At 41.0% G+C, this 144,179-nt stretch overlaps 1 protein-coding gene and 1 long non-coding RNA gene across 4 annotated transcripts; one reads left to right on the top strand and one right to left on the bottom strand.

The window, feature by feature from the left end:
* Window positions 1–24,443: 24,443 nt before the first annotated feature.
* On the bottom strand, window positions 24,444–142,472 carry BICD2 (BICD cargo adaptor 2). 3 transcript variants are annotated; one of them, XM_020803843.3, is made up of 8 exons: window positions 142,119–142,472; window positions 75,412–75,624; window positions 45,670–45,822; window positions 44,503–44,952; window positions 42,528–43,547; window positions 40,924–41,075; window positions 30,245–30,455; window positions 24,444–26,727 (listed from the first exon to the last, which is right to left on the bottom strand). In XM_020803843.3, the coding sequence occupies exons 1-8, from the start codon at window positions 142,356–142,358 to the stop codon at window positions 26,722–26,724; spliced, it is 2,445 nt and encodes an 814-aa protein (XP_020659502.2). In that variant the 5' UTR covers window positions 142,359–142,472; the 3' UTR covers window positions 24,444–26,721. The 3 variants fall into 3 exon arrangements, with proteins under 3 accessions (XP_020659502.2, XP_020659511.2, XP_020659493.2); XM_020803852.3 differs by having other exon boundaries at window positions 26,504–26,727; window positions 30,290–30,455; XM_020803834.3 differs by lacking the exon at window positions 24,444–26,727 and having other exon boundaries at window positions 26,781–30,455.
* LOC140704379 (uncharacterized) lies at window positions 64,269–66,317 on the top strand. Its single transcript, XR_012083547.2, has 2 exons — window positions 64,269–64,481; window positions 65,214–66,317. It is a non-coding gene; the product is annotated as an uncharacterized LOC140704379 (long non-coding RNA).
* Window positions 142,473–144,179: the final 1,707 nt, after the last annotated feature.

Below are 144,179 nucleotides of genomic sequence, written 5' to 3'. Positions count from 1 at the left end.
TTATTTAAACACATTAAATGAATTTATGGAGGTCTTCATTGGCTAGAAGTCACAATGACAATGGAGTGTAGTGGGCAGAGTACTGCAACTCAAAAATCCTGACTTTAAATCCAGAAGGAGCCACAGAAAGCCAATGCTGAGTGGCACACATAAATCTACTTCTTTAATATCTCACATATCGTGAAAACCCTACTAGGGTTGCTATAAGTCACAACTGACTGGGCGGTAGATCACAGCAACAACTTTATATAAACACATGTTATTTATAACAATGCACCTCTCTGACGGGAAACTAAAGTGAACAGACAAATTAAGGAATACTTTAGAAATAGCAAAAATTCAATAAAATAGTAACTGTTTATAAGAACAGCATTTCACCATAAGGGCTGCTGTCAAAGCATTTAATCAAACACATCCTTAAAAAGCCGAGTTTGTATATGCTGCTGGGTGGCAATATAGTGTCATTGTCTGATAGATGTCTGTTAGTGGAGTATTCCACAAAGTAGGCACAACCACACACAGACCAGGCTCTAGACGTTGAGACTGCCCATAAAAAAGAACTTGTTAAATAAATAGCAACTTCTAATAGGAACATTAATTTATAACAGACTTCTAAAATTAAGATTCTTGGGGAAAAAAGGTCATATAAGCAATGGTGAGAATCCTGGTGAATTTGTGCAGTGTGAACTCAAATTTGCATAACTGGTATGCACAATAGTTCCAGCTCTCTTGTTTGGTGCTCAGATATACACACACCATGCCCTTGGTTGCACACTCAGCTGCATACCTTCACATGTGACAAGTGGTGAGAAAATTGCAGAAACCTCTTACACAATTTCCCTTACATGCCTGGTATTTCATAATAGGATTCTGCCTGTTGCATGATTGTTTTAGTTGTACTATATGTTAAGACTTAGCTACTGCATGAGCTACAGTAGAACATTAGAAGCAGGGATTTGTGCTAAAATCTTTAGAGAAAAGATGGGCTTAAGTGGGATTTTAAGGAAGTAAGATAGCTGATATCACCCAAGTGTTCAAAGCATAGGAGACAGCAGGAGAATAATGGTGGAGTCTTTTTGGGAATGACTTTGTATGAGTAATGAGTAATGAGAGAGGAGAATGATTTGACACACTGTTTTGTCAAGGAGAAAATGTTTTCCCATATGAGAAGTGATCTATTTTATAGGCTCATATCAAGTATCTTTCCTGTGTTTTATTTCATAGGACATAAAATATGCGAATCAATGCTGGCTAATTCTGGAAAGCCACTGTGGAATGAAAGCAAGATTTACATTGTTTATTGGTGACATAAAAAGTCTGGAGATGTTCTAATTTTTGCTGTTTTGTCCAAACTAATACAGGACATGGAATGAGGTACATGTGGTAATTTCATGTGAGCCTTAACTACATCTAACTAGTGCATTTTGAATTTCATTTGCCTCCCAAGGTGTAAAGGTTTATCAATTGCTGGTTCCTGCCATTTTGGTATAGATTTGGTATTATCTTCAAATCCAAGTGTTTGTTTTTTTCAGCCAAAACAATGCAGATCACATTAGGCAAGAGATTCTGTAGAAAATGCAAGAAGTACTAAAATTTTAAGTTATATTTAATTTAGTAAGTTGTAATAAACTGACAGCAAAGACTAGGCATATGATAACAGAAACAAGGCTGATATTCCTCCTGGTTTTTAGAAGTTTCCTTTACACCATGAAGGAACAGTTTAGTGGTTCAGGAATATTTCTAGGGCTCATTAGTAAGCCATTGGTGGCCAACCTGACCTTTTTGACCGGAAATGTCTAGTGCTAGCTTGGTATGCCAATTGCACCACTTCCCAGCCAAACACAAAGCAACTGACAGGGCTGTTTTTCAACAAGTGTGAATGGTTGTGAGCACAAGAGGATATCTTGTAGACCATGTTGACTGTGGCCACTGGTGTTGTCAAACTTTTTTCAATAATTCAATTTCCTGGCTTTTTAAAACAGGAGTTTAAATATATATACTGTATATGCTACACACAAATTCCAGCAGGAACTTCCCTCATATAGAATTACCCAGTGCTAGAGGATTCCAGAAGATGAACACGTGATCTCTACTATGGCTGCTGGGAGAAGACAGAAGCAAGAACAGCTGGGATGTGGCTGTGGGCCCTCTGTGCCAAAATAGTTTGAAGACCTGTTTTTGGCCTGAATGAAATGGTGAAACAAAGGTCAGAGTGGACACAACACATATAATGGAGAAATACAGACATCATTTAACCTTTGGGGTAAAATAATGTTGCCATGCCTACTCTGCAGAATGCAGACTAAAAAGTTGTGTTCCAATTTCTAAACTTTTTCCTTGGGTTAGGAAACTTGAGACAGAAAGTTCTATTGGACCACAAGCTTTGGTAAATATGTTTTCCAAAAGATATCCCCTCACCTTTTGAAATTAAAAAAGAGGGAGGGAGGGAGCTGGGTGTTAGCAAGGATTCTCACTGAAAACAAATGTCAAATTCATCTATAACTTGAAAGAAAAACAGTGAAGAAAGACAAAAATCAACTTGAAATGTGTTGCTGGATGAGAGATTTAGAGATACTACAAATAGCCAGAAAGGCAGAAAAGGTAAAATGGCGTTTCCTAGTTACGCTGGCCACTTGGCAACGGAAACTGTCTTCGGACAACCGCTATCTCTATGGCTTGAAAACGGGATGAGCACCACCCCGTAGAGTCAGACACGACTGGACTAAAAATGCCAAGGTGAACCTTTACCTTTACCTAGCTGCCTAAAAGCATTGTTGTGAATTTGTGTGGCCCACTTATGAACCACAAGAAAGACAAAAAAGTGGGTCCCAGATCAAATCAATCCTGAAATATCTCTAGAACCAAAAATTATGAAACCTTGGGTACGTCAGAAGCCACTGGTAATGGTGCGGCTAAAAATATTGTAAATATTGTAAAATCATGACAAGATAAGACTTGCTGGAAAAAACAATAATGCTAGGAAAAGTTGAAAATAACAGGGGAAAAGGAAGAAAAGATATGAGATGAACTGACTCAACGAAGAAAACCATGGCCTTGAATTCACAGGATCTGAGCAGGGCTGTTGAGGACAGGACATTTTGAAGCTCACTCATTTATAGGATTCCCATAATTTGAAGGTGCCTTAATGGTACATGACAACAACTGAAAATTGCAGTCTAACATAGCAGATTACTGTGGAATTTGAAGATGCCAATGCACAGATGACTTGCGACTAGGAAAGGGGGTGTCCCCCAAAATCTGGGGATGAGGCACCTTCCATCCTGGTACACAAGTCACACGTATTGTATGAAATGACTAGAGTTCTAATTTCCTTTTTTTTCCCCCTATACATATGTTGAGTTTTTCTTTCAGAGAAAAATGGAAATAAAATGTAGTCTGGAACTCTTATTTATTGACTCTTAATACTACAAGATTGACACATGGGGGAAAGGCAGTTTTGTTCATCTCCAGTTTACACTGTAATTCATTCTTGCTGATGACAGTGCATTAAAATTCATTCAGAAAGATAGCATAGGCACTATTGCATTCTTCCTAGTGCTGTGCCTTTCCCTTCATTCAAGATTCCCCCCGTCCAAGATACATAAATCTATGTATGGATTCCTTGTTACTTTATGAGACTGCAGAGACTATAAACCATGACATTTTAATGTAAATAGTTTCTCCAGACATAGCATTTCACATAAGAGATATGTTTAATTTTCTGCTGAATGATGTCATCCACTAAATGACCCTCATGTGCTTTTGCCATCATATGATATGCCATTCAGTGTACAAAGTAAATCTTTTATGTGAATGTTCCCTATTTATAAACTGCAGGCTGTTAGAGCAGAACTGATTTCCTTATGTAGAAAAATGTTGCCATGTACAGGAACCCAGATTATTGTATTCTAAATATTTATACACTTTGCCATTGACGTTATTCAGGCTGAGTCTCTGTCACATGCAAAAGAAGAAGCAGTAAATGAATGTGGATATTGTTTGCCACAACTATGGAACAAAGTTACAGAGACTAAACTTTCCAATGTTATTCAAGAGGCAGAAGACTGAAATGTACATGAAGAAGTAACTTTTAAAATACAGTACATCTGAAATATTCTATTGGGAATGACTCTGTACCATAGCAAGGAGGTATGAGTGGAGTTTTAGCCTTTTGTTTCTGTTCATGGGGTTTTCTTGGCAAAGATACTGGAGTGGCTTGCCAATTCCTACTCCAGGTGGATTGTGTTTAGTCAGAACTCTCCACTATGACCTGTACGTCTTGGGTGTCTCTGCATGGCATAGCCTATAGCTTCTCTGAATTACTCAAGCCCCTTCACCACGACAAGGCAGCAATCCATGAAGGGAGTTTTTGAATTTTGGTGCTGGAGGAGGCTCTTGAGAGTCCCCTGGACTGCAAGGAGAACAAACCTATCAGTTTTAAAGGAAATCAACCCTGAGTGCTCACTTGAAGGGCAGATCCTGAAGCTGAGGCTCCAATACTTTGGCCATCTCATGAGAAGAGAAGACACCCTGGAAAAGAACCCTGATGTTGGGAAAGTGTGAGGACAAGAAGAGAAGGGGACGACTGAGGACGAGATGGTTGGACAGTGTCATCGAAGTGACCAACATGAATTTGACACAACTCCGGGAGGCAGTGGAAGACAGGAGGGCCCGGCGTGCTCTGGTCCATGGGGTCACGAAGAGTCGGACACGACTTAACGACTAAACAACAACAACACATGAGTTGAGTTAGCCTGGAAAAATGTCACTGCAACTGCTCATCTTGAAAGCTTCTGGTACCCGCAACAGATAAACACAGTTCCCTGAACTGTGGACATGCCTGTGTACTCACACACACTTCTTCATCTATAAAAGTGTTACTCTTTATTTAAATGAGGAAGGACCTTGTTCATACTTCTACACCACTTATACAAAGCAGGCAGTTCATCTGTACTGGAGCTCCGTATTTTTAAAACCAAAATTCAGGATATTACCTGAATTTTTACAACCAAAATGAATTTTGTTCATTTAGCAATGAACAAAGTGTGCCCAACTTGTAGGCTCTGCTGCTGTGTGTTTCCCCCATGTAGCTTCATCTTACGTATGTTTATTCTGATCCATACAATTCCCCATGGCACCAAAAGCTTGTGCTGTGGGATTGCAGCCTTTTATTCATCTATTTCTTTTTGGTGTTTTCTATTTGAAACACTAGGTGGCAGTGTTTCAAAATTAACTGAACATTTTAATTCACAGGATTTAAATCTCAGTTTATAAAGGGTCTTACTTTAATTTAGACACAATTACCTTTTAAGGAACAAATTGTTCGTAATTTTTTTTTAAAAAAAGATACGACATGAGCACTATTGTGTTATTATCAATAACCTGCATCTCTTTTTGTTTATAACGACCCCAATAGGGTTTTGAAAGAATGTGAGATGTTTACAGAATGATTTTACAAGAGCTAGGATCCAGTGGATTTCCATAACTGAGCATGGATTTGAACCCAGATCTCCTGAGTCCTTTTTTCCATCACTCTAGTCACTGCCTAAAACAGACCTGGTGGACAAAAAAAAAAATCCATAGGCAAGAGGCCATTTAAGGTTTTAGACAAAGAGGTACAGTATTAGAGGAAAAACATGGTGTTCTTTTTAACATCTTTTTAACATTAACCAGTTTTCCATGGCACCAAAAGGTTGTGCTGATGATCTTGTACTTGCTCAGTTTTCAGATGGTAGAACGGTAGAATATCTCTAACAGATGCATGAGAAGAACATGGCATATATAGAAACCAACTTAAACCCAACCCTGCTAAGACTTATCTGCTATTCATTTGAAAAACATTCTGCTGAGAAGTCACCTTTCCACTGAATCCTAGTATTATGTTGTATGCAAGGTTATTTTCCCAACATGTTTACCTGGAAGAGCATCCAACCAAATCATTGTTTTTCCCTGATATACTTAGGTGCTACTTTGGATTCTACACTGACCTGAAAGAACCACTGCCAAAATGCAAAGCAAAATGTCTCTACAAGGAACAATATTCTTCCAAAGGTATTGGGAACCAGTTGGGGCATACAACCACAAATACTCAAAGTTACAGCTGTGGCCCTATTGCTTCTCCATAAGTGAATGTGCCAGTCCAGCATGGTACAGTTCAATCCATGCAAAACAGGCAGATATAGCACTCAATAGGGGGTGGGATGTTTATGTTAACATGAAAGGGGGAAAACACGGAAGTGGGTCTTATTTTTGTTTTAATCTTATTTCTTTCATTCCTTAAAGACAACCTCTTGCAGGCAAGTGCTTGTGTTATCAAAAGAGAATGCCCCTTTATTTGTATTTCTCTTTTTCATAAGCCTGCTATCCGAAGCCAATCAGAATGTCTTGGGGGGGATGAGCGTAAATTTTAAAATTCTAAAAGAACCTGGATTTTCTGGAAACCAGTGCGAGTATTTTTTGTTTGACTCATTCCTTCTGGTGCATGAGGTCCTGGTTCCTTCCATTTTGAGCTGCCTGCACCTTGCTCTGTTCTGGACCGTTTCCTTTTTTCCTTGCCTCTTCAGGATTATTTTTTGGATCCTGCCCCCTGCCCCCTGATTGGGATTCCTTTTGGCCATTTTTGTCCTTTTCTTTCTTGATTATCTGTGTTGCTTGCATGCTGCTACAATGGTCTTAAAGGAGATAAAAAAGGAGGCCTCAAGAGGCAGTCAGGGAGAGAAAACTCATCTAGTTGTTTTGGGGAGCTTTGCTTATAATTTTGTGCCTATTTGCTTTCTTGCTTTTTGATTTTGGGGAATGTATGCAGTTTTTGTTGTTTTCTTATTTTTCTCTGAGGGTGCTTTCTCTCTTTGATTTCTTTTTTATAATTATTATTTGGTTAATTTACTGTATTTATTCTTTAGGGGCTGTTTTGTGTGGTGGTGGTGGTGGTGACTTGTTATATTTTTGTCTGCTTCTGGAAGGCATTGGTATTAATGCGTTAATAAAGCACTGTGGGGAATCAGACTCCTAAAACTCTGGTTCTGCAGCCAGATGCCTAAAAAATATGAAACATTCCCTTTCACAGAAAATAAAAGGACCAGTGAATAAAAAAACATGAAAATAAAAGAGGTGACCCAGAGGAGAAACTGAAATAAAACAAAAATGAAAGTTTTCACTCTGCACATCTGTAATGAAAGCTGCAGAATTATTACCAGATATCTCAAGATATCCCCTGCTAATAAAATCAATTACCAAACTGCCATTGCATCCAGTGACATTCAGCATGAAAACATCACAGTTGTTGTTGTTGTTTAGTCTTTTAGTCGTGTCCGACTCTTCATGACCCCATGGACCAGAGCACGCCAGGCCTCCTGTCTTCCACTTCCTCGAGGAGTTGGGTCAAAATCATGTTGGTTACTTCACAGACACTGTCCAGCCATCTCGTCCTCTGTCGTCTCCTTCTCTTCCCCTCACACTTTCCCAACATCAGGGTCTTTTCCAGGGAGTCTTCTCTTCTCATGAGATGGCCAAAGTACTGGAGCCTCCGCTTCAGGATCTGCCCTTCAAGTGAGCACTCAGAGTTGATTTCCTTTAGAATGGATAGGTTTGTTCTCCTTGCAGTCCAGGGGACTCTCAAGAGCCTCCTCCAGCACCACAATTCAAAGGCATCAATTCTTTGGCGGTCAGCCTTCTTTATGGTTCAGTTCTCACTCCATACATCACTACTGGAAAAACCATAATTTTGAATATGCAAATCTTTGACAGCAAGGTGGTGTCTCTGCTTTTTAAGATGCTGTCCAGGTTTATCAACACTTTCCTCCCAAGAAGCAAGTGTCTTTTAATTTCGTGGCTGCTGTCACCATCTTTGGCTGCAGAGAATATAATCAATCTGATTTCGGTATTGCCCATTTGGTGATGTCCATGTGTAGAGTCGTCTCTTGTGTTGTTGGAAAAGAGTGTTTGTGATGGCCAGCTCGTTCTCTTGACAAAACTCTATTAACCTTTGCCCTGCTTCGTTTTGAAGTCCAAGGCCAAACTTGGATTGTCTCCCGCCTTTCCTCCCTGCAGCTCGGCTTCTTCCAAAGGGCTTTCCTGTTGGTGGTGTTGGCAGCAGAGAAGCCAGGCAGTGGGGGAGAAAGGCAGGAGCCAATCTGGTCTTTCTTCCCCACCGCGCAGCTTCTCCACTGCCGAAACCAGCATTGGGCGCAGCCCTTCAGGAGAAGCCACGTGGTGGGGAAGAAAGGCTGGATCGGCTCCTGCTTTTCTCCCCTGCCACCCAGCTTCTCCCAAAGGGCTGCCCCAATGGCCCTGGAAGCCCGGGAGGCTAATCCCAGCTGGGATGGTCCAGCGGCTCACCTCCCGGTGGCGGTAGCAGAAGCGGTGGAAGCCTGGGAGGCTGAGCCTCCCTTTTCCAAAACATTGGGGCAAAAGAGCTGAAGAAGCAGCCTCTTCACCACCAACGGTTTGAATTTCCCATCCTTTTCCCTGCTTTTTTCGGTCCGTACATCGAAGCTCCGGCCGCAAGTTGATGCAAAATTTTGCATCTGGAGCTGTCCGTATGTTGAATAGTCTGTAAGTGGGACTGTTCATAGGTCGAGGGTCCACTGTACGGGATTCTTGCCCACAATAGTAGATATGGCAATCGACTGAATTGAATTCACCCATTCCCGTCCATTTTAGTTCACTGACACCCAGGACGTCAATGTTGATTCTTGCCATCCCCTGTTTGACCACATCCAGCTTACCAAGGTTCATAGATCTTACATTCCAAGTTCCTATGCAGTATTTTTCTTTGCAGCATTGGACTTTCCTTTCACTTCCAGGCACGTCCACAGCTGAGCATCCTTTCGGCTTTGGTCCAACCACTTCATTAGCTCTGGAGCTACTTGGACTTGTCTTCTGCTCCTCCTCAGTATCATGTTGGACACCTCCCGACCTGAGGGACACATCTTCCAGTGTCATATCTTCTAGTCTTTTGTTTCTGTCCATGGAGTTTTCTTGGCAAAGATACTGGAGTAGCTTGCCAGTTCCTGCTCCAGGTGGATCGCGTTTAGTCAGAACTCTCCACTATGACCTATCTTGGGTGTCCCTGCACGGCATTGCCCATAGCTTCTCTTAATTGCTCAAGGCCTTTCGCCACAAAAAGGCAGCAATCTGTGGAGGGATTTACTGTATATAGAGGCCACTACCTAATTCTAAACTGCATTCTATTCATTGTTTTGTGGAGCTTCTCACAGAAGGAAAGAAAGAAGAAATAATTTTTTAAATGGATGAGAACAATAATATAACATCCATTATGTACTATTAAAAACTGTGGTTTCATCTCTCCAACAAGGGGTATGAAATTTCCTGTTGTCATGAAAACAGGAAATCTCTTAATCTCTTACAAACATGTTATTTGTGCGAATAAATAAAACCATCATGGGTATGGTGTTTATTTTGTAAGTGAAAGAAAGAACAGTTGTGCATAGGCTGGCCTTGTTTCCTCACCACTTATACTTGTTCTGTCATCAAAGCAAGTATTTGGCCATCTGTTACAGCTATTGCCTCTAGTCATCAAAATGACTGAGGTGAACTAAACAATCTACTCGAAGATCAAATGCAGGTGGTCAGAAAAATACCATTTAGTGAAAAAAAATGGCCAATATGAGTGATGGCTGGTTATGTCCTCCATCTTAGGTAACTGAGATCAAAAGAAAGGGATAGAAATAGATAGGCCATTTCTTCACAGCACCAGATAATACCTTGAGATGTTATAACTTAATGCCCTTAACTCCAACACTCTCTCAACACTGGAAAGAACAGCACAATCCCATGGATGTTCATTCAGCAATTAGCCCCACTCAGATTAGAGGCATTGACTTCCAGGTAAAATTTACTTGGGTCTCACCTTAAAAAGGGACGTGGTGGCGCTGTGGGCTAAACCGGAGACGCCTTTGTGTGCTGCAGGGTCAGAAGACCAGCAGTTGTAAGATCGAATCCACGCAACGGAGTGAGCTCCCGTCGCTTTGTCCCAGCTCCTCGCCAACCTAGCAGTTCAAAAGCATGAAAATGCGAGTAGATAAATAGGTGCCATCTCGGTGGGAAGGTAAAATGGCGCTCCCTAGTCACGCTGGCCACGTGACAATGGAAACTGTCTTTGGACAGGCGCTGGCTCTACGGCTTGAAAAGTGGGATGAGCGCTGCCCCCTAAAGTCGGACACGACTGGACTGAAAATGTCAAGGGGAACCTTTACCTTTACCACCTTAAATGTCTTTACTGCAATGGAGCCTAAGAAATTGATTTTTTTCCACGTCTATTTTGAAAGGAAGATGATAAAATGGGTGGACCTAAGCAAAGTGCTGTTGTGATATATGCCACCTTCTTATTTGACTCTAAGCTGATAACTGGAGTTAGATTTGGCCTAACATCTCATTGCTGACTTCTTTCTTAAACGTTATGTGTGCATGATTTGTGCAAGGCAAGAGTTCATAAGGTATCAGTCTGCAGCTTCCAAGATCCCCCATAATATTCCTGCAGGCAACATAGCAACATGGAAAATGTTGGCTAGACAGTTCTGTGGTGGGCAGATTTGTAGTTCATAGACTACAGCCAAAGAGTGCTAACCAGTGATGTCCTGTCATGCAGGAGGGAATGACTAGAAGGGAGTCAGGAGGTTCTGCCCTAAGCTCCGTATTGTTCTTACACTCCCTAATACAGTGAAGTTGTTCAGAAATAATTCTAAACAGTGATTGTTGTAACAGGTGTTGCAATACTAGACTCAGAGTAGCAAACTGGCACGCTATCTGTTTAGATGCTGGAAGTTTCCTGTTTTTCAAGGAGGACACTGCCAGCTTAAGACAGAGGCACTCAGAAGATTACATTCTGTTGCTGAGCAATATAACCGTCCAATATAACCAAAATAATTTGTTTATTGCAAAACAGATTAAAGGGTTTGTCTGCAGGGGAAATTTTAAAGGATCCTCCCTAGGCATCTATTCTTGCTACTGCTTGCCATCTTTATTGGGGTTGATTGATGCTATGACATCATCATGAGCTGCACCACCACCTAGTGGTCGCTTTGTTACATTTTTCATGTTTACTTTTATTATATTTGCGAAGGCTTTCACAGCCGTGATCTAATGGTTGTTGTGGGTTTTTCGGGCTCTTTAGCTGTCTTCTGAAGGCTGTTCTTCCTAACGTTTTGCCAGTCTCTGTGGCCGGCATCTTCAGAGGACAGCACAGAGGACAGACCAGAGCACAGAGTGCTGTCCCCTGAAGATGCCGGCCACAGAGACTGGCGAAACGTTAGGAAGAACAACCTTCAGAACATGGCCAAAGAGCCCAAAAAACCCACAACAACCATTTACTTAGATACTTAACCGTTTTCTCTTTATTAGTCCTGTGTGAATAAAGGCATCCCCAGGAGGTAACTAATCCCTGTTTACATTGTCTTAAGTTTTCCTGTTCGTGACATAATAGCCTCTTTCAACTTCACCCAATATACAGAGAGGCTGTACTGGGAAACTCTCAGTCAACCAGTTGCTAAAGGGTGTGTAGTCCTTCTAAGAGATGGAGGCTGGTCGCTTCATTGCACTAAGGCTCTCATTCAAAGCACTGTGTGCTGCTGCTGTCATCTATTGTTGCATTCCTGCTTTTCTGTGGTTGCCTCCTTCCTTATTCCCCGAGTTATGAGATGAGCATTCAGTTTTATCGTGAATGAAACCGTGGGCTTCTCTTCAATGAGGAAGCAGGCTGCTTCCTGTGTTTTACTGTCTTCCCCTTCCCAAAGGTTAGCAAGTTCGATGGCCCTCCCTCCTTATATGATTGGATTATTTGTAGTAGTGCTGGAAATACGTGGAGTTTTTGTAATACTGATTCAGGAATATTTATGTACATATTATTTGCATTTAGATATATTTCTCTAGGTTTTATTTACATGTATGCTAACAAACACCAGGCTAAGAGGCAACATGTCCCTAGATACCAGTTGTTGGAGTCTATAGTTTGAGAGAGTTACTGTTGTGTGGTTTGTGGGCTTCCCTTAAGGCATCTTAAGGGAACACCAGACTGCATAATGTTTTGGTCCAGAAGGGATTTTCTTACATTATTTTCTTTTACTTTTCAACACATAGACCTTAAGGTGATTTATACAAGAAGCTGGGCCAAACGGTTATGCTTAGCAATCTGTTCCAATAAAGTTTTTCATGGTCTTAGTAGGGCAGCCCTATACTAATCTAATAAGAGTCCTTCACCTTACACCTGATGTATCTTCAGGTTCCGGCTGGCTTGCAAAAACACAACCACATCTCCTTGGAAATTCCCACTTCCATCACACCAGATATGTGAGCGAGCGAGCGAGCGAGCGAGCGAGAGAGAGAGAGAGAGAGAGAGAGAGAGAGTGTACACAACAAGAAGGGACACAGACCAGCTAAGGCTTAAAAAAAGTGCCACTAATCCCATCCTCAGAACAAACTACCCCAATTTCGCAGGCTTCCAGAAGTGCTGGTTTCTCATTTTTCAGCTTAATTCAAAACTGACTCTACCCTTCTTCAGTTCTTTTTTTCCCCCTACTTTTTTCTGACTGGAATAGGCGTGCAAGGTTTAGATGATTAGAACTGAATATGCTCATGACATAGATGCTGAGCAAAGGCAAAAAAAGTAATGTGCAAACATTACTGCGTGTGTGTGTGTATGTGCATGTGCATAGGACTATGACAAAACAATGCCCAAATCATTCATTATCAGTTTGAATTGCTTTTGTGCACCAAAGGGTACTGCTTTATCTAAGTCCTGTTTGTACTCATAGTCTTCTGGACACCCTTAGTATATTACATTCTATGCCAGATGAATACATAAAGATGCCCTCCCCAATATTTTTTGCTTCCCAATGAGGCCAGTATGGCTATTCATCTCTGCTCCTCATGTTGTTGTTATGATGGTGCTCTTGCTGGTGATTGTAGTGTGGTGATGATAATGATAATCAATTTTTGGTGTATCTTCTTGCTGTCATATCTTGTTCATTTCAACTGACTGCACACTAGAGTCCGTGTAACTGTTCTTTAAGCTTAATGATGGTTACAGAAATTGTACTCATGAGTCTGGAATGAATTTCAGCACAGGCAAAGTAATGCTCAGAGGGGTGAATCTTGCCTATAGAGAGCTCTGGAAAACACACACACCCCAAAACCAAGGGCTCTTTATCCAGTATGTTACACAGTTCTGGGACAACCACAGTTCAAATGTCTGTTCAGCTTCAAAGTTCAGTGGGAGATCTTGGTCATCACCAACCCCACTACCGATTAGCTTAATCAACCTCACAGGACCATGATGATGGCAACACCAGCAGTGGGGAAAGAACTCTACACAGTGGCCAGAACTCTTTGAAGGAAAAGTGTAGTACATATGTGATAATAAATGGTGTCTACCAATACCATGACTGTTTCCAGACTGGACACAGCTGCTTAATATATTGAAGTGTAAAACTGTCTCCATTCTGGGTTTCCTACAGAAAAATATGCTCCTTGAGTAAACCTGCCTGAATATGTAATAGGTTGGATCCAAAGTCATGCTGAAAAATAGACCCATTGAAATTAGCGGAATTTAAGTTAGCCATGACTAACTGAACACCCACTGATTTCAGTGGGGCTCTCCCATTTATCTCTAAGTCTGGATCCACTCCAATGTTGGGTATTGTCTTCCCTTCTTGACCTTCTTTCTCTAGCTGCATGGTGCCACTACTCTGACTACTGTTTTTGGTGCAGGGGGCATAATTTGCAACTTCACCTTGAATTTATGGGCAAAAGATTCAAAATGCATGTCAACAATATGAATACATTAGAAAAGAATGAAATAAGGAGAGAGAGGAGAGATGAGGAACACTTCACAGATTTGTAGTCAGTAATTTTATGAGTCTCAGCCTGCCAAGACTCCTTAATCAGGCTTAATCAGTAAGATTTTACAGCTTCCTGCAAAATTGAGACTTCGGTATTATTTTCCAGTTGATTCTTCCCCCACTGTCCATATTCATTTGTTGTTCTATGCAAGTTGATTCTTCCCCCACTGTCCATATTCATTTGTTGTTCTATGCAGAAAACTGTGAAATCCTCTACAGCTTGATGGCATTTCCAGTGAATCCTGCACTAAAAATATGCTATTTGCCGAAGAGTTGTAGTAATCTTGCACAGCTTGGCATTCTTTCCACTTTCCAGAAAAATATGATCATGAAACGTCAGAGAAATCCCACAAGATTTTTTGTAAAATTTCTTGGCAGGGAGGGGTTGTCTCAGTAGAAATAATTCACTATGAGGAGACAATTTCCTCCCCCCTCCATTTTAATCCAAGAGCAAAATTCTGCAAGATTCACATCCGTGCTTGACAGCAATAGTTTACAGCAAATTAGAAGAAACACATACACAAACACACAGGCAGGATGTTTGGGACTGGTTCGTCTGTTTCACTCTCCAAACTGCACTTCCCAAAGAAGGATGACCAGAGACTTAAATATTACTCATCTTATTTGCAAAAGCATGCAGTGAGGTTAGACTAGGAAAACTGATTTAAATTCTGGAGAAACAGGAAGATTCATTCCTAAATAGAGATTTAAATATACCTCTCCTCCATCCAATGCAGTATACTGACTGCAACATTTTAATGTAATATTAAATGTGTAGCTTACAAAAGCATACATGCATATGCACAGACAGACACACACACCCATCTATTTTTTTCCCTCTCTCTAAAAATACTTTCCGAAAGGCAAGCCAGATGTGAAATCTGAGTAGGGAGCAGAACAAAATGCACAGGAAGGGAGGCTTGAGAAGAGGAAGTTCCCAGGATCACGTTCCCTGTAGAAATAGCTCTGCGCTGTCATTACTTACATATGATCAATAGCTGTTGCAAGAGGAGAAGGTGTCAGGAAGTGCTCCTGTAACCAATAAATCTACAGAGGATGATCATGACACTCATATAAGCTAACAGAAATAAAATACTGGTGCCATCTAAACTGTGGCAGTGCTGCTGATGGTGGATTTCTGGGAGAAGGAACCAGGAAGGTGATAATCATTTCTCCATTGTGAGTTAAATTCAGGCCCCATCAGTATCAATGGCCCGATGAGAATGATTTTTATGAATGGTTTGGATTCATTTTATTTATGCTAGTTGATAAAATGCTTTGGAATTGTGGGCAAAGCTTCCATGAAAAAGGTGCCACGTTCAGTCTCTCAGGATTAAAGGAGCCAAAGGACCAAGGCTGAGGCGGAAATGTCATCCTGAAGAACCTACGACCACTAGTTGGGTCTATCTATAACCACACTGGTTTCTTTACATTTGCAATTCACATTTTCTTTCTTTCTTTCTTTCTTTCTTTCTTTCTTTCTTTCTTTCTTTCTTTCTTTCTTTCTTTCTTTCTTTCTTTCTTTCTTTCTTTCTTTCTTTCTTTCTCTCTCTCTCTCTCTCTCTCTCTCTCTTTCTTTCTTTCTTTCTCCAAAGTCCCTTATAGAATGCAGGCTGTTTCTCCTCAGTGTTATGGCACACCCTAATCTCTCCCCTGACTGTGGATTTCATGTTTATTGCCGAGAGAGCAGAACAGCCAAAATTTATTCTAGTAAAACTTGCAGACTTGCCCTTGGTCAAGTTAACCGTACTTTTTTAAAAAAACAATGCTCCTCTCTGATAAACACATACTTTCAAATCTTCCAATAATTTAAGATCTCATATATCATAACTAGGAACTGAATAAATTTCAGTTTCATGTTGCTTCATTTCATTCAGAAAGAGAAATCCAAATGCTTCATTTTAATGAAAGGTAGGATCACGAAAGCTTTGGATTAGATCATGTTTCCCTTTCATTTGCTCTATCCTTCCCCTCTTGTCTGTCACACTGTTTGGGAAGTTTACGTAATCAAACAGCATCATGAGGGTTGCTGTCAGCAGTCAGTCAAAACGTCTGGTTGTGGGCAAAAAGAATTTGGGGTTTTAGAAAGACCTTGTTTGGTTGTGGAACCCAGTGAAGAATGTTCTTTTGCTTCAGTTCTTCCTTGACCATGGAATACTTGTGCTGCTGCGCTCTGTGGTGCCTTCCATCTTGACTGTGCTTTCCATCTGTTCATGTGAGTATTTTTCTTGGATTTTTTGAGGGACCACCCTCTTATTTCCCCCTATCCTTTCCTGGATTACGTTTCCTACCTGAAGATGCGTGGTGGACTCAAGGAGAAGAGAAGACATCTTCTGGAGGTGATGGGGACAGAAATGTTCCCATGTTCTAACTGGTTTACTTTGGAAAGTGCTTTGACTGTTCTTGTTTTTTCTTTCTTTTTCCTGTATTTGCTTCCTTGCTTTTCTTGGTTTTGGAGAGATGACACAGTGTTTTTTTTAATTTATGTGAGACTGATATTTTTTAAGTGGTGTTACCTCCCAATTTGCTGTGGGTTGCCCATCTTGCTCTTGCATTTTCAAAATGGTTATTAAAGAACTATTTAGAGCACATTGATTCTCTGTTGCCTGCTTTGTCTTTCAGAGTAATTTAAGAAGGGTTTTAGGGCTTTTGGATGAGTGCCAGAATCCAAATGGGGAAACTTGAAATGGAAGAACCTCAAAGAGCTAGTCTCTTCTGTGTTCAATGAAAGCACCAGTCCCTAAAAGACCCAAAAATGAATGAGGCACACACATAACCAGAAAGAACCCAAACGAATGAAATCTAAAGTTCTCCCCACGCGCATTCCTAGTCAAACCTAGAAATAACTGAAACCCTTAGTAATTTTATTTAAACATGATTGCAATGTTGAATTTCTAAGACCGAATTAAAATCATAATATTGGCTATATATTTTGAAAATACCCTTCCCCCATCTTTATAGCCTCGTTCCCATTCAGAATAATCACATCAGGGCATAACGGTGAAAAGAATCACATTAGACAATAATGCTTCAGGCACTCTAGGGCTGAAACCTAAAAATGAAAACTAGCTTCACAAGTGTCACGGAAGCTGAAACCCATTTTGTTCCATGCTAGTTTCACCTTCCACCACTCCAAGAACCTCATACGATTTCAATAGTCCTCTTGAGTTTGTGTAAGGACACAAACTGTGGAAAAGCCATGAGTGTCATCTCTGATCCTTAGGCTTCTGAACATAATGTTATACATAATGAAAACGGATTTTAAGTGTTCAGCTGAATATGTTCCTACAGATGTCTTCACAGCTGGACAACTATGATGTTGCACACTTCTTGAATGGAGAAGTGCATCTAAGCGTTATCAACTGAACCCTTTTAAAGTCCTCTAAACACTCATGCTGAACATGCAACAGTCAGAAGTAGAGCCAACATTAACTTTGAGGGCAGATTCAGCATGCTCAAGCCCACTCTCCTCATCACTTTTAAATCAAATATAATCATCTGAACACATGAATCATGCTAGCAGCACTTTAATGTACTAGACTAGTGGTTACCAACCTGGGGTCCCCAGAGGAACTACAACAGCCTGGTTATCCCAGCTAGTGGTGAAGCTTCTGGGAGTTTCAGTCCAAGAATATTTGGGGACCCAAGTTTGGGAACCACTGTGCTAGACTATGCAATACGCCTACATATTTACCACATATAATACTATGGGCATGTATGGTTAGAAACATGCAATTTTCGATTGTTGATGCAAAGCACTGAGTTGAGTTATACTAAGGATAAGAATGTTGTAGAACATCCTTAGCATGTGGCAGTAGCTGGATGTCTTGCTTCTGGATGGAGGTGTTATTCATGGAAGTTAACTTTGTTTCATTCATAGCAGAAAAGTGTTGTACTTATAACACCCAAATGAATTCTATTGTCATGCTTTCTTGGACAACCATCATTACTTCCATCTTCCTTTAACAGTCAGGGAAGTTGTAATTGTGAACTACATAAATTAATGGTAATTGTTCTGTTACCATTCTGGATTAGAGAAATTCCTCACTCTTTTCATTCTACAGCATCTTCTTGAAACTCATTGCACGACATCTCTCAATCAAAGGTAGGGATTTTCAAACATAAAAGAAGAGGTTACTTACCTGTAACCATAGTTCTTTGAGTGGACCTCTGTGAATTCACACTATAGGGTTAAGTCCGCGCCTGCGCCGGAATCCTCAGAAATTTCTAGAGCTTTAGAGAAAAAACAAGTTAATTAAGTGGTGCCCCTACAGCGCACGCTCTGCCCGCCCTTAGCCTCAGTTCCGTTTTATCCGCCACAGGTAAGCTCTATATTACATGGAGCCAGTTAAACAGTGATGGAAGTGGGGAGGCTGGGAGGGACGTGTGAATTCACAGAGGTTCACTCGAAGAACTATGGTTACAGGTAAGTAACCTCTTCTTCTTCGTCGTGGCCTCTGTGAATGCACATTATAGGGTGACTAGCAAGCAGCCTTACCGGATGGAGGGCCGTCACTGGAGTAACGACGTGAGAACAGCTCTTCCAAAACTGGCCTCCCTCTTAGCTCGAAGGTCCAGTCTGTAATGCTTTATAAAGGTGGACACCCTGGACAAATGTCCAAAAGGTCCACACCACGAAGCAGAGCCGTCGATGTTGCCATGGCTCGGGTAGAATGGCCTTTTATGCCAACAGGAGGAGTTTTGCCAGCTGTTTCATAGGCAACAGAGATGGTAGATACCAGCTACCTGGATAGAGTTTGAGAAGAAGCCGGTGCGCCCTTATAACATCCAGAAAAACAGAGAAAAAGTTTTAGGGATTGGCAGAGGTCTTTAGTCCTCGAAGTATAGTATGCCAGTGCTCGTCGCACATCGAGGCTGTGAAGCAGACGTTCAATTGGAGATGACGGGTTCGGAAAAAGAGCCGGCAGGATCAGAGGTTGATTGATATGGAAAGCAGAGACCACCTTAGGGAGAAAGGAAACGTCCGAGTGAAGAACCACTTTATCGAGGAAGAACTGAAGGTAAGGACGGTCAGCTCAGAGAGCAGCCAGCTCACTAGCTCGTCTAACCGAGGTGATAGCCATGAGAAATAAAGTTTTAAAGGAAAGTAAACGAAGGTCCGTTGAGGCGAGTGGCTCAAAAGGAGGACGGGTGAGTGCGTATACAACCAGATGGAGAGACCATTGAGGTAGTGGTGACCTGGCTGTTGGGCGGAGATTAGACTGACCCAGACCCTTGAGGAACAGTTTCAATTTCGGGTGCGAAAACAGGCAGGCTGAGTCAGAGGAGTGAGGCTGGTGTGCTACAATCGCGGATAAGTACACCTTGATGGTGGAAACAGCCAGTCCCATATCAAAATGATGTCTCAAACAAGTGAGGAGATGTGGCAAGGCAACTGGGCTAGATTGAAAACCTTCAGATGAGGCGTATTTACAAAAATACCTCTGCCCGCTCTCGAGCAGTAAACTTGCCATTTTTTGTTAGTTTGAGAGGCGAACACATCCACATGAGGCACACCTCACTTTAGGCAAATCTGAGAGAAGACTGTTGTGTCCAGTTCCCACTTGTGTGTTTGGGTGGACAGGCGATTGAGGGAATCTGCTAGGTACTTGTCGGTGGTGGATACATAAACCGTGATGGTAAATATGTGGTGGGTGTAGCAATATTCCCAAAGAACTGCTAGGTAAAGAAGTGTCATGGAGTGGGTGCTGCCTTGTTGGTTATGTAATGCATCGTGGTCATGTTGTCTTTCACCAGCTGAACAGCATGACCGTGGAGAAGTGGGAGGAACGCGCGGAAAGCTTTTATTACAACCCACATCTCTAGGTGGTTGATGTGAAGATGCTTCTCTTTGGTGGACCATAAAGCATGAATCCTGTGGGTCTCGCAATGGGCTCCCCAGCCTCTCGTGCTGGTGTCTGTTGTCACTTGTATTGTTAACTGAAGTGATCAAAATGGACGGCCTACGAGAAGGTGAGGGGGGAAAACCTACCACCTGAGCTGCTGAGCAAGCTCTGGGGTCACTCTGAGACATTTTTCTTGATCGTCCGTCATAGGGTTGAATAGTGTCAGAAACCAAGCCTGTAACAATCTCATTTTTAGGTGAGCATGTTGAACAGTGGCAGTGGTTGAGGCCATGAGGCCTAACAGGTGCTGCGCATGGCGAGCTGATACCGTTTGGTGTGGCCGGAAACGCTGTATGGCTTTCTGAAGCTTCTTTATGCGAGCGGTAGGAAGTGAAACGAGAGCAGTGAGAGAGTTGATTGTCACGCCTATATAATCTGCCACCTGAGATGGACAGAGCCGGGACTTTGACCCGTTGATTCTTAGCCCGAGGCAGTTCAAGGTGTGCAGGACAAACTGAGTGTTCTGGATCACTTGCTGTGGAGAATCTGCGACGATGAGCCAGTTGTCTATGTAGGGGTAGATGGCTATGTCGTGTAGTAGAAGGTATGCTGCAACGGGGGCCATGTGCTTGGTAAAGGTGTGAGGGGCGGTACATAACCCAAAAGGAAGGGCGGAGAACTGAAAAATTGTGGTTTGAAAATAAAATCGTAGATTTTTCGATGCTGAGGATGAATGGAAATGTGAAAATAGGCGTCTTGAAGATCTATGACGACAAACCAGTCTCCCCGTCACAGCAAGTGGAGTATGCTTTCTATTGTTACCATGCGGAACTTTCTTGTGTGCAGGTATAGGTTTAATGTTCGAAGTTCCAGAATAGGGCGGATGCCTCCGCCCTTCTTGGGGACGGAAAAATAGTGGGAATAAAAACCGTTGCTTGCTTGACTGTGTGGGACAACTTGTATGGCATGTTTCTGAAGACTGTGGATTTCTTCCTGCAGAGTCGGATCAAATTTTGAGTGTCTGATGTGACCCAAAGGGGGAAGTTCTATGAATTCGAGTCGATAGCTGAACTGAATGATGTCCAGCACCCATTTGTCGTCTGTGACGAGTGACCAGTTTGGGAAGAACTTTGCAAGGCGAGTTTGTGGATGGGGTGGTGTGTGAAGTGTTGTCGGAGAGTCAAAGATAATTCTTCATTTTCTTGGCAGGTGGACGGTAGGACTGCCAACGATGAGTCTGGGTCTGTGAGCGAAAGGTAGCAGCAGAAGTTGAGGGCTGAGGAAGTCTGGTATTAGGTTGTTGTTTGAAGGAACGGTAAGTTTGTGAAGAAGAAGGTAAGTATTGATTAGCAGTGTAAGGTTTACGCCACTGATAAGGTTGAAATCTAGATTGCTGATGAATTGTATAGGACTTCGCAGTCTTCTTCATTTTGTGAAAACTTTCCGTGGATTCATCTGTCTTGTCATTGAAGATCCCTGTAGCATCAAAAGGGAGTGCTTTTATGCGATTCTTGCCGTCTTCATTGATACCAGACAATCTGAGCCAGGCATGGCATCGCAGAATGATAGAGGAGGTCATGGTCTTGGAAGCAATGTCAGCAGAATGTCTGGAGGCAAGAAGCTGATGCTTGGCTACATTAGAGGCTTCTTCGAAGGTGTTGAGGAAAAAGGACCGGACGTCATCTGAAGTGTCTTCTAAAGCAGGTAAGACCCTTTCCCATAGTTGCATCTTGTAAGCAGCCATTGCTGTTTGATAGTTAGCGACTCTAATTAAAAAGGTAGTGAAAGTATACATTTTTCTGCCCAGAACATCTAACTTCCTTCCCTCTCTATTGGAGGGGGTGGTGTGGGTCTTTGATGAAGTTTTAGACTGACTGGATTGTACAATGATAGAGTTAGGGATAGGATGTTTGGTCAGGAATGCAGCGCCCTCGCCATGGGTTTTATAGTAGTTTTCGACTCTCCTAGTCACCTGTGAATACATTGCTGGGGCAGACCATGATTCCTTGACTGAGTTTATGAGAGAAGGAATGAAAGCAATACTGAGTGGAGGTGCTCTGTCCTTGTCAATTCTGCCAAAAACAAGATCATCAGTAGGAGGTGGGGGTTTCTCAATGTCCAGTTTAAGGGCTCTCACCATACGGGACACCATCTGTACGTAAGAGGAATAGTCTTCAGAAGATGAAGAAGCGTGGATGTCAGGAGTTCCTTGTTCAGATGGAGCCTCAGTGATGGACTCATCATCTGATCTCTCCGATGGCACTGAGAATGGCGCAGGGGATTCCCGTGAGGGGTAGCTGTCCCCTGGCAGAGATGGTTCTGGAGAGGATGGTCGAGTAATTGCTCTATGTGGCTTCCTAGGGGCTGCCCCAGAGAGGGGCGCAGCAGAGGAAGGTGCTGCTTTCTGCCTAGTAGAGGCTATTCCCAATGAGGTGCACTTATGGGAGTCATCAGCCTTTCGGTGTTTGTGCTCCGTTTTCGGTCCCAACGAGTGATGTGTCCTATATTTTTCTCGAGGACTGTGTCAGGGGGGTGAGGGTGAGGGAGATGATGAAGAGGCATCGATGTAGCAGACCCTCTTTCTTGGGCATCGTGCCTTATCTTCCGACCAAGAATCTTGAGCCATCAGCGATGCCTCGACGCCAGTGGAGGCGGTCGAGATCGATTACATAAGGTCCTTTGTTCTCCTCCTTTTCCTGGCGCCGAGCCGCCCAGCCGCCCTTGGGAGGATGACAATTTCCCTTCTAGAATGGTGGCAATGAGGGGAGGAGAAATGTTTCAACTTCACTGGTGAGACCGGGACTGGCGATCGTGAAATGGATGGATGGATGACGCCCGCCCGGCTGACGCAGGGCTGAGAGGGGCAGAACCAGCACTAGAGATAGGCGCTTCCTCTAGTGGGTGTGGGCTAGGTGAACAGCTATGCCTCCTGGCTGACACTGATCCCTGCCACGGAGGAATAGGCTCAATATCCCCAGGGTATTTTTCCGTAATGCCTTCTTCTTCCTCCAGAATCGGGGATGGTGGTGAACATGGAGCATAGCCATTCCTCCCCTTTGGCAGAAGGGCCCTTTTTACATCTAGCAGAAACCCTTTCCTTTTCCTTTTTCAGGTGGTCTGTGGTGGAAGATTTTGCTGCCCTCGAAGTTGCTTTGTGGGCAGGAACCTCAGAAGAAGCAGCCGGGACAACGGAGACACTGGGCGCCGGTAAGGCTGCACGAGGTGCCGAGGAAGAAGACTTTTTCGCTGGCTTCTCTGCTTTAGAGACGAGCTGAGGGGGTGATGACGTAGCTCCGCGCTCAGATTTTGACCCCAGAGAGACAGTTGGGGAGGACTCCATAATGGTGGGCGTTAAGCAGACAGAGTGGCTTCCCAGAGAAAAAAGCGGAGCCGCTGCTGGCACTCTCTGAGGGCAGCTTGAGTAAAGTTTTTACAGTGGCTACAAGATCGAGCCAAATGTCCCTCTCCCAGGCAAAATAAACAATTCTCGTGGCCATCTGAAAACGGTAGCCTTTGGTCACACAAGATGCATTTCCTAAAGGGGCCCGAGGGGGACATAAAATTAGCACGGAGACTCACGGATCGGGCCCAAAGGCGGGCTCTGGTGTGGTCAGACAGTCCAAGGTCAAGCCGGAGAGAGGGAAAGAACAATCCAAATTGCAAAAACAAGAACGCAGTCCAAATCCAGTCCAAAGTAGGGGCACAAGTAAGCAAAGAATAGTCCCTAGACGAAAAGTAATCAAAAAGGCTGATGAGGCAGTCAGTAAGAAGAGCTCTAACAAGGAGTTCCTAACACGAAGGCGGTAAAACGAAACTGAGGCTAAGGGCGGGCGGAGCGTGCGCTGTAGGGGCACCACTTAATTAACTTGTTTTTTCTCTAAAGCTCTAGAAATTTCTGAGGATTCCGGCGCAGGCGCGGACTTAACCCTATAGTGTGCATTCACAGAGGCCACGTGGAGAATTCTCATGTAGACTTATTTGGAATATGGCCAAAATATAAATGCAATGGTTGAAAGATCTAGCAAGTTGACAAGTAGGGGATTATCTTTTTCTTGCACTGCCTGCAACTTTTAAAAGTATGCAAATGTCTAGGAAATTCAGTATCTCTATTCAAAGAAAAATGTTTGTTCCAACTGTATTGTTTGTGTTTTTGTTAAACCCCACAACCTCTAATTGAGGATGCAGATCTTTCCAGTACTTGTGCTTATGCTGCAGTATTTACTAAACTGGTAAGAGCTTGTTTGGGGAGGTCTAGTGTGCAGTATTCACAGGCTTGTTTTTACTGTACTTGCCCATCTGTCATTGCTGTAAAGCTGAACTATTTGCCCATGCCCTTGAACCCTGGCACTCTTTTTGTATTACACACCAGCACACATGAATCTGCCACCAAGTGGACATAGATAATCCCAATTTTCTACACTACACATGGATGATACATATTTTGATATATCTTTCATATTTGGAAATTAATACTTTTCAGGTACATTTAAAGAATAATATGTGTGCTGTATTCCTAAAAACTATTTAGCCAAAGTTAAATCACTTCTAACTCTCATCAATATCAGTAGGACAGTTATATACAAAAATCTGAAGCTTCCCCATTGAAATCCACTCAAGTTGGACTGGATTGTGCCCACATTTTGTAAAGATGGACTTTGTGTGCTAATACTGTTAAGAGATCTAGAGAAATGATCCAGCAAAAGGAAGAAATACAACTCAAGAACAAAACAGCCAGAATCTCTTCTTTCTTTCTTCTTTATTGATACTGCCAGTGTGACTACCTTTACGCAGGTAGATTGCTTTCCTACATAACATGCACTCTTTTGGGATTAATTTGTAACTAGCATTTTTGCCCTCTACACCTCCTATAATTATCAAATTAGCACAAAAACTTGTACCATAATCCTTTTCCACATTTCCCTTTTAAGTAATAGCAATCATTTCTTTTCTCTCTCTCTCTCTGTCTGTGTAAAGGTTACTTGGCAAGAGTATACATGCACATGACAATAAAATGGAGACCAATCCACCACTAAAAGGTAATGCACATAAAAACATAATCCAGTACTTTGACATTTCAAATAAATACCCACATAGAGATGTAATTCAAAAGTAATCATGAATCAATACTGCAACCCAAAAGATGAAAACATTAAGTCCCCACCTTCTAGGAATAATAAAATTTCTTCCAGCAAACAGAAAGCTTTTTCCAATGACATTATTACAATTTCTATTCCTTTTTCTTTTTAGAGGAAAGTTGGCTTCTCCTTCCTCAAGCAGTACCAAATTTAATCATTCAAAATTAGCTTCAACAAATAGTACCGGTAGGTACATCTTGTTGACGCCCAGCTATGTTTCTGTTTCCTGAAATTACAATGGATTAGATATAACATGCAAGAGAAAAATATTAAACGTTGTGTTTGTCTTCTTCACATTTGCACACAATACTATGGTTAACTGGATCCACCACCATACAAAGCTACCAGAACACCAATATTTTTCCAAACGTCCTCTGTACTGCAACCACAAATGTGTTAACACATCTTGCTTATTATTTTGTTCATTTTGGTTTGCAAAGTTTACTCGGGTTTTAACATTTGTTTGCTTCATTTTTATTCTAAACCCCTGAATTTGCATGATGAAGTATCATTGAGTAACAGAATTTTTTACAATTTGCACACGTCTCCTCTCTGTAGTAGGTCTACCCATTTTAAAATGTGCGATCTGGGAGTCTGCTTTGCCCTTATTGCTCCGCATCAGTACTAGGTTTCCAAAACTGTGGTTTCTTTCTTCTTGGACATACTCAGCTAGCCTAGGCGTCTCCCTTTAAAATTATGAAAGGCACTACTGGCAACAATTAAATGACAAAAAGGCGCTGAAATAGAACAGCCTAGCACTGACAACTTTAGAATTTGTCTTTCTAAAATGTACCACAACTTGGCACAATAAAACAAAGTAGTAACAAAAACACAATTCCAATTTGGAATTTAAGTGGTATAGTTGTATAAAATTCTGTTAACCAATCATACGCCATAAGACTTTCCTAAAACCCAGACATTCTGGAATTTATAGGTAACACTAATATTTATTTTCAAGTGCCTATTAACTGTTTTTAACCAGAGCAAAGTCAAGTTTTCTTCTTGTTACATTGAACTATTCCTAAGAATAATAATACAATATGAAAAAACCCCAGAATTTGAATACCCTGGATTTCTCAATTAACATGGCAGTTAAAAATCAGTAATTTAAAACAGATAAAGCTTAACATTTTTAATTAAAAAAGAGAAAAGAGAGTAACAGCTGCTGATGCACAGCACATATATAGTTTAGTAGAACTCCTGGTTTTGTGTTGAAGCTCTTTTCTAAACTCAATGTAGAGCAAAACAATACAGGATAAAACTCTGCCAAACACGGAGGGGAACACGTCAAGCACAAGCCCCAAGTGGAGACAGACTATTAGCGTTAGGTCATTGGAGTTTTGTTTTCTTTAATATAAACTCTTCTACAAAAAGAATAAAAAGACGTTAAAGTAAATATCAAAATATTAAAAGTGCACAGGTTTAAACAATCAAACTGTTGTTTTCTTTTTTAAAAAAAACTGAATGCTCTATAATGAAATCAAAAGGGAGAGGGATACCCATCTGAATGTTTCCAAGAAGCCAAAAAAAAAAAAATAGCAACCATGGCAATTCTTACATTATGGAGTAAGTTTCTTCAGCATTTGTAAGTTTTCTTCCTGCAGCAGCACTTAATGAATAAAGCTTTACTTGTTTGTATCAAGTCATAATATGCCAAAAAGCAAACGGGTGGGTTGGGTTGGGGGGACCCAATGCAGATTGCGTACTGCAAGGTTATGTGGTGTGTTTTGCTTTGTTTTGTTTTTTGCTTGGGGCAGGGGAGAGGTTCATTATGAGTGGTTTCCATTCTTTGTGCAACGGGCTACCACCACTTCTAACCGTAACGACACAGGCTAAGATACGAAGTTGCACAGGTTGCAAAGGCCTTCTCCGGGAGGGACTACTCTACAGCTGGAAAGTGGAAAGTAAAAAAACACAAAAATGAAACATTAGAAACCAGAGTGGGGGGAAAAGTCATTCTTCAGTTCAAGAAAGGAAAACTCTCTCTCACACACGCACACATGCGCACACGCACACGCACACACACACACACACATGTGTGTGCTGCAAAAGGTCCATATCACATTAGTTAGGTAAGGATCGTCTGTTAGTCTTCTATGGTAAAGCAGCCAAGGTAACTTATTGGTGCTTTCCAAGCATTTGAAACAATGCTTTAATGCACTGCCTGTTAGCAAAAGCTGTGCAGGAAGAAAAGGCGCTTACAAGTCCTGAATCAAGCGACACTGCTCAAGCAGAAACAAATAGCAGTGAGTATGCAGAAGAAACTTATCAAGGAAGCTACAGCCTCCCCCCCCCCAAAAAAAAACATGCAGGTCAATCAGTGGGTCATGCCAGCCAATGCAGAGATCAGTAAAACCATTCAGGAGAAAATGTCCTGCTTGCCGAGGTAGGTGATGGCTTAGTTAAGTTTTCCATGCTGCATCCCAACTCATCGACAGCAAAATGAAACATCAATATAGTAGGTGTTAGTTTGAGAAAGCAGATAACCCATCAAGCAGAGGTTTCACCAAACACCACCTAAGTTTACACACAACAACAAATCACCTTTGAAAATTCTTCTGATTTTTTCCCCCTTAGTTGGGTTTAAAACTAGTCAGACACCTACCAAAAACACAGGTAAGGGTACATCCGGGTTTTGAAACCTTCTACATATAGCTATTGTTGATGCTCCAGATATAAAGTGGTGCAAGGTTGAAGCCTCTGTCTACAGGTGTAGAACAATAGAACTGATAACAATGGAAACTATAATAATCGGTTTGTTGAATACTCCAAAACGTTAAATAGTATGTTATATCCAGCAATATGAACTTGACACACTGTGGCCATGCCGCAACACCGAGACCTCTCTATTTTCTTTTAACTAGCTTAAAACCTTGCCAATGTAATGGATTTCTTTAAAATATCCTTTTGCTCTCCCAAAAGTATTCTGTGTTATGAGCACCACCCCAGAAAAGGATACAGAGAAAATAATTATTAACAGCTCCCCGTCAACATGGGGAGCAACAAGGGTTTGTTGCTTCTAATGGAGCAAAAATATCATTAAGAGTTTAAATGCCCAGTTATTTCCAAGGCATTTTATTAAAAAGGAGGGGGACAGGGGAAGGGCTAAAAAGGCCTTCTGGATTATTGTGCATCAAAGAGGACAAAAGTAGGGCTGAACATTGTTACAAGGTGCTGTTTCTAAAAACTTTAAAACCTGCCAAACATCATTATTAAAGCTCAAATTCAGGAGACTGCAGTGTTTCCTGCAAACGCAATGGTACCACAAGGCATAAAGGGGGAGACGCTAATCAAACTGTTTGAAAATGCTGCTCACATTTGCCAGTCCTTAAATGGGATTGGCCAATGTGTATATTAAACAGGATGGCTTATAACTATTTATGTTGCAGCAGGCAGGCTACCTTAATTTCTAGATGCCGGTTTCTCCATTTAATAATTTTTTAAATTTACATCCTAGTGTGTAGATCTTTGTTGTTGTATGCTCAAGACATCGAAGGCTTACTTTGAATGGCTTCTGCCCGGAAAGCAAGCTGCCCTCCTCTTCATCACCTTACAGTAACATTGTTATTATTTCCTAACTATGTTTATAGGCAGAGCAATACAGAGGAAGCAGGTGCTGATAATCTAAAAAGAGCCAGTTATACAAGATGAGGCAGTACAACACCAAGATTATTGTTAGCATGGCTTTAGGGAAATAAAATATTACTACTATCAGCAGACACAGCTGTGCAGCCCTGTATCGCATCGTAGTAATAGTCTAAGCATACAAAGTTATTTGAAAAGAGTACAAAATGAACAGGGCTTTACATTAAAATAATGTTTGAGGCTAGGCACTTTTGAATTCTTTTGTTTCTTCTTTTTTATAATGTGCCTTGCTTGTGCTCCTTAAATTCACCAATTTTAAGAACATTTTCTCCCCTGTCTTGCTGCATTACCACTTCTATATAGGCACCAATTATGAAGTACACTTTTTCAAAGTTATCAAATGTATTGAAATTAAGTGGCTAAAAAGGCCCTTTAAAAGTTCAATAGTGGATATTGAACTTTTAAATATATATCTAAATATATATATATATTTGTGGATGAGTAAGTATAAGCTAACTTATTTCGTATTTATGTATTAGAAAGAATAAACTGATTAATTAATTTCTGGTGCCTAGAATGTAGAGCCCTGTTTGCATGACAAATGCAATTTCTCTCTCTCACTCACTTCAACAAGACTTAGAGCTCTGTAATACTATCCTATGAAGCCTTAATACTGACACTTAAGGAGAGTTGCATTGCAAATTGACAATACTAGCACATACTCCTGTTTATTTTGTACATATATACTGCAAGATACAGTAAGAATGTTGAATGATAAGCACTTTTAAAAGCCCATTGCTTAAAGCTGGAGAGAGTTAAGCACTTGTTTAACTTTCAGAATGAAACCAAGGAGATTTAAATGAATTAAATTTTGGCTAGAAAATTCCCAATCACACTGTGGGAAGCAACAATAGGATACAACAGAAATTTTTGCAGTATATCCCACAACATATTTGCTCTGAAGGATTCAGATCCTAATTTCTTCCAGCTTCTTTCTTTCTTTTCTTCTGGAACACGTTTTGTTCAAGAAGAACAAACCAAGTAATCCAGAAGAACAGAACAAGTAATATTGCATAACTCCTTTATACTTAAGAGTGCAATCTTCTATAGATTAACCTGCTGAAATTAAGCAGGGGCAAAGTTTCCAAAGATATCCTTCCTACCGGGTCGTTCCAGCATTTATAAGAAAGCCTTTTGGATAAGTTAAGTGGTGATTTTTGGCAGCAACTGACTGCCACAGCATATTTAATTTCAATTTGGTTCTATTTTTAAGCACAGATGCTCAAAAATATATTATACATCTAGTTTTAGATGTTGTGTTTCACCACTTTTCCAACATACCAAGAAAGAAGACTTGTTTCCCTGTGACATTGTTACTTGAAAAATACTTGTAACCCAGGGGAAAGGATCATATTTGTGCTATAGAAGCTACTGTTAGAAACTCCAGGTACAGTAGACCTGGCATGCACCGTTAACACTCATGGCCAGCAAAACCAAAGTTGCTCATGGAGGAAAGAGCCAAATGCTTCTCCCCATTAACAGCATCCCCCCACCCCATGCGTGTGAATCCGTTACAGTTAAGACCATTATAATACAGCCTGTATTACATGGTTTAACAACGTACTAGTACAAATCCACCCATCACTGCAACATTAATATAGTGGGGATTTATGCTGACACTCAACAGCACAGACATCAGATGCATATGGATGGCCTCCTATTCATCTTAATCACAATAGATCTTATATTTCTCACTGCAAAACACCTGGTTATTAAGAACAGACCCTTCCGACCTGTCTCCACAGGACCGTATGTGACTTACGCTGGGGTTACTACTCTTGGCTTTGGAAGCAGATTTTGTGCGCACCCTTTTGGACTGCTCATGGTCCAGCTCAAGATGCTCAAGGCGCTGGGTCAAAGCCAGCTTTTGCTGAATGGCCATACGAAGTAAGGAGTTCAGGGTCTTCTTCTCATCTTCAGCTGCAGCTAGCTGACGTTGCATTTCGTCCAGCTGGGTGACATATTCATCACACCTGGAATGAAAAATAAACGTTAAGGCACCAGAACATTTGAGTACCAGCATCCAAGTGTTGGCTGGCATATTTCTTTTAATCCCATTTCTGATGCACAAGAGCAACTGACCCTAAATGAGCAGTACAACAGACACAAGTAATAAAAATCTGGCTGGATAGCTCAGTGTTTTGGATATCTGCCTCTGGTGCCAGAGGTTGGGAATTAAGTTCACTACCATGCATCCTGCAATTAAAGCCAGCCTGTGTGGCCTTGGGCAAGCTGCACAGTCCTAGCACACCTCTAGGAGAAGGGAACGATAAGCTACTTCTGAGTATTCTCTACCTGGAAAACCATGCAAAGGGCTGCTGTAAGTCAGAATTTACTTGATGGCATATTAACAACAACTCAACTGTGGATGGAACACACGTTGGTGATCTCCACAGTCATTGGTGCTTTGGGAACAACATCAAGAAATTTCACACAGTATTATAAGCAGTTGCAGGTCTCAGAAAACACCATCAGAGCTACAAAAAATAGCAATATTAGGAACAACATACATATTGTGCTGATATTTAACAGATACTTAGTTTTTTGGTTAAAACTTGTATCTGTTATATAATACATGTCAACTTTTTTTTAAGTTTTGATTGACTGTGCTTGGTGTTTTTTGAATAATAATAATAAATGATCAGTTCCAAGACTGTTGGGTCCAAAAGGCAAAGGAATTTTGCGTATGTGGCACAATTGTGATACGGCAGCGTGTTTTCAACAAGTGAACCCCATATAGACACTGTTGTGGTTCTTCTGTACTGTCAAGTTGGAACTGCCTTATAAAGTGACCCTAATAGGGCTTTTCAAGGTAAGTGAGATACTTAAGGAGTGGTTTTACTTGTTTCACACCCTCTGTGAGCTTCCGCGACTGAGCAGGGATTTGAACCTTGTTCTCCTGATTCCTAGTCCATCACTCCCTCCACCACCAAGCTGGCTATCCTAAACAAACATACAGCACCTATAATAAAGGAATGGTGCTATGCTGTGAGTGTGACATATCTTCGAACTACCTATGCTGTGAGTGTGACATATCTTCGAACTACAAGTTAACACTATCTCAGTCTAGCTTTTAGTGACTCAAAACTGATTGCACAATGGAGAATTAAACTTCAGTGCTGATAATGTAAAAGTTACATTGTTTCTTGCTATTTCTGTTCTGTGCCTCACCAGGCTGTACGTTCTAATTAGGACAAGCAGATAGGACTGGAACACAGGACCAAGTAACTACGTGATGTTATATTTTCAAAAATGGATTAAATAACCATCTTTGGCTTCTTCATCCTACAGCCCTAAGGGCTGCTGGAAAGCAGTCTTTCGCCTTGAGGGCTAATTCAGTTTTGTCCACTCTGATCATTTTTAAATGGTTATGAATTGCAAATATTGGGCCCATATCATGCCCCCCAGTTCAAGCTGCATGTTGTCTTCTCTCTTGGTCCTTAAAAAAAACAGAACAGCTATAAAATAGCTCCATGTTGGTAATTCTCATCAGCTAGCACAGGACACTGTAATTATTGTTCATTGGCTTTTCCTTGCCGGGAGGTATCTGTAATACATTTTATGTAAATACAGCAGAGTTATATAAAAGGAGCATGCAGGATCATTCCAGGGCTTGTCAAAGACTTGCGGACTCTTCTGCATCATAGCCAACACTGACTGAAGGTAGGGCATGCACATATATGTACACACATTTTTGCAGAGGAATCCACTAGAATAACCCAATAGCTAAACTGAAGAGTGCATTTTCCCCACCACTAAGATCCGGCACTATATTTCAGAGGTACTCTTCAGAAGGCTGCTGGGATGTCAGGCTGACTCCTAACCGCTCAAGTGCAATGTAGAAAAGCAAGAGAAAAAAATCAGAGGGGAAAGCGCTAAAATTGAAGTGGACTTGTCCAATGAAGCTTACATTATATATATATAGTTAGTCTTTAAGGTGCCACCACATTTTTGTTTTTTACTTTTTATTTCTATTTTGCTTTTACCTATAAAATTCTTCTTGTTTGGTTCTTACAAAGCTATGAAACAGGAATGCTTTGCCCACCCCCCACTCACCATCATGGACAGTTCGCCTTTTCAGACATGACCATTTTATATCACCAAGCCAGATGGCAATTTCAGGTGAGATGGCAAAGTATTCTGCATGTCTTTAAGCTTCCCTAAAATTCTCAATGCATTAGTGAAGGCCACCACTCAGGGGTAGAGCAGATCCTTTGTATGTGGAGGTCCCGAGTTCAATCCCTAACATTTCCAGGTGGAATCAGAAAAGAACTCCGCCTTAAGCCCTGGGGAGCAGTACCGAGGACAGGTGGATCAAGAGTCTGACTCCATGTATGGCAGCATCATTGTATGTCCCTACAATGTAGTGTTTAATTAGAAACTGGGTGCTTCTATAGGAGGGATATATTTTTAAAAGAAAAAAAAACAGGAATAGTTACTAATTCCTGTTCAAACCAATTGGCAGTTTCACACCACCACCACTCCATTCATTCATTCATTCGTTCGTTCGTTCGTTTATTGGATTTCTATCCCACCCATCTAGACCAAAGGTCTATTCTGGGTGGTTTACAAATTTAAAATTTTATGTCCACATGACATACACACTGATAACTTACTTTGGAAATGGCAAGGCAAAGCAGTCTATCAGCCTCCATACAATAGCCCACCCCAAACTCCCAATAACAATAAGAACAACAACAATCGCTGTCATCATCACCACCACCAGCAGCACTACTACTACCAGCACTTTGCCTTCAAATTCTTTCTGTTTTTTCCATACAAGTCAAAACAGATTCTAGGCCAAAAACACAAGAGTGTGTTCTGTGATGAGAACTACTGAGATGCAAGGGGCTTCTCACATCTGGTACTAGAGATTGCTTTCTCACAGTACCATGTCTAGCACCCTCCCATCAGAAAGCTTTAAGTCTGGCACATCTATTAATGTTGAATTCAAAGAGCATCCAGCTAACTAACAAAACAGCACACATGTACTGTACAGAGATAGGGATGGTAAACCTTTGGCACATCATGAATTGTGGACCTCAGCATGACCAATGGCAAGAGACTGTGAGAGCTATCATTCAAAATGCTCAGCCGGCCAAATTTATTTGATTCTTTCACTATCTTATGGAGCTTCTACTTCAAATTCTACTTCTTACACTGAGAATGAAGCCAGTTCATTTATTTAAAAGTGATACCATTAAAAGTCCATAGTGCAAAATAATACAAGTTTCCATGCTATATTACTGCTTAATAAGCAGGTGGTGAACATTTGGCCCCTCATGATTAAAATTTTAAAAATCAATTTTTAAAAATAATCAAAAAATCAGATTTTTAAAAATTTAGAGTATGGTCTAAATTGGTTTGATTTAAATCAAATCTACCCTAGTGAGACTGATCAGAATTCTAGGCTAAAACATGTGTAAAGCAAAAGTTTTCTGCACCTTTAATTATTCAGTTACTTAATTGGCCAAAATCCTGTTGTGTAGTATCACTCCAGGTCTTACAGGCAGCAGTGAAACCTACATAACTAAAGCAACCCAGAGGTTGTATTTCTGAGCCTCAAAAGCAGTAGGGCAGAAGCTGGACTTATTAATAGCATCACATACCCTCTCTGCACACTTATTCTAAATACTCTGTGACTCTACAGCACACTTGCAAAATGGTTAATTAATCCCAGGATGTTTTCCAGTCTGCATGTCATTATAATATAATACAGAATATGATCTTTACTTGAAAGTGGCAACTGCCATTAATTATTCCCATCTCATCACTTTGTAGCTTCCCTCATGATCAGTGTGGTGACTTTCAAGCCGGTTTCTTTGAAAGCAGCAGGGTGGAGCAAACAAACCAGACTGAAGGCAGCATCTTTGGATGACGCCATCCACTATAATTAACCTCAACTGCAAACTGTCCCTCCTTTTGAAATATTAAAAGCCCAAGGCTAGGCAGATTTCTTCTGCAGTAATTTCCTTTTACTTCGAATAGAACATGTTTCCTAATACATGCAGTGTAGGCATTTCTATTACACACCTGTTAACATGACTAGCCTGTGCAAAAGAAAATGCCTATGCTCACTTCTTAATTTGTGTCAATTTACTAGTGAAAATGAAACCAACGGTATTCTGCCAACAGGTATAACATGTAGGATTGTGTCTTAACACACATGAAACAATTATTTATTCCCACAACAGCCTACAGGTTATGGCTGGCCCTAAGGTAGTTTTCAGTCACCAGTCCCCCTTGTTGTCAAGCTTTTGCATCCTAAAAGTCAATAAGGTGAGGATAGTGCCACTGCCTGAAGGCACCCCAGGTGTTTCCAGCAGTGGCACTCAACAGTGCCTCAGCGGTTTTCCTCAGAAAAGACTTAAATGGGGACTATGCACTGCTAGTTTCTATAATCTGAAGGCACCACATAAGTCTTAAACCAGCAGCCTTCCCTCCCCCCACTTTTCATGCTCCACTGCAGGCAAACCCAGTAGAAAGTGTGTGCGTGTTCACATGTTATTTAGGCCCTGCATGGTTAAGGTTTTGGGGGCACTGAGCCACACAGTTGGACAAAATCCCCAGACTTCCTTCCTCCCAACTTTAGAATGGGATTGGTTAGCAGTGATCATCAAGTAGCTCCCTGGACATCCATGCCCACTCCAACTTCAGCACTGGGAAGAAGGCTGGCCACACATGACGTTGGCCAAAAGGCAGCATCATGTCTGCGCCAATGAGTGGGCTTTTGGAGTCAGCTTTTAAAAGAGTAAACAAAGATTACTTATAAACCTGGTTTGTTGATCAAATAAATGCACCCTGATCTAGCTAGGTCCTTGTCTCACTCAGTGTTACTGCTATAGTCCTCTGAGACAGGTCATCAAAGAAAGCATGCACATACTCTCTGGGGGTGTTGAGTGGATAGAGACTGAAAAACTGGCAGAGATGTAACTCAGGATTCCAGTCAGCTCTCTTTCCTCACAGTATAAAGATTCCACTGTTCCTTCCACTCAGTGCAGACCTGGGCAAAATGTGGCCCTCCAGATGTTGCTGAACTGCAAATCCCAACACTCCTCACTATTGGCTGTGTGGGCTAGGATTGCTGGGAGTTGCAGTTCAGCAACATCTGGAGGGCCACATTTTGCCTAGGTCTGATCCAGTGGATAATGCCAGAAGGTGCCTCACTGATTATTTCAGGATTTGTCTGGTCCAATTATACACCATCTGATTTGGTATACCTGACTATAGGCTGTTTGCATAAGGAGAAGGGTAAGGGATCTCCAAAGAAGACATCACATCAAGGACATCATAGAGAGACTGAGGAAGTTGTTCTGCCTTTTCTTTCCTTCCTCTTGATATTCTGTGATGCCAGCTGAATCTCTTAATGCATCTGAGATATGCACATGCCTTGGTCTATATGCATGAACACCACCCTAGATGCTTATGGGAAAATCTCTCAATCAATGGAACTGATTTTGGAAATCTATTTACTTTTATTCTTTGAAATGCTAGACTGAAATTCCTGATCAGACCCTGTGATGATGAGTGAGTGCTGATCAGAATGTGCCTTGAGTCTCCTAAATCCATGGCAACAACAGGTAGAATATTTCCCCCTTTTTGGATCATTTGTCTAGAATGTTTGTTGTGGGTTTTTCGGGCTCTTTGGCCATGTTCTTAAGGTTGTTCTTCCTAATCTTTCACCAGTCTCTGTGGCCGGGATCTTCAGAGGACAGCACTCTGTGCTCTGTCTAGAATGTCTCTATTTCTTTATGCTTCTGAACATTCCTAATTCTAAATTTGTTCACATCAACTATCTGTTTTGATCAATGAATGTGTTAGTTTAGTATTTTCATCAAGATGCCTTGATGCACTGTTCTTTGCTAAAGAAATGAAGGTGTGATTTGGGGTGAGAGTGAGAAGGGAAGGCCAAGTGTGGAAGAATAGAAAAACAGGCTGCCTGTCCCACAGAACTCTTCTAGCCCCACAACTTGGGTGCAATATGAAGAGGGCACAATGAAAAATGGGAATGAGATCCCAGTTCAAGGTAAACCAGTCTCCATCTAAAACTTTGCTAAATGGACCTCATTACAGCTCATTGGTACTAGGAACAGGATGAAAGCAGAACTTAACCTTGACCTGTAGGTGGAAAAGTGTCGCACTGACGTATAACATATTGGGGGGGGGGAATCTGGAGAAATGGAGGTGGGCCACCTGCAGGTACACCAAAAGATGCAAGAGGTAATATGGGAAGACTTTGTACCTATTTGTACAAATTGATGTCCACGAACGAGTGCAGTGATAATGTGTTACTGTTTGTATTTTGGGGAGTAGTAATAATAGTAAGGCACAAAGATCTTTGTAGTATACCGTATTAAGGCAAGGGAATCTGTGAATTTCTGTTTCTGATTCGCTGTATAAATGATTTCTCTGAAGTACTTTTTTGCTAAACAGCAGCTGGTCTTTAAACAGAAATTTTAGCAGCTGTTCATTAAAAAAAATCAGCTAGTCCTTCGGAAGACAAGACATATTATTTCAGCCTGGTCTTGAACAGGTGCTGGGTTGCCATCGGCAACAAGAAATTGCATGCAGGCCAAATCCAAGGAACTTTATCTGGAGAAGCAAATAGTCTCGAGGGAAAAAATGTCTCTCTTCCATTGGGCTCTACTGCTTTCTGTGCTATGCTCATGGGCAACGGCGTAGCAAGGAAATACCTGGGCCTGGTGCACAGCAAGAAGAAATCCTCCTTTTTTCACTCCTTGGCAGAAGACAGCTTTAATCAGTCAGGAGGCTAGTAACTTCTTACTAGGGCAATACAACAAGCATGCAAAATCATGCTTTTCTGTTTCACCTCCATTCTGTTCCAATACGCAACACTGAATATTGACAAATTTATATGAGAGTGCAATGTCTGGCTGGTTAGCACTTCGCTAAGAAATACGGCAAGCAATCCTACAGTGCTAAATGCTACAAGGTGCATTTAGCACCTTTATACATCTCATTCATGTCCTTTACTCTCACTGGTCATAGGAAATAAAGTACTCCAGGTCGGCACTTGGAAAGATTTATGTGAGAGGTATATGTTAAGCTTTGCAAGATTGATTAAAAGTTTTGTGTGTGTGTGTTTAGTCGTTTAGTCGTGTCCGACTCTTCGTGACCCCATGGACCAGAGCACGCCAGGCCCTCCTGTCTTCTACTGCCTCCCGGAGTTGTGTCAGGTTCATGTTGGTTGCTTCGCAGACACTGTCCAGCCATCTCATCCTCGGTCGTCCCCTTCTCCTCTTGCCGTCACACTTTCCCAACATCAGGGTCTTTTCCAGGGAGTCTTTTCTTCTCATTAGATGGCCAAAGTACTGGAGCCTCAGCTTCAGGATCTGTCCTTCCAGTGAGCACTCAGGGTTGATTTCCTTTAGAACTGATAGGTTTGTTCTCCTTGCAGTCCAGGGGATTCTCAAGAGCCTCCTCCAGCACCACAATTCAAAGGCATCAATTCTTCGGCGGTCTGCTTTCTTTATGGTCCAGCTCTCACTTCCATACATCACGACAGGAAAAACCATAGCTTTGACTATTCGGACTTTTGTTGGCAAGGTGATGTCTCTGCTTTTCAAGATGCTGTCCAGATTTGTCATCGCTTTCCTCCCAAGAAGAAGGCGCCTTTTAATTTCAGGGCTGCTGTCTCCATCTGCAGTGATCATGGAGCCCAGGAAGATAAAATTTGACACTGCCTCCATATCTTCCCCTTCTATTTCCCAGGAGGTGATGGGACCAGTGGCCATGATCTTAGTTTTTTTGATGTTGAGTTTCAGACCGTTTTTTGCACTCTCCTCTTTCACTCTCATTACAAGGTTCTTTAATTCCTCCTCACTTTCTGCCATCAGAGTGGTATCATCTGCATATCGGAGGTTGTTGATATTTCTTCCGGCAATCTTAATTCCGGCTTGGGTTTCTTCCAGTCCAGCCTTCCGCATGATGTATTCTGCATATAAGTTAAATAAGCTGGGGGACAATATACAGCCTTGCCGTACTCCTTTCCCAATTTTGAACCACTCAGTTGTTCCATGACCAGTTCTAACTGTTGCTTCCTGTCCCACATATAGGTTTCTCAGGAGACAGATAAAGTGGTCAGGCACTCCCATTTCTTTAAGAACTTGCCATAGTTTGCTGTGGTCCACACAGTCAAAGGCTTTCGCATAGTCAATGAAGCAGAAGTAGATATTTTTCTGGAACTCTCTGGCTTTCTCCATAATCCAGCGCAAGTTAGCAATTTGGTCTCGAGTTCCTCTGCCTCTTCGGAATCCAGCTTGTACTTCTGGGAGTTCTCGGTCCACATACTGCTGAAGCCTACCTTGGAGGATTTTGAGCATAACCTTGCTAGCGTGTGAAATGAGTGCAATTGTACGGTAGTTGGAGCATTCTTTGGCACTGCCTTTCTTTGGGATTGGGATGTAGACTGATCTTTTCCAATCCTCTGGCCACTGTTGAGTTTTCCAAACTTGCTGGCATATTGAATGTAGCACCTTAACAGCATCATCTTTCAAGATTTTAAATAGTTCAACTGGAATGCCATCACCTCCACTGGCCTTGTTGTTAGCCAGGCTTTCTAAGGCCCACTTGACTTCGCTCTCCAGGATGTCTGGCTCAAGGTCAGCAACTACATTGTCTGGGTTGTCCGGGATATCCACATCTTTCTGATATAATTCCTCCGTGTATTCTTGCCACCTCTTCTTGACGTCTTCTGCTTCTGTTAGGTCCCTCCCATTTTTGTCTTTTATCATGTTCATCTTTGCGCAAAATGTTCCTCTAATATGTCCAATTTTCCTGAACAGATCTCTGGTCTTTCCTTTTCTGTTATCTTCCTCTATTTCTTTGCATTGTTCATTTAAGAAGGCCCTCTTGTCTCTCCTTGCTATTCTTTGGAAGTCTGCATTCAAGTTTCTGTAACTTTCCCTATCTCCCATGCATTTTGCTTCCCTTCTCCTCTCTGCTATTTCTAAGGCCTCGTTGGACAGCCACTTTGCTTTCTTGCATTTCCTTTTCTTTGGGATGGTTTTCGTTGCTGCCTCCTGGACAATGTTACGAGCCTCTATCCAAAGTTCTTTAAAAGTTTTATTTCAATTCAAAAAGCAGGCCAGAAAATATGGCTGAAGCAAGCAATATGCAATAAGCTAATTAATAGCACACAAGAGCTCAAAAACCATGCTAAAGAAGAAGAAAAAATCAAAGACCATTGCATTAAGTTAGCATGAAAAAGGAAGTCGTAAAAAGCATGCATTGTGGCACATTTCATTTCACAAAATACCCTACTCCTGGAACATTCACTTTACAGACTTCCTTGTAGGCTGCTTCTTTTCTTGATTTAACCAGAGGTGCAAGACTAGGTAATAACAGAATTGCAAATACAGCTTTCCAAATTTCAGGCCCTATTTAAGGGAGCAGCCTTTTAAATATTCTACAACACCATTGCTCCAAATGTTGTCAAGATAAATTGTAGACTCATGAAAGATCTCCATCCAGTCCCCAACGCAACACAATTTGTGCACAGATGGCACAACACCCCTTTTCTGTTGCCAGGTGAGTTCATGCCACATGCAGTTTGTGAAAATTATGTAGTCAGACATGCAGATTGTCTTGTTATATCAAACTATAATGACAGCCAGCATATACAGTATATAATCCCTCTTGCACACAGTAATACAGTTGCTTCATTGCCTTCTCCCACCTGAGCCTCCATGCTAGATCTTACCATTTGAAGCTTTTACCTAAGTTATATTTCCAGAATAATTTCTCACTGCAGCCATCCCAAAAAAATTTCAGCGCAATGCCATGTGAAAGGAAATGTTCTTCCTTGTTCCCACGATATATTGCATTCAGCATTTTGACTTTAAAAAGGAACCCTATGAAATATGATTATTTACAAGATGCAGATAAAGAGCACAATGATTTGTGGCCCTGGATATATCACTGTGTCCTCCAGCAGCAGCAGCTCTGTGCATATGAGGAAGAAATCCTTCACACACAATTACACTAAAGTAGTCAAATTGAATGACGGACAAACACAATTACTTTATGACAAAATTTTGAATGCCATATCTTTCCCACTCTTGCTCTAAATTACTATTTGTACCTTCTCTGCCTTTTTAATGTAGAGAACACTAAACTTATATAATTAGTGACACCTTTGTTTTACCATGTTATAAACACGTATTTTAACCTCAGAGATTGTGTTATGTGTATTTGTGAGAATGTTACACGGAAATAAATAAATGCATGCAATTAAAGAAAATGTTTTAATCTTTTTTTTTTTTTGCCTACCTCTGAATACGTGAACTTTAGTTTGCCCATCTGTGCATGTATGGCACTCACAGAGTAAGATCTCTGTATTTCTGAAGACTGACGTTATAGTAGGCAAGTTCTATTATTTATTCTGTAAAAGATTTGACTTGAATTTTGACTGTGTGTTACCTGGTAGCAAACATGGCCCTCAGAGAAGAGAAGGTAGCAGCATCTTCTTTTAAAGCCTTCAGTTCATTGCGTAGCTTCATCATCGTCTCTGTAACCATGGCTTTTTCATTCTCATACTTGCTTTTCAAGTTGGCAAGGGCAACCTCTGCCGTCTTGTGGTGTTCCAAAAAGAGAAGGTGTGGGGAAGTGTTCATAGTTAACTGAACTTTTCACAAAGTAGTTCAATAAAGAAGTTTTAATCTTTCCAAAAAGATGATTCGGCAAAGTAACTCAATTATTTCATAATTTAAACAATTCATATTTTATCTTTTTTGAGAATACCGTTCATTTGCCTAAACAAGAAACCCAACAGTTAAGCAGTAAGCATCCTGCATTCTAGAACTCCTGCACAGAATTTCAAATGGAAACTTATCAAGAGACAGAAGACCAACAACCACACAGTTGTTGTCATGAAACTCTGAAGCCTAATGACAAGTTGAAAATATATGACTATGGTAACAGTTTCAAGATCAATGTCTACTGGAGGTACAAGATGACTCATAAGTACTGAGCCACTTCCTGCTATTGCTTATAAGCAACTACTGTTCAGTGACATACTAGCCAGAATCCTACTGGTGTTCACATAAGTTTTAAGCCATCTCTGTTGGCTAGGATCAAGTCAAGGATAGCTACTCTACTTTCTTCTTCCACTTTTTGTAGGAGAAATTATCAGCCACACGAGCCCAGAATTTCTTGGAAGGGCTGTATTTGGAAGAATTTGTATCCCAATTGATATCTGGATAAATGAAGTTTCCCGTTACTGCTACATTGTGTTTCTTTGAAATTCTTGTAGTTTCAAGTTGGCAAGGGTAACATACAAAGGAAGGGCAGGATCTGTACTCATACTTGAGTGCAGGACACCTGTGCTCAAGCTATAGGAAGTCAGATTTTGACTGGATATCAGGAAAAGCTTCTTAACTGTTAGAGCAATACGACAATGGAGCCAATTACCTCAGGAGGTGGTAAGTGCTTCAACACTGGAGGTATTCAGGAGAAGACTGGACAAGCATCTCTCAGATCTGCTTTGATTTGGATTCCTGCACTGAGCTGAGGGTTGGACTTGATGGCCTTATAGGCCCTTTCCAACTCCATTATTCTGTGATGGGTGGATTTATCTATCAAAAATCTCATCAAAAGTGTGACTTTGCCTCATTTTAATTGTACATACATCAAAGGACAAACTGAACGACAAGTTTCCGAAAAAGAGACTTTACCACCATATCAGATGACTGACCTCCAAAATGGAAAACATATTGCAAATATAAAAAGTGGAACAGATTGCCAGCCCTGCTCAAAGTTAAGGAGTCAAAAGTTAAGGAGTCAAATGTTGCTGGCAAAAATTAAGAAGCCGATAAAGACTGCACTTATTCCAATGTAATTACTGTGTCTCGTACATAAGGATTAGAATGTGGAAATTCACTGAGTAGGTAACTAATAAACAATTTCATGGCTGGATGAATATCATAATTTACCTCCTGAATTTTTTTACAGTGTGAGTTATGTAAAATTATAGCAGTACACAAACACACACGGACACACACACACACACACATACACACACTTACCTGTTTGTTGGCCTTCAGCACAGTCCTCAGAGTTGCTATCTGTTCTCTCTTGGTGCTTAACAGAGACTTCAGTTTCAAGATTTCTTCCATCAGAGCCTCTTTATCTTTGTCCACTACAGGCCCAAGTTCTTGAGTGGTCACCCGCTGCCGAGACAGCTCGGTTGTTCTGTCCACAGCTGCTTGCAGATGCTTGATCTGGTCACGGATTATGGCAATCAGGTTGTAAATGTTCATGGGTTCCTTTCGGGGATCAGATACTGGCGATGGGAGAGATGAAACTGGTGAAGGACTACTGTCTCCACTCCCATTCTCTGATTTTCCTAAGTCTATAGATAGCAATCCCTTAGAGAGGAGGATTGGTGACCTGTGACCTTTGCCCTCTGGACTGGTGCGTCCTCCTTTACCTTCTTTGTAGTAATCCAGCATCACTCTGTTTGGAGTTTCGTTGTTGCACATGCAGACATGATGGTACAAGTTGGCCAGCTCCTCACTGAAGGTGACCAGTTCATCTTGGGCTACACTGAGGCTACCTTGCGTTTCCCCGGCAACGTCACTGACTTTCTTGAGCTCTTTCTCCAGCCGGACGACCTGCTCCCTATCTTGCCTACTAGATTTTTCCAATGAAGCAATCTTTTCCGTCAGAGCCTGAGTTTCTGTCTCATACCTGTTCTTCTCCTCCTCGTATTTGGACACACACTCCTCATATTTGCTCTTCAGGACTTTTAGCTCTTCTTTTAAGTCGCTAATCTCTGCTACAGCCACTTTGTACTTGCATTCTAAAATCTCTGGGCCATTGATGTCGACCTCATAATAATCACCATCCTCATGACTATCACGGTCCTTCTCGTTGTCAAGAGCCGACTGACGCTCCTTGCTGACCTGCAGCTTTTTCATGGCATTGAGGTTCTCTGTGAGCCTCCCCACTTTCTCGTGCTGCTCCGAAAGTGCTCCCCGAGTGTTCTCAAGCTGCTTCTGAGACTCTTGGAGTGTAGACAATAAATTCATTTTTTCCCTTTCCATCTGTAATAAATAAAATATAACTTTTATCTTCCTGAATTCCTGGCATAAAAGTTCCAAGACTCCCTTGACAGCCCACGTTCCACAAATACGAGTCACAGAACCATAGAATAATGGATTTGTAAGGGGTGCTAAGGCTATTGTTTCCAACCCCTGCTTAATGCAGGAGTCCAAATTAAAGTTAAAGCTCCCTTTTGAAAGTCCTGTCATCTACAGTTAAAGGATATTTTAGGTAATATAAATAGTTTTACCCTGTTTCCCTGAAAATAAGACCTAACCTGAAAATAAGCCGTAGTATGGTTTTCAGGATGCTTGTAATATAAGCCCCACCATAAAAATAAGCCCCAGTTGAGTGAAACCCCCCCCACCATTGTGCAGCAACCAGAAGAAGTTGACATGACTGTATTTGAATAAATTTAGATTATTGTACATGAAAAAAATCCCCTAAAAATAAATCCTAATGCGTTTTTAGGAGCAAAAATTAATATAAGACCCTGTCTTATTTTCTGGGAAACACGGTATCTCTCTATGACACGAGCTAATTCCAAAGAAAAAGTACTGGCACAGGTTGACCGATAACTTTGTACAATTCACCTTAAATGTCTCAGTGAATTTCATTGATAAATCAGCCAAGTATATTAGCAATGGTCAGACACGCTCCAACTTGACTAGTCCAAAGGGAGTAAGAAACTGTCCAAGGATAGTCTAGCAACTAAGTGAAACTAATAAAGCTAATTTCTTTTCTTACCACCATCACCCCAACACCTTTTCCTTCTTCTTTTTCTGAAAGATGTATTTATTTTATATTACATCTATGTATCTCTGACTTGATCTATTGTTGTAACAATAATAACAGCTAGTAACAAAAATGCATCTAAAGAAACATACATTTTGATAAATGCTGAATTTCTGTTGGCTTGTGTACACAAACTACAGCAATATGGGTAAAAACATATACCTGCATAAGCTGCTGTTTCAGCTTCTGGATTTCAGATATATTCAGCTCACTTAAGAGATCAGAAACAAGACTAGGGGCTGGAGGGAAGCTCTCATTTTTCTTGGGTGTGGAGGCTTTATTGTTGCTATTGATTTTACTCAGGCAGTTTTGTTCGAAGCCATTCACAATTTCATCATTATTGGGTTCTGTGGCTTCATCGCTGAACTTCAGTCCATCCAAAGAGATGTTCAGGTGGCTGGTATACATGGAATCATTGATATTCATATAATGAGACAACTCTTTCCGAAGGTTATTCTTCTGTTCACGTTCTGTCTTCAGGGTTTCTAAGGCCTCTTCCAGCTGGCGTTCAGATATCTCTTTCAACCTTATGGCATCCTCTAGCTGGCTGTTGAGGAATTCAGTAACCTCTTCCAGTCTCTTGATTTCGTGCTTCAGCCCTTCAAATTCCACCTGCAGTACAAACATTGTCACCAAAAGTTAAGAGAGACATTAGTCAACGTGGTACCACTGGGAGCCAGAAAGCCATGGATTCTTCATGCAAGGAGTTGGCACAGAGGTGACCATTCCTTTTCAAGAAAAGCTTGAATGCTTCCTCAGTTTTACTTCCCTGTGAAACTTCCAACACTGAATGTTACTAAACTTTGTCTTCTCAACACTAAGACCTCTCTATATTCATTATTTCAGATTAACTTGTGACAGGCATGTCACTTCTGAATACCAATGCATCTTCTCCTCTTTTCTGCCAAACACAGAACCTCAATGAGGAGCAAAACTGGCATGCTTCTACACACACACACACACACACAGAGAGAGAGAGAGAGAGAGAGAGAGAGAGAGAGAGAGAGAGAATGGTCAACTGTGTGAAATCACCTCCCTCACATCTGATTCAGCTGGTTGTGATCCATGAAGTTCCATACCACAATGCAATTATTTGTTTTCAAGGTGCTGCAAGATGCATTGCGGTGTTCCATGTAACAGAGCAAAATATGTTAAACTCTGCAAAATATGTGCCAGGTGAAACAAGCCAACAGTGAAAACTCTGTAGCATTGAAGAGAGATACAAACCAGCTTGGGTCTCTCAAGGACTGAATTTTGTGGTATGACAAGCAAGGTTTCCAACATGTACAACTGACTCTGATACTGAGATAGGGATCTCACAGCACCCACCTGGTTCTGTTTCAGAACAGACACTTGTTTCTGAAGGCAGATGTTCTCCTCCTCAAGTTCAGTGTAATCTTGAAGCAAACGAGCTTCTCGGAACTTATATTCTTTTATGTCATCCCGCAAGCGACCCCTCTGGAGTTCCACATTCTGGTTGACCTGCAGTGGATACATAATGAGTAAATAATACTTGTGTTTGCCACATGATGTTTCAGGTCTAAAATATTTTAAGTGGTTCTTTTGTATTCCCCAGTTGTATTTTTTTTTCTGTAGCCTCTTTGGTTTGAAAAGGAAATACCATAACAACAATCAGCACCTGATGGTTGGAACGTGATTCTTTCTAAAAGGCAGCCTTTCAAAAGACCTTCCTCTTCAAGTCCTGGTGTTTAAATTATCCCATATCTAGGCATTTCTTTAAAGGGGCAGCCACTAAAGAATCTCATATACATAAATAAATATGTAAACAGTAGAAAGCATAATGTAACTGCAGCAAAAAAGAACTAAGAAGGATACTAGGCAATGCTTTTAAAAGTAATAATGTCTCTGTTTCTTAGGAGCACAAGACTGATCAGACACAAGTGTGGAATCTCTTTCCCTGGAGACTTAAAAGGCAGATTGGATGAGCATCTGTCAGGTATGACTCAGTCAAGAGGAGCCAGACCACAACCTATGATGCTCCTATGAATCTAAGATTTATGTCAGCTGCCTGTAAATTTTTCTTCTCATTTGAGGATATGGGGAGGGGGGGAAATGAAATTGTTACACCATTTCTGACAGAAAAGAAGAACCAAATACACTTGTAAACACACGCTTTGTAGATCTCACAGGGGTGTGAAAAACAAAGGAGTTTTGTAAACAAGGCTGCCATCACTATATCATCACCATATCTGCACCAGCCCCAAATTTATATTCCAGCAAGCATAGACACCAGCAATCATTATGTTAAACTATACAGAGAAGCCATCAGCACAGCTTCAACAAAAAAAGAAGAAAGTCTAAAATTCAACGAAGCCTGGCTCCCAGCACTAAAAAATACAGTCTGAAAAAAGGTCAACAAGCTCTACCCAGTCATAAGGACCAGTGATCGCTGCACCTAATAAAACTAGCTAGCGACACCCATCGATCACAGTGACAGATCATCTCTCCCCCCTTATTACAACAATACACCCATTTAAAAAACACCCTGATCACCATAATCACCCAATCTCCTGAAAAGGACAAAAAGTTGATCCTACAGCTACAAATAATCAACCATCCCACACACTGCACCAGAACACAGAGTTCTAACTCCTGTCCTCTGAAGGTGCTGGCCACAGAGACTGTGAAAAGTTAGGAAGAAAAACCTCCAGAAAACAGCCAAACAGCCCAAAAAACCTACAACAACCACAGACACACAGTCTTACTAATTTTCAGCATTCATGTGCAGCTAATCACTCATTGCCATGTTTAATGGATTCCCCCCCCCAATCTTTATTATCAAGCACACATTTGTCCAGGATACCTCCAAAACAGAGGTTACATACTTATGCTCAGTCCTTAAAGGTGATGCTCCTAGTCATTGCTCTATATAGGCATCATTTTTGGAGTTGTAGTCATGTTAGACTGCACAAGCATTTCAACAAAAAAATACAAAAAAAAAAAAGGAAAAAAAAAGACATTGTGGCACTGCTATATTTTAATGTTAGCTTTTGTGGAGAGCCTTGAATGAAGTCTCTGTATTCTAACTCATGTGTCAAGAAGTAGACCACATTCCATGAAAGCTTGCATTAAAATACAGCAGTTAGTCTTTAAAGTGCCTTTTTTTGCTTTTGTTAGTATTTCCTGTCAAAATGGCACTGCTCTGTATTTTCTCCACCACTATTTAAGATACTAGTCTTATCCGTGCTTCCAAAACATGACAATCTGGGATAATCTTCTATTTCCCCACCATTGCTTTTCTCCTCCCACAGATACACCCTTGCCCTATTGCATCATTTCTTTCTTTCCACACCTTCAAAACTAATTTGCTCTTTCGCATTTGTTGTTAAAGCCACCCCACTTTGTTTTCCAACTGGATGTTCCTCCACCACACCACACCACCATTACTTTACAATCCTATTCTGCTACTTTGGTATGCTCAGCTAAATTGCACTTCTTCCCTACTGTTATTATAAGAGGGAACCAAAGTCTTTTGTTGTGTAGGACATAAGCAGAATCACCTGAACGGCAAATCCAATCAAGCAAACAACAGCTGTCACTCAGGCACAGATTAAATCACGTAAACCAGTCTTCCTAATTCAAGCAGAACATGAGACTGAGCACTGTAACCTGGACAATTAGAGGCTGCCTTTCCTATGTACAGTGGGGTCTTGACTTAAGAACGGCTCGAGTTAAGAACATTTTGACTAAGAATCACTCTCATAGGAAAATATTGACTTGACTTACATACTTAGATTTGAGTTAAGAACTGAAAAAAACCACGTGGGAGGCAGGGAAAGTGCAAAATTTGAACTTTCAGTTAACTGTTGGAAAGTGAAAAGGGTGCCTGTCTGCTTCCTCACTCCTCCCAGCGTTTAGAGAGTGGATTGGGAGACAGTCTTCAGACTGCCTGGTACTGGACTACCTGGACTGTATTTTCCCTGCCTTCCCTGAACCTTTTGTTGACCTAAGAAACAAAGAAACAAAATATCCCCCTCTAGTGGTCAAAGGCAGAATAGCAGCTTCCCATTAGTTTCTATGGACGGAAAAGAGCAGATACGGATCAAATGGTTTTCAATGCATTCCTATGGGAAATGCAGATTTGACCTGAGAACTTTTTGACTTGAGAACCGCCTTCCAATACGGATTAAGTTCTCAAGTCAAGACCCCACTGTATACAATATATGCTTTATAGATGTTGTGTCCCTGTCCAGAAGATTCCTAAAATGAAAACAGAGGTAATCAAAGGTTTTTTTTCACAATTTGACAGAGTTTGGGAGAATGCCACTCTTAACTCTATAAAGGGCTACAGCTCTGTCGTGGTTGCTTTCTGAGTGGCTGTCCAGCAGTGCCACAAAACAAACAAAGCCAGGGAAAGCTACAAATGCCATCAAACTGGGCACACAGAATCCCAAGAGGCAGCAGTGTTGAATGGACAGGTAGGAAGAAAGTAGCCCCGGCACAACCAAAGCCACTGTTCAAACAGTGAACAACACCAAAACGAACGGCCACATGCCAAGTGATACCAAGGCAGACACCAGCAGTCCTGAAGTAAATCCATGACAAACAGCCCAGTTCAGTCATGCTGACCCCTCGCATTATACTACTTTTTTAAAAAAAGTTCAAAAAACAAGCACAATCTATTTTTACATATTGCTGCTCCATTTAACAGAAGCGGATGGTTAAAATGGATAATTTTAACTGTTCGTTTATTAATTTTAAATGAGCTATCATTCTTTAAAATGACTTTGTTACATGACTGATTATCTTTTGTGAAGTCAAAAGAGCCCTCCTGGATCAAACCGAAGGCTAATCTTTCCCACCCTCCCGTTTTTGCACACTGCAAAATGAGATGCCTTCTGGAAGACTCCACTATGTCCCTCCTTATAGATCCTTCCTTAAGCTAACAACTTCCCCCCACATAGATAAAACCATATATATTTTGGTTGCTCCCCACATGTTCCAGCGCTACAATTTTCTCTCTAAGGCATGGCAACCAGAACTGTACATAGCATTTAAGACATAGCTACTAACATTTTCTTAAAGGCACTACTGGCATTTTTTAAAGAAGATTCCTTTCTCAAGCATTGCCACAATGGAATAGGACTTTTTCACAGCTGCTTCAAGCATCAAGATTATTTTCCTACTCAGTGACTGGCTAGAGAGACCAGACTGGTATGTATGTGATATGTGATTAGCATATATGTGGAGTTCACATCAAACCCCCACCACCTTACACTGCTTTCATGAAAACCCACTTGCCATTGTAATGGCCGTTTCATCCAGATCTGTCAGACATTTCATTGTCCTTTTTTGTTTTAACCACATCATGTTATTTGTTGTCAATTACAAAGCTGGTCTCACCTTTATTCATCCCTAAATCCAGATAAATTAGGAACAAGTTAAACAGCATCAAGATCCTTGCAGCACCCACATATTCCCAAAAACTAAAATCTTGATGAAACAAGAAATATATTATTGCAATAATTTCCAAAAACATAGTTTGTTAAATTCATCCCAAAGGCTATTTTAAAAGGCTATGCAATGCATAATTGTTCAAAAGAGACTAATTACCAACTATTTCTCATTTGTCAGAGTCAGGTAAAAATTAAATTAAAACCATTCATTTCAAATAGAACTGATGACAGATGTACGGTACTTTTCAAAAATAATGAGCTTGTAGAACTAGATGCTTAGGTCAGAGAAATTGCTTCCAACACTGAAATCTTACCTAAATAGGCATATCTAAATTAAGAAAAGTCAAAGTAGAATTCATTTTTGTATTTTTATTTATTTTTATTTCACTTAGGTCTTTATTTAGAAATATTATGGGCCATCCTGGGCATCCAATAGGTCTTTACAAAAATGTTACAATCTCTTAAGTGACAGGATCTCCCTGCTTTGTGTGTGTGTGTGTGTGTGTGTGTGTGTGTGTGTGTGTGTGTGTGTGTGTGTGTGTGAGATGTAGCACAACATACAAGCTGTGGTGGAGGCTGGCCTGGGGCAATGCCACAAGTTGCTACCCATCTTGCTTTCATATCACACCATCTGCTGTTTCTCATTATCATCCAGTGTGCAAGAAGGCCAGCTATGGATTTGATATCTCATGCAAGACAAAAATATATTCATTGTGGAATTGAGCGCAGCAATATCCATCTATATCGGAGACTCTTTGTTCTCAAACTGTTGGACCTTTGACATATGAAGTAGCAGAAAGGGTATTAAAGTATCCATTATAACAGCATGGCCGAAAGTATTTCAAAAGCTGTAATGGACCAAAAGGGGGGGGGGGGAGATTTGAAAATGTCTTCCAAATGCTGCACTAAAACCATAATGAAACAAAGAGAAAAAGGTACCCACCTTTAATGGAAGGTGATTTGCCCAAAAGCATCATGTCAAGATATAGCATTGCATTTAGAAACATGATACTTGCAATCTATCCAAGTGAGTGTACGTTTTGCATTCTAGACATAGGAAAGAAAGCAGGAGGCAACAAGGGATGGGTGTGGATCCTGCTTCTTGCCCCCAAAATTGACCCAGATTTCATTGGAATTGTGATCAAATTTTAGGCAATGCCTTGATAGACCTGTATGCATTTACAAACTATCAGCCAGTTTCTCTCTTCATCCATGAGAGACACAGGAAGACTATGGGCAATTCCAGGGCCTGAAAGAGCATCTTTTCCCACCGGAGAAAAAGATGCCACTGGTCCTGGAATCCCAGCAGGACACTGAGCCTGATATTGCTTTCACAATCTGTGTATTATCTTTGCTAAGCCGAAGACTTGCCTGCAAAGCTTGGGATAATCTGCCACTACCTTCTTCTTCCCAAAGGAGGAAGATCTACAACACACAACCCTGTGGGCTTTAGGTGAGAGTCTCTGGTTGAAATACATCTAGAGAGGGTGCATCTGTTCCTATGGGAAATCAATCCACAAAACGGGCTATTATGATGATTCATATCAGAACCTGAAAAGTTTTTTTTTTAACTGCAGTTCCCAGAATCTGTCCCCTAGCATGCCTAGGAGTTATAGCTCCCCTACAAAAGCAATTTCCCTTAACTTATTACATAAGAAAAGGACAAAGGCAGTGGCAACACCACTGGATGGAACTGGCAGTTAGAGTAGACCCATTTGAATCTATGAAACTTGCAGACGAATTGACAGACTAACTCCCCACTGATTCAATGGACCTCCTCTAATGTGATTTACTTTGCAAAGTAGGGACAGTGGGACCCATCACTGGCAGGTACCAAAATGGGGGTATACTCCACATAAAATGGCAATCGCAAGTCATCTTATTTCTGATGGCTGTACCGATGCTATGGAGAAGCAAACATAAACCTTAATACTGCTGAGGTTCCTGTGGCAGAAGATGAAACTGCAGCCACATTTCTGGGTTTAGTTTAGAGTTTACTAGACCAGCATTCGCCCAGGTGGTGATCTCATAGTATGCTGGACTACAGCTCCTATCATCCCCAGATGGCCCGGCAAACCAGTAAGGCACCAAATGAGGAATAGTTACACTAGACTTACAAATTCTCCTTGCGGATCAATGTTGCAGTAGTAGCAATTCGCTTTGAAGGCCATTGCTCATTTTAAAGTCTGGGTTCTGTTAATGTCAACACTTAAACACATCAGAGTTTTAGGAAATTCGTTTACATTCTGCCCCTTTTTTTACCTCTTTATGCTCTAGTCCTCTTTCCTCTCCCTCTCTTTCTCTTTTTTTTTACGCATTTCAGTGTTCTATCACCAGGAATGGCACATGGTAGAATATTCTTCTGTGAAATGTATTAATGTAGCATGCAAAGTCCTGTTTTTCAAAATAGAGTGAAAGCAACTGCACATTAAAAAAACATTGCACTCAGCAGTTTTAAATGGGTTTTGCTTTGAACTGCTTCATAAATATAGCAGATATTTAAACATTTATTCCTACAGCTTAGTCTATGAATCCCAAGCATCTTTCCTCCATCCTGCGTTTTTATGAAAGTATTATGCTATTAAATAGGCATGCCTAAAGAAATATCATTTTCCACAGTATCCAGGGACCTTCAAAAAGTGCTGTTGCTAATGCATGCATTCAATTAAGTTAATTTACACAAGTAAATTAGTATCTAAGTGCACTTCACAATCAGGCCACCTTTCTCCATATGAGAGATGTAGTGTTTACCCACGTTAATACTCCTAACCAGGAAAAATGTTTTAAATGCAGATATCAGACATTCACACTACAGCTGGGTGGATCAGCTTTTATGGTGCCAGGGAAAGTAGCCCTTGACTGGTGCTTGGCTCTGAGATGGAGCGCAGAATGAAATCTTGTGTGATTTCCATTCCTTCTCCAGTCTCCAGTAGCACCTCTCCCACTGCACCAGCAAGTCTTCTAATACCTTGGAGAAGCTTTTAAGTGACACCAATAAATGACCTTTGTTAGTGTGCTTCCCCTGCTGGACCAGATGTTTCAGTGGATGGAAGAAGCCCTACTGTCCATGCAAAGCTTACGCTGCACCTAATCTAGTAGCTCCAATCTCACTGGCATAAATCAAAGCAGCAAAATGACATTAATGAATGAGTCACTGTCTATATTATCTATCGCGTATCAGTCATGTGGCCTAGTATGCAACAAGGAATATTAGAAGTGACCCATTAACTTGAGGCAACTGGCTGCTGCAGCTTAAACCACTGTATTTACACCCAATGAAATAGCCAATAGGATTCTATCTAATGCTTTTGCTTCTTTGCATCTTTTCCATCTTCTTCCCCAAAGATGGCTATGTGATGGAGCTGGAGTTGAACACAAAATTGTATCTTTATTGTGTGTACCAATCTCTCTCCAATTTCAAATTCAGATACCTCAACTTTTGAGACATGTGTTTAAAACATATTTATAATGTATCTTTTGTTTTTCCTCCCCACTTTTGAAGTGGGCTTGTAGAGGTTGAGCAGCATTAAAATTGGAAATGCAGTCTTGCACCCTAAACACTTCTGTCACATGGCACTTCAAAGGAAAAAATCTAGTTATAAACTAAGAGGATGTTACTAAGAGGCAAAAAGCAAATATTCTTTGGCCAAACATTTCTGCACAGATACAATGCATGCATAAGAGCAGATAATAGGTAGAAACAGGAAAAATGAAGTTCGACATGCTTCTTCTCCCTGAGTCTTGTCCTTCAAGTTGAAGACAGAGTGTTGCCTGTTCTCCATCTCATTATAGACAGACATGTGCCTTTCCAATAGGAGAGTAGCTTTCACATATTTACATACATCTCTGTGTGAAGAAACTCTATGCAGTTCTGTTGTTGTGGACAGATCATTATCTAGTAGGGTTTAGACTCACTGAAACGCAGAGACTCTGAAGGGGTAAAGGAACTATTAAGATGGCCCACACAAGGAGCCTGCTGGATCCAAATGGTTTGCTGGTGGCTTTTGGGGGAGTTTCCCGTCAGCTTGGCAGTGATTCTGTTGAAGCCCTGGTTGATCTCCGAGATGGGGAAATGGCCAGGCTGTTGACACATTCTTTCACAAGCATCCCTTCTCATGAAGAGGAGTCAAACTGGACCCTTTGGTTTACCGGGGAGCTGGTGATGATGGAGTAAATGCTATGAACACTAAATGGGATGAACACATGGCAGAAAACTCAAGAGTGAATCCGACTGAACACAAACTAGAGCCCACTGGAAAGCCGACTCCCTGGTTGGTTGTACTGGACTTCTCAGCAGCTTTTGATGCCATCAACCATGGTATCCTCTCTGAGATGAGACTTGAGGGCACTGTCCTACACTAACTCTGGTCCTTCCTGGAGGGGAGGACTCAGAAGATGGTCCAAAGGGTCTCCTGTTCAAAACCCTTCCTGCTGGCCTGTGGGGTCTCTCAGGGTTGTTTTGTCCTCTATGCTATTTAATATCTACATGAAACTGCTGGGAGAGGTTGTCCAGGTTTTGGGGGTTCAGTGTCACTGGTATGTGGATGACACCCAAATCTATCTCCCCTTTCCATCTAAATCTAAGGAAGCTCTTTTGGTTCTAGATCAGTCGCTGGTATCAGTAATGGACTGGATGAGGGTGATAAACAGAAACATAATCAAGTCAAGACAAAAGTGCTCCCCCAGTCAGTCAAAAGGCAGATCAAGGAATAGAGATTCAGCTTGTGCTGTGCTCTCTCTGAAAACACAGATGTGCAGCTTGGGGCTCATCTCTGAGCATGGATGCCCAGGTTTCAGCAGTGGCTAGGAGTGCATCTGCACAATAAAAACGAGTGTTCCAGCTGTGCCTATTCCTGGAGAGGTCTGATCTGGCCACAGTGACACAAACCTTGGTTACATCCCAGCTGGATAACTATAATGAACTTTATGTGGAGCTGCCTTTGGAAAGTGTTTGGAATCTACAGCAGGTCCAAAACACTGCAACCAGACTGTTAACAGGGATGGGTTACAGGGATCACATAACCCTCCTGTTATAGCAGCTCCACTGCCTGCCAATCTGATTCTGGGCACAATTCAAAGTGCTGGATTTAACCTATATTCTAAATGGCTTGGCTCCAGGCTGTCCCAAAGACTGCATCTCCCTTTATTTATTTATGAGCCTGTAAATATTTTACACCAGGGGTCAGGGAACTTTTTTACCTTTCACCCCCCCCCCCAATGTATTTATATTGACATTATCCTCCCCCTTGGCTCTTGCTGTCCATGGCCAACCCCCTCCCTGCCTCTGTGCTCGCCTGGGACCTGTGGCCACCGTCCGGACAGCCAGTCTGGACCTGCCACACCGTTGGGAAAGCACGTCCTTGACGAGGGGAGGCGGGCGCCGCAGGTCCGGCAGGTCCACTGACCATGAGCTCAGGTGAGAAGGGGGCCTCCTCACCAACGCACCAGGCAGATGGATGCGGGCAGGACGGAGAGCCCCGGCCAGGGCTCCGCCGGGCAAAGAGTCCAGCTGGCCTGGTACGCCACACACACCCCCACTTTGGAGGCGAGGAGGGCAGGCGGATGCCCTGTGCAGTTCCTCGCCAGGGCTCGCTGTCCCCGCGACGGAACGCCCGCCTATATATAGACTGATGACTGTCGAAATTACCATCACACAACATTTGTTTCTCTAAGCTACATACCACCTCAGAGGCATTGTTGGAGTCTCAAATATGGAGAAAACTGAGAAGGTTTCATCATAATGAATGTTAGTTTATAGTTAATGGTGTGTGTGTGTGTGTGTGTGTGTGTGTGTGTGTGTGTGTGTGTGTGTGTGTGTGTGTGTGTGTGTGTGTGTGTGTGTGTGTGTGTAAAAGGCAGTACAGCAGTACTTGATTACAATGATGAAATCACAGTTGCTACAATAATGTGCAACAGCTTCACCCATGATGATGCATTTTAATGTCCAGAATCATGTTGTGCAAATTTACACCACAGAACTCTGATGATGTCATCATCCACAGCCTTTTGAGAGGAGTTAAACATTTCCTATTCCTTCTCCCCTTTTCATGTCTCAGGACAGCCAGCAGCAATTTTGGGGCATTAAAGAGTTTCCTCCCCAGTTCCACAGCTCCCAAGAGCTTCCTCAGGACAAAAGGAATCCCTAGGGATAACCTGAACTGGTGGGGAGAGATAGGAAACATTTAATTGCCTCCAAACATCCATGGCTGATTGTATCATCACAGCTGCATGGTGTGATGTGCCATAGCATTCTGGTCACTTTGAGTATCTGGAGTGTGAACTGGTAACAATCATGATTCTCAAACATTCAAAATAAAGAATAGTGTGTACAACTTATATTCAATTTTATGTTAGTCTACAGATGAACTCATTGTCAAAAGAGCATGCTATTCATTTTAAAAGCAATTAGATCACACAGAAAACAAATCCAGCTGGTATTATTCAGATTTATAGAACTCATCTCTTCTAAATTTACCAGGGCCACATCAAGACGTTTCACCAATCTGAGGCAGAGAACATGATGGCACTCCTCTTTCTCCATGTACAAATGCCAACCACATAGGCAGCTGATTATTTTTTCAACCCTGGCAACAGGATAGGCAGCAAACAACTTAGAGGGTACGTGACAGGCTGGGTGGCACAGACTCTGTTCTTCAGCACCTTGCTGTCATCTCCCAGGATGAGCAATGTGCAGCAACTGGATGGCATCCTTGCCTAATGCTAGGGCCAGCCCTGAAATGTACTCCATACTTCCACCATTCTGCGTCAAGCAGTTGTTCAACAATCAGACTGAATTGGTTCGGAAGGTATTTGGTGTTTCTGGCAGAGATTATTTTATTTTAAATTAGTTTGCAAATGAAACAACTGCCAAACAAAATACTGTATCTATTTCACCATTTTATAGGAACCGCGAATGCTCAGTAAAAATTCCAGTGAAAATGTTATGGAAGGTTTAGGAACAGGACTATTACATGCTTTAGTTCTGCCAATAATCTCCATTTCTCTTATCTACGTACGGAGCTGAAGTGAGCTGAGCTTTGAACTATGAAGGGAGAAGCAACACAATTATCTAAGATAATGGAAATCTGCCATAGCTTTACTCATAGGCTGTTGTCTCTGTGCCCCATAAAATACACTGCACTACACCAAATTCAACTAGCCCACTGAAATCAATGTGCTTGAACATGCCTACATTTAGTTTACATTTACCTGAACATTTACTAATCAGCGGGGAGTATAGAAATAAAAATATAAATATAAACTATTTCACAAATCAAGTAACTTTGGAACACCAACACTGGTTTTTTTTTTTACTGTTCTGCATTTTATTCTGGTGTGTTTATCCCTATATGTGCACTTCTTTCCTTCAAAAACTAATTTCATAACAAGCTATTTTGTAAATTAATCTCCAAATTCATTTTTTTCTATATGGAGAAAGAATGGTTCTTATTCTTTAAGAGGCAACATGATAGTCAAAACAAGGTACAACAGTTGGAGGTCTTCTGTCCTACCAGGACCCGACTTATGGTCACATAATGATATAATTAAAAGTTAAGTGATGGAATAGATCTTCAGTCATGCATGATAAGAGTATTAATTCTCAAACAACAGAGCACAGCTGAAAGAAGGAGCTTTGATGAACAAAATCAAAATATTAAACACAATGGGCATTGATACGTTATTTTGAAACCAGGGTTTTCTGAAAATGATACCAATTTTAAATCAGAATATGTCTGTAGATTTCTGAATTAGTCAGAGGCTGGCTCCAGGCAGTCACTCTTAAAAGAGATATGTTTCTTTTTAGCATCTTTTGAATAAATCAGTGCACAACAACAATAGAGGAAATCAGGAACAGATGCTGCCTTAAATAATATGCAGAGAAAACTGACTACATTTCCATTACAATTAATCATCTTGGATTATTTATTTTTTTCCATTTTGGGTGCTCAAAGAGCTACAAATGATAAATGATAGCTTTTTATTGAGTGAAATACAAAATCTGTATAATTATTTGTGGAAGGGAGAACAAGACAAAGTAAGAAACTGTCAGCTCAAAGTCTCCTTCAATAAAGATAAAAAGTGGGAAGCCCAACAGCTGCCATCTATAAAAGCCTGTGGTATGCTGAGGCAGCAACCCAGCAGCAGGGTTGGGTCCTATCCTGTACATCTGAATTTCCCTGCAGCAAAACACAATGAGCACAATCAACCTCCTTTTTCAACTACTGTTGTTGTTATCTCTTAAAAGTTCTCCTTTTTAAGTGGGCGAGAGGAACAGAAATCAACCTTTCTAGTTTGGTCAATATGTTGAAGCTTGGAGGGGCCGTCTTGTCCACCAAACTGCATGAGATCATTTCCTTTGAGAGGCAAAGCTTCCCTCTAGGCTGTGTTATAAATATCTTTGACAGCATATACAGTATTCAAAGAGGGGATTTCTACCTAAGGTTTTATTATCAGATTTCAAATTTTGGAGCCGGGGGGGGGGGGAACTAGGCTTTTTTTAAAGCTGAACAGGAAGGGTGAGCATTAAAAAAAAATACCCCAACTTATTAATCAGCCTTCTCCTGTATTTATATATAGTTTGATATGATATATATATTATATTGCATGCACTGTTTTTCTTTGTTCTCCTAGAATTCTCTCATTCAAATGCTGAGCATGTCTGCATGCATTAAACCAGGAATCTCCAGAGGTGTGACTGCACCTAGTCTCACATCCCACACTCATCCTCAAAATATATTTCTTTTTAAAAGGGATTTTCCTTTTTACTGAAAATCCTGACACTCTCTAGCAGTGTGTGTGTGTGTGTGTGTGTGTGTGTGTGTGTGTGTGTGTGTGTGTGTGTGTGTGCCTGCGTGTGTGTGTGCCTGCGTGTGTGTGCGTGCATGTGTATGGAGATTGCAGAAGGATGAGGGGAGCCTCGTAGCGCAGTGGTTAAACCGCTGTACTGCAGTCCAAACTGTGCTCACAACCCCGGGGTTCAATCCCAGGTAGCCGGCTCAATCGTCTATTTTTCCAAGGTTGGTAAAGTGAGTACCTATCTCCGGGGGGGGGGGGGGGCAATGTGTAACCTGCATAATTAATTTGTAAACCACCCAGAGAGTACTTTAAGCTCTATGGGGCAGTATATAAGCAGCACGCTTTGCTTTCGCTTTATGAGGGTGAGGGCTTCCAAACATAGCTAAGTTGCCTCCCATGCTAGGCAGAGCACACAAAGTGGCTTTCTGAGCCTCCCCCCCCAAAAAAATCAAATTTTAGAGGCATGTTGGGTTTACCTATAGCCTCATGGATCACACAGTCTCACCTCTGGATTGAATACTAGCATTGTGACAGCGTTAAGTGTATTTATACAATTTACAGGGCAAAACTGGCACATTTATATTTTCCTTTGAAGTCTATTTTATGATATCATGCATATTTTGTGATACCCAACCCCTTTTCTTATGGGAAACTTAATTTTTTTCCATTAACAGAAAATATCACCTGCCACTACCCAAAATAAGTTGGGATTTTTTTTTTCTTAAGTCCCTTCACTTGGGGAGGACTCAATTTCTGAAATAAAGCATGAGCATCTATTACTGTTTAATGCTGTTGCTTCTTTCATGCTTGTCCAAAAGAAAATACAGCAGGTAGGGCGAGGGAGAGAAGAAAGGCAAGTCCTGCTTCCAGTGGTTGTGTTCTCAAGAGAGTTAGTGCTGGCCTGGCCCTAACAGAGGATGAGGAAAACCTTGGAGAAGTTTTTAAGCATCATCATTATGCAACCATGTCAGTTTTCAATAAATCTTGTTAGCACAATACTTGTTGTCTGCTAAAAAGAGCAGAGTATTCTTGAGGGAGGAACGCCAAGTTAGCATTTTCCCCATTTGACAGGGTGTTGATTGTGCAATCAATCCCTTGACAAGACATCCTGCTGGAGAGGATAACTATTTATGGGGCTGTCACTATTCTTACATTTTCTGCATGTAGCTTCTCCAGACAGGATTTTGGCCCTTCTCTTTCGAAAGCACAGCAATCTCCGCAATTACAGGGTTTACACTGGGTATGATGTAGAATTGTAGAGTTCATTGTAAAGGACACTGTTCTTCTATTCTTCCTTTAAAATGATTTAAATTGTCTTAAGTGGTTTTAAGAGTACTGTGTGTTTGATTGTATTTTAAGATTATAATGGCTGGAATCCTGTTGCCAAAAGCTGCACAGTAGAAGGCTGATGAGGCCATCAGCTGAGGCACTTTCTCCGAAATTGAAATTCTCCATCTCGCCCCACCCCACGAAGGTTGCAAGGCTCCCTTGAGATCACTTTTGTAGTGTGGAAGTCATTGGGGACAGCAGAATTGAGGGGAGGGTGGAGGATTTGATTTTATAAAAAATGCAGCTGCAGGGAGGATTTTACCGCCAGCAGCAATTTTCAGCAATTTATTTATTTATTTATTTATTTATTTATTTATTTATTTATTTATTTATTTATTTATTTATTTATTTACTTACTCGGGGCGGCTTACAACATAAAATAAATCAATATAAAATATATATAATCATTAAAAATACAATTACTATATTAATTAAGACAATTAATTTAAGAAAAGGATTACCAAGATGGGGTAGGATAAGGAAAGAAGAGTCCCCTGTTCAGTGGCCCCAAACATCTTTCCCACAAGAAAAGGGATTTCCAAGAGAGCTTGGGGAGGGTGTGAAAATGTTTAATTTCTGAAAAAAACTGCCATGATTAGCCTTATGAATCATACGTTCTGCATAGGTCCAGCCAATGCATAATGTTTTTAGTCACATTAGTTTTTAAAATGACTGCAAGCTGCCTTAGAGGTCCCTGCAATTTCATGTCAGACTTTTCTCTCTTTTTTGGATTAAGTCCCTACAGTGCATAACCACAGCACTGGGAGCATCAAAAGTTCCTTACAGCTTGCTTAAAGGGTATTTGAAGACATTTGCTTACTTCATTGCCTTCAGGAATCTTCCTGATGCATCAAGACTCAGGATTCATTTCCCTTGCTGTGGGATGCAGAGGTGAGAAGCTTACTGCTTACTGCTAATGCAACAGTATCTTAATTTCAATTTTTACCCAATTCTAGTGCAGCCATAAGTACAGGATTTTCATATTTCCTCCCAGGCCATCTCTTAGCTTTTCATTTTGAAGTTAGTACTCCACTTTTTCTTCATTTCTTGATGCTGTAATCTGCATCTGTATTTCCCTGACAGACTCCTGAAATATTTTTTCAAAACTGTTTTTTTTTTACCATTTTAAGATGTCATCTATTATATTTCTCTGGATTGCTGCCTTGTCGTGGCGAAGGGGCTTGAGTAATTCAGAGAAGCTATGGGCTATGCCATGCAGGGACACCCAAGACGTACAGGTCATACTGAAGAGTTCTTACTAAACGCGATCCACCTGGAGTAGCAATTGGCAATGTCACTCCAATATCTTTGCCAAGGAAACTCCATGGAGATAAACAAAAGGCTAAAAGATATGATGCTGGAAGATGAGCCCCTCAGGTCGAAAGTCGTCCAACATGGTACAGAGGAACAGCGGAGAACAAGTACAAGTAGTTGCAGTGCTAATGAAGTGGTTGGGGCCAAAGCTGAAAGGATGCTCAGCTGTGAATGTGCCTGGAAGTGAAAGGAAAGTCCGATGCTGCAAAGAAAAATACTGCATAGGAACCTGGAATGTAAGATGAACCTTGGAAAGCTGGATGTGGTCCAACAGGAGATGGCAAGAATAAACATTGACATGCTGGGCGTCAGTGAACTAAAATGGACGGGAATGAGCGAATTCAATTCAGACAATTATCATATCTACTATTGTGGGCAAGAATCCCATAGAGGAAATGGAGTAGCCCTCATAGTCAACAAAAGAGTGGGAAAAGCTGTACTGGGATACAATCTCCAAAATGATAGAATGATTTCAACACGCATCCAAGGCAGACCTTTCAACATCACAGTAATCCAAGTTTATGCACCAACCACTGATGCTGAAGAGGCTGAAATTGACCAATTCTATGAAGACTTACAACACCTTCTAGAACTGACACCAAATAAAGATGTTCTTCTCATTATAGGGTACTTGAATACTAAATTAGGGAGTCAACAGATAAAAGGAACAACAGGAAAGTTTGGCCTTGGAGTTCAAAACGAAGCAGGGCAAAGACTAATAGAGTTTTGTCACGAGAACAAGCTGGTCATCACGAACACTCTTTTCCAACAACACAAGAGGCGACTCTACATGTGGATATCACCAGATGGGCAATACCGAAATCAGATTAATTATGTTCTCTGCAGCCAAAGATGGAGAAGCTCTATACAGTCAGCAAAAATAAGACCTGGAGCTGATTGTGGCTTCTCATAGCAAAACTGAAGAGAGTAGAAAAACCACTGGGCTAGTCAGGTATAATCAAAACCAAGTCCCTTTTGAATACACAGTGGAAGTGAAGAACAGATTTAAGGAACGAGATTTGGTGGACAGAGTGCCTGAAGAACTATGGATGGAGACTCATAACACTGTACAGGAGGCAGCAACAAAAACCATCCCAAAGAAAAAGAAATGCAAGATAGCAAAGTGGCTGTCCAACGGCGCCTTACAAATAGCAGAGAAGAGAAGGAAAACAAAATGCAAGGGAAATAGGGAAAGTTACAGAAAATTGAATGCAGACTTCCAAAGAATAGCAAGGAGATCCAAGACGGCCTTCTTAAATGAAAAGTGCAAAGAAATAGAGGAAAATAATAGAAAGGAAAAAACCAGAGATCTGTTCAAGAAAACTGGAGATATTAAAGGAACCTTTTGTGCAAAGATGGACATGATAAAAGACAAAAATGGGAAGGACCTAAAAGAAGCAGAAGACATCAAGAATAGGTGGCAAGAATACACAGAGGATTATACCAGAAAGATTTGGATGTCCCGGACAACCCTGATAGTGTGGTTGCTGACCTTGAGCCAGACATCCTGGAAAGTAAAGTCAAGTGGGCCATAGAAAGCATGGTTAACAACAAGGCCAGTGGAGGTGATGGCATTCCAATTGAACTATTTAAAATCTTAAAAGATGACACTCATAAGGTGCTACACTCAATATGCCAGCAAGTTTGGAAAACTCAGCAGTGGCCAGAGGATTGGAAAAGATCAGTCTACATCCCAATCCCAAAGAAGCACAGTGCCAAAGAATGCCCCAACTACCATACAATTGCACTCATTTCACACGCTAGCAAGGTTATGCTCAAAATTGTACAAGGTAGGTTTCAGCATTATTTATTTATTTATTTATTTATTTATTTATTTATTTATTTATTTATTTATTTATTTATTTATTTATTTATTTATTTATTTATTTATTTATTTATTTGCTTTTTATCCCGCCTATCTGGACCAATTATGTGGAACAAGAGCTCCCAGAAGTGCAAGCTGGATTTTGAAGGGGCAGATGAACTAGAGACCAATTTGCTACCAAGTTGCTGAAGCTCCAATACTTTGGCAATCTTATGAGAAGAGAAGACTCCCTGGAAAAGACCCTGATGGTGGGAAAGTGTGAAGGCAAGAGGAGAAGGGGATGACAGAGGACGAGATGGTTGGACAGTGTCATGGAAGTTACCAACATGAATTTGACTGAACTCCGGGAGGCAGTGGAAGACAGGAGGGCCTGGCGTGATCTAGTCCATGGGGTCATAAAGAGTCAGACATGACAAAACTATTATTTTTCAGCTTGTTTCTTTCCCCCTTTGTGTGGCTTTCTTCTCCTCTCCACACTTCCCATCTTCTTTTTATGCCATCTTTCAGACCAGGACTGAGACCAGCTTGTGTCCTTTCTAGACTTTAACTTGCTCAAGCCACTCTCATGATGATCCTGGATTTTTATTCTGAATCGTGAGGAGAATGACTCAAATTCGTTCACATCCTTCAGTCATGCTTTCCACCTCACTCAATATTCTGAGAGCATTATATAATTGATTTAATCAATTTAATTTGTCACAATATAGATTTTCTTTTGCCCTTACGCATAACCAAATTCATCTGAGTCACTGCCTGCCACTCCCAATATATTGGATAAATTTAAGAATAGTTAATTTTTTGCCCATTTCTTTTAAATAAGAAGAATTAGGCAAATAAATAATCTCAGACTGCATTTCTCAGACTCTACTCTCAGCACAAGCTATAGGAAACCTCAGGTTTTGCCCGGTACTTTTTATTTAACCAGTTTAGCGGCCTCTGAGAGACAGCAGAGACAAGAGGACAGCAACAGACAAAGGGCTAATCTGCATTTCAGCTATAAATCCTATTGGGATCAGAAGTGCACCCCTGACTTGGAGAATATACCCTGCCCTCAGAGACAATGTTAAGGCAGGTGCTTATGGGAACTTGGAAATCTGGAACAATTAGGCTTCTGTGTATACAGAAAAGAGCACCAGACAGAGCCAACGTAGGCAGATGGGGGCCCGAACAACGAGCTTAGCTGGCTACTATGGCGACAGCCCTGGCACCTAAAAATAAACACTTGCTGGAAATAACACTGGTTGGAACAGAGGAGAAGGGAGATGAAAGAGCTGGTGCAGGGAGTTGTGGAGCATTTATATGTCGTCAAACAAATCTCGATGAATAGAGCCAAGGCTCTGTAGCTTTCATTTTCCCAGCCATACATGCCCTGTATTCAGCTGGCGAACGTGAAGCCCTAAAACCTGCAAGTGGAGCAGGCCCTTCAAGGAGAAGAATTGGCCTGACAAAATCCTAGCGAGGTATCTATGGTTCGCGTTATTGTTTATTGTTATGTATTGTAACATTGTATATTGCTATGCAGTGTTTTCTCTGGTGACCCAGGATTGGCATGGGGCACTCCCTTCTTTCCTACTTTATTCTTACAACCCGTTGAGGAAGGGCAAGCTGTGTGTGTGGCTTAGGTACCAGTATATTCCAAAGCTCTCACAAGTCCCATTAGAGCATTCTAATCATTCCATCATACCGGTTCTTCAGGTTTGAAAGGGATAAATTGATCAAGAGAGAGAGAGAGAGAGAGAGAGAGAGAGAGAGCAGAAGCTTTTCCCCATATATGTTTGGATAGCGTGATAATAGACTGAGGGTGCATGCAATAGAAAGAAGTGGGCAGCAAAATCCAGGAAGACTGGTTTTGGCATGGGGGTAGTTTATTGTCTAGCATGGAGAGGTGTTATGGTCCCAACCGAAGGGACAATGGCTCGGGGGATAGCTGTAGAGGTGCTGTATTCTCCCTGTGTTTTACAATCAGTGCATGCTGTTGTGCACTTTTTAAATTGCATTTTGTGTGTTTTGACCATGTAGTGTGTTTTATGGATTGGCTATACACTTTTGAACTGCATTTTGTGTATTTTGGCCACATGTTTTGTGAATTGTTTGTATATTTTTAAACTGTATTTGGTATGTTTTAGCCATGGATATATTTCATGGGCTGGTCACCTGACGGTAATAAATTAATTCTATTCTATTCTATTCAGGAAGAAGCATCTTCACACCATTGCTTCCCTACATTGTTGGGTCAAAAGGCAGGAGAGATAGAAGAAAACCTTTGGCCAATATTGATGGGGAAATACTTTTCCATCCCTCGTGGAAGTACTCCAAGACAGCAAGAAGGAAAATGGGGTTGGTGGAAACAGGAGCCAAAGAAACAGCTTGAAACCACTTCTGCTTGTTTGTCCTGCAAAAGCGATGCAGCATTCAAAACTGCCAATTCAAAATGTGCGAGGGGAAAAAAAGTTGAGCACAAATGTGGTCTAGCCCTCACATGTCATGGGAACAAATTAATGCCAGATTCCTGACATTAGACGTGTGTGTGTTTAAAAATGTACGCATGCTTGATGCACAAGCCAAAGAATGTCAGGTCAGGAACCTTAGCTTGTAAAATGCAGGCAAACCAGAAAGCATGTTCATACTGGAACATGTAAGGAAGGAAAGGTGGCAGCGGCGGGAGGGGGGGGGAAGAGCCCTAAAACTAGAAGAATTCCTTTAAAATGCACTTTGTGGATTAATTTGTGGTTTCCTAACACAGCCCAGCCTAGCAATGATGTGAGATAAGGTAGATGGAACATAACAAAGAAACTCCTCTCAAAAGCAGCCTCAGGATAAATTTCTCCTAATTTTATTATTTAAAAAAAGGAAGATAAACTGCATACATCTTCCTGTTAACAGGTAATGAGTCAAGAGTTCTGTTTTTCCAGACGTGACTTAACACATTAGCAAAAGCCATTTCATCTGGTCTTCTTTGAAAGCAGATACATTTCAAACCACTTTTCTTTTACAGGTTATATAAACTGCAGGACTCTTCTGCTTTTAACTTCAGTCTAAAAATAGAAGTGCTCAGTCCTTTTTTAAAAACCTAAAAACCCCACATCGTTCATTTTAAGGAACACCATCAGCATTGGCACTGTTTTATTTATAATCCTCCGAAATATTGGGTGGGGTGGGGGACACTGGACCACTTAACTAGGTATGTTCAGCTTGGATTGACAACTTTTCTTCAGGGTTTCAGATAGAAATCTTTCTAGCTTTGCCTGGAGTTACCGGGGGTCGAACCGGGAACTATTCTGCATACCAATCCCATGGTCTGCTGCTCAGCTACAGACCTTCCCCAAATAATGGAAGGGAAAAATGAGTCGTACTGTAGTTGCATCAAAATAATAATAATCATGAGGAGACAAAATTTGCTGATCTAGCTTGTGTTAACAACTAGTCATATATTTGAAACACAGACTTATAGCATGCCATAAGAGAAACAAACTTGAAAATGGTGTAAAAAATTATACAGCTTGACGTGTGACGAGACAGCAGCAGGAGGCCGGGCCTCCGTTTCCCGGGCTGAATTTTGACCCATCTGGGACCCCCCCAGGGGGTTCAAACCACCCCTAAGAGGTGGTAAAACAGAGGAGAAGTCTGTTGATCACAGGGGAACGGTGGTTACCAACGTTTCATCCAGGAAACTTCCCAATCCACCAGCGGGTGGAAAGAAGCAGCTGAACTAGCTTGCTTGCAAGTCGTCGGCAGCCAGGTATGAAGAAGCAATAAAGCAGCCTAATTAACATCGTGCTACAAACGGGCGAGAAACATCTTTAAAAACTGTATCTGTTTACTATCCCTGGACAAGAGAACTTCTACAGCAGAAACAGCGTCTCATGGCTTGAGCTGCAGAGAAGCTGGGGAGAGGAAAAGATGGAGGGAGACACAAAGAAAATAAACCGGGCATTAAGAAGACACCAAATTATACTTAAAGGAAGGACGTTCGGTATTAAAACTTAAGAATTTTTTTCTCCTGAAAACACTAATGATAACAAATATGGAAAACAAAATCTGTCTATGCTATGTGAAACAGCTATCGAAGGCACTGGCAAAATGCCTAGATTCAGTGGCCTTGAATGTTCTATGACTGTTTGGAACTCCCTTTCTCTTTAAGGACAGAACTGTACAGACAAATTAACCCTAGAAAGCCTAATTTAGCCAAAGTGGAACTTACAAAATGTATCCTGGATGCTGAACTGGATGGGACCTTGAGCCTTTAGGCGGGGAAAATTCTCTACATCGGAGAGTGGATTCAAGCTTAATGGAACTGGATTAATTACTTTAAGCGTATGGACATTTTTTTTACAAATTGGAACATAATGGCACAACAAGGTCAATTTTGGGAGGAAATTTTTAAAAAAGAGTGTGCTGAACACAGAGAAGATAATCACAGTGGTAGCTGCAAAACTGAACTCAGCAGGCAGCACGTACTGTACTTTGTTCACCCTCATGCTTCCCACAACTATGTTAGACAACCTATGTTAGACAATGGCGTCCTAAGGAACCTGTAATCCAAATTCCTTTTTTATATGATCTGACACACATTTCGCAAAGGAGCCGGCATTCTATTTGATCTAGGATATCCTTATCTGTTGCTATTATCTGATCCTGATTCTTGTCCACAATGACCGGAAAGGCTACTCCAAATACTGACACCTACTTACTAACAACGGCTTGTTACAGTCCCAGTTACTTGATGGCACTGTTGGGAACAAAACTCTGCAGCAGACCCAAGGAATAGTCATCTAAACGAATTCATTGCCAGACCTTACCTGCAGCCCACCTGATACCACATATTAGGGAGGGTAGATGCAATTCTGTCAGGATTGACTACCAGCTATCCTTTAACATGTTCTTGATCCTGCGTGTATAAATCATTAGTGCTGAGAGAGCCTAAGGTCTAGGATTTGCTGTCTGTTTGGAGCTGTGACGGAGTGAGAAGCCTCTGTGTATCTGCCATGAGTCGTGCCTCATGCTGTCCCAAGCATCAGTCTGAGCAAGGCAGTCCCCTCAAACAGGAGGTCCGCATCTTTCCCCCTCTTCTGGAAGACAAAGCAGTGTCCTCAACATAGTCTGTCCCGGACCCTTCTCACATGATCACTCTAGGTGAGCTGTAGCCCCAATGGCTAAATCTGAAGCACGATTAAACGGCTGCGCTGCTGAAGGTAGAACAGGGACAGGCATCTTGTCTTTTGGGTCACGTAGGAAAATGTCCTCTTTCTGGCCCTAAACCCTGAAGAATGGTTGTCTTCATGGCACATTTATAGGCAGGTTTCTGGTTGGCTAATGTGACAAACAGGATGCCAAATTAGGAGAATTTTGATCATATACAGTAGGATTCTACCCAAGGCCAATAAGGAATCCCTGCTGGCTGATGTCAAACATCTTGTTTAACTTGGGTCTGTGACCGCATAATAAATAAATGAACATGTACATGAAGGGCTTTTTTGACATAAGAGAAACGTCTTATGAGTAATGTGGCTCCTTGACGAGGTTGGTGAACTCCTTCTCCCTCAGGCTGCCCTTGCCCAGTCTTGCCTGGCTTTCATCACTGAGCCACCCAGTTCTTGAACACAGACCTTCAAACACCTTCCCAATGGACTTAACAGTGCACAGATAATTGGAATGAACTTCACAGCACATAATTATGATTTTAGATGACCTCACTGTGATTTAACAAACAGCTCTGAAATCTAGTAACTGAGAGCGGAAAACACCCACTTTTTTTATTAAATTCTAGATGTTAACACAAGAGACACAGATAAAGAAAGATGGTCTGTCTTTGTGAGACAACCTCTGTTGCTAATTTTTTTAAAATTTCCCACAGAACTCTTATCAGGCAATGCAAAATTCCAAAGGTAGACTGGAATAGTGGCTGGATAATTCCAGTCTCATTGTGGCAATATAGCATTGGTTCAAACAATACTATTCTCACCTCTGTTTAAAAACAAAAGCAAAAAAAACCCATCTTTAGCTGTTTTTCTGAACAAATGACAGAATTTAGAAACAACAGGAGCAAAAAATGAGGCATCCGGGTTGTACATTTCTTTTTCTCTCACAGTGAAGAGATCAAAATAACTGCATATATGGAAGCATTGCATACACCCTAGCCGAAGCTTTTACTGGGATGATATCGTTTTTGGTAAGTAACTTCCAGACATACAGACTTGATCCTAGGACTGCAGAAGTAAAAGGGACATTTGTGTCTAGAGCCAGAGTCAATGCTCCAATGACAGACCTGTGTTGCTTTCTTCTCCAGCTCAATGATTGATTCAGGCCCATTACTAGAAAACATTTATTCCTAAGATTGTACTTCCCAGAATTCCTCAACCAGCAAGTCACTGGAGTTACACTCCAAATCCTGTGATTTATCACCAAGCAGCTAATTTTCCCAGCTCTAATTCATCTTGGTACTCTGGGAGCTAGAATACAGACTTTGTATTTAGTTTATTCATTGAGTAACTTCTGCATTCTGCAGAGTTTCTTCTGCAGCATGTCTTCATATACGATGGTGAACTGAGATCTCACATAGGGACTGAGATCTAGTGCCGTAGTATGCTGCAACTAGAATAGACCCATTGAATCAATGGAATTTATGGAGGAGTGGATTCACCATCCCCCACTGATTCAACAATTCACAGGCCTACCCTGGCTGTGATTTGTTACTGGATTTTAGCTAGTGGGTCAATAGCTCCCTGAAATTCAGCCTGAATGTGTACAGCAAAAGTGCTGAAAATGTTTCCCAGATAAAGTTTTGAATAAATCAACTAGGTTGGTGGTTCTTATAGATTCCTGTGATAATACTCTCCAGTTTCATTTTGTTGGAGTTTTATTTACAACCTCACATGCTATCTGTAGTATGTGTGACTAGGAGGGACTTTTCTGGCCTGAGGTGACTGTCTATCCAGCACTAACCAATCATTCCTTTCAGCCTTTGAATTCAAAGAGAGCCCTGCCCTCTGCCGAATGAATGTTTCTTTCCCTCTCTTTCCTCAGTCAGTGGCAGCGGTTTGTTTGCTGTTGATCTGTTTGATTGGTTTTTCATATGTATGCAGTGGAGAAAACAGCATATACAACTCTGTAATTTCAAGCAGCTGTAAGTAAAGAAACACTTTTATTATTTCTCCTACAAATGTCTCGGAGTAAATTATTAAGACTTTAAGTGCCAGTTAATGAAAAAGAGGTGGACTCTGAAGAACTTGTAGCTATTCTCCTCTGTGGATCTCTGTATTTCTAATGCATAGTAAAAAAGAAAATTTTACCAGAAATTCCCAACTCTGCTATGTTGCAGAGTGAGTCTGCAATAGCAGCTCTTGTGAGGTCTATAGCTTCCAGATCTGTTCAAGCAGAAATACATATAAAAGTTAAAAATAGGCTAGGTTGGGATATCACTCCAAATGAGTTTTAAAAGGTCTCATAAGTGGTTTCTCATACACTGTTTCAGAGAATGGCCAGGAACTGCAAACCGAAGCTGCTAACAGCACATCCCGTTGTCAAGAGAAGGGGATTAGGTGTTTGGATTTCAACATCAAAGTCTCATTTATATATAAAGCATAAAAAAGAGAGTAGCCAATCCAAAAAAATGATCTCTGCATGATTTTCAGTGTTTCTAAGAAGTCTACTTCACATCTTGCTGTGACAAACATAACCTTTAACTAAACAGAACTTTTCCCCCATCCCAAAGCCCAGCCAAAAAAAGCTTTGTATAAGTAATCTTTATAGACCATTGATAAGATTTTATAACATTCATCATTCCAGCACCATCTAAAAACCTGTTACATGGCAGACGTTTCTTCAGGGCTTGCTGTACACCAAACAGTGGATCAACTGAGAAGAGAGCATGAGAAGAAATTGCAGTTGGTTTCAACTCCATGCCACATGTTTGTCATGGGTTTGGAAGCACATATTTCCTGTCCCAACACTGTTTTTATGTACCATGAAGACATCCAACGAATACAGGAAAAACACTGTGCCTTGTTCTAAAAAAATGTGCTTAGTGTGGAAAAGTAGCACATCCTGCAAGCTCTTTAAAAAAAAAATGTTTGTTGTGGGTTTTTTGGGCTCTTTGGAAGGTTGTTCTTCCTAACATTTCGCCAGTCTCTGTGGCCGGCATCTTCAGAGGACAGCACTCTGTGCTCTTAAAAAAAACCCTCACTGTATTAGTATGGCTCATTTTACAAATAATAAATCTGGCATCATTATATATGCTCCTATCAAGTATGCCAGCACCAAATACACAAGTTAAAAATACAACAATCACCAACTGTCAGCCTGAACCCAACAGCTCGACTGGAAGATAAGTAGAGCAGGGTATCTCTACTTCATCTAAGGTTACACATCTTGCAGCGATGGCTGACCAACCTGCTCTGCCTACAAATCTCAAGTGGGTCAAACTAGGCATGAGAGCATTCATTTCCCATCCATGCCACAAGCTGGTGCTCCACCAGCAAAACTCCACTAGCACTGAGATCCAGTTCTTGCCAAGAACTCTCCTCTCTCCTCCCTCCATGTATTTGATGCACATTAAGCCCAACTGCTCTCCCATTTCAACATGAATATATTTAATACTGTATACTAAAGCTGAATATATACCAGGAGTTTGGGAATCATTAATCATTAATTTAGCATCTATTGACTACAATTATTTGGAAACATAGGTAGGTGTCTTATCCTGAGTGAGACTCTTGGCTCTTCTAGACATATGCAATCAATTCTGAGTGGCAGCTTTGGGTCACCTGGGTTTCCACCAGGATTTTTGCCTAGCCCTACCTGGAGACCCTTGTTAGTCACTGAGGACTCCCATCCAAGAATTAGCCAGACTTGATCCTGCTTAGCTTCCAACATTAGATTTATGTTCAAGGTGGTACACTTGTAATTATTTAATCAAAATGCAAATCTGCAATGATACACATATATCATTTCCCCTCTCCAAATACATCTAAACATGAATATTTAGAACAGGAAGACCACAATCAAACAAGCAGATAGAAGGACTCCCAACATCTCTAGCTATTGGCCTCCTGGCTGGGGGTGGTGAAAATAATAGTCCAACATACTTTAAAAAATAAAGGCAAATTTCATTTCTCAGAACCTCTCTATCAACTAAGTCCCTCTGTCAATGCAAGAAATAAAGAATGAGCAGCAACAGTATTTGGTAGTTACACAGATCAGCCTTAGCTAATGTAAAGAAACAAGGTAACTGACCTTAAGGCAAGGGTAAGCAATAAGATGCACAGTAAAATTCAAGGAAGCGTTGCTAGAGACCAGTCCCCATGTTCCCTTCTCCAAATACAAAAGCTACTGCCTGATTCCCATTTTAATTACCCTACAGAACTGTCATGAGAAGGGAGAGGAAAATCAAGATTACTCCTCCTTAACTACTTCCAAAAATTCGTACTCTAAAATATAAATGTGATAGACTACACTGCTTTTACAGAAAATTTCAGTTTACTACTGAAATATATTTCACACATAAATATGCACTCACTCAAATGAATTTGGTTACATGTATTCAACTTTAAATGGGAGAGCAGGAAAAAGTGCTTCAATGAGGACAGAGTATGAGAAAAGGACAGCAGCAATAGACAGACAGACACAGAAATGCAGACTTAACAGACCTTGTTTAGCCTTTTGTATTAAACTGTACCGAAGAAGCAATACTGTATTTCAAAAAACAAACTAAGAAAGCTAGTGGGCACTTGTACTTTTATCTGTTCTGAATTTAATAGGGTTTTTCATCCTGGCTCATTTTATTTGCCTGGCTCTTTATTCATCGTTGCTTGACAAAGGCCTTTGGAAAGTTTTTTTTTCCTTTCCAAATTTTTAAGCACTATAAAACCTTGCCGTTATCATAATTTCTCAGTCATTACTTCCCACACTATGCCTTTTCTCCATGAGTTTAAAGGCACCTGTGACTATTTACCAGCCAATATGAAAAACTGTTGAGTACCACCTAAATTACCCAATATAATTACTGCAATTATCCATTCTTTAGGAGGCACTGTCAACTGCAAGTCAGTGTTGGTTATTAGCGGTTTCCTGCCATATTAGAAATTAATAAAAGAATTACTTTCTTTCTCCATATGCTCTAAAATGACTCTATCCTACGTACCAGTGTGTGATGTAAATCTCATTGTGGATGCTGGATTTATTTAGAGACAACCCCTTCGGCAAGCAATTTTCCATTGCTAAGCAGATTACACACCTAGATTGTGGCCTCAACGGAGAGCATACATTCTAAGACACAGTACGGTGTCCCTTCAGCGTTCTACTGCCATGCAAAATTGCAGAATTAAGAGGGCATGACTACCTGCCAGGGACAGAGTTTCTACTTTTAGAAGATAGTTCATTTCACTTATACAAACTTCTACATAAATGTGCTGTATAGCAGCTTAATTTGTCCAAAATTCAGTAACACATTTTCTACTCTTTTGGGCGTCTGTTAAGAAAATCCTGTTTAAAGTAATAGTGTATGCTGCTCATATTTTCCAGAACCACCTTCTACACCCACAGATTTAAATTGCATTACATTTAATGGCTTTTTTCCGCATACATCTTCCAATGCAATACGATTAAGTTACGGTATTTTCAGGCACAACTGGTACTTATTTAAAAAATTAAAAATTTAAATGGTTAAATGTTAATCAATTAATTAAAGAATTAAATGGTTCAACCAATTAATTCAGTTAAAAGCTCTTGCTACAGTTCTGAATTGGATATTTTCCGTGGTTAGAATTTTACTGGAGATTTATGCATATGCAAGTGTAATTGCATAAATCACAGTGCAATTAATTAATTGATTTCTGCTGTGATTCCTGATACCATGCAAGTCACAGTGCTGTGCTCAAGTGGGAACATGCACTGTACCTTACAATGTTAATTTAACATAAAGTTACAAAGTTATTACCATTGGTAATAAATGAGTTAATGGTTGGGCACACGTAAGTGAAAGCATACTTCACACAACAACTAACAACGGCTAGCATAAGCATATAAGAGTTTTGGGTGTGAAAGATAAGTTATCAGCTTCCTTAAATATCATATTCCTCTCCAACATTTCTTAGTAATCAGTCTCCTTTGCTTACACATTTGACAAAGAGCTGCTGCTAGTGATAATATAAAAAAATAAGTTTTCCAGGTACAATGCAGATAAAACATCAACTGATTTGCTTCCTCCTTGCAAGCCATTCTGAGTTTCAATTCTGGGAGAAAGGCACGGCAGAACTCAAACAAAAATTATGTGTTTCTGATAGTTGACTGTTTTATAGTAATTTTATTTTATGTTTCTCTATATCTGTTGTTGCACAACACCCAGAGTAGCAATTGCTAGATGGGCAGTACATAAACTAAATTAATATATAAATGAATGAATGAGATGCTATGCCTAAAAATCTCAGGGAGGAGAACACCAAATTGATGGTCTGATAAGAAGCAGGGGTTTTTCATCCATGGCATCTACATTCTCTCCTCAGGGATGTTCACTATGCTCCTTTTATTAGATTTGGGGTTTGGGTTTGTCTGTTTGCCTAATTGTTTTAAAGAAGTAATTAGATTTCATTCTTGCTCCTCAAGGTCTTTAAGAATGGATGGCCCGGTTATTTTTAAATCTCCATTTGGATCTATTCACTCAAGTTTTAATAAGTCTTACTGGTGGTTATTTTACTGTATTTTTTTAAAAAAATGGCTTTAAAATGTAATATACTGTAGATGCCTGGTGGCACAGCAGCCACAAGAACTGTGCTAGACTGAGCAGTGCCTTTGAATAGTCTCTGAGGTGTTTAACTAAAGAATTATCTGCCATATAAATTGACATGGAACAGAATACAGTGGTGCCTCGCATAACGGGCGCCCCGTTTAATGACGAATCCACATAGAGATGATGTTTTTGCGATCGCTTTTGCGATCGCATAACGATGTTTCCTATGGGGAAAAATCGCTTTGCGATGATTGGTAAGCTGTTTTGCTTACCGATTTTCGCATATTTATTTATTTATTTAATTTATATCCCGCCTATCTGAATCACATAGGACCACTCTAGGCGGCATAGCGATGTTTTTTCCCCAGCTGATCGGCGGTTCCAAAATGGCCACCAGGTAAAACAGGGACGGATTCCTCGCATACCGGACAGCTAAAATGGCCACCATATGGAGGATTTTCGCTTAAAAGGTAAGTTTTAAGCCCATAGGAACACATTGAAGGGGTTTCAATGCATTCCTATGGGCTTTTTAATTTCGCATAGCGATGAATCCGTATAGCGATGATTTTTGCTGCATGGATTATTGTCGCTATGCAGGGCACCACTGTATAATAGTGAGGTTTCAGATCTCTTTTGATCAGGCATTATCACGGAAGAAGAAAACTCACCTCTCTCAGTTCCTGAGCGACAGAATTCAAACGTTCATTCTCAGACTGGGTGTTGGCCAGGACATTTCTCAGCTGCTTTAGTTCTGTCTGCAACTCCATGACTTTTTTCATGTAATACTCCTCCTTTGTGGCTGACTCCTGGATCAAGGTCTCTTCCCGACTCTCTCCATCAGCTGCTACTTTCTTGTGGTTGGTGTGAGCCTGACCGAAAGCCTAGAAAATAAGAGCGAGAAAAGAAATCAGATCTTTGACAAGATGCTTTGAGTTAAAATGATTGAATGGCATTAGTGTTTTACTGTGAGTTGGGAAAACCTTGGTCAACAAGCTGACGAATATGCCAACAGTACTCCAAACTATGAACAGTAGCAATCTACTTGCCATGTGAACAGCGGGCAAAACACAGCCTTCTGAGTTTGTACTTCCCTTCCAAAGGTTTTCCCACTTTATGCAGGGCACCAGAAGTTGTGCTTCTTGCAGTATTCCAATCAGGAAGTGCGGTCCTAAGTTGCTACCAATCCTCAATGAATAATGAAAACCAGAAATAATCGCCCAGGAATTTCTGGCTTCAACTTTTTGCTACCTCTGTGTACACTACGGCCATTTATGGGCCTAGTGTGCCACATGAAAAGCTCTGAAGGTGAAAATTCAGCTCACAGAGCTGCAAAACTTGACCAGCCTGTCATACATAATAGCATTCATGTTCTTTTCCATTTCTAGTAAGATTATCTCCTCAAGGCAGAAAAAGTCGTATGTTGAGTAATATCTGAGATAACAAAAATGGCTGTTTTGAAAATGACAGTGATGAACAAGTTGCAGAAGGCATAGCCATGTTAGTCTGTGGAAGTGGTGGACAAATTAATCGTATAAAAAACAACCACCTTTCACTCATGTCGTCTTGCTAAGACTTTTCTACATAGCAGCTGAATTATGGCTGCATTTCAGATATGAGGCTTGAATATATCAGAGTGATAAGCAAATTATCTGGGCAGTGGAGTTGTGTTCCCTCTCTGTGCATCATCCCAGCTGAAAACAAAGGAGGACTTCACTTGCCCTTAGTGGCATCATCCAAGAACCAATGTTTTCGTGCAATTATATCACTATGTTCACTGCATCATCACCAACGGTTTGGAATCACACATTGAAAAAAGGCTCTTAGAATGAAAAAAGTTGATGAAAGAGCATCAGATTAAGAAAGCATTAATTTTGAACAGACTTTTAAAAGAATGCACAAGCATTTTCAGGATTTTCCCTCTCCAAAAAAAGGAACATTTGAAATTGAATTCAAACCTTTTAAAAATGTGGGGCAATATTTCACAGTGCCATATGTATGAGTGTTAAACTTCAGTTATGTGTAAAGATTCTCTTGATATTTAGAAAGAACATTTTGGCTGAAACCTTACTGAGTGGGAGAGCGATTGTGCTATTAAACTCTGTAAATATGTTCACAGGATTTATTGCCCATCTGGTATGAACGTGTAACCTTGAGGAATGACCCTTTACTTAACGGCAGGTGTAATCTCAGCTGCACGCACACAATGAGTTTTTTCTTTGTTTATATAGAAAGCTTCTGTGTATCTTCTTGACTTTGTCGTCATTTAAATATTCATAAATTATAATAGGCAAAATCATAACTGATGCTGAGTGCACCCACTCTTTGGAATATCCATTTTGCGAAATTCTCCCTTTGTTTCTTTGGGTTATGGGAGGGACTTATGTTTTCATGCCTCCCTTATTAAAATGCCTTGCTGGAGAATTCCTTTGGGCATTGACTGCAGTAAATGTTCCTTATTGTTGTGATGAGTTACTGAGCAATGGGAATTTAGGAGATCCATTCTAAAGCAAAATTGTCCTGCCTAAATTATCCTTTGCTGTCTTCTATTTTAGGCATCTCTTCAGACAGTGGTTCCCAGCCTTAAGTTTTCAGGTGTTCTGGGACTGTGTTAGCCAAAATTTCTGGGAATTGCAGTCCAAGAACATCTGGGGACCCAAGTTTGAGAACCACTGTTCTCTGCAACCCAGTTTTTTTAACCTGAAGTTTTCCTAGGTTATCCTAGTATTCATCACACAAATGGTGAAATATCCTAGTGCTATGAAAAGGACCATTCAAAATCCTTCCCTGAACTGCATTTGGATGGTGCGTTAATAAGTCATGTTCTTCACAATCATATGTATAAACAAAGTTATTTTACTGCAGCCTTAAAAGCAGAGGATGATACAGATAAAATCTAGGCGCCTCCTGAATCACTGTTCTAAGACACACCTATGTTTATCTAGATAAAATATGGTATGGATTTTATTGTCTATGCTGTACATATTTATTATGTCTCCTATAATCATTCTTGACATGGTAAGAATGGTTATGTGATTTATACTCTCAGAATTCATCATTACCTCTGCTAATAATGCTATTGATTCTTTGGAATGTCAATTTCTGAGCCTGTATCTTTACTGGGTTTTCCCTCCTCCAGTTTGTCTTATATATAAACATGTGGTGACTACGAATTTCACTCCATTCTTTTGAGAAAACGAATTACACAGAAATAAAGTTCACACTGAAATAAACTGGTTAGTCTTTTAGGTGCCACAATATGCTTTTTTTTTCTTCATTGGTTGTGTTACACCATGAAAAGAGAAACCTAGTTGAACTATATGTCTATAGATATGAAATGCATTGAGCTGTGGAAGTTGAATTGTGCTCCAAAATGTAATTGTACTTCTCTTCCATCTGAGTGTTATCAAACATATGTAATCCTACCCAAGCGCACATGAAACAATTCTTATAACCTTGGACTGGACACATGAATGAAGTGTCTTGCTGCATTCCTAATAATGGCCATCTCCACTGTGGACACAAGCCAGACGTCACTTCTCCATATGGACCATGAAGAACAGAAAGAAAAGGGATTTTTTCCAGTTCAGCTTCTTCAAGCAGAAGCTGAACTGGGCTCCAAGATGCAAGTCCACTTCTCTTTGCTTATCGGAGTGTAATCAAGCACCTAAAATTAACATTTGTGAAACTCAGCAAACTGCTTTTATGAACAGATGTTTATAAAGTTAAGAGTGTTGATATTTTAAGAAGGCGTATTCTAGTAACGATATGTCTTGACAGATGGACAGGAGTCAATGAGATTAATATGTGCTTTGAATTACTGTATATGCACCCTAGCACGTTCAAAGACAGATTTGGTTCTTCCTGATGGATAGTTATGTCCAAAATGCCACTTCCTAGAAATACAGGTTTTTCATTTAAAAATATTGCTAATACAAATGCTCTGCTTTCAGTAGGTCAAGGTCAAGCCAATATTTCTTCCTTCTCAAAACAATCCTCCTTTTTAGAATCATCTACCAAGTTTTCCATTAGCCATCTCAGTTCCCTTCAGCCTGTATCTGTCATCACAGGAGGAAATTTATTTCCAACACACAGAAAAGTAGGCCCCAGGATTTCATTACTTCAGCATAGTAGGGAGAAGGCATTTACTGATATAGTCTTTATTGAATAAAACAGGGCTAACATATATGATGGAAGAGATCTGCCCCAACTTGTATTCAAGGTACCCACTTATTGGTTCTACCAGATTGAATTTGATTGCAGATAAGCAGACCAGAGAAACTAAAGACAAGGTACCCATTGAGCACAGTCTGGCCAGGTTCTCAAAGCAGCCCCGAGGGAAATTAAAAAGCGTCACATTTCAGACAGAAAGTAAAACACCATCTGTGCGACTGGCTGTCAAATGAGTTTCGGTTGTACAAAGCTGCTTAAAAGCCTAATGCCCAAGGTCTCTACAAATGGTAAATGTTAGCTGATATCCTATCTATCTATGTAAATTTCTCCTTAACACTCCAGGAGAACTTTTTTTTAAAAAAAAAAATAGAACTAATTTTATTTTTAACTGTTTGGTGTGGAAAATGAAGCTTCCATGATCACTTAATACTGAATTTCACAGAGGAATTTAACAGCATACTTTTGTACACATCTCCTGAGAAATAAATCCCACTGAGTTCAAAGGACTTAATCTCAGGTAAGTAAGTGGGTACAGAATTTCAGTCTTTCAGTAATTTCTTATACAAATTGGAACCGAGTCAGGAGTCTTAAGCATTAGCTAGCATGCCAATTTTAGGACAAAGAACAGTTTGCACACCACATGCTAGAGAGATAATACGGTTGGTGCGGCACACAAGCTACTGTAATCCTCAAACTCCAAAGTTGTTTCAAATGATGGTTCTAGTCTTCAAGGCCCTAACCAGCCTGTAGTTTCTTTTGTTCCATTCAATCATCAACCCACATGGAGAGTAATTAGAAGATGAAAACCTGAAAAGGCATCTATGAAGGAACTAGTTAAGATCCTGTATTACTGGAAAACAACACTAAAATCAGCCATACTATGATATTCCTGGTTATGGTGGACAAGAAGCATGACAGTGAAAAAAAATGATGTGGTGATGGAAAAGAGCTATAGGGAAAGCATATATTGCCAGAAAGACAAATAAGTGGATTCTAAATGAAATTAAGCCTAAACACTTTCTGAAAACAAAATTACTAAATGGAGCCTATTGTATTTTGGATTTATCACAGAAAGATGAAATTTCCCAGAAACAACAATCATGCTAGGAAATGTATTCGCGAAGGCTTTCACGGCCGGGATCTAATGGTTGTTGTGGGTTTTTCGGGCTTCTTGGCCGTGTTCTGAAAGTGGTTCTTCCTAACATTTCGCCAGTCTCTGTGGCCGGCATCTTCAGAGGACAGCAAACTGTGCTCTCAGTTTGCTGTCCTCTGAAGATGCCGGCCACAGAGACTGGCGAAACGTTAGGAAGAACCACTTTCAGAACACGGCCAAGAAGCCCGAAAAACCCACAACAACCATGCTAGGAAATGTTGAAGGCTGTAGAAGAGATCGATTGATTCCATACAGGAAGCCACCGCATTAAGTTTGCAAGATTTGAGGAGGATTGTTAATTGACAGGACCTTTTGGAGGTCATTAATCATAAAGTTCCAGTAAGTACGGTCAGAAACAACTGGACAACACATAATAACAACAGCGCCCAAAGCCTCAAAAAAATAATAATTACTATACCCTGTATTCTACAAAAGGGTCCATTCAGGAACAGGTATTTGAAAAATGGATGTGCTTTCAGACACATGTTTTAAGCTGCAGATGTTTAAAGACCAGAAATTTCCATAACGTAGAACTAAAATACAAATAACTTTAGTGCGTCCTCCTCCAAATACTTTGCTACCACATCTCAACAGCTACCCACATCTATATAACTTTAAACCAATGACCCATTTTAATGTGAAATATGAGGTTGCAGTATTGCTGTCCAGACATTAAACCTGAGATAACAGGATGTATTGCTTGTTTTCCTGCTGAGTAAGAGTTGGGCTGAATGATCCTTGGGGTCCCTTCCAGTTCGACAGGGATATGATTCCAGAGGAGGCACACTGACAAAAGTAGCAGGCTTCGCTCTTCCTTCTCTCAGATTTTTCAAGAGGTCTTTCTTGCCTTGGTCCTCTATTTTTTTGACCAAAGGTACAACATGCCCAGCGTGCAGATATGCTCAGGAAAAAAGGCTAGTGTCACTAGTGGCAGCTTAATTAAGCCAGAGTGACTTTCCAGAAGGTGCAGTCACCTCAACCTTTTATTCAGAAGAATCAAGATTCTACAGCAGGGGTCTCAAACTCAATTTACCTGGGGGCCGCTGGAGGCAGAGTCTGGGTGAGGCTGGGCCACATCAAATTCTCTGCCATGAGGAGCAAGAGCCCGAGGAAGCCGCCCAGAAGTTTCCTTAGCCTGGCTGGGGCTCCGAGGAGGAGGAGGGGGCACGTGAGCCCTCGCTGCCTGGCCACGACCTCCTCTGTCTCCTTCTTCGCTGCCGCCACCAGCAGCAGCAGGGGGGAAGAGGGACGACATAATTTTTTTTAAAAAAATCCTCACAGAATCGGCTTGCCAAAGGAGAAAAGCCCCCATCGGTACGTGTGAAATTAAACAGAACGAGTCAGGGACCCCATAGGTGTGTGTGTGTGTGCGTGCACGCGCGCACCACACACACACACACACACACACACACACACACACACACACACACACATGGAGGTCTGGCAACATTCCGCTGAAGGCCCCCTCCCCTCAAAAAAGGCACACTCAGCAGCAGCTACCCCCACCACGACAGGGGAGCAAACTTTGTGAGGAGAGCCCAGGCAGCCTCCAGAGCTGAGGTGGCTGAAGCAGGATGAAGAGGAGGAGGAGGAGGAAGCACCGCCAGGCACTGAAGTGGCCACTGGACGGGATGGTGGTGGGGGTGGTGAGAGAGAAAGAGAGCCAGAGAGCCGCTTCCCTGGAAGAGGAGGTGGCAGCAGCTGCTGTTGGCGGCACTGTTGGAGGCGCTCTTCAAGGACGGGCTGGGAGCGAGCTCCGCTCTCAGGCATCGCTCGGCGGTGGCTTGAGCACTCGGGGGGAAAGGGCTGACAGCGTGCCTTGCTCACCGGCTCTCCCCCAAGATAGCGCCTCTTGCACCCTCCATCTGGAACTGCAGCCTGCCAGCCGCAGACAGGTGGGCTGGCTGGCAGACTGCAGTTCCGGAAGGAGAGTGCAAGAGGTGCCGTCTTGGGAGACAGCAGAGAGCGAGGAGAGGCTTTTTTTAACTCTTGACAGCAGAGGATGCATGGGGCCTTCGGGGGGGGAGGCAAGGCGGGGGCCACAAACTATCATCCAGCGGGCTGCAAATGGCCCCCGGGCCACATGTCTGAGACCCCTGTTCTACAGCTTAGATAACATGTGGTACACTTTCATATGTAGACAAAAACATAAAGCAAAAGCATTTACATTCACTGCCATTTTACAAGGGTTTTTATTTGCGTATATACAGGCTTTTTTGATATTTGTTTTTGAAAAAGGAATTTGTGGTATACAGTATATCTTTCTTAGACCACCTTACCATTTCAGTCATACTTATAAAATGATTTATTGCATGGGGGAAAACTGCTCCAATATCAAACCTATTATGGAAAAATTATCTTTGTCACAAAATCAATATGCTGTTTTAAAGGATTTCTGCCTTATATAAGAACACCTGGAGTCTCAGCTTCTAAGATGTCATGCTGACTGAACCTCTGATGCTCCTTTTATTCTCATGCATCATATATCCATAAGCCAGTTCTTTTCTCAATTTAACTTGTAAAGAACTGTTGCCATGACATATGGAGTGATCTTATGTCTTTCAAATGTCATTTGGTGCACAAATGTCTTCCTATTTCTGCCTGTAATTTCTTTTACAAAATGACTTTGATTTTTATTTGTGTTTCTGATTATTCAAATAACACGTAAGAATCGCACTATTCCTTTTTTTAACATGTTTCTTATGTGACTGCAGATTTTCACAAACAACCCTGTTTGCTAGAAATTTGGTCACAAAAATAAGCTGCTGGTCAGCCACATATTCAAACAGCATGTCTGTGTGTAACAAGGGTAGCACAAGTGTACCCATCTTTTTTTTTAAAAAAAAAAAAAAACCACTTAATCCTGACCACATGGCAGATGTGAATGAAAACCATTGTTACACACTGGTGCCACATTCCTACACTGATTATCACAAGTTTCATTTGGCCATAATCCTGAGTTATGTAGATGTTTTTGGCTATTAACAAAAGACTTAAGATAGCTGAACATAAAGTTGTATGTAGCTTTATGGTCTCATGATTTCCATTCCACACAGCACTCTCCCAGAGAAGTATCTCATATCCAAACCCTTGATTCCTCCTAGGCATACCTACATTCTCGGATCCCATCCTGCCCAGACCAGAGCTTTCAGACCAAAGGGTAATCTTGTTTGTTTGTAGAGCAAACTACTCCTGCAAATGTAATTTCTGTTCAGATAATCAGGACTGGGAATGCTCAAATTGAGCCTTGCTTTCTTTATCCCACATCTACAGAAACAGGCTATCAATCTTTTGAAACCAACAGTTGCGAGGTTAACTACATGAATGGATTATTTCACTGAATTCTTTCAGATGCTAATGTTGCAAGAGAGTAAAATTAATGTGGTGCATAAAGAGATTGCCCGTTTAGAACCACTACTTCTTAACCTCCTGTGGTTCTTTGGAGTTAACACAGGCTTATATATGTGCATACATAACAATTAAATAACATTTTAGAACATTAAATATAGTGGCATTGACTGCTATGGGTCTCTTTTTTAAAATGTTTGCCTATTTTAATAAGATTTCTGGCACAACAATTAAAGCCTAATTTAGCATCCTGCTGTGACCTTGTACATTACTGAGGTGTTCCTTGACGAGCCTAGTACTCAAGATGTCTTTCTCCCATTATGCTGTGTGCCAGAGGAGAAAAAATCATGCTCAAATTAAACTTAAGAGTGTCACATTATGCAGATGACAAATGACACATCCTTCTTCCTGGTCTCATAATACCTTTTGCCTTCTGCTTCCCTTTATCACTGAGATAAGCCCTTCCTCACCAACATTTTTCATTAAAAACTGATTTAATTCCCCAAGGAATTACGCATGAACAGAAACCACATTTACAAATTAAAAGAGTGAGAAAATGTCTTTCTTTCTACCCAATGGGAACTTCCCACAATGCAGACTGTGCAAATATTTTATCATCACATCCTCACAGCACATGAGGGCATCGACAGAACACTGCAATCATTAGAAATGCATTAAATATGTTGACAGAGAAGACATTTAGGAATGCTAACAGATAATAACATATTTGAACAACCAAGACGGAGATAAAAAGAATATGCCTGTAGAAAATATATCATAAACTCATCAAAATCCTGTTGCATAGCTCAGCGTTGTAATTCAACGTTGTGCAAGCCACTGCAAAATTTGTTTGAAAGTGGAAGTCATAACCAAGAAACAAGACCATAGGTACACTTGTGCAACTAGTTGTGCAATCAGAAATGCAGACTACTTGGGTGTAACTATCCTGCAAACTCTAGCAGATGCAATGTTATGCTATGTCAAATACAATATGGTTGCAGCCACTGTACTAGTGGAAGCTAGTGGGTCCAATGTCACTAGGGTGGTGAATCCACTCTGGAGTTTTTCCTGAACATTAAAGGAGCTAGCCAAGGTGCTGAACACCCCACCCCCTTTTCAGATAGCCTTCAGCGCTCTGGAAAGCTCCCATACGGTATGAATGAAAACCCAAAGCAGATAAATTGCCCTACTTATATTAGAGCCACCAGCATCTGCGGGTATAAGGACTAACGTCCTATACAGGTGTTAAACTGAACATATGTAGGGCTTAAAGCAGAGACAGGAGATGTGCACAACCATATAAATCCAACCCTAATCATGTTCAAGTGAATTCCTTAAAAGGGCTCTAGTGTTGCCCGAAGTGTCCAGTTGCAGCCAAATCACACCTCTTTACCATTCCACACAATGGGGTGTGAAGCAGATGTATTATGTGATCATCTCAGTGTTCCTTTTACATCTGATTGCCAATGAACTGCCAAATAAAGCAAAGCAAAAAGCAAACCGTGCTGCTTATATACCACCCCATAGCGCTTCAAGCACTCTCTAGGCGGTTTACAAGTTAATTATGCAGGCTACACATTACACACACACCCAGCAAGGTGGGTACTCATTTTACCAACCTTGGAAGGATAGAAGGCTGAGTCAACCTTGAGCCGGCTACCTGGGATTGAACCCCAGGTCATGAGCACAGTTTGGACTGCAGTACAGTGGTTTAACCACTGCGCCACGAGGCTCCAGATGGGACAAAGAAGTGCCAAAGAAAATCACATCAGTCCACATGCTAGTTGCTTTTTTAAGACTCTGAAAAACCTCCTTTGTACTGTCTGCCTTTTGACAGTGATGACAGTGAGCGGTGAAACGAAATATAAAATGTACTGACTACCAGTCAATGAAACAAATCAGAATTTTCCAAGTGAAATTTAAAAAAAAGTAAGGCCTCTGTCTTGAAATCAGTCTTTCGGTTCTAATGGGCAAACGAAGATAAACACATTATTCAAAAAAACACACACATCTTTGTGGCATAACTTTCATCTGGCAGCAGCCTTGTAGACTACAGGTCACTCATCAGATGCCTTTGTTTTGCTTGCTACGGCAGAACTTCTAGGCCCCTAGAAATCTCTGCATTGCTCCTTGCCAATGAAATGAATACGTTCACTGGTGCACTTACAGTAGCTTTGCTTCAGCTTTTAACAATCACTGTATCTCATCAACATTACACTAATCAGGACACCTTAATAATACACATCAGCTGATTAATTGGCCCTAAAAAGGAGCAGGCATTTCTAAGAAATTCACACTTTTACACTGCAGCTCCAGAGGATAATTACACATTTTACTACAGCTAAACACACTGGGAGCTGATTTTTTCTAGCTATCAGATTTCAAGATTTTAAAAAAGGGATTTCATTTCAAGTCCACCAATATTTTATGCATGTCTTGCTTCTAATCAGGGTTGTGAGGATTTAACAGCATCCTGCCTAAAATAGCCTGGTGGCAAACTCAGCACTACAAGAATTTCAGCACAGATTCAAAAGGACAGCATGTTCTTAAGACTAGTAAACACGGAGGCAGAATATGATGCAAATTCAAAAGCCAAAGCAGGGGAAAGGCAAAGACTCCAGCGCTCAGTATAATCACAGGCATTTGAATGAATTCATTCATTCATTCATAATCACAAGCCGTCATGTTTACTCTGACTTAACGGCAACCGTTTCAAGGGTTTTTAAAATCTAGATCACTCAGAAGAGGTTTACAATTCTCTTCTTCTGGGGGTTGTCCCAGGACTATGCAGCTTGCCCAAGGCTACACAGTCTGGGTCTTTCTTCTGGGAAGCAAAGTGGGGGAAATGGAACTCCTGACCGGAGGTAGGAACTTCAACTAAGCTATCCAGCTAAGTCAATATTCACTAACAGAAGAAAATCAATGCATTCAGTTGCGTACATTCAAGAAAACTCACCTGTATCATTTATTTCATGCACATGTTATGTTATTATTGTTTAAAACATTTTAATGAAATGCACGAATAAGGCTACACCAGTGTCATGTTTTTTCAACGGAAATATGCCTATCAGTCCCAACCTAGAAACATTACTTTGCGGGATCACCGCTCCCAAAAGTGGCAGATTTTGAAAGATGCAGACCAAAAAAAGCATTTTTTTCTGAGCTCTGATTTGAAGCACACCACCCTTTGCAAGGGCAACAAGAAATTATTCAAGTATTTCAATTGTAGTACAATAAATAAATAAAAATACTCAGTCTCTGTGATTAGCCTGTTATGTCCAGTATTACATCTTCTGCCTGGCAGAGGCTCACTGAGAATTCAGGCAAAGATCTTTCCCAATGCTACCACCAGAGATTCTTTCATGGAGTTTAAACCATCACATAGGCAACTCCTGTAGGTGATGTTATCATTTTTTTTTAATTCTAATCATTTTTATACATTATATATATATCTGTCATCCTCCCAAAACGAGAGGCTTGAAGACGGGAGAAATTGGGATTCCCGGTTCTTATGATTACACAATGCGACAGAAAGAAAAGGGCTGCTGTATCGTGAGGTCACTTCGGTTTGCTGTGCCTTTTTGGCACTGCTCCAGCCTTGAATACGGCAAGCCCCAGACGGCCAGACTGTTAAATTTAATCCCTAATGCTTGTTGTGGTGCTGACATCTGTGCATAAGCAACTTTGCTGAAGCCATCAGTTTTGCTTGCTTGGGCCAATAGCTGTCCACCAACTAGCATCAGCTACTTTGAGTTGCTGGTAACCAAACACAAGCAGATCTGGATGGGAGTAACAGTCGTTTGCCAACATCATCCTCTTCTGGTTGTTAGTACAATAATTAGAAGCTCTTTCCATGCAGAGGAAAGAACAGAGATTATCCATTTTACTCAAAGGATCTATAACCTCACCGTCCTTCATCACAGTTAGCACAAGGTGATCTTAAGCAGCATCGCACACAGGGTGCTGGTACTGGGGGACACAGAAGTGCATGTGGCCTTCATACAGTGCAGCCTCAAATCACTATAGCAGAGGATAGTAATCCCATTGTGCTCTGAAATGGGGGAGGGGTCTATAGGTAATCAGATGAGCAGGGAGAGACTTTCCTCAACCTGGCGCCCTCCAGATGTTTTGCAATATAAACTCCACCTGTGCAAGCCAGCATCGGGGATTGTGAGCTGCAATAGGAACACTAATCTCAAGCATCTGTAGAGCATCAGATGGGGACAGTTGATCTAGGCACCAATTCAAGACTTTGGCCTGTTCCACCATTTCCCCAACCTGTAAAATGCTTGCAGTACTGGTATTTTTCTTTTCTTTTCTTAGCAGGCTGTGCACAGGACTCTCTTGCTGAACACATGTTGTGACTGCAGTGTTAAGTTACACAGACATCCTGCTAAAATGCATATAAATATTTACAAGGATCAAAACTTTGACAGAGAAATCCCGCCCTATCTTTCTCTTCTTCCTCTCTCAAACATATACACAGGTAACAAACAAGCAGATGTCAACAAGACAGATTTCCTGTTCCAAGCCATAAACCTAAAAGCAGGAATGCAGAGCTACTATTGTTTGATTCAGTGAGGTCACCTGACCAGACCGGATCTTGAGGGGGTTTACAGATTTCTTGCTTGCAATATTCCAGGTATTCTCCCCACCCCCACTGCAATTCTTTCCTAACAAGCGAACAGCAGGCACACTTGTTGAAGCCAAACAGCTCTGAGCACCTCCATGACTAGAAGCTTTATTTCTCCATGCAATCCCGCAGACGGCAGGCTGGCACGTGACCTGACGTGCCCCGCAAACAGATTTGCCAGCAAATGGGTCAGGCTGTCATGTATAATGCAAAGCGGCCTCCACACAGTTCCTAACACTGGAAGCATACACTACGGCTGACTAGGGTTGCCAGATTCACGGGTACTAAAAGGAGGACATAGAAAGACAAAAAGGAGGACAAAGGAGGGTATATTGAATGTTTCATTTGAATCGTTCAAGATTAAACCCACAATCAATACAATTTTATTACAATAGCTGACAATAAATGTCTCTTAGTGAACTGACCAAAAAACAGTCATGTTAAAAAATAAAAATAAATTCAATGGAGGCTTTTTTTCAAAATACCGGAGTGGGCGGGCAGGTGGGGGCGGGGAAAGCCAGGGGGAAGGGGGTCCTTCCATGTCTCCCCCTCCCATCCAAAATTATAACATCAAATATACAAAAGCCTGACATTTTAAAGATTTTTATCTTTGCCTGCCTGACGGAGGACATGTCCTCCTTTTGCCTGACATCTGGCAACCCTACGGCTGACCAGGTTATGACAGAGCAGGAGTTCCAAAACTGCCCAGGGTTGGTAGCTGCAACACATCAAACCAAGCCAAAGCAAACAGGAAGTGCCGAACCTCTGAGAAACAAGCATACAGACCCAGTCTCGTTTGTGAGTTAAAAGTAAAGGTGGAAAGAATTAGGAGCTTACTTCTACTGGAGAATTTACAGAGTAACTCAGTGTAGAAGGACATGTTGCAATCATATCTATTACAAAACTGTTTTTAAAAGCTTCCCCATAGTATCTCCTATACATTTCTCCTACTCTTTAAAAACATGTCTCTTTTGGGAAGACACCATTGACAAATTCTGTCAAAGCTCATGATCTTCCTTTTTCAAAAAATAATTTTTATTTTTATCAACTACAACATAAAATACATAAACCAAAATACAAATCAATAGTGGTCCCCACCACCCTAGTCAGGACCTCTTGCAGTAATCTTCTTCTTCCATTGTGTTTATTCTTCTTCTTCCTTTATTGTCCTCTTCTCCAGAACTGCATTGATTCCTGATTTGGAACTTTCCCTTTTCCTTTTGTTAGCACATATTCAATAAATCTGCCTCGTATATCATAAAATATTTTTAATCTCTCCTTCCTTAACCTTTAAATTACAAGTTAATTAAAAATTTAAAGTGATGTTTTATATTTCATTGTACCATTCTTCCATCTGAAATTCAAATTTTGATTTCCAATTCCTTCTCATGTTTCCAACAGACATTCAGATAATTAGAGTTAATTTTATTCAATTTTATTGGTCAGATACCATTTCAAACTTAGTTTAAAAAAAATTCTTTTATTCTCACTGACATAAATCATAGAACCCTCATTTTCCGTATCTTCATCCATTCTTCACCATTTATTCTTTTTCCTAAATCTTGTTCCCACACTAGCGTCAATCCTTCATCCTCAATCTCTTCTTCTAAACCTAGCAGAAGTCCATACATTTTACTTACTACACCCTTCACTGACTCATTCAACTGAATAACTACATATGATAATAGAAATTGTTCATACCTTGTACATTCTCTGCTTTTATTGTGCTTCTTTACCCATTCATTAATCCATCTTTTAACTGCATATAATTCTACCATGATATATTCTTATTTTGAAGAATTTGTTTAATTTGATCTTTCGATCTCATTTTATCCAACCGATCTTTTAATCTAATCACTTTTTCCCCCTGAAATAATTCTAAATAAACTTTCATATTGGCAGGGAAATTCTCTGTTTCAGTCACTAATCCTAATGGAGAGTTAGATGCAAATATTTTTTTATATACTTATACCACATAATTAACACTTTTTTAAAAGGGGCTATTAGTTTTGCTTATTTTATGTTTTTTAATGATACCAAACCAATGGTTTTCAATATCAACCTGTAGTTCTGATGATTCCATTTTCCACCAAATTAACCTTTCTGGGTTATATATAATTTCCCCAATGAATCTCAGCTGATTAGCCATATAGTAATTTTTATTATTTGGCATACCTATATCTCATTTTTTTATTGTCTTATACCAATACCTTTTATTTATTCTGGCTTCCTTCCCTTCATTACAATATCTATTAATCAGTCCTTGCCAAAATTTAAAATAATCTTCTGTTAATTGTACTGGTAACATCCTAAATAGAAAACTTAATCTTTGGTAAAATCTTCATTCTCATCAGTGCAATCCTTCCAAACGAAGAGAGTTTCAAACTGGAATATTCCTGTAATTTCTTTTTTATATCCTTCTTTAGTTTATTATAATTATGTTTATTTATTTTCTGAGTATCCTTTACTAAATGTATACCTACATATTTAACAGATTTATATATCCTAAAATTATATTTATCAGCAAACTTTTCTTCTTCTAATTTATTATGATTAAACAATATTATTTCAGATTTTTGCCAATGTACACATAATTCAGTTATTTTTTCAAATTTTTCCAAATGAGCTTTAATTCCATCTATACTCTCCAACAGGTTTTTCACTGTCAATAGGGAATCATCAGCAAATAAATTAATCTTTATTTTGTTATTCTCACCCATACCACTACTTGAATTGTCATTCCTTATTGCATTTGCTAATATTGCAATAATCAAACAAAACAGAACTATGAGGGCAACCTAGTCTAGTGCCTTGGCCTAGAGCTATTTGTTCTGCCATCCCACCATTAATTATTACTGCAGAAGTGTTCTATAAATATAGTTGATCTAATACCCTCCTAAATTTCTTTCCAAAACCCGAACCCTTTAAAAAGAATCTTTATTGTTGGCCATTCTACACAATCAAATGCCTTAAAAATATCTTATCTTTTTCTACATTATATATAATATTCAAAACCCTTCTAGTATAATTTGCCATTTGTCATCCCTTTAAATAACCATTCTGGTCTTTTGTAATATATTTTGGAATTCTCTTTTATCATTCTGTAATAGTTTACTCTACATTTTCTTTAATATAACTTTCTATATCTTTTTTGGTATTTTTTTATATAAATTTTGATAAAATTCTTGTAATACTACTAATTTTTCTTTCATCCGGCTGTAATTCTTTTCTGTTTTATCTCTGATCACTCCAATTGTATTTTTTAATATTTTAGTTTGAGATACCCTGGCTAAAAGCTTTGAATTTTTATAACTATACTCAAAAACATTCCTCTTCAAATATATCAGATCCCTTTGAACCTTTCCTAACTCTATGCTTTCTACCTCTTTCCTTTTAGCTTGAATCTCTAATCGTATCTTATTATCTCTATTGACTTTCTAAATCTTTTAATGATTCTTTTATTTATATATATATATTTTCTTCTCTCGATTTTTGCAATTCCTATCATAACTACTTTCATAGTGTCCCATAACACTCCTATATTACTCGTACCTGCTTCATTTATTGACCATATTTCTATCCATTCTTTTTTAACCCTATCCATTACATCTATATACTGAAAAATATTGGAATCTATTCTCCATCTTCTAGCTCTTCTATTATCTCTTTTAACTTTCATCTCCATCATCAGTGGAAGTGGGGGAGGGAGAAAGAGGTTACATGTAGGGTGAAGGGCTGAGCCTCAGGTATGTCGTGAGAATGGCTGATGGTCAGATTCCAAAAGATCTCCTGTATGGAGAATTAGTGCAGGGAAATTGCCCCAATGGGAGACCACAGCTGCGATACAAGGATCTAAAGGTCTCAGGAATGGGCCTCAACAGATGGGAAACTTTGACATCTGAGTGTTCAGCGTGGAGACAGGTGGTACATCATGGCCTCTCCCATTTTGAAGAGACACTTGTCCAGCAGGCCGAGGCAAAGAGGCAGTTCCGAAAGCAGCAAAATCAGGGAGCTGGACAGGGGACAGCTTGGATTTGTCTTCAATGTGGAAGGGATTGTCACTGAGAAGAAATTGGCCTTCTCAGCTACACTAGATCCTGTTCCAAGACCTCTATTCAGAGCATGTTACCAAAGTTTCTCGAGACTGAAGGATGCTTACTAGGAAGGATAGGGATAGGGGATTGGAAAATGTATTATGTGAATTTGTGTTTTTTACGTTGTTTTGTTTTGTAGGGTACACTACAGGACCTTAAAAAAAAAGATGGGATACAGAACGGATATGGGGAAAAACATAAGGGTGGCTACTTTAAATGGGAAAGGCCTAGGGTGTGTAATGAAGAGAAAAAGAATAGAAGCATTATTGAAGAAGAATAAGGTGGACATTATTTACTTACAAGAGACTCATCAATCAAAGGATGGAGTTAAGCTCATGATCTTCCTGATTGTCTGTCTACACCACTTGCCTTCCTTTCACCCCACATATGTCTTGGGGTTCAGGAACCAGAAGGCACAATCAGCATGGCCACTAGTCAGGGAATCTGGGGATTTAAATCCAAAATGTCCTTCAAACCAGAGAATGAGGACCTGAATTTTCAATTTTTCCCCAAACATCCGAGGGAGGCTACCAGAAGACTCGTCCCATCCCACTCCCCTTGGAAACACAGGTTAGGCTGAAAGCTGTTTATCTACTAAACCCTGCCTTCCCCACGCATGTAGGCACAATAGAATACTGGATACTGTAATTCACATACAACTCTGTACACGTAGCAAAAAGTTTCATGGAATCCGGTTTTCCGAACATATGCCAAAGACTACCAACACAGTCCTTCGTAACATGCATTCATATGAGAGGACAAGAGAGTCAGTGAAGCCTATCTCAGGCATCCACTGGCTGCATCAATTTGGAAAGGAATATGACTTTTCTGTGCCATGCCTTTCACCACTCAGATTGAGCACTCGTCTGCCAGCACTGCTAAGGAGCACTGTGTGAAGAAGTGCCCTTGGGTGACTTGTTTACTGCGTTATGGGATCTCTGTGAGGAAGCTCCTTCGTACAAGGGAGAACCTGTGCATTGATGGGGAGTGGATGAGCCAAACCAAATGACCACAGCTCGTTATTTTAATACAGCCCCGGCAACCTGCAAATCTGAGGCTCTTCCAGTTTAACACTTCAAGACAGGCAGAAATGTACATGTAAAACACAAATATATCTGAATGTTTTTCTCCTGCATTTGGAGGAGAAGGCTGCAGTCCCCAATAAAACCTAGTCTTTGAGATGCTTCGAAATGCTGCAAGTGCTATGTTATTTATGCTGCAACAGAATAATACAGCCTACTTCCCTGAATTTCTTAAAAATATAAAGTTCAGGTTTGCAAGTGCAATAGCTTAACTAGTTCAAATATAAAACTCATATATTCTCCTAGGATAAAAAAAACAAAACCTCTGTTGTTCCAGAATCCCAGGTACAGATTAAAAACCCAAATCCAAACACAAAAGTAATCTTTGTTCTTCTTGGACCTATTCACTCTGAGATTATTTCTTCTAAACAAGAAATAACAAATCTCTTCCTACCTCACAAGTCCCCTTTTTCCACAACAATCTATCAACAGCTACTTGAAGAAGCAGCTACTACAAGAAAATAACAATACTGATTCTGCCTTTTACATGTTGCTTTGTTTTGTTTCCAATAACCTTAATCTTTTCCTCTGAAACACTACTTTAATACACTGAAAAGGACAGAAGGATAGAGATTCAGATGGAGGATGATATAGCAATGGGGTCAAAGACTGGTCAGCAGTATGATGACATGTATCTCTGTAAACTGAAGACTAATCTGGTGTTGGCACATTAACAGCCAAGAGAGGAAGCATCCCAAGCTGTTAAATCAGGCTTTACGGTATGCCCTGCAGAGATACCTTCTATGTACTCATCACCATTGGTTTAAAATTCCCATCAAAACGTTATTTCTGATCAAAATTATGAGAATTGCTTGTTTTAAAAGTTATTTTCAAAGACATTAAAAGGTTTCTTTTTTAAAGGTTAAATTAAATTAACTTGCAAACAAAAACAGTAGAGGAAAATAAGGCAGTGAACTGTGCAATCAAATGTTATTTACTCCAAAGCAGGCTAGCTATTTTCACTGGGGCCTACTCTGAGGAAACTGTGCAGAGTTTTATAGTCAATCAGGGTTGCTTCTGAATTGAGTACAGAACTGTGCCCTAAATGCTGAAAAAGTATGAAAACTCCCTTTGTCATTACTGGCATAAGACTCATGAAAATAAATATATTTCTGATCAAACTGTTCTACTGCGTCTTCTCTTTTCCTGTCTTTGACAATAATAAATACTACAGGAAAGAATCTGTTCACAAACAAAGAATTTTAAAAATAGGTTTCCTTTACTATTTTTACACACACACACACACACACACACACAAAGTATAAATATGTATATATTTAATATATAACCCTAATAGGGTTATCGTAAGTTGTAAGTACTGTATCTTGATAGCATAATAGTAATATCTATTATGAAATGCAGTTGTGTGAACCATACTGGTCCCACCAGAGTCAACTGGCTTCCCCTCCCTCCTCTATCTCCTGATCCATGGAGTCAACAACAGTGGGTTCAAACCAAGAGATGTTTATTGAAATTTGCACAGGGAGGAGGGGGGGAGGTCAACAACACTTTGTTCTGGTGACTGTAACATCCCATGGCTAGTTACATTCACTGGTCCCGGCTCAGTGTTTCTCTACACACCAGAGAGTCTATAGTCTGTCTTCTAGGTGGGTGCCACAAGGTTCTAAAGCTCAGGAAAGAGCGAAGTGAGGGACTGGTGCACCCATAACAGGGGCAGGAAGCAAGGCATACCTGAGGGGGCATGGATTTAGGGCAGCTGCTGCTGCAGTTGCCTTTGCAGCTGATGTTGGAGCTCCTTCACCTGATTCCTCTGTCAACACCACAGCTAAGTAGGGGTGAGCTCCTCCAGACCTATCTCACTTTTGTGTCTTGGATCTGACCTCTCTCAATGCTCCCTATAGTTAGTAAGGGCATAACAGTGGTTTTGGATTCTGGTGCTTTTTGCCTTCCCCTTAGGCACCAAAACCCATGGTGTCTTTTATATTCCCTTTGTCTAGGCTAGCTCCTTTCTCCTCTCTTTCCTCCATGGGGGCTTCGCTCAGCTACAGTAGTTGAGAATTCCTCTGTTTGTGTCTAGCTATCCCAGGCCTTCCTACTCTCAGTCCCTGGTGTCTGCCAGAGTCTCAGTGTCAGGGGTTAGATGACCTGCTGACACACTCACTGGCACAGGTGGCTACCACAATGTCACACAGTTAATCGATATTTTCCATAATTCAATAATAACAGTGTAATACACAAGCAGACGTTTTGTACGAGGCATCACTTATGAGAAGAGTCACTTTCTTTGATCATTCATTCATTCATTCATTCATTCATTCATTCATTCATTCATTCATTCATTCATTTAAAATAATAACTGGTCAGCTCCAGGCTTCTATTTCAGACCTACTTTTGGATGGGGAAAGAATCTTTTTAAAAATTTATGAAGACAGGGGATCTGAAAACCTATTGGCTGAAATCCTGTTGACCAATGTAATAAGTCACAACTAGAATAGGTCCACTAAATCAGCGGGGATTTGGTGAGTCCACCCCTCTATAAATTCCACTAATCCAAAGGGACTACACTAGTTGTGACTTAGTACAGCTAAGCCACAGGATTTCAGCCATTGCTTCTTCTGAGTTTCCCCAATAGAACTGATTACTGTATCCTTTCTGATTTGGGATGTGGAGGCAAAGGCCAAAATCCTATTGCTCAGCTACACAAATGGCATAATGTTTGGAGGCAAACTGTTCTAAATTAGGAAATCATCATAAATATTATCAGTTGGAACTGTGTAATTTTTAACATGGGGCAATTCACTTGCCAATGTTTCACCATTTATGATACACTAGCATTACTGGGTAAGAGGATTTGGGCCACACTATACTGCAGGCAGCAAGGAATGGCAGATTCCAGAAAATGGTACAGGCATTGTTTTTCTGTTTTATGGAAATTGTACTATGTTATTCCACAGGAACTGCATGAGCCTCCTGTAGGGATGTGAGACAAACACACTCAGTTCCCCATTCTTTGCTTAGGCAGTCAAGACACAGTAAGATATATCCTGTCAAGAAATTGCTGACCTCTGCAAAAGCTCCTCTTTCCATCATGAGACTGGCATAAGGCATAAGAAGGACTGATGTCACTGTTTCTAATGTTGCTCAGATATAATTTTTTTCAAAGCCCTTTCGGCAGGCCAGGAACTGCACTGGGTCTACAGAACCATGGAAAAGAATGCTGGTATAGGAATCTGGAAATACAGTAACTAGAATTTATCTTGAACTGTTCAGACCAGTGGCCTATTGGGTTTAGAATTCTCTCACACAGTGGCCAACAGTTTGCTAGGAGATTCACTGCTTTCTGTGTTCTGTAACTGCTTTCTACTCCTGGATGCTGGGAGCAACAAAACAAAAAATAAAAGCTTGCAACAGTGCAAGCTGAAAACTTGACCAGCTTGCCAAGAGAAACTGCAGCTTTTCACTTAGTGACCGTTTGGAGCTACAGTACAGCAATGGGAAGCGTTAGGTTCTCCAGATGTTGTTGGACAACAATACCCATCATCTGTTTCCAGGAGATATGCTTGCTAGGCCAGATGGGAGCTGGAAACAGTGTTCTCCATCTTTGTCGTGTACAAAGAAGTAGGGCATCATCTCTGAAATAGCACCGCATTTGAAGTGCACTAAAAAGCCATTTATAAACGACCACTGAAAAGAAGAAAACAGAGATGCCAAAAGAGTGCTGGAAATGTTGTGTCTTGCCATTTTTCCTCCCTGTCATTCAGCTCCTTTAAAAAGCACAGAAAAGGCATAAAATGTAGTAGTTTCAGCTTCTCCACAGACATCATTTAAATGCAAGGTGGTTTTCAGATGATTCCCAGAGCTGCCCGCCTGACGGAACCTAATCTCATTACACTCTGTGTGTGTGTGCACGCGCATGCGTGTGTGTGTGCGTGTGTATGCTTTTCAGTATAGCAATAGAGTAAATATGTCAACCACAGCTGACACACCAAACATTTTTTGAAATACAGCTTATCAATCAAATTTGAAAAGAGGTTTTTGAAAGGAGAAGCAAAATAAGCAATTTTCAAGAGTGATAGAAAAAAAATCCATGAAACAAAAGAGGAAATGCCTCACATGTAATCTAGCTGTTATTATGTGCTGTCAATTCACCTCTGACTTATACCAACCCCGTAAATGAGAGATCTCCAAAATGCCCTGTCCCCAACTGCTCTGCTCATCTCTTGTAAATTCAAGGCTGTGCGTTCCCTTTGGGGAGTCAATTTATCTCGCATTTGGTCTTCCTTTCCCCCCCCCCCCCCCGCTAACTTCCACCTTTCTCGGCACTGTGATCTTTTCAAGAGAATCCTGTCATCTCATGATGTGCCCAAAGTAGGACAGCCTCGGCGTCAACATTCAGGCTTTATTTGATTTAGGACCCACTAGTTTGTCTTTCTGGCAGTTCAGGTTATCTGCAAAGCTCTCTTCCGGTACCACTTCTCAAACAAATCCAATTCCCCCCCCCCTCCTCTCAGCTTTCTTGTACAGCTTTCACACCCATACATGGTGATCAGAAATGCAGCATAGAGTGGCAGTGAAGTGAAGTAACCTTTATCAAATTGTGTGCATCCTGGAAACAGAGCTGTCTTCACAGCATGTGCCAATTAAACAGTTGTGCTGGAAGTGCAAAAAGGGGCTCCATTAACAGCCTGTGCACCAAATGCTGGTGGCTCAGATGGGGGGGTGGGGAGGGGAGAGGCAGGAGGGAGAGAAAATTGTTCCTCCGAAGCTTTGCACAGAAGAAGAAAAGGAAAGCATCCGTGCTTGGATTAAGTGTATGCCCGTCACCCCTTCTGAAGCAGAGCTTAAACTTGTTTCCACATTCCCAAGCCACGGCCATTTTTAATCTAACCCACAAATCCATTCTTGCTTCCCCAGGCTCACGCCTACTGCCTCTAGCCCAAGTAACACGTGGCTCTGAAATGTCAAGCCAAACAAGGCAGCCCTTTAATAAATGTCACACTGTCTTCTTCTTTGAAATGAACGCTGGTGGATGAAGCTAATTGTACTCAACAGATGAACGAACGTAAGGCACTAACTGTTGCCTTCTCTCATTTACAGACAGGTTCGTGGAGCTGGGTTTTCCCCATTGAATTTACATTGCCATCTATCTACAGCACCTCGCTCCACAATGAGGCTGTATCTAGGAGCTAACAAGTGCGCATATTTGGAATTTTTTTTCCTCCACTGTAACAGAGATGCCGTAATTCATTTAAAATACTGTCATGAAAAAAAGAGGTGGGGGGAGAGACCAGGAAGCCATGCATAGTCTTAGGAATTTCTCATGGGTTTCATCAAAGTAGCAGAATAGATCTAGCATTTATTATAACGGAATTGCATAAGGAAGAATTGGTACTAAGAAACATTAACTCAGTAACAGTGTGCCTCTGTGTCTTTTTTGTCTACTTGTATACAAGTACAAACAAGACCAGAGGCATTTTTGAATACCTGGTTACAAACTACATCAGAGGAACAATAGTGTTGCCTTCCTCTACCCTATGTCTCTTGAATAAACCCCTCAGTACCTTTGTTCAATACATATTAATAGTAATAAAGGAAATACAGTAAACAGAAAATCAATGTGTGCTTCTGCAACCATAAATCTAGACTACAGTATACTCATTGAATCAATTGCTGCATGTTCAGTCAATGTATATGTGACAATCCTATTGATAAAATAGGGCTTGGTTGTTGTGGGTTTTTCGGGCTCTTTGGCTGTGTTCTGAAGGTTGTTCTCCCTAACGTTTCACCAGTCTCTGTGGCGGCATCTTCAGAGGACAGCACTCTGTGCTTTGGTGCAGTTTGTTTGGGAGTTGAGTATTTATGGCGTAAGATCAGCTTTTGTCCTTTTCAGGAGATGGGTGATTAGTGTGTCTTGTTGTGGGTGTATTGTTGTGATAAGGAGGAGAGATTATCTGTCACTGTGATTGATGGGTATCACTAGCTGGTCTTTTGTGTGCAGTGATCCCGGTCCTTGTGGCTGGGTAGAGTTTGTTGACCTTTTGCACACTGTATTTTTCACAGCTGGGAGCCAAGTTTTGTTGAGTTTCAAACTTTCCTCTTTTTTGTTGAAGTTCTGCTGGTGCTTGTGGATTTCAATGGCTTCCCTGTGCAGTCTAACATAATGATTGCTGGTGTTGTCCAGTATTTCAGTATTTTGAAATAGAATTTCACGTCCAGCTTGTTTTAGGGCATGTACAGCTACTGCCAATTTTTCTGGTTATTTTAGTCTGCAGTGTCTCTCATGTTCTTTGATTCTGGTGTGGATGCTTCGTTTTGTGGCTCCAACATATACCTGGCCACAACTGCAGCAAATCCCCCCTCTCCATGTCACTGAAATAGTCCAATGGAGAGGCAATGGCCAATACAACTGGTTCCAGCAACGTCACAGGAGTTTCCAGAATGACACAAACTGCCTCCAGGACTCCAAATCCGGATTTTGCCTCAAGGTTAACTCCTGAAGCCTTTTTCATCAGTGGATATAGCCACAAGGCAGTAGAGGTTTGAAATCAGAGTTTTCCTTCTCCTAGATAGGCTGCCTTCCAAGGCTGACAAGCCCCACCTACCCAGCCTGCTCCCTAATATTGTGGAGATTAGAATACAGGCCTCCAGCTGCCGGACCTTGTCTTCCAAGAGGATCACCAATTAACACTTCGAGCATTTCTACCCAGGCACCTCACTGGCAAGAAAACAAAAATGCCACAGATGTACAAATAACTTACCATGTTATGAAAACTACCATTTGGAGTAATTGAAAGCAACTTCAATATAATCATGTTAAAGCACAGAGCAGTCTTAATCTACATTATCATTGCGGGGGGGGGGGAATCACCTTCCATCCTCATGTTCTTTTACATAACTCTGCTATTATTTCCTAAATGCACTTTTCCAAATTTGGAAATGGGGTAAAATGTTCAGCCAGGAGTATGCCTATATTTTGATGTATTAAGAGCATCTGAATACATTCTGTTGAGAGTACCCCTCTTGTGCTCAGGTTGAACACTGGGCTGAAAACAATATTTTAGTGCAAAGTTTTACACCTAGGAAAAATATATAAAAACACACAGCTGCAAGATGAGAGATACCTGGCTCAATAACACTATGTAAGAAGGATCTTGGAATTGTTTTAAATCAAAAGCTGAATATGAGCCAACAGTGTGATGTGGCTGCAAAAAGGACAAATGTTATTTTAAGATGCATTTAACAAAAGTATAGTCTCCAAATCTCATAAGGTATTATTACCCCTCTATCAGGCACTAGTTAGGCCTCACTTTGAGTACTCTGTCCAGTTCTGGACAGCACACTTTTAAAAGGATGCTGACACACTTGAACGAGTTCATAGAAGGGAAACGAGGGTGATCAGGGGACCAGAAGCCTAGTCCTGTTATGAAATACTGAAAAAACTGGGTATGTTTAACATTGAAAAAAGAAGACTGTGGGCAAATGCAATTGCAGTTTTCAAATACATGAAATATTTTCATAAAGAGGAAGGGTAGGATCTGTTCTTGATAATTCCAGAATGCAGGACAGGAATGGATTCCAGTTACAATAAGCCAGATTTCGCATAAATATCAGGAAAAACTTCCTAACTGTTCGAGCAGAACAACAACAGAATCAGGAGCTGGTGAGCATGCAAGTGAAAATTGGACAACCATTTGTTAGATCTATTTTTATTCCTGCATTGAGCAGGGGGTTGGACTCAATGACCTTATAGGCCCCTTCCAACTCCATCATTTAGTGATTCTATGGTTCTGTGAAATCACAAATGCTGAAAGATGAAGATTGGTTAAAGTCAATTACCTGCTAATATTTCATTTCCCCTTTGAACTGCAAGACACAATGTAGGGCCTTCAAGCAGCAAACCCTACATCTCCTTTTATTAATTAAAAACAAATGACAAGTAGTAGACATAATAGTGGGCAGATGCAAATCCCTTTTCAGCCACAAACACCCCTGAACCTTTTGTAAGAAAGAGACAGGCAATCAGACAGAGACCGACAGACAGGCAACGTGGTGGGGGAGACTACATATGGCACTGTAAGCCCCTTGAGGGCGATAATCTAATCGATTATGCTTGCAAAAGCTAAGCAAAATCATGTGGGGGAGACACAAGGAAATAGACAGCAGTCACACTGAGGTAATTTTATATTGATATTTCCTTTGTTCTACTGAGCTAAAGAAAAACAACTTCTACAAACCTTCAAACATTAGGATAACATGGACCAAACTGGCAAAACCATGCCATGCTCAGTGGGGACACAGCCCCAGAAAGGTAATGTTAAGTCACACCTTAGCAAAGTTAAACCCTCCCACATTCAGAATGTTTGACAACGGCTGCACTAAATCAACCACTTGCCTGAGCCTGAGGAAGCAGATGATCCTAAGATTTATTGCAAAGCATCAAGAGCCAAAAGGCTTCAGTCACAGTCAGTAGAATACTGCTGCATTTGTCAACATTTATTTATTTCCCCTCAGCTTTAAATAAACATGGACTCTTTTGACCAGGAAAACGAGGAATCAGACACCTTTGCCCTACTCAGTGGCAATTTGGTTTTGTTACGCACAGTGGAAGCTGTAATCATTATTCACAGGCTTGGAAACGAGATCCTCCTTAGAAACATGCCAAGTGAGCCATGCTGTGCCAAAACACATTTGGAAACTTAATGAGCCACTCCTCTCTCTTCTTGTAAAAGAGGCTGATCAGCTTTTTGCTAGGACATGTGGGTGAGGGAGAGTGGGAGACAGGAGGTGGAAAGCGAAAATCAACCAGACCAGTGGCCCACAGGCTAGCAAACCCTAACCTCTTGTCCACAAACACATTATTCAAGATGAGCTCAAAATTACTTTGTAAACAAATGCAAGTCCATGACTTCTTGGGAAGACTCTAAGTGGATTTAAAAAGAAAACAAGGTAGGCTCTGAATACATATTCAGAGAACATACTAAAGTAACAGCATTTGAGGATAGTCCATAAATAATGACGGGGGTTTTTGTTCATTCATTTTAAAGAAATAGGTGGGGAAAGAGCAAAATCATCAAGCAGTAATTCTGATCTCATTTGAAAGACATGTCAGGAGGAAGGGCATTTTTCCCTCTGCAATCCAGTACTGTACTTCTGAATCATCTTAATGCAGCTGTAAAATAACTAATGCTCTCACTTAGGAACACACAGGAACATCCAGGACAAAAGGCTTCGCAGTAGGAAGCCTCCAGTGCTAGCACTAAACTCTTATGTTTAGCTTCATTCTGGGCTTTACATTTAAGAGGTCTATGACTCTTTTCCCCTTCCTACCACTTGCCTCCTTCTGTGACTCCACTGATGTTCTCCATCGAATAGAACCCTGTTTTCAGTTGAACACACTTCTTGATTTGCATCCACAAGCGAATTCTTGGGAGAGCTGTTTTGGATGACTACAATGTATGGTTAAAAAAAAATAAATCAAAATCTCTATGTTTTGGCATTACTGTATTTACAAACCAAAAGGGAGGCTGACTGTTAATTCATGCAAATAATTTCATTTTTAAACTTTGACCTCCAAGCACTGTGCTTCTAAATGAAAAATAAATGTAATGCTGCTAAGAAACATCTCGTGGCAATCCACAATGAAAGATTTTAAAATATTTATATAATGATAATGCTCAATATACACATACAAGTATCTGCACCTTTGAGCATCTGATGGGATGAATTATTTGGAACCCAGATATTCTAACCTTTCTTCTAATAAACCTCTCCTTTCCATGAGCAAGGAAAGGAGGTCTCTTCGTGGCATTAATGCATACTTACTATACCTAATGAGATACCCAGTAGTGGACAGAATGATGGACCTAGGACTCAGGAGGCTGGGTCTGAATCCCTGCTCAGCCATGAAGACTCACTGGGGATGTGGAATTGGGAAAGCCACTATCTCGTTTACCTTGAAAGTCCTATGAGAATCATTACAAGTCGGTTGTGACTTGATGGTACGTAACAACTGTACCAGATACTGAAAGCCAGTATGGTGTAGTATGTTAGACTAGAATCACAGTAAACCATGACAATGGCAAGGCATTCCTTGAATGTCTCACATGCCTGAAGAAAACTATCAGGGTTGCCATTGGCTGGAAGCAACTTGGTGGCACATAACAACAATATATCATCTAACAGGCATGTCTCTCAAATAATTCAGGTGACTGTTGCCCTCATTCTGAAAATAAATAAATACCTTGGCCATTATCTTTTCCACGCGGACTATTTGAGTAATGTTAAAAAGAGACTATGGCCAGAACCTTATTGGATATTTACTCATTCACAAGAGAAATAATAAAAGTCCCACTACTCATTGAGAAAGTGCCAGATACAAGTCAATGACACCCCACCCCCCACGACCATACCCCTGGCACACATCTAGCATCCTGTCGAGTAACTGTTGAACTGCTGAAACCTCTGTGTGCTTGTGTATTTTTGGCAAATATGCCGATCACTTTACTACTTCCAAGACCATGAAACCTAATGCCAGATACCAAGTGCATATACGAAAAGGATCCTAGAGAAGGACATTTGAGATTACATGGTTTTCAAGACATATTAATTAATTTAAGCATTCCAGTTTCTGAAGTTCACAGTACCACCTTCTGTCAGTAGGTGGCAGATTTCCCTAATCATCACATAGTCTTGCAGTCAATGTAATCTGAAGGCAGATGGGCGTATTCCAAAACAGAGAAGAACAGGGCTACACCCTTGGCCCCTTCTCATAGGAAAGGAATAGTCATCCCTTCCTCCATGGGCTGCAGAGGTGCATCACAGTCAGCATAATTCTCATATATCCAAATCATCCTGTTTTCACTCAGAAAGGAAAGGTACAGTGCCAGCTGTATAACTTCATTGTAAAGCTTCAGTGTATCACACTAGTAAAGGTAAAGGTTCCCTTTGACAATTTTTGTCCAGTCGTGTTCGAGCGGTGCTCATCCCCATTTCCAAGCCATAGAGCCAGCGTTTTGTCCGAAGACAATCTTCCGTGGTCACATGGCCAATGCGACTTAGACACGGAATGCTGTTACCTTCCCACCGAGGTGGTCCCTATTAATCTACTCGCATTTGCATGCTTTCGAACTGCTAGGTTGGCGAGGAGCTGGGACAAAGCGACGGGATCTTACGACTGCTTGGTCTTCTGATCCTGCAGCACAGGCTTCTGCGGTTTAGCCCGCAGCGCCACCATGTCCCTGTATCACACTAACAGCTAGTTAAATATTTGCAAAGCTAGTATATTTTTTAATGTTAATTAAAATAATGGCTTCCAAATGTGGAACTAAAATGTTAGTTAATAAGCTTTTTATTTATCTTTTCATAGGTCTCAGTATTTTCCAGTTAACCAGCACTGAGTTGAATAGCTTTTGTATTTCCAGTACAAAATCTCTGGATAGGAAGAAAAGAAGAGCAGCAGACGTTCATACATACAGGACAGTTCTATGTTGTATTATTATTAGATTTTAGTACAGCTACTAACACAATCCTTTTGCATCCTGTCCCTTGCAAGTCTCTATCTCTCCCTCTCTCATACACACACACACACACACACACACACACACACAGAGAGAGAGAGAGAGAGAGAGAGAGAGAGAGAGAGAGAGAGAGAGAGAGAGAGAGAGAGAGAATGTAGAAAAGTCTCCACACAACAAAGTTTAGGAAAACAGAGGAGCTACATCTTTCTTTCACTCAGACCTTTTCAACAATGGACACAGCTCTTAAATTCAAAACCAACCTGTGGTTTTCACTGTAAGCTCCTGTGGTTGCTATATTTATTATGGATTTATTTTATATTCAAATTCCTTCATTACTTACTTAATGTAAGCCACCCAGAGACCTTTCTTTTATGATGTCATGATTAAGTTAAATAAATCAATATGAAGAAGGTAGAGTCCGCTCCACCCACTCCTCGAGAGTGTTGCCCCAAGTGGTCAAGCATTCTTCTAATTCTGGAAACCAAAGCCAAACACAGAACATGGGGCTTGATTCCCAAATATCACAATTAAATTGCAGCTATATCTAGAACAGTACTTGGCACAAGTGCATGAAGGAATTCACAGGCTGCATTATAAAGCTTTGCTGCTAGCAATGTCATCAGCCAAATGTGATTCAAGGTCATGCTGAACAAAGAAAACTCTCCAGAAATAAATTTGGTCAGAGATCTCGGAAGAGTAAATGGTGCCAACAATGGATGCAAAACAGGAAAGGGCCGTTTCCTTTACAAACCTGCATTTATAACCTATAGGACCTCTTTAGAAATAAAAGTTTTACATGTAGAAGGAAATGGCAGATGTGTATGACATTACTTAATTATCTTTTGAACTGCCAGATCATACAAATCTTTGTGTGGCATGATGAGGGGAAGAGACTCAACTATAAGGAAACTATCCAGTATGCATGAACTGTACCAAGCAGGTTTGACAACTCAGATCAGTTGTTGAAAACATTATGCACCCCAACCCTATCTGATGTCTTGTACCATTGGCACAACAAGCAAACCACCAACAGAAACAAGTGAGGTCAGGAACCTGACTCCATAGTGAGAGAGGTGCATGGGACTTGCAACTTTTCTTCTGTCCTCCAACCACAGCACCCCTGCATCAAATATGGAGCCTCTTCAGATGCCCATAGCTAGTTTATCTCAGTGCCTGACAGAAGAAACACATGGTAGAACTACAGAATGCCAAATATATTTCTTAATTATCTAGAAGATAATTAAGAATTATCTTCTATTTATCTAGAAGAATTATCTAATAAGACAATGAAGACAAATAATGAGCAGCTGTATAAGAGATCAGCACAGTTCTTTCTGGTCAAGGCTGCTTCCTACTACTACCACTTGACAGAAGTGGTACCACACACACATATGTGATCTCAACATTCTAAAAACTCATCATTTTTTATTGATTCACTGATTTATTAAAATTTTTAAACTCCAGTCATCAAGAGATGGCAACATGTAACAGTTTGAAAACAGTTTAGAAAAATGCAAACAATACCAACAGGTCAAGCACTGTACAGAGCATAAGGCACTTCAGAATTCAGCAGTCACGATCCCTAGCTTCCAAGAGCTTTGGCCAAAAGCCATGTTTCGTCCCACATCATCTTCTGCAGGTGGCCTCATTGCCTTCCTTTGTCTTTCCAGCTTCCTTCTTTGGACTCTCCTTTTATGGTCTCCCTTCTCATCAACCTCCCTTCTCACAGGGCCAATCCATTTTTCTTGCAGCCTGAAAAGAGGTTGGCCAGACATTCTACTGATCAACTGTTTTCTGTTCTCAAATATTACTGTTTAAGGACAACGGACTGGAGACACATGTGGATAGCCTAGGATTCAGTAAGCAGAAGGTGAGGGGTGGGGGAATGAAGAGTAAAACATGGATTCTAGCAATGGGAGCTCAAGTTCTCATATGAGTCTGCCCAGAATTTGAGATCTTCAGTGAACGCCCAATTGTATACTCCACCACCGTAAGAAATTAGGTGAGCATGTGAGTATACGAGACAGGTCTTTCTCTGAGTAGCAGCATTGCAGTTGTAGAACTCCACCCTGAGGAAAATTCCACCTTACTGAATTTCTGGAAATACATCAAAACTGTATTCTGGCTTTTGGTTTTTAAAAATAGTTTTTAAAATGATTTAAAATCAGATTCAAAATATGGCTTCCTGCACATTGTGTTGGGGGCCCTGATGGGCAGAGGAATTAATTATAGATAATGCCTCTGTCTCTGTCTCTCTCCCTCCACAAGAGCATTCTACCACATCAGCTCAGTCTGGTAGCTGAGAACTGATACAATTGGTACCTGTCCGAAAACAATAGAGTGTGGCTTGCAAACCCAACTTTCTGATTTTCAGCATTACATTATTCATTTAAATGGGAGGAAGCATTTCCAAAGAAAAAAGTTCATGTTTACAGACTAAATCAGGCTTCATAAACAAAGCAAAACCACAAGCACAAGCCAGCTAACACGAGCAATTATTATTATTTTTTTAAGCTGCATATGCTGAACAAGAGATCCGTCATGCTCTTAAAGCAGAAACTAATAATAATTCAGGTCAAAAGCCTGGAATGCAATTTTAAAGTTATTATAGTTCAGCAAAACTATTCCCCTGCTGTGGGGATAGATGCCCTGTTGCTATTACACTGCTATTAATTGCTTGGGAATTTGACTCTACAGTACAACAGACACTGCTAATATTCATCGTTCTTTTAATAAATAAAAATACAATTTCTAAAACAAAAGGGTGTTTTACCCTAAGTAAAACTGTTTTTCACATACCCCATGTACCCTAGAATAAACCTTCATAAGATGCTTGATAAAGAGAGAATTCTCAGACCAGCTTCATATTTCTTGCATTTAAGAAATAAGATCTCTGGGTTTCCTGTGTATTCTTGGATACTGCCACCATCAATAGAGCTTCTCTTTCCTCACCCTAATTTCATGCCATCTTTATTCTATAAACACAAAAGCGCTTTTGCCAGAGTTTGAAGACAGTGGTGATGCAATGGTGAAGTCATATTTATTTATTGGACTTGGACTTATATACCGCCCCATAGCGCTACAAGCACTCTCCGGGCGGTTTACAATTTTTAATTATAGAGGCTACACATTGCCCCCCCAGCAAGCTGGGTACTCATTTTACCGACCTCAGAAGGATGGAAGGCTGAGTCAACCTTGAGCCGGCTACCTGGGATTTGAACCCCAGGTCGTGAGCGCAGTTTTAGCTGCAGTACAGCGTTTTAACCACTGCGCCACAGATAATGCCACATCTATGCTTTCCTTCTAGCACAGCAAAATTGTAATCAAAGCTATAGTGATCTTGCTCTGGATTTTGCTCTACAATACTACCAAATGCTACACAGCACAGTTTCAAGCAGATTACTTCAAGACATTAATGTTTTTCACTTTACACATCCTTTCTTGCTGTAAAGAAAAGAAAGAATGCCGAGCAATGAAAATATATAGAGAAGATGGGGGGATGGATATTCAGACATTCAGAAGAAAGAGTTGAAAACATATCCAACCACTCTAAAGGGAGAATCAGTCAAAAGGCAAAGATGTTAAACAGAGATTTATTTATTTATTTATTTGTTTGTTTGTTTGTTTGATTTATACCCCGCCTATCTGGACCACCGGACCACTCTGAAAATTACTATTAAAAGTAGTAAGCAGTTCAAAGAAACTCTTCCAAATAACCAGATAAATATTTACTTTGGAAGTGGAGGTGACTAAAAATAAACACTCTTCTGGAGAAACAGTTGAGAAATGTTGTTTTTCCTAATGGTATCATACAGAGTTTGGACTACAAACCCTATCATGCCAGACCATTAGTCATATTTAATGGAGCTGATGGGTATTGGAGTCCAAGATATTTCTTGCTGTTTTCCACAGAAATCCACCATCTACATGGGAAATTTAAAAGGAGAAGCAAAATCAGATCTATTAATATTTGCACATATATGGGGCTGCTTAATGGAAACTGTTTTAGTGCACACTAGTTAACTGGATTTTAATTGTGCATTACTTATGTTGTTCTTATGTCATAAAACCAACTTGAGGGGAATCTTCTGTCCTACAGGCAACCAATAAGCTTTCTAAAATAAAAATAAAAATAAATAAATAAATGATCTGTTAGGTAAATTAGAAAGAACCAATCTGGTGCACTTGATAGTTTAATGGACTAGGAATCTGCAGAGCTGGGTTCTAATCATTCCTTGACCATGGAAACTCACTTGCAGGGTGGTCCTGGTAAAACCACTCCATAAATATCTCATGTACCTTCAAACCCCTATTAGGGTCTCTATAAATTGGGTGTGATTTGACAGCACATAACGTAATAATGAAGCAAGCTGATTTCGTGATTTTATTTCCCAAATCCTGAAAGCTAACTACATCACGTCAGCTACTTAAAAACATGCTGCCCTCCTGCCCTGTTACAATTGTGACCTACATTCGATGCACCGTTTTAACAGGCCTGTCATTCAAGCAGTTCTTCAGAAAGGACATGGGAGGGAGATTGTTAACGTATTATCTCAAGCAACACAGCATTCAAAAGGGATTTTTCCCCCACAGATGGTAACAACTAATTGAAAACTTCTTATAATTAAATTTACCCAAGACCCAGGGCATTCTACTAAGGACCTCATTGTGTGCAGGATTGCCCCTCTAATAAAAAAGCTCATGTCAATTTTTTAAACTAACTACAGAAGAACCAGGATTACCCTACACACACATGTACACGCACAGACACATAGATACATACACAGCCTGAGGGTTATTGATTCCAACCCACTTGCCAGGAAATAAAAGAATCAAATGATTTCATTTTCCAGTCGGGTCATCTTATGAGTAAAAACGTATTTGCGTCAACATTTTTAAAACATCATGAACAACATTTGGACTCAAAGGCCTTATTGGCCCTTTTCCTTATTCCATGAATGCGAAAACTAAGGCTGAAAGACACTTTACTACTTTCCATACTTGAAATTTCTCTTCATATTCATACTCTGGATTCAAGAAAGTTGCATTATGATTGCTGCATCACTGATGAAGACATACACCCACGTTTCTTTTACCCATAATTTGCAGCTCACTCACTCAGAAACCATCCACAGGAACATGGTGAAATAGCTTCCATTCTGTTCATTTTTAGATAAATTATATCTTTTCCCCCCTTTTCTTGATTTCACTTTCTAGCCTTAGTTATGGAAAATGTTCTTCATAAACGAGTTCACTGTAAAAGCAGTAGTGGAAAAGCAGGTGGCGGTTTTTGAAACACTCAGTGTCACATATATGTTGGCTGCTGTGTGCTGCTTTAGCATCACTGGTTTGGGAGGGGGGAAACCTTAGGGTTTGTTTCTCAAAAGTGATAACAGCCCATCTGGTGGGGAGTAAACATATATTGAACAACACATTGCAGTGCCCTACCTAACTAAAATGCAGGACAATGTCATAAAGCTAATTTTGAGTAAGAGCAATAGTTTCAGATCACCATGACCCATAATCTGCAAAGATGACAACATTTAGTCTTAGACTGTGAAAAAGTGCACCCTTTCTGCTCAACAGAACAGTCTTATCATGAATAGCACAAATACAGTGGTGCCTCGCTAGACGATGATAATCCGTTCCACTGAAATCGCTGTTTAGCGAAATCATTGTCTAGTGAAAAGCATTTCCCCATTGGAATGCATTGAAACCTGTTTAATGTGTTCCAATGTGGAAGAATCGTCATTGTCTAGCAAAGATCGGCCATAGGAAAGCCGCTTTGCGAACCGCCGATCAGCTGTTTAAATTGCTGTCTTGCGAAGCTTAGGTCCCAAAAACACCTGTTTTGCAAGCACGGAGCAAGCTGTCAAAATCGTCGTCTAGCGAAAATTGGTTTGCGAAGCAGGGACCAAACATTGTCCAGCAAAATTCCCCCATAGGAATCACTGTTTTGCAAATCACTATAACGATTGCAAAAAGTCAATGTCTAACGAAAAAAACTGTCATGCAGGGTAATTGTCTAGCGAGGCACCACTGTACTGTGTAGGATCAGCCTCCCTGGGCTGGCTTTCAAGCTCTTCCATATTCCATAAGAGAAAGAAACTGTTCTTTCTATTTTAAAGAAACCATCTGATTCCAAATATATTTTCACGTATTCATGCTGAAATCTGCTGGCCTTGACTTTTTATCAGAAACTTTTACTTAGTACAACACTGTATATATTTACGATACTGTATATATTTACAAGCAAACTAATTTCAAGTCCTTTAGTTTGTAATGTAATGTGAGAATGCAAACAATGTTACAGAGGGGGAAAAGAAAGGCAGCCACCGGTAGCATGTTGTTTGCCATTTGATCTCAGAGAAGCAGAGCTTTTAAATGAAGCAAGATACTGTACAGTAAATGGAGAGAAGCCCCATTTTCCAATTGTACTCTGTGGAAAATAACAATACCACCTGATGATATTCCTCCTACAGGCATACAGGGTAGCCATTTAAACTGCAGAGGCAAGCAACAATTCCCTTTCATCATGCTAAATTCAATCTCTTTGCAAAGGGAAGCAGGTGGTTATATCATTACAGGTGTACCATCTTTTGAACATAAAAGAACAACCAGAACATTAGTGGAAGAGACGCATGGAATGTCCCCCCCCACCCCACCCCTTTCCTGCAAGTTCGCAAAAATTGAAGTGTCTCGTTAACATGGATTTAAATACAATTGTTGGTCCCTACTAAATGAAATCTGTTGAATGAACAGAACTTACTAAGTTGTTTAATATGACTCCTTCCCAACAAAGAGATCCAAGGCAGCTTACAAAGTATTTAAAAAACAAACCAATTAAATTAAGTAACAATCAATTTCCCATTGATTCCATGAGTCTACTCTGATAGGACTAAAAAGTGGGCTGAAGCACTTTCATGAGATGGACAAGAACCTGTCTACAATCCCTTCAACTTCTGAGAGCCACATTAAATGGAGAAACAAGGCAATCATTTCATAAAACAGACCAAATGTTTTGTACAGTTACAGAAGAAAAGATGCCATTATGCTAAGCAGCTGCATATCACAATATGGATAACTGAAGAGCAATTTTACTAGTTACAAATTTGTATGGGTACATTTATTATTAAATGTTTGTGTAACCATATATATCTCACTTCAGCATCTTTATTTCACCACAATGTTTTATTCTCCAGGAAACCATGTCAAAATACAGAATTCTTAGCTCCTTCAAAATTAGTTGTCTCTGTGTCATATTCATTAGCATAGGTCAAAACATGCATAGAAATGTACACTGTATCTGCTTTATTCCTAGCTTACAAGACAGCCATTCACTGAGTATCCCACCCACAATTTAACTCTTCTTTCCTTTATTGTGCTATTAATCAAAATCAGTAGGTCAGCAGACTAGTTTAGGGCTGAGCAGGATCACACACATCAATACAACCACAATTCAGTCACAGTGAATTGTATGATAAAATTCCATCTATGGCAAGTAAGGGGTTGAACTTTGGCGCAAGACAGCCTTTGGTGGACATTACCTGACCTAATGGCTGCTAGCTTCCCACTCCTACCTTTATAAACTCAATCCCTGGGCTAAGAAAGTGTCATCAAGCCCTCAGCTAAAGCTGCATCAGATGTGGTAATGGACAGGAAACCTTGTAATATGTTAAGAGACATATTACACATAACATCACACATATCTCACATAAGAAAATAAATAAATCACAGCTGAGAATGATTACTATACCAAATCTTCCCCCACCTCAAGTTTAAAAACAAGATGCAGGGAAAATATAATGCCCAAAATCCTATTAGCAGGGCTTGAAAATTTTTGGAATGTCTCACCAGTCAGTCAAAAATTTCACCAGTCAACATGACCAGAGTATAGCCTTGCAATTTATTGGGATTGGGAATCACTGATTTATACCCTCAGACTTGGGTTGCTTTATTACCTGTGTGCCTGTGGGGGTCATGAAGCATGTATTTTGAACGCCCTTCTTTTGAATGTCTTCAGCAAAAATAAAACTCAAAGCAAAAGCACCTAGCCTCTTAAGGAGCCACAGTTCCCTCCCACCCCAGGATGTGTCCTCCTTCGGTTGAAACTGGGAGTAGGGAATCTCCATATTCTCTAGCATGGGACTACTCTACATTCTCCTGCAGAATTATATCTCTATGTACTGTTCGAACTCTCTTATCACAAGAGGGCAGTTTTCCTTTTGCAATGGGAGGGGGAAGGAGGCAGGCAGGGAGGGATCTGTGACTCGTCCAGCAGCATTATTCACTTCTCACATACAAGTGGATGAGTGCATTTTTCAAGCCCTGCCTATTAGTGATGCCAATGCAAATCCTAACTTTTGGAGCCAAATTGCTACAAGTTGCAAAGTCATCATAGATCCGATCTTCTATATGCTGAGTCACACAACTTAGTGAGGAACAAATAACATCTACATTGACCTGTAACTTCTAGTGATTCGGCACCAAAAGTTACACCATTTGTATGATCCCAGTATAAAATTACAACAGGATTTGGCCAATGTCTTTTAGCACAGACAAAGACTTCTGCATATACTAGTGGGGTGCTTAAATTGCCTGTGCTTTCCTTCCTTGCTTTATTAACATCAAACCAAAATATGGGGGAATCCCATCCAGAAAAGCAAGTTATTGAAGACTGTGGTTGTACTATGAGATTGGCCACTGTCCGAAACAATAAGCCCTTTTCAGAAAACTAGGGATTCATCCTCTTATGCAGCATGAGAGAGGGATTTAGGCTTAATTTAGCACCATTTAGAAAAGATTACCTCTTAATTGCAACAGAAGCTGGCAGACACAGGCAACAATGAAGCGCTATTATCTAGTGAATCTTTCTATGCTGGGCAAATCACAGAGCCGGAAGAGAACAGAAATCCAGCAAACTGCCAACGTAGGCTTTGACATCAGCATGAAGGCCTCATCCACCTCGTAGTGTACAAGGAAAGGAGTCAAGCACCATAGGGAAGAAAACAAATTTGAATTATTTAGGAACAGCTGCTGACTATTTTGCATATACATCCCTGTCTCTCCCTTTTGTGCACAAACTTCTCATTCATCAGCATGCACATCAAAGGGATGCAGGACAAGAGAGGATGTAAAAATGTGCAGGGAACAGTACTGGGCTAATTAAGGTTTGAAAATATAAGTATCAGAACCAAAAAAGATCAGTCAAACAATTTCCAAATAATGCAGTGATAAAATTAGTTCTACAACAAATAGCTATATCAAAGGCTAGCTTCAGACTCCAGGGCCAAGCAATACATTTATTGAATCACTAAAAATTACAAATAAAATGGGCTTTTGACTTCCCTAGAACACTCCATCAGGCCAAGGCATCATACAACATGGGGTTCAAGCAAATAGTTCAAATGTTGAGGCAGATGTGGTATCCATGGCTTATGACACTAGAATGTCAAGAAGCAAAATTGAATTTCCACACAAGATACAGGTGAGCAAGGTGATAATGGACAGTCATGTGTCCCCTGTCAGAAGACAAAAGAGTGGCATGACATTTTTTAAAAATGTAAACATTAAGTATATAATTTGTTTTACATTTGGGTGTCCCCTGGGCGGCAGAGTATCTCCAGCTAAATCCTTCCTATCCAAAGTCCTCTTAGGTAAATTCTCAGATACTGCTTTTAGTCTGTGCCTATTACCTTCCCTATGAAGGATGAGCACAACCACACCCTTTCTTCAAATTTCTTGAGTCGCCGCTGTGATCATAACTGGTATTGCCATGTCACAGTAACTTGGAGCTGGGCCGTGCATTACAGCGGTCTCATTACAATGGTGTCTCTTCCGGCAGGATCTCACATTCATGGTAACACTTCCTGGTTGAGCTGCAGTCATCATTATCATCATGAGCCGATGGAGAGGGGGCAGGAAAACTCGCTAGTGAAAGACTAAGACCTTTTGTACATCAGTTATTGGAAGCAACTAGTTACAAATAACTAGTTACTTGTACAGTAGTTAATTTATCTTTTTCTCTAAAATCAGAGGCATAGCTATATTACATTATAACATCATGAGGGATAACTTCACTCCATTTGAAGTATAACTTACATTTTTGCTCATTTTAGTAACAGAATTATACAGTGGGGTCTTGACTTAAGAACGGCTCGAGTTAAGAACATTTTGACTTAAGAACCACTCTCATAGGAAAATTCTGACTTGACTTAAGTACTTAGATTTGAGTTAAGAACTGAAAAAAACCCATGTGGGAGGCAGGGAAAGAGCAAAATTTGAACTTTCAGTTAACTGTTGGCCAGTGAAAAGGGTGCCTGTCTGCTTCCTCACTCCTCCCAGCGTTTAGAGAGTGGATTGGGAGACAGTCTTCAGACTGCCTGGTACTGTACTGCCTGGACTGTATTTTCCCTGCCTTCCCTGAACCTTTCTTGACCTAAGAAAAAAAGAAACAAAATATTCCCCCTCCAGTGGTCGAAGGCGAAATAGCAGCTTCCCATTAGTTTCTATGGATGGAAAAGAGCAGATACGGATCAAATGGTTTTCAATGCATTTCTATGGGAAATGCAGATTTGACTTGAGAACTTTTTGACTTGAGAACTGCCTTCCAATACGGATTAAGTTCTCAAGTCAAGACCCCACTGTACTATGTTGTAAGGAAACAGAGGAGGACCATCATAAGGCTGAATTGCTAGCTGCTGCTGTTTCTGCCTTGCACCCTGTTGTGACTGCTGAGGTACCAACAAGTTGTAAATTATGTGAGTGTAAAGCAGAACAACACACATTACTGCTCTTCCCCTGGATGGTGATATTATTAATTTTATACTCCAACTTTCCAAGGCTCAAGACAAAGCTAAATCATTCCTAAATCATTAGGAAACACAAAGCTCAGATGTACATTGAGTGGATGGAGGGCGACACAGAGGCAGGTTGAGAACAGACAACTAAAACAAATATACTGTACTATATGGAAGCATTGCCTTTGAATTCCACAAAAGTGAAAAATGGAATTTGGGGTAACCTGTCTGGGTACTTGAAGCATTATTACAGTAGTCACAGATATAGTGAGAGTCATGTTTTCAGCATTTTGTGCAATAAAATGTCTCATTTAAGAAAAAGTACAGGATGAGGAAGGCTTTCATCCAAAATACTGTAGTGTACCTAGGTTCCCGTTTCACTTTCTGAGTGAGCATGTATGTCCCGAATCCTTCCCTAACTACCCACCTTCCAAACACTTTCAGTGATTGATAAGACTGCAGCATTGAAAGATACAACCGTATGTACGCTTCTCTGGAAAACTCCAAACTAACAAAGTGTACAACGTAAAATTTACATGATTCATACACCTAAGATTATGAAGGTGTTCCATTTAAGCCTCAGAGAGCCAAAGATATCTCCAAACAACAGGAACGGCTGCAGAATTTTGATTACTGCTGACAAGAGAACATTTGTTAAACAGACGAACAATTAGCTCTGGCCCCTTTGGGTGTGCATTGGCAATTTCAACAAAACAGAATGCTTTCTCTCTCTTTTCAGCAGTGTCATAATGGAAGGGAGAAAATCACCCAAACACTGGAGTGCCTCCACATCTTCTAGAGAATGAACTCTTTCAGTGTTTACTGAAGTGCAAGGCACATATCTGACAAACAAAAGCTAACATTATGTACAGTACCACAATGCTATGACAAAACTAAGACTGCGCGGCTCCACTCAGCAAGCCTCAAGGCCCAAGGCAAAAAAGGACAGAAAAAGAGGGGGGGGGAGAGAGTGAGAGAGAGGGAAAGAGAAAGAGGCTGCCTTCATGGCTGACTGTGCCGCAAAAGAAAACTGCAAAATGAGGAGGACGCATGCTTTTATGAAGCACTCTTAAAAAGCCACACAAGACTTAAAAGTATTCCTTTATTTGGGGTGGAGAGAGGGGGGACGTTGAAAATAGAAGATGTGAAACAAGATATCCTTTAGCAAAACAAACAGACTGGACAGTAAATGAATGTTTTCTGCCCTCCCATATGCAGTCACTAAAGCCCTTAGATTCTACTAAAGTACTATAATAGCTTTGTAACAACTGAGGGAATTGCAAGACACAGCCTTCAGCTGCAGTCTAGCATAGCTGCAAAAAAAGAGAAAGAGCCTAATGCCATACTATGTTCCCTGGAAGAGACAGCAATATTAACACAGGTCAGAGAGAACATGAGACCAATTTTTATGCTAATAGGAGCTCCTTATATTAAAAAGAAAGAAAATAAACCACATTTGCTCATATTGATCATGACTTATTTATAGTTCAGGGCATCCATCTCTGCAAGGTTTAACAAACCACAATCAATAAAATAAACGCTATATCCAATATTATATTGTATTATTTATAATCAAATAATGTGTTTATACAGATAATAGGAACTAAATAGCATGCCAATCAAGGTTTCTGTGCATGTTTGAGGAATGCAGTAAATCACCAAAATATACACACCCTGTTTCCCCAAAAATAAGACCTCAAAATAAGCCCTAGTATGATTTTTTTCAGGATGCTTATAATATAAGCCCTACTCCCAAAATAAGCCCCAGTCAAGTGAAACCCCGCCCTCCACCACTGTGCAGCAACCGGAAGAAGATGACAGGACTGTATTTGAATAAATGTAGATTGGTATATATGGGGGGGGAAAGCATTTCCTGAAAATAAGCCCTAATGCCTTTTTTGGAGCAAAAATTAATATAAGACCCTGTCTTATTTTCAGGGAAACATGGTGCTGTGTGCTTATAAGTTTAACGACGTTGCCACAGACCAAGGTCAAGATTCTCCATACTGAAGAAATGAAGAAAATGGGCAGGAAATAATTGAATAATCTAAAATGTAGTGTTAGAGGACAGCTTAGTAGATGGGTTCTAGATCAAATCAAGCATGAACTCATTCTATTAGCAACAATGGCTACATTGAGATTATTGCACTTTGGATATAACTTTAGGTTGCCTATTGTCACACAGAGAGAGAGAGAGAGAGAGAGAGAGAGAGAGATACAATATATTGTGTGATGCTACAACAATTCTCACATGACAGACTACTTAGGGTTTGACGATCAATAAATAGGTCAAAGAAATACATACATAATAAAGAAGCATAGCGCTCATTCGCAATCTTATGATTCTCAGTTTGTTAACTGGCCTCAGACCAACTGCATGACTTGAAGAGCTACAGTACTATCCACAGGCAACCTCTCACCTTCCTCACAGTTTAGTAACAACACACAAATCCTGGCACCACTGGCTACTGTACTACAAGTCTGTTATGCTGCCTGGAAGGTACAAGAGAACAGCAGCTCAAGGCCAGACTGACTGGAAATTCTAGGGTGGGGGGGAACTCTTTAGGTTAACAGGCTACTATTAAAACCCACAAAAGGAAGAACTCCAAAGTCTTTTGAGAACAATAAGAATGCCTAGAAGGAAGATCCACGGCCTTTCAGATTCTTTGCTGAAAAAAGAAAAAGACAATCTCAAAATATTGAAGGCCTACTAAGAGGACAATTTTACAACATGCCAAGTTGTTAAAATATCATTTACATAAAGCAGTCATCTACATTTCCTTGAGAGAATTAATAAACTGAACCAGCCCACTTATCATTACGAAATTTGCAATCATCTACTCAGCTCTTTACAACCGAGTGTAGCATTTTGTCAGCTGCTGCATAAAAACTGTATTGTAAACATCAAGGACATAGTAAACTCGTTCCATCCTTTGTTTTCACAAACACTCCAAATCATTGGCAGTTATTTTGCAGCATACTTTACCATTCACCCTGCTTGAATGTTTGAGGAAGGATTTTTCAACCACTAAAATCCTAATCTAGCATCTGACAGAAAACAGATTTTCACATTGTATTTTTATTTTTAAATAAAATATTTTTATATGCTGCTTCTCATACAAGAAATGCATTTAGACACAGTGATAAGCTAGAATTCGTCTGCAAATAAGAGCCTTCAAACAAAGAAAGTGCCTTTCTTCCGCATTTTACCATACCCCGCTGCCTGAACCCAACAATCTGGATTCTGTCTTCAAACAGCCAGAAAGGAGATAGAAATCAGACACCTGGAGTGAGACATCATGCTAAAGAAATCCCAGGTGGAAGGTTCATGCCATTGTTCAGCTGCTTCTATGTGACATGTGGGCTATCAAGTGGTATATAGCCATCATGCTGTGCCATCCCTGACACGCGAGAATTATACATAATTCTAGTGTGTCATTCTGTGTGATACCAGGATGTGTATAGTGGCTGATACACTATACAGCCTTTCAGTCCTGTTAGTCATATAACTCAACTAAAATCCCAAAACTTTTATGCACGGATAGGCAAGCTACGGGGTTTGAAGAACCATATCTAGGAGCTGCAGAACGGAAGAATCTAAGAAGAGCCCTGCTAGCCAGCCCAACCTTATCTTCACACAGGGGGCACTCTATTGCTATGAGGACTCTACCAGCATGCCATAGGAAGGGGAAATAGACTGTCAGCTGCATGACTGCCACCCATGCTTTCAAGCAACACCAATGGGAAGAGACAGAGTCCTTGGGGATAAAAACTCAAAATCCTGACCATGCCATGCTGTCTGCTGCCACCCCTCAGAAGCACAGTACCATCAATAATAATTATGTTCCCAAGGGTTTGTGTTCTCTGTGTGCTCTACAACCCAACAGGTTGAACTCATCCGAACCATTCACAGCATGAGAACACAAGCAAGAGCCTTTGTTCAGTGGGGCTCAACAGCAGGCCAGGTAAGTGGACCTGAGGGTTGGTGGATCTGCTCAATATGGCTATCAGACAAGCTGGTTTCAGCCCAGGAATGCAACAATCAATAATACATGTCAATAATGCCAATAGCATGTCCTGTTGTTGTCACCCACTAGCTTCTTCCACTCTAGTACACTAATCCTGCATTATAGGCAGAATAATGTACTGATTTACTCCACCCATGCTAATAAGCAACCTTATATGGAAGTCCCATTGATTTCAATTGTAGCTTCTTCAAGGCACAGGCTTTTCTCCATCGCTGCTTGTCACACTTCCATTCTCCAGATCTTGCCAAAGAAATAAATGTAGAAACAATAACAGCAGAAACAGGTACAGTTTTTTTCCCCCTCACACATTTCTTTGGTTCTGGAAATGGTCACAGATACAGACACTACCTCCAGGACATACCAAGGATCTGTACGTCTAGCTGAGAGGAGAAGAGGATTGAAGGAGTGCACTCAGGATTCAGAAACGTCTCAGACAGGATTACCACAGCTATGTAGTGGCTACAAGAACCACAGAAAGATGTTTATTACTATCATTCGAAACATCTGAAGAGAAATTAAGAAAAGGGATCTTTCTTTCCATACACAGAACAGCCACACTAGTGGTTTGGAAGCAGAAATAGGAAGAGTCCACCCATGATTATACTGCTTCTATATCTCTGATTGAAGGTTCAGTTTAATTCCATGCAACAAAATGTACAAATGGAATTTCAGCCACAGAAGCATCAATGCATCATCTATTCATCTTCCTTTCCATATCTACTTTCTAATCGATTCATAGATGGAATTGAACCACTATTCCTTTCTCCCTCAAAGCATGCCTTTACTGGAGTCATGCACAGATAAAGTTCATTTGTCCTCCACACAACCAAAGTTAAGAAAAACCTGACTGGCTAGGGCAGGGCAGGTAGATTTTGTTACCCTCCAAACATTTTGGAATGCAAGCCTTAGGCAGCAACAAAGACTATGTGGGCTGTGGGGTGAAAAATTAGAGAGCTGCAGATGGCCTGGCCCTAGGTTGGGGACTCCTCCTGCTAATAAGATGCCATAACCACAAATGCCTCCTGTTGCTTAAATTTTAGCACCGTAACACTGGACACACTCAGAAATAGCAAGCAATCGAGCATTTACGATTCAAGATGCCAGGTTAAAATTGGCACAGCCCTAAATTAATTTGCTATAACAATAGATAAACAAACAACAGAATAACAAAATAATACATTTACAAAATAATAATAATACAATTGGGGCATAAAGCAAATATCATAAAGTGCAGTAAAACAAGTACAATACAACAGATTACAGTTAAAAGCATAAAATATGAAATCATTGTCTTCTACCACACTTCTGCTCTCCCAAAATAATATATAATTTCTCTCTTGCTTTCCCAATCCACTCCCATCCTCTTAGAACCATACTACAGTAAAACCCCTCTTTGAAACTCATCCTTTCCATGCAATGTTGGCACAATTCTCCAGTTCCCATCTTCTAGTGAAACTTAGCTTACAAATAAGCAGAATCAGCACTGAAGAAGGAAACTTGAACTCCTTCCTCCCTCCCTCCCTCCCTTCCTTCCACAAGTCAGTAATATCTTTGGGATTGATGCATTCCATCGACTTTTTGCACAGTTCACTTAGAACTCTTCCACCTCCAGCCATTACTGCCCATGATCTAGCTATTTTTCTTGAGGTAATGAGCTTTACAATGCTTATTATATTCAGACAAGAAAATATTGTTAATGGCATGCTTATTAACAATATTATTGTACAAATTCCATTTGGCAGATTGCTTCATCAAGGATAAAAATATACAGTTATAAAAGGAAAAAGTGTGTGTGTGTGTTTAACATGCAGTCTATGTCAAAGCAGCAATAGATTATCTCAAAAAGTACTTGGGCTGGATTGGAAGTCAAAGGGGCGTGTATGTTTTGGTCTGGTCTTTGAGTGTTCTTTGTGAATTTCATGTACAGTGTATGTTCAATGACAATAAATTATTATTATTATTATTATTATTATTATTATTATTATTATTATTATTATTATTATTATTATTATTATTATTATTTAATAAGATCTTCAGGATAAATTTCTAATAATACAAAAAAATCTGCTTTGTATTTTCTTAAAACTAATTAGCAACCCCAGCCAGCGTGGTACGTAACCATACTATTTGCATTTATTTGCATATACAGTGGTGCCTCGCTTAGCGATGTTAATTCTTTCCAAAAAAATTGCTGCTAAGCGATTTCATCACTAAGCGAAACGTGGTTTCCCATTGAAATGCATTGGAAACCGGATAATCCATTCCAATAGGAATGAATTGCCATCCTTAAGCGAAAATCGCCATAGAAAACATCGCTAAGCGAAACGCGGTTCCCCAATTGAAATGCATTGAAACCTATTCAATGCATCTCAATGGGGGGGGGGGGGGAAATACAACAACAAATTTTTAAAAAGTCAGAACAAAGTCAAATTTTGTTAACAAAGGGTTTATTAAGTGCACTTTATGATTTCAAACATTTTAAACAGTAAACTTTAACTTTATAAATAACAGAAAAACATTTAAAAAACAGCAAACATGAGGCTGTTTAAACCGTCGTTAAGCGAAACAGGGGACCCAAAATTTAATTGCTATGCGAAGCATGGTCCCAACCATCGCTAAGCTAAAATCGCCCATAGGGACCATCGCTAAATGAAGTGCAAAAACGCTCTGAAAAAGTCGTTGCTAAGCGATTTCATCGCTAAACAGAGCGCCCGTTAAGCGAGCCACCACTGTACTATCACACATATAGCTAACAATGTTTGGGAGAAGAGTCTGTAAATTCAGAAAACAGTGCCAATGAAGGGGTTAATATTCCCCATTAGTCAATGCCACTGCTCCAGTCTTTGAACCACCTTGGAAGAGTTGTTTATTAGTGAAACAATTAAAGCAAACACGTGTCTGGTGAATCCTTGTCCTTCCTGGCTCATAAAAGCTGCCAGAAAGGGACTGGTCAAAGAATGGTGAACACCTCCTTGCAACAGGGTAGGAACTAGAAATGGGGATATTCATATACGAATACCCCTCCACAAGTGGAGATGAGAGTCAGCACCCCTGGCGCCAGACCATCCACTCACTGTTTCATTGCTACCGTGGGCTCCACGCTCCCTTCCTATCTCTCTGGAGCTCACGGTGGATTAGCCACTCTTCGATCTGGCAGAGAGGCTTGTCATCCCACCTCCTGCCAGGAGTGTACTTATATACTTATTGTTCTTAGCTTTAATATTGCCTTTTAATTATGCAAGATGCCTCTCTTATACTCATTGTTCTTAGCTTTAAATATTGTCTTTTAATGATGTTAACCATAGTTGTATACTCATTGTTTTCAACTTTAAATATTGTCTTTCAATGTTGTAAGCTGCCTTGGCTTCTTTTCAAGGAGAAAGGTGGAGTAAAAATATTATGAATGAATGAATGAATGAATGAATGAATGAATGAATGAATGAATTAATTAATGAATGAATGAATGAATGAATGAATGCAAAAAGATACTGCAGATGTTATCACTGGGACTGGGCTCTAGCTTTCAAACTTTGACTTTGCCCTGGGTAGCTGGGTTGGGGGCAAAGTTAGACAGCAACATTTCCTTACCCCACACTTCCCCTTTGGACAGTAAATTGGTGCACATATGGATATGTCATCTAGAGAAGTCCATGCAGACAGAAAATAAAACCCAAGCAGTGTAGTGCAACCAACTGATGTGTCACATCATGAAATGAAACAAAACTTCTTACTGCTGTGAATCTAGGAGCCTTCACCATACATGCCACATGCAGCAGTCAGAAGCCTACACCAGAGAACCTACCTGAAATGTAATTTAGACCTAATAAAATAATTAGTCTGAACTGCCTTGATGTTTGTAAGAAAGCTACAGTGGTGCCCTGCATGATGATGATAATCCATTCCATAGAAATTGCTGTTTAGTGAAGTCATCGTCATGCAAAAACCATTTCCCCAATGGAATGCATTGAAATCCGTTTAATGCATTTCAATCGGGAAAATACATCGCCTTCCTGCGAAGATCGCCCATAAGGAAGCTATTTTGCGAGTGCCGATCAGCTGTTAAAATGGCTGTGCTGCGAAGCCTGGGTCCAAAAAACACAGGGAAGTCATTTTGCGATGCCGCCGATCAGCTGTAAAAATCGTCATCCTGCGAAAAAACAGTCTGCGAATCATGGACCAAATCATCGTCCAGTGAAAATCCCCCATTGGAATCACTGTTTTGGGAATCGCTATAGCGATCACAAAACCTCATTGTCATGCGGATTCATCATTTAAGAGGTCGTCGTCTAGCGAGGTACCACTGTATTTTAAAAGGGGGGCAAGGCATTACTGCTCCTTAGAGTGCCCCACATCAAAATAAAGGGTTTTTTATATCAATCTATTTTACAGCGCCATAAAATGTAATTCTACAAAGGAAGGGGAAGGAGCTTGTCAAAGTACAACTCCTACGGTGCACATTCTCATTCCAGCTGCTCCACCCACACATAACATGCTGCATAAAAAGAAAATTCAATCAGAATCCACATCTAAAGGGAGCATGCATAATAAGCAGAGCACTGCCAAGGCACCATGAAAATTCCCAAAGAAATAAGCAGTTATGTCCCCGGCTGTAACATTCCCCATAATTTCTATAATCATATGCTCCGGCGGCATCCAAGAGATTTTGAAGTGACACGTTCTGTTCCAGTTGTGCTTCACAGAGACAGATGCTTTTTAAATGATTAGATTCTATGTTGTGTTCAAAGAGATTTCTTAATATAGTTCACTTCAAGATCAAATTGCCTGCTCTCCACAAATGTGAGAGTGGTAGAATCTATATCAACAACGGTGTGGACATAGTGGAGAGTTCCGACTGAACGCAATCCACCTGGAGTAGGAACTGGCAATGCCACTCCAGTATCTTTGCCAAGAATGCCCCATGATCAGAAACAAAAGGCTAAACGACGTGGACGCCCTTACAGCTGATCTAGTAGATTTTGGTTCAGGTGATCAGGGAGTACTATTTATGCAGTGTCTTCATTCACATTCTTCTTTGAATGAGGATTTATACAATTGCCAAAGGCACTTCTCTCCTTTGGTACTGATGGCCTGAAATATTACAATCTCTGAACAGGACTAAATGAGCCAACTGAAATCTAGGATTAAAACCTAGCACTGAGCCATACATATCCAAATCATTTCCTCTCAATTTGTACTCTTGCAAATTTAATGAGGTGAAAAATGGTACGGTCATTGACACAGACGTACAACGGTGTTGTGCAGATAGGCAGAGCGTTCTATTCCAGACCCTTATTCTCATTGTTCAGAACATGTGCCTTAATTCGTCGTTTTTTTCCTCACTTGGAGCACAGTTACTAACAGCAACAATCCTGAAGAAATGGCCCAACTGCTCCAGCTTGGCCGAGCCAGTGTTGTGTACTTAGGTGCTCAGGCTTTTCATGTCTGACAATGCCCACAGACACTGCCCTTCCTGGCAGTTAACAATGTAACATGGATGTCTCCAAATAAACACAGCTTCCTTTCCCCAGTCTCAAACCATGGTCTCAGATCCTGGGTTGTTCTGAACCTGAAACTGAAGGCACAGTTTCCTGGTTTGGAGGAGAAGGAAACATCCAATTATTTAATTGTTGTGCCTCTGTGAAGGGAAGACAAAAGAGACCGTGATCACATGGGCAAAAAGCTTGCTCGTTATCTCATTTTATTAAGCCAAGTAACGACAGTTTGAATACAGTGTCTTTTTCCTACCTGAGCACACACTAAGAGATGCCAGGGACTGATCACGTACTTCACATTTACCTACACATTCTCATCCCTAAGACGTTAATGCATCACACTGAAACTAGGTTCCACATGAACCTCTCATGGACAGAAGAACTACTTCCATTCATGAGAGGCATGTGGGCAACTAGGGTATAGCAGACAAAGTGTGCATGCAACCGGGATGCCAAGGGCACTGGATGCCAAGGGCCTAATGGCACCCACTCTGACACTTCCTTTCACTTCACAAAGAGAAGAGTTTGCCAGTTCTAGGGACCTCCAGAGTAGTAGTCTGTGGACAAAGGCGGGTTGGGTAGGAACCAAAATAACCTCCAAATACAGGCATACCTCTCTACGCCTCAGTTTACGTAATTTTCAGTTAATGAACCAAAATCGGTAAGAAATATTGCCTCAGTTTATGTTTTTTACCGGGGGGGGGGGGTGTTGCTGTACGAAAAGGATGCATTGGGCCTGGAGGTTTCTAGCACCACATTCCAGTTTACGTAATTTCCACATTACGTAACATCCCGGATGATGGATTAATTTCATAAACCAAGGTGCTCCTGTAGTCAAAACCAAACAGTGACATCCGGTCATTTCCCCCCACTTCCCCCCCCCCACTTTCAAATTATTTTCCAGGATTTCCTAGGCCTGGTGCAGCCCATGGAAGGGGATTGGGGTGAAAAATCTGGAACCAGGGTTGTCAAAGTTCCACATTTCTGTGCTAGGAGAATCTCAGCAGTGAGCTGGAAAATATGTTAGTCTTCACTAAATCCTCCCTACCCTAGCAGGAGATTTTCTCCAAACCTAACCCAGACATTTGGAGGACCCTGCAGAGTAACCAGGGAGGTGGCGGTCTGAGCTGGAGAAGCAGGAGGAAATCAGTGAATATCAGCCTTCCTCTCTTTCCTCTAGTGAGGAAATCTGCTCAGAGAAATGTTCTTGCTGGCAGAAAAACAGTGCCCTCCCCCCAACTGAGATGAATCCACTGTGTCGGGAGTAAGACCGCGAGACCTATTTATATACCATCAGTTGTTCTGATCTGATCTTGTCCATGAACTTGTTATCCTTCCCAGATCAGTACAACGAGGGTAGCATTTCACTGCTGTCCTTGCATTTAATTCTTTTTCCCTCTTTATTTTATCAGTTTTATGCTGCCATGTTGTAATGCCAGTTTAAATGTTCAGCATTTAAAAACTCAGGGCAGGTTTGATCATTTCAAAAACAATGTGTTTGAAAAAAATCCGAATACCCTTCACAAGATATACTGTTTTCACAAATGATCCTCACTGCTAAAGTCTCAGTATGGTGGTCAAGACCTTTGGGACACAGGCTGAGTTGGGGACAGGGAGAGAGAAGTTTTCAACATTCCCTTCAGTTTGAGGTTTATTTAAACCAGCTGTGTGTATGAACCAGAAGTTCCTATTTCCTGTCCAAACAGACAAAAAAAAAAAGGTTGCTAAATGATTTGAAATGCAGACTGGGGAGTGGAGAGGCAAAACATCAACTTCGGCTTTTAAAAAACAGACTAAATCAAACCCTGAAAAACAGATTAATTTTTTTAAAAAGTTTAAAGCAACCAAAAGATACAGACTTCTTCATCTTCTCTTGTGAATGCCGAGATAGTGTTTTAGTGGTCAGCCAAGGAAGAACCGTGCGTTTGCCAAATTCTAAGATAAATGGACCCTAGCTTCCAAGTCGTGTGCTCCCATTAAGTTTCTAATTTTGCGAGTAATGAGAGGACAATGCCTTTTCCCCCATTCTTTTTAGGGAAGCTTTAAAAACGAAGACAGTCTGAATCATGCGGGAGGGGAGAGCCATGCTGCTTGTGCCGAAGTCTCCAATCCATATCAAAGGTTTAGCCAGAGTTCACACTCAGCTTTGAAGCATTAGTCCCATCATAATTCCTCAGCCTTTTCCCTGAAAACACACAATTTAATCGCTGTTGTGGGTTTTTCGGGCTCTTTGGCCGTGTTCTGGATTCCACAGACAAAGAACTACTATGCCTACACATCACTATCAGCCAAAAAATGAGAAGTCAAGATTGGGACAAGATTGATACCCTTTCTTACAAAAAGATGGAAAAAGAAATGATGAACCACACAGCCAGACAAAAACAGAAATTCAACAAATAACAAGCCAACAGAAACCTACACTAGACACCTCACACATCATCATCAACCTATCGGGACGCCAACTCTCCCCAGAAGACACCTCAACGGAACACAGCCAAAGAGCCCGAAAAACCCACAACAACCATTAGATCCCGGCTGTGAAAGCCTTTGCGAATACACAATTTAATCCTTCATCCAACTGTAAATTTATGTAGATTTATTCCAGTGCATGTAAGCAACAGGATTCTGGCCATCCCTTTATTAGCATCCTAGAATGCACAGTCATGGTCCTGTATCATTCCTTTATATCTCAATTACATGCAAGCTTACCAGGACTGCACTGTTACACCACTATTATCAATATAATGGACAACAGCTGTTTGGTAATGGGATTTGGACTATAGAAGTTATTTGAAATCATATCTATTCATGACTGCTGACATCATGTTGCATGCCCACATAATTCAACAGCACTTGACTGCTACACTATCCAACACAATAGATGAAACCCTGTTGCCTATCATGGTAAGTCATACCTGGAGCAAAACATTTCAGGTACATTTCAGTAAAGCTGATGCATGTCTGGAGAAGGAAAACATTTAAATTGTACTAATAAATAATGTACATTCGAAATTAAAAGCCAATTTTAGGCATCCTTCAGTCTCGAAAGACTATGGTACCGTGCTCTGTATGGAGGACTTGGAACAGCGTCTAGTGTGGCTGAGGAGGCCGATTCGAGAGTGACAGTCTCTTCCACACTGAAGACAAATCCAATCTGTCCCCTGTCCAGCTCCCTGGTTTTGCTGCTTTTGTGACTTACGATTGTTGCATGGTGCACGGTTATCGATCTGCTTGTCAGGTTTGACCCTAAACCCCACACACCCCGTGAAGTTAACAGACCGTGGCGAGGTAGCACCTTACTGGCTGGGGGCTGCCCAGCTTAAGGCGGGCGGTATCTACCTATTGAGGTGCAATGACCTCTCCCACCGTCAGAAGTAGCCCCTGGCGTCATGCTCTATGCCAATTGAGCAAAGACTTATAACCGGTAACTGCTACTTCCTGTGTTGTTTCGACGCTGTATGCGAAGCTGGAGTGTCCTCTCCAGAGCACGAAGCCTGGGTAAAATAAAACGGAGGATAGGCTGTTACCCAAGCAGCAAATCCCCCCTCTCCACGTCGCTGAAATAGTCCAGTGGAAAGGCAAGAGCCAGTACAACTGGTTCCAGTGACGTCGCAGGAGTTGGCAGAATGACACAAACTGCCTCCGGGACTCCAGCTCCGGATTTTGCCTCGAGGTTATCTCCTGAAGCCCTTTCCATAAGTGGATATAGCCACAAGGCAATATAAAAGCCAATATAATCAGGTAATATACAAATTACTAAATACTTTAGCATTTGCTCTGTAAAAATATAATGTATGAGCTAGCAAGGTAACTTTTAAAATCTTGCCAGGTAACCTTTTTTATATTATTTAATGCCACTAAATATATATGCAACAAAAGATAACTTGTCACAAAAACCGCAATCCATTTAGGTTCAAGTTTCCTATTGTTAATCAGAAATCTGAATGGTGACTGATAAAACCCATGTGGTTATGTGTTGTTAAAATTACAAAGTCTATTGTGCTATTTCAACAGAAAAAATCAACAACCCATTATCTAAAAAAATATAATGTTACCCACGTCTTCTTCAGGGTATACACATGCCAAAAGCTAAACAAAAGATACATATACTTTCCCATATGTTTCATCACATAAATGCACTTCTGGAGCCTGCTTAAGCCCGGGACCCGCTGAATATGCAGAAAGGATTGGTTCTCATGCTTTTATTGCCTTGGGCGCATCATGAGTTTTCTGCCATTGCATAATTTGTAATAATTCAGCAGGCTGAAAGATTAGAAAGCAGCACACCAAAGAGAGTATGTTGTAAAACAATCTTGGAGATAACTAATTATCAAAAATGAGTTACTTATAATTAATCCCTTTTTAATATATCCATAAGTTTAAAAATAACTACGTATATGGTTCACAGACAAGAAGAAAATGCAGATTTGGACACAGTCTTTGATCAGAACTAGAGATGGGGTTATTTGTATGTGTATATCCCTGCACAGGTGGCCTTAATGAGGGTCCAGCCCTATGAAGCCGGATGGTCCATCACCAATCCGCCGTAAATGGTGCGATCCTACAAATGGCTCTGCAGCGCGCGATCCACTCCCTACTCCTGGCAGGAGTCAGGAGGACGAGCCTCGCTGCAAGGTCGAAGAGTGATGAGCGGATCATGCGCTGTGGAGCCACTGGCAGAATTACTCGGTGAATGGGCCATCTGACCCATGGGTCTGGACCCTCGTTAATGCCACCTGTGCAGGGTTATCCATATACGAATACCCTTTTCTCTAATCAGAACCACTGAAATGCTACAAAAGGGAGTTCAATTTTTTGAGTTTTTCAGAACAGTTTGGCAGGTATGATGACATTACCCAAATCTGCTTTCTGTTTTCATTTTCTGTTCATTACGGACCACACTGGAACTTTATTTTTTTACCTGCCATTTTAAAAATACCACAATAAGTCACTCAATAATAGATTTATTATTTTTAACACTCAAGAAATACTGCACAGCAATCAGAACTTCAATTATCATGTATTTCAACACACCATGAACTGATTTCTCAACACTTTTTTAATTCATTGAGCCTGCGTTCAACTTCTTACAACTACAGAGAGACACAGGTATTGTCCCTTACTGTCACTTCTCCATCCCCTAATGTTTGTACTCCTGTTCCCTGATTTAAAAAAAAAAAACAGCAAGAAAGTTAATGCCAACTTTGGAGCATACAAGGCATAACTCAGCTATATTGTATCTCTTCTGGTGTAATGTAACTTATCTTTACACAGTTAAAGGGCATATATTAGCTCAGTACTTAGACATGTTTTTCCTAGCCACTAATCAGTGGCTTGTAAAATTCTCATTTGTGAAGTAAAATTAATAATTGTAGATAATTTTGAATAAAAAGAAGTTAAAGCATTCAGCTTTGTTCGTTTTATAACCGTAAAACCTTTTCAGGCCTCTGACATGTAAGCAATAACTTTTTAGGAGCAACTTCCCAAAACAGCTTGTAAGCTTTGTGAAATTTATATTAAGTACTGTAGTAGGTGTTTTTAGAACATCTTGGCTTGTTACTTTCGATTTTAAATATGCCATGAGGGAGCCTCTGACACCTAATCCACTGAGCAGCCAGACCAAGACTAAGGCAGACATAAAATCTGCAGTCCATGTCCGGAAAAAGGAAAACCCTGGAATGCTCCTCTCTTGGACCTAAAAGAATGGGAAATAGTCATAGTCCCAAAGCAAAATGCGTAGACTGTGTCTTTCACCATTTTCTGCATCGCAATAACAGATCAATTAATAGAGTTTGACCAGATATTGTCAGGGCAAATTACACAAATCAGGGGGAAATGACAAGCCCATTCTAGGGCAGATGAAGGTAAAATTTCCTTTAAATGGGACTCAGGGAAAAAATGAAGCTAAACAGTGGAGACAGGATATGCAAAAGGAAACACTCTTCACACATCCTATATGTGAACTGTGGAACTCACTGCCACAAGGCTACTGATTCAGATAGCTTTAAAAAAGGAGACTAAATGTATGGAGATAAAGCCATCAAAAGACAATACTCAGGAGGGCAACATACTATTTCCATTATCAGAAGCAGTAAGTAGCTGTATATCATTTCCTGAAGAATGTACAGCAGAAGGTGCAACGACACTCATGCCCTGCTGGCAGACTTCCCAGAAGCAATTCATCAGCCACTGTGTGGACAGAATGTTGGACCAGATCAGCGCCTCTCAATCTTGGGTCTCCAGATGTTCTTGGACTACAACTCCCAGAAATCCTGGCAAGCACAGCTAGTGGTAAAGACTTCTGGAGGATTTAGTCCTAGAATATCTGGGGACCCAAGATTGGGAACCACCAGACTAGATAGACCCTTACTTTGATCCAGAATGTTCTTAGCCCTGTGGGTGAGCCAGAGGGGTGCTTTTGTTTTGTTTTGTTGTTGTTGTTGTTGTTGTTGCTTTTAAATAGAGCTAGCAAACATTTTCTTGCTTTAAATGATTTGCGTTCACCAGCCTGTAAAGACGACACGCTCTTCCAAGGAGGTCTTGGAACATGTAAGCTGTTGTTGCACTGTAACTCCTCCTAAGTTCCAGACAGCAGGATCAGCAGCTAAGAGCAGTGAGAGCTGTAGAGCAACATTTGAAGGGCCACCAGCTCCTCACCTCTGCATATTTGTGTCTGCTCACTTCCAGCTCCCTTGCTCCTCCTTCCTTTCTTGTCTGCGTTTAAGATCAGAATATCTTGGGGCAAGGACGTGTCTTTAACTTACATTGTTGTTTTCCTTTGCTTGCACTACCTTATAATTAGCCAAACTTGATTTACTTATTAAACCACAGGGTATACAAAACTATAACATAAAATGATGCAGATAGAAACAAAGCAGAATTTTCAGAGCAGCGAAACATTAGACTTCAGTCAAAAATATACTGTCACGAAAAATGTTTCCTGCACTTCACACCAGCCAGGGGACATATAGCCACTGTAAGAGGTGATATTTTTACTATTATTTGCCAGAAGCCTTAACAGTTTCCACAGTCTGCCAAAACGGGATAAAGAAATCCAAAACTGTTTTCTTCGGATGATAACTACAATGCTAACTACACTTAGTAAAAATTCCATTGAGCTTGACAGTATTTAAAGTAAATATGCTTTTGGATTATGCAGAAACTCTTCCATAACCTTATTCCCACAAACATAAAGGCTAAGATTATACAGTCTTGAAAGGAAAAATGTAAACATGCAGCTCAGCAACTAAAATAAAAAAATTCAGAAAACTACTGTGGAAAAATAAGACAATTCTTTATATCAACATATGAGGAATCAAAAAAGAAAGTCCAAAAGTGTCACATGTCTCACCACGCAGGACCACAGAATCATAGATCTGCTTACATATAAACTTTTCTCTGAGACATTTTCCTGGCCATTTCTTAGAATGGCTTTTCATATAGAATAATAGTCCCATGTTTTCCAACCTTGGGTCCCTGGCCAGCACAGCTAGTGGTGAAGGCTTCTGGGAGTTTTAGTCCAAGAACATCCAGAGATCCAAAGTTAGGAACCATTGTGATAGTCTTATACAGGAGTCTGCCATGTTATGTGTGCAGCAAAGCAGTTTAATTATGTTCCAAAGAAATGCAGACATAATCTCTTCCCCCCAAAAAAACTCTACAAGAAACTCTAAACAACAAACCAGTCTTGGGCGAATCTGCATCTACAAAAATGAGAGAGAGAAAGATCGGGAGAGAGAGAGATCAAGCCAACAAGAAAAACATCCTGGAGGGACACAAACACTCCCCACCCACATTAAACCTTTGGGTCTAGCAACAAGATCAGCACTTTTTCATGACTAGGATTCTAGTCAGTACTGTAGTTGAAGGCAAGGGGGGGGAGGGAAACGACACAATTCAACAATCTTACACAGATATAGTTGAGAAATTCTATGCCTTTCCATTCTAAGCTATGAAAATGGTTTGAATGCCAAGAGTTTATTTGTGTCTCTCCCTGTGTTAAGGTTTTCATAGATCATATTCCAAAGCCCTGCTATATTCTTCTGTTGCTGGGTTACCAACAAATACTTTCCTGCATTCTGCCAGAAGCTAAGAGAGCAAGCACAGATGGATGCCTGAAGAATGAATCATTCCCTGGAAGTACCCTTATGGCCCTGCAGGGTAACCGATTAGTCATAACTTCACATTCAGAAGAGCAGGAAAAAAGGAAACTTTGGAGGTCCATTTGGGCTATTCATTCCAGTATCCTAAGCTTTCTCTGCCTGCTCTGTCAAATAGGAAGGGGGAGGGCATCAAATCACAACAATTTGCCTCTTAAAAATAGGAAGTTTTAAATATGGCCTTTGATTTAAAGGCAATTTCAACTACTGAATAATATACATGAAGACTGAAGGTTATTTTGACCCCTTTATGGCCAGCATCAAGAAGTTGCTTCCAGCCCCACTGTGTTCCAGCCTCTAGCTGCTGCCATCCCATCCCCTTTTTGGTCTGCAATTTTAATATAAGCAGACAATCCGGGGCAACTTATATAGATTTAGATTTATGCACAAGTAAACTACAACGAAAGCTCAGATTATGAGGGGCTTCTAAAAAAACCAAAATATTAAATTTCCAGTCTTGCGTAACTGTTAGAGCCATGCTCATTTTGAGAGGAATGCCAAACAGCCTCTTAAACGTGGAAAAACATAGGAGCCTCAGCACATTTTTATCCTGCTTTGTGTGTAGATGCCACTGAGGAGAATCCAAGGCCAGCCCATGGACGGCAAAGACTTTTTTAGATGGCAGGAAACAATTTGTTTGTTCCTGGTTTTGCTCAGATTGCAGTAACAATAGAACCCTCCTGGTTTCTTATCTGCTCTCTTTCACCTCAGGACCTCAGTCTCTCTGAACTCTTCATGCCATATGTGGCACTGAAAGGCAAGAAAGATGAAGAGATAGAAGAGACAGAAAGAGGTTTAGAGACAGACAGCTTAAAATTAAAAAATATTACATGCTTTAGAGCTCAATTTTATCTATGTTTCCTTAGAATTTATACCCAATGAATTCAACAATGCTTATTTTTACAGATGTCAGTGTAGAATTTCAGCCTAAAGGATGTTACTTATGCATAAACAGAGTTTCCAAAATATGCAGTCTTGCAGTCTACTTGGTGCTTCCAAACATCCTGCATAAAAAAAAACTAGGATTAAATTAGCTTTTTAGGGAGGGGGGGTAAAATATACAATGTGGACTCTCTTCTTCACCTCTTTTACCCCATGTTATTATTAAAATGCAAATAACGCTGGCTTTGAACCTTGCACACACAGTACAGAGGTGGTCCATGGGCATAACTCACCAACAAATTATCTTGCTAAAGTGAATGATGGCTTCACAGCAGTATTTCAGTACAAGCTGTACAGAAGAATCCTCTGGTGAATCGTGCTGCACCTTAATTATGTATGCGGGAAGGGAATCTCCCTTGCTTTTTAATTTTAAACATTTTCAAGGTGGCTTACAAATACAACTCAAAGGCAGCAACAAAATATATCATTTATCATATAATCCAAACATCAAAAATATTAAAACAATAGGACAAAATAACAACAGTGATTTACTGCACAATGGGTCAGATCCTACTTTCCTGGATATGAGCATAGCACTCTCTGTGAAAAGTTCTACTAAGAGTGCTCCATACCAGTAGTGTGAGATTTTGCTTACTTTCCACCTCCCAGAGAAATGGAGAACCCAACGTCATCTCCTCACTGTCCTCAAGGAGAGGTGGCAGGAGAGGAAATCAATCCACATTAATATAAATTACTGCCTCCTCTCCATCAATGGGATGCTTCTACAGAATCAGAAGCCTTCTGCAGCTGCAAAATTGCATCACTGAGAGGCAAATTTTGTAGCCAAATGAAAAAAAGGCATGGAAAAATAAACAAAAAGCTTAAATCTAAACTGTGAAGCATTAGGCACAAGAGATTAGATGCTAACACCAAATAAATTCTTTCTGAGTCACCTTGTGCTTCACATCAGATATTGAGGGTACTCAGATAAAGGCTTTTAAAGATGATATCAACACTGCCTGCACCTTCCTCCTCATTTGGTCAAGCTGTGCCTTAAAGCAGTTGGTCCCACCCTTTCTGATACCAGGGACCGATTTAGTTGAAGACCATTCTCCCAAGGACCTGGGGGGCGGGCGGGCGTACATCTGTACATGAGTACAGGGAACATACATGCGTCTGTAGGGGTGGGTAGGTGGGGGTGCATGTATGCATGTGGGAGGCATGCATGTGGGGGGCAGACAGATGTGCATGCGTGTGTTTCCGCAGGAGTGTCTGTGTGCAGGAGTGCATGCATACACACATGTTCCTTTGGCCTTCGAAAATCTGTCTTGGTATCCCAGTCCTTCCAAAGCCATGAGCCAGTACCGGTCCACAGCCCAGGGGTTGGGGACCCCTGCCTTAAAGGGAAGCTTTTGCTAGCTATTTTGGTTTCCCTGGATTATTTCAATGTACAAGGATCTAGTCATGAACCAGTGTGGTGTAGTGAAGAGAGTGTTACACTAGTTCAAATCCCCATTCAGCCATGAGAACCCACTGGGTGTAGCATTTCTTAAGTATTTCATATACCTGGAGCCCCAATTGAGGCCACCATAAGTCAGAAGCAACTTGAATTTGTTTAACACTAAGAATGTAGTCTAGATCCATTCTCCTCAACATGTTGGCTTTCTAGCTACAACACTGAGAAGCATTCCATCCAGGAATAACTTTTATCACAACTTGTTGCACCTGAAGTTAAGTTAAATAATCTACTTGCTGTTCATTGTTTTGGAATTAGATTAATAAAATATTGTTTAATGTTTCTTCAATGAAATCTTCCAGACCTGCACATACTTAACTTGGTCAGGATCAAGCCTGATGAGGAGCAGAATGTGCGTGTCTTTAAATAATTATTATAAATCCTCTTTCTTAACAACCATAATGAAATAGGAATGTGAATTCTGTATATATTTTACCTACAAAAGCTCTATAGGTTCAAGTTTCTTAAACAAATCATGATATCTCATTCATGAATACACATATATGAACATATATATGAACACATATACAGTACACAAACACGCTGTATAGCATTTGCATCAAAGAAATAAATAATTCATAGTGCTGTCAGGGATTCAGTCATCAAGAATGACACCCCCTGGCCTTGACAGCCAATCAGAAAGCAGCTGCAAGCCTCAGCCTTAAGTTTCAGTGAGCTAGAAATCTAGCTGACATCACAAATACAGATCAAAGCACCATGCAGAGCAGATAACCTCTTTTGAAATAAGGATTGTCGGCTTCATTCCCCACCCCTACAAATCACCTAGACAGCCAGTGATTAGGCTCTGCATACAATCACTGTCTTCTGACCAAAGCTGACTCCGCAAAACCTCATGCAAGTAATCCTGATTTATGACAGGAGTGCTATTGAAAACAGAACCACTTACAGGGGAGTAAAGGCAGGGCTTTGTGTATGATGGCAAAGGATTGCTTTCCTGAAAATCCAGGTCTCCCCTACCCCAAAATCAGAAGTAGAGGATTAAACTTATACAGAGATACAGCTAAACGTCATGTGAGTAAAGGAACAATGTAAGCTGTATTCATAGGCAAGCTCTTCAGATAATTTGCTGGATCCAACAAGAAGACTGCAACATTTCTGGATTATTCACAAGGTTTTAAACCCTCACGGTTCTGCAGAAAAGCAGCAATGTCTCAAAAACAGAAGACAGAAGGACAAAATTTCCATTGATCAGAAAGGAGAGCATGTCTCTTGCAGAACCTCCAGTTCCATCTTACTCTGCCACTGCTGATGAGCCCCACACACCCCAAATCTCTTTTTTCCCTTCCCTGTTCTCAGCCAGTCTGATAGACCTTATATGGTAATACCAGCAGAGACACAGAGAAACAACTATTTTTAAAGCAGAATTATGCCACAATTATATAATTGCTTTCTAACATTCAAACTTGTGTGGTCCAGTGCCTGCCTACCTGCCTGACAATAACAGGCTACCATCCAGCAAATGGTTTTTGGCTACCACACAACGATTTCTCAACACCACTGGACTCCTCCGGTACACAGAAATATTAGGTTCTAAAGCCAAAAATGCAAAGCAGCCCAATTAGATCCTATGCTCAGTGGTTTCCAGGAACAAAGACAAGGCTGGGAGAAAACTTTTTCTTGAACTCCTAACATTTTGCCAGCATCTTAGAACTGGAAATGATCGTCAGCAGGCTGAACCCCATTTTTTCAAAATGTCACACTTCCATGATATCTACTAAGTTAAAAAAAAAAAGAAATAAGAATATATTTCTCCTTTTTCACTTAAGAACCCACACTTCCTACATCCAGCTTGTGGGATTCACAGTTACACCCAAACCTGAGCCTTTTAGCAGTATATAGGATAGTAGGGGAAGATTTTAGTAGAGTAGAAAATGTTCTCTGTAAAAAATTATATTTAGAATAAAATTCATTATTTTAATAGAAAATAGAACAGATAAAATTTTTTAGATAGAATAAATATATTTTGCTTTATCTAGTACTCCTTATATAAAATATAGAATTGCAGTTCTGTGTATTATACATATATAAATTAATGTTTGTTTAGAAAAATTACATTTTAGCTCCTCTGTGTAAGTAATAATCCTAATCCTCATATCCTCATATGCACTGCAATAGAGTGCAAGCCTCTTCCTGCAATGCATAAAACAAAGCAGATGGTGTGGACTCTCAAATGGGTAGAATATGGAAGAAGTCACCATAAGCATCAAGACCTAAAAGTGACCCTTCGGAGACAAGGACATTGATGCAATTCAAGCACTAGCTACAGAGCTTTTACCTTATACAGTGGCTCTTTTGTGTAGCACGTGCAGCAAACTAGTCAATGCACAGGAACCTCTTTCTTGGAAGGGTCACACCAGAGGGTATGGGACAGAGGTTATTTATGTGGCATTGCTCGAATTCATCGCACAAACAAACTTGACCTTACACATTCACATGGAAGAGACTGTAGCTATTCAGCTAAATCTCACTGCTTAAACTAAGGAAAGTGCTAAGGAGCAACTAAGTTAAAAAGAAGAGAAACAGAGTAACAGCACGAATTCCAGATACATCATTTCCTCAAGAAGGGAAATAAACTGCATTAAAATGCATTATTTCCACCTGCACAGTTTTCAGCACTGCCTAACCCTGGAATGCATTCTGTTTCACAGGGCATTCCCATTACTATTGAGAAATTAATGGGATCACCAGAAATTCCAGAACCTACACCAGAAACAAAGCAAAAAGGCCAAGATTACATTACAGATCCAGAGGCGTTAATAGTATCAACCATTCCATTGGGCGAGCTGCAACTATGTCAATAGGAGGACTTGTAATAATTGCTACTTTTTTTATGTAAAAGCAGGGGAAAAGCACACAAAAGGAGTGTGCTTCCCAATTACTGCAGATGCCTCTGCTTTTGTCTAAACAGAAATGTTGATAACATGTAATGATTGGGTTCCTGCAATTATCAATATAGTTCCATATCCTATTGTTTAAGGCCAGAACTAACAGGCCATGCATGAGAACTAAGAATGAAGCTGTAAGCATGTTCTAATTAATAGAAGAAGATTGCGCTTAATGTTGATATAACGAAGAGTGAACATCGAATTAGCTCTGGGAGAAGTATCTTTCCAATTCATTTTATCTAGTTTAAACTCAAGGAGCAAACACTAGCCAATTTTAAATAGTCCTAAAGTGCAAAAATAAAATAAAATTCATTCCATCGGTCCAAGAAAGGAATGGCCAACATCACTATTATGCAATTGAGGGCTCCATTTATTTTTTAATTTTATTTTATTAGATTTCTATCCCGCCCATATAGTCCAAAGGTCTACTCTATCAAATCTATCTTTAGGACAGGCTTCAGGAAGAGACTACCTACCTGCAACAGTGACAGAAAAGACACAGGCAAACCTCACAATGGGGCTATTTTGCTTTTTTCTTTCAAATAAGAACTGTTTCTTTTTTTAAAGGCTGTCAAGTAAAAGTTGCAGGTTGCCAATATGTCCCAAGGAATGGCATTGTATCCTCATAAATTCAGAGCTGCTGGACCTGACCATCTCCAAGCTCAGCGCATTTGTCTCTACGAGAAGAGCTGAACCGATATGCTGTTATCCCCCCCCCTTATTTTTTTTTCATTTAAATTAACCTGTGTTAGAATTAGCATTCGACTAGGCAAAGTACAGACCTTAGTCATACCAGATTCAGTCAACAGAAACGTCAGGTTCCACAAGCACCCATTTTCAGAATGTAACATTTCACCACTTACAGAATGATCAAATGTTGCTCCATGACCTTTATCAGACCTTATGGCCATTCATCCCTTAGGACCCACTGCATGCCCCATACTGCCTGATAGTGCCCTGAGTGTGACAGGACCAGGGCCTAAATACTGTTGCCCAAATTGGCTCCGGAAACCTAAATACAAACATTTAGTATCTCATACCTTCAGTAACTGCCAATGGACAGTACCACTGTCTAATAAAGACTAGCTCAAAACCTAACATTCCTCAGGGCTAAGCCAAGCACATCTGAACTTACTCCTAATTAAACCTACACAGGAAGAGACTGAAAGTCTTCCAAACAATCTTAACAAAAACAAGCATCAAACAAAGAAAGGCTGTTCAATATACATCTGTTAGAGATTTTGTAAGTTCTTAATGAGTTCCATATTTCTTTCTAACATCAAAAAGTTCTAAGAACTATAATCTTCCCCAGCCTATCCCATACTGAATGAACACTCAGGGTGTTTTTTTTAAAATACTGCACAGACAAAAAAAATTCTATACAAGAGCTCTCTTTCTTGTACAAATTGAGAATATAAGCACAGATCTTCCCCTCCCCCCAATCCCTGCCATAAGATACATCAATTCCAGATGTCAAAGGATGGAGCAACAAGTTCTGAAATAGATACTACATTTCACATCTGATCATATCTCAATCACAACTACCACCAAGCCCAAGAAAGGTTTAACATCTGCTAAGGGGTACAGATGTTCCATTAACAGAGCACAAAGAACAGGAGCAATAAAACAAAGCAAAGCAAAAATCCACACTCTGTGTAAGGATTTTCCCTGCTGACAGCAGCATTTCTAGCCGTACCCTTAAATTCACCTACGTACATTTCCAGATACAAATGAGGTCTGAAAGTAATTAATGATGCTTTCCTGAAAACATTATTTATATATACATATTAGAACAGAACATGTTTCCATTACTAAACATGGATCTGCATTATTTAATTAAATGAAAGTTGAGTTTTGCTTTCTTCAAGAGACATTTGAGTTAGGCCTGCACTATTTCCCCATGGCTAGCAAGTTTCTGTCACGTAATGCTGCAACAGAAGCACAAAGGTTCTTTTTATCTCTCAAGCCTGCTTTCTGTCTGGTTGCCCTCTATAAGCCACAAACAGGAGACATGGCTTCCAATGCCTAATTCACCATTTAGTATGGCAGAGGCAGGAAACTAGCTGGCCTGTATTTGCACATCTTGCCATTCCATCCTGCAGATTCGCCTTGAAAAGGGATGAACAGTATTTCAGATTCCGAGGCCCCAGTATAAGAAGCGACCAAGACGGCCGTTTGGGCAGCACTGGGAAGGATGACCGTTTGCTACTGATCTTTGTCCATTTGATTCTGTTTGCTTTTAAATACACATAAGGTTCACATGTCGAATATTAATGGTGCAGCTTTTGTCAGATAAGGTTTGTCAAATATTAAAATGGCCAAAAAAAAACCACCCCACATTCAAATGAACTGTTAATTAGGATTTTCCATTTTAACATTCTGGCTCATTTCTGCACTAGGTTACGCCACATGGCCAAATCCTGCAAATCCAGGCTTACCACAATACAGTAGTGCCCATTCTGCCTCTGAAGACAGCTGTCAGTTATCATAGGGAGAAATAATTCCAGTCAGAAAGATGTGCCTAATTCTGTCAGAAACAGCCTACTTATGACTGGGGATGAAGAGGGGAGAACGACCCTGAAATGTTGGGGTGAGTCACCCTCCTCCCCTCAGGGCTGACCAGCTGCCCCTGAATTTCTGAGGGAGGCCTGCACAGCATCTTTTCTCGACAGACCTCGGCAAGGGGAAAAGACAAATGTCTCCACCCGGGAGGGCAGGCTGTCACCCGAGCCCAAGAGTATTAATCTCAAGGTATCCTCTCTCGCTCTGGCACATTTCACGGCGGCGCAAGAAGAGACCGCAGATGTCACAGGAAGGACACGGTGCATTAACAGCATGTCCGAGCTGCTCCTTTAAGGGGGCTGCGCGGCTCGGCGCCCGCAGAGAGGGAGGGAGGGAGGGAGAGAGGGAGGGGGGACACCTTCGCCGCTTCTCCTGTGGCACCGCCGCAGCTCCCAGCGGAGGCGGCGAGGGCCGGAGGTGGGGGGGGGAGGCGCGCAGGCGGCAGAGACTCGCCTCGCCTGAGCTGGCCACAGGAGCAAGAGGATGATGCAGGCATCAGCTGCCTTCCGGCGTGGGCTGAGACACAGGAGGTCCCACTGAGCGGAAGGGTCTTCGAGGCGCACCCACCCACCCCCTCACCCCACCCCCGAGAGGCACGGGCCAGGCTGCCCTGCCGGCCTCTGAATCCTTGGGCAGCGACCGGGGCCGAGAGGGACAGGCGGGCGGGCGAGCGGGCGCTCCTCGGGAACTAGGAGCCGAGCCCCTCCACGGCCGGGCGCGCGTCCCGTCACACCGCCAACACGCGCACACGCGCGCACACGGCCCTTGTTTTGTTGCAACTGTGCAGACTCGGGGAGTTCCCTGCCTGAAAGCAGGCGCGAGAATGAAGTGCGTCCCTGACCCCCCCCCCCACAACTGGGTCCCATAACCAGCAAAGCGCTTGTGCTCTAACCACTAGCCCACGATTCCTTCCCCTCCCCCATTTACCCCAGCAGATGAAGATGCTCCGCATCTCTCTCCTCACTTCTTACCCCCTTGCCCATTAAAAAAAAACCACCACGGCTACCACGCAGCCGATGCCGGGCGTCGCCATGCCAGGCTCGCCCGCCCGCCCGCGCGCCCCGTCGCCCTCACCTCCTTCAGCTGCTCCATCTCCGCCCGGATGGTCTCGTACTCCAGCTCCAGCTCCTCGTACTGCTGCTTGAGCTGCTGCTTCTCCTCCAGCACCGCCAGCCCGTACTCGGCCGCCTGGATCTTCTCGCGGGTGGTTTCGCCCAGCTCCTGGAAGAGCCGCTTGACCTCCCCGCGCAGCCACTCGGGCCCCGACTCCATCACCAGCTTGGCGTAGTCTTCCTCGTCCATGGCCAGAGACATCTTTCCGGGCAAGGCTGCGAGGAAGGGGGCGCGCCGGCGATCCGATGGGGATTCCCAAAGGGGAGGAAAGGTGGCAGAGAGAGAGAGAGAGGGAGGACAACGGGGGCGGGGCGAGGCGGGGGGGCTAGGAGGCAAAAGGATGGATCCAGTGGCAAGCCCCCCTCCCTTCGGCAGCCTTTACAACCCCGCCAACCCCGGAGCGACCATGGACCTCTCGCCTCCAGCCCGCTTTGCCCAGGCTGCCATGAGATCGCGTCTCCGATCGCCCTGCCAGAGGCGCCAGGGAATCCGGCAGCTCCTTACACCATGGTTGCGGCGCCTTCCTCCCCGTCGTCGTCTTCTTCCTGCTGCTGCTGCTGCTGCTGCGAAACTCGCTGGGAATGTAAACCGCAGTGAAATCATTCAAAAGGAACGGCCAGCCAGTTACCCCGCGGCATTGTAGGACTTGTAGTCGGGTCTCCTTTGCGGCCAAGCTCCTCGGGAGCCTTTGGAAACTATCCGCCCCACAATGCACAGGGAAGCGGAGGCCGAGGGAAGCAAGCCCTGCCCTCTTGAAGGCATTCTTGGGCAGAAGAGGAAAGAAGGACCTGGCCGGCGGCCGCGGCGGGGCGACTCCGGGTCGTGGCTGCGGAGGCGTCGTAGCTGTCGGAAGGCTGACCTCTGCCGGCCGGGCCCGACCGGCGCAGCTCCTCGCTGCGGGCAGAGAAGGCGCCCCGCTCGTCCCAGACAAGGGACAGCGCCTAATTCGTGGTCCGAATTAGAGTCCAAAATAATCCTCCGAGCGCTTGGATTCCAAGCGGGAAGGCACGCGCCCGCCTTTGCTGCCTTCCCCGCTGCCGGCTGCTGAGGAGAGGGGCGCAGGAGCGGGAGTTGCGGTTCATTCCGACATGGGGGGGGGGGGGCTTTCCAAAGTTGGCAGGAACCCTCAAGGGCAGAATCCCACCCACCTGTGATATAAATTGTGTGCATAGCACCACGATTTACAATGTGCCCGTGTATACTTGAATAATAAATAAATACGGGGTTCCAGACTCGGGTGTCCTCACCTCACTTTTCACAGTAGGAATCTATCCAGCGAGCCTGCAAAGGAGGAGGAAATATGGCACTCTTTTCTCATCCACCCCCCAAAAAAGCCCAAATCTTTGAATATTTTAAGTATGTTTACTATCTATCTATCTATCTATCTATCTATCTATCTATCTATCTATCTATCTATCTATCTATCTATCTATCTATCTATCTATCTATCTATCTGTCTATCTATCTATCTATCTATCTATTTATATGCCGCCCATCTAGACATAGTCTACTCTGGGCGGCTCACAACAAACAGGATAAAAACAATTTAAAATATGCACAGTTCTTCTAGGACCACCCAAGAAGCAAAGCACAAGCTGAAGTTAGTATCTGCCATATTTATTTCCCTAGGAGGTCTCGGGACCCCAATACCTGGGTTCAAAGATGTGTTAACTACAGTACTGTATTGTAAGTACTGTTGTTCCCCAGAAACAGAGAGCAAAGAAACAAAAGGGCCACGTTTTCAGGAAAATCCAATGATCTGTGAAAAGGACAGGAATTTGAATCTAGGGGTTTGTGTGTTTTTTCTCCCCTCCACACAAGGAACCAGTTTCCTGCTTACTGAACCAAGCATTTTCTGGATTCTATTCTTTTATTACATGGGTTTTTGACTAAAGGTCCTGCCAAAAGGGTTCTGTGTGAACTTACCAGTTGCAGGATAAAAGGTTGTCTTATTGCTCAGAACTGAAGAAACAGAAGCTAGGAACAATTTGAAGGTTTTTATAATGGGAATCTTAGGATGGT

Source organism: Pogona vitticeps, chromosome 2 (assembly GCF_051106095.1).
Source record: "Pogona vitticeps strain Pit_001003342236 chromosome 2, PviZW2.1, whole genome shotgun sequence".
Lineage (NCBI taxonomy): Eukaryota > Metazoa > Chordata > Lepidosauria > Squamata > Agamidae > Pogona > Pogona vitticeps.
The sequence above is the reverse complement of the archived record's forward strand: the minus strand, read 5'-3'. Positions and strand labels throughout refer to the sequence as shown.

What these genes read in the sequence shown, in the direction of transcription:
- BICD2 (XM_020803834.3), bottom strand. Translation starts at nt 142,358, where the DNA reads ATGTCTCTGGCCATGGACGAGGAAGACTACGCCAAGCTGGTGATGGAG. An exon ending in CTGTTCTGAAACAGAACCAG is followed by an intron (nt 44,953 to 45,669) that starts GTGGGTGCTGTG and finishes TTTGTACTGCAG; the next exon opens with GTGGAATTTGAAGGGCTGAA. An exon ending in TGAAACAGCAGCTTATGCAG is followed by an intron (nt 43,548 to 44,502) that starts GTATATGTTTTT and finishes TATTTATTACAG; the next exon opens with ATGGAAAGGGAAAAAATGAA.